Raw genomic sequence first — 143,178 nt, forward strand, 5'->3', positions numbered from 1 at the left:
ACAGGAGTGGCGTTATATCCAGTATTCGGGACATCGATCCTTGCAGGGTTTTTCCCCTTTGATCGAGATTATTTTTGTCCCACTGGGTTTTTGTTACTCGGCAAGGTTTTTAACGAGACAACGAGAGAAGCACCGTGTTTAGGCAACACAAGGGAGAGTGTTCAAGTAAACCCTAATTTGTGTTTGGCCCAAACTCTAGGTTACTTGCTCTAGTGGTAATAGGATTAAATTAGAATGATCTAGATTCCTATTCAATGTACGATTACTTTCCTTGTATGATTGAGATTCTATGCATTGTAACCCTCTATATAAAAAGGCCCCTATTGTCAATGAGAATAGACAGCAAATTCCTCTCAAATTCAGTTTCTCTACAACAAAAATAAAATTTTACAAAAATTATAAGAGGTCTAAATAGCAGATGAGAAGGTCTAACTAGAACCACCTTTTTTTTTCCAGCTTACCTCTCCTTCTCTTCCCTATCGGGCCAGCTCACACTCCTTTGATTTCTTTCATTCTCATAGATCAATTCATAAGAAACTATAATTGGTGTAGGCTCACCAGACTCGTTGTTAATCATATCAGACCTCTTAAGGGTAGCATAAATTAAGCTCTGCCATTATTCTAGCAAAGATGCATTTCTTAGCAAGGATAGTATTTTCATCAGCTTGGATAAATTTACTTATATGATTCAATTTCCTCGATCTAGCCAGGAATTTCTCGATCCGACTGACTCAATTTCCTCTAAGTCCTCTACTTATCATCCTTGTCTCTTCTCTCTCTATCATCCCTCTCTCTTTCTCTTTCCTTCTCTATTTCTCTCTTCTTCTCCTTCTCTTTACTGCTTCTCTCTCTGTCACTCCCCCCTCTCTCACTTTCTGCTACGATTCTTATTCGATCGAGAGAGTGTGGAAACTTCCTTGACCTTGTTGTTATCGGCGAAGAAGTCCCTCTCCTCCATGACCTTGCGCTGGTTGTTGTCCGATTCCATCGACGAGTTTTCATGCTGACTGAGAATTGCAGAGTCTAGGCGGCGATGGTGACCTCGCGTAGTGGTGGTGGTGATAATAATCCATTGAAAACCCAAAGAGGTGGTGTTTTCTTTAGGCCCATTTATGTCACATATAAATCGGTATGTGGCTCTGTTCAGTTTGACTCTTGGAGGGGCCTACCTCTATGTCCGTGACAGCCTTTACTATGTTCTATTATCCTTTTATCCACGCCTATATGCATCCGTGACATCCCATCTCCATTCAAACCTAATTTAGTAGTTTAACAATTTCTGTTCTATTAATATGATGATGACGATGATGATTTAACAAATCTCCATTGGATTTTAACCTGCTTTGCAGGGAATTGAATTTTCACCATGCCCAGAAAAGATGAAAATAAAATTAATAACTTCATTCATTGTACCATAGAGATTACAGTAATGTCACTATGAGTACTATAAATCAAACCCAATACAGTATTACATAACCCATTCCATCCCAATAGACTGTTATCACATACAAGTTTCTAACTATAAAGTTCTCAAGGCTAAGATACAGCTCCAGAAGAAGTTCCAAACTTAAAATTCAGTGTGCCCCGTGATTCTGGTACAAACTTTGCTAGGGCTATGCTGCAAGTTAAAGTTCAGATTATGCAATCCTTACACAATCATGTCACAGTTTATGCAATGACAAAATACATCACAATTGTCTTCTTTTTGTTAGACAGGAGTGAATTCCAATCAATGATCAAAGCCAATGGCTTTGCCTCACATATTTGATGGAGAACACTTTCCTTCAATGCCTAAATAATCATCAAAGAAACATTTTTAGCACTACAGCATGAATTACATATTATCTCTAAGAAAACACTACGGCAAAATTAATCTTGCATAGGAAATTTGGTACACCCTGGCAACTTCGGACTTATCCTCGACCTTCTGTAAGAGCATCTGCTATGGTAAGGTAAATCCTTATTGAATATGGCTTACGATGGGAGTGAATTATACCCCATATTTGGCTTTTTGGCTTACCGTGGCAGATGGTCTAATGCTTTAGCTTTAGAGGTTTCTGGTTCATTCGTTGTTGAAGCAAACTGCAGGAGCAAGATAAGAAAGAAGAAGCATATGACTACCTTTAAAGAGATATTCATATACAGTAAAGTACAACAAAAAGTTGCATCATGTAAAATGGGATTCGGATCAAATAAATCTAACAGAAAGCTCCTTTCAAGTGGTACTTCATGCAGCAATTCAATATTGTTTGATGCAGTAGTATTAGTGGATGTTAGCAGTGCTAAGAAAGATACAAGATTGGTCTCCTCAGGAAAACCCAATTCAAAGTCGGTTTCAAATCAATAAAAACTTAAACCCAGAAACTATACCTGAGAGATGAGGTTGGCAGAGGGTTTTAACGGCCAAACAATACGGCCTGCAAGTATAAAAAAATAAAAATAAAAACCCAAAAACTCAATTCATAATCAAAACTCACAAAAAGGAAAAAGAAATTTCTACCACACAAACAAAAGATACACAATTTTTTCAAATTTACAGCCAAATCGAAGAAATCGCAATATGACTGAAGAAAATATTACAGTTATAAAATTGATCAGATCCATGTGTGAAGGAAAGTGCAGATAACATGGAAAAGATAGGAGAGGCCGTCAGTGAAAAAGATAGGGAGGGGGAAGAGCGGGACTGAAACAATATTTTATAAAGAAGTCACCCAGAGAGAGAGAGATTTACCAAGACCAATGCAAAAAGAGCGGACTGAAGCAATATATTTTAAAGAAAAGTCACGCTTGTAAATAAATGTGGCATGCATCACCCGCAGATTCATTCATAAAGTGATTGAATTGCGTTGACTGAAACTCTTGCGCACAAAACACTGCAACCGTGGCTTGCCTTCCGTAGCCATTGCTCATAATTGTAGTGGTGTCTCTGTCCATGGGAATAGGTGGGATAAGGAGCCTCTCCCTGTGTGGGTGGGTGTCAATTGTAGCCTTTTTTGTTCTTGGCTTATCTACCGCTTCTTCCTCCGGCAAGATCCACACAACAAGTGTTCTGGGCGATAAGGGTACGTGTGTCCCTTCTTCCTGCGGCGACTTCCAGAACATAAGCTTCCCTTTTCGACTGAAACATGATCCAAAGCACTGTGGCGGCCAAGAGTTCTTCACTTTGGAATGTCACAACAACATCACAGTGCTGCGCCTATTTTCTCACGAGTACTACGTGAAGGCCATTGACTACGATAACAGGACAATCCGAGTGGTAGATCCTGGCCTTGAGAAGAACAACTGCACTTCCCTTCCTCGTTTTCCTTTGGCCCCTTCTAACTTCAGTTATGATTCAATAGGTGAAACAGTCTGGCCATATTCATATCTTGTAACTTTCTTGAAGTGTGCAAATCCAGTGAATTCTTCTCTGTATGTGAACACTGCTCCCTGTATTAAATCCAAAGGGTATGGTTATGCCATTCTAGACATGAGTCCGCAAGATGTGGAGATTGGGTGCAGAATAGATTGGATGGGTATGATCACTTCGATGCACGGAAAGGACCGAAACATTTCCTATCAAGATATACACAATGAACTGGTGTATGGCTTTGTGCTTCAATGGTATGATTTCAGTGTCTGCCCCGGTAATCACTGGCATTACATTGATCGTCTGCACACCTATGCACCATGTTATCGGCGCAGCATCTCAGGTATATACAGTAGAGTACGCCATGATTTCTCATCTCGAATAATCACAACTTAATTTTACGACTAACTGTGCTAATTTTGTATTTTCTTTGTCATGCATTCTAGGTTTCTTTAACCTTGTGTTGACGGTGTTAATCGGTAAGGGCCATTTCTTCAAATCTTATTTTGGTAAACTCACCAAACTTTTCTATCCACTAATTTGTGAGCCCAATTTTACGTCAAAGAGATGGTTGTGTCTCGTATTGCATGTGGCCTTGCACTTTCAAAACTTAATATATAGTCGAGCGCCTAATGAAGAAAATATTGTAAAAAGAGAGAATATATATGTAGCTTTTGTGGTGCAATTGAACCTAACCCTTGTTACAAATTTTGCAGACCGTGGTCATCTTTACTTGGATCTTATCGTTGCTGCCAGTGTTGTAGGGGTAAAACTTATATTTGGAGGTCCGTTTGTGATTGCACTTCTGATATACAAGTGGCGAAGAAGACATTGGTCAACCTACAACACTATCGAAGATTTTCTGCATAGTGACAATTTCATGCCTATAAGGTACTCTTACTCCAACATTAAGAAAATGTCTGACGGATTCAAAGATAAGTTGGGGGAAGGGGGTTATGGGTCTGTATTTAAAGGCAAATTACGGAGTGGCCACTTTGGAGCCATTAAGTTATTAGGCAAGTCTAATGCTAATGGTGAAGATTTCATGAATGAAGTAGCTACTATTGGAAGGATTCATCATGTCAATGTGGTTCAGCTTGTTGGTTACTGTGTCGAGGGTTCAAAGCGTGCCTTAGTATATGATTTCATGTCAAATGGGTCTCTTGATAAATACATTTACTCTAAAGAAGGATCCATCACTTTAAGTTACAGGAAAATGTATGAGATTGCAGTTGGAGTAGCTCAGGGTATTGAATATTTGCATCAAGGTTGTGAAATGCAAATTCTACATTTTGATATCAAGCCTCATAATATTCTACTTGATGAGAATTTTATCCCAAAGATTTCTGACTTTGGGCTAGCGAAACTATATCCAGTGAATAATAGCATCGTCTCTTCAATGGCAGCAAGAGGCACTTTGGGATACATTGCTCCCGAGTTGTTTTATAAAAACATTGGTGGTGTTTCATACAAAGCTGATGTCTATAGTTTTGGAATGTTGTTGATGGAAATGGCAAGCAGAAGGAAAAATCTAAATGCAGATGTAGATCACTCAAGCCAAATTCACTTCCCTTCCTGGGTGCATGATCAATATACTGATGGGAAGGACTTGGAGATTGGAGATGCAACAACAGAGGAAAAGAAATTAATTAAAAAAATGATCGTAACTGCCCTGTGGTGTATTCAAATGAAACCAAGTGATCGACCTTCAATGAAGAGAGTCACACAGATGCTCGTAGGAGATACTGAATACCTAGAAATGCCGCCAAAGCCTTCTCTATGTCCACAACCAATGCCTGCAAGCAATTTGATTCCAATATGTTCAAATGTGGAGCTAACATGTACTCTTTCAGCTAGGTGATGATCAGCTAGCTACCATTCACTTTACTTCGTCTAGCTAATGTAATTTCAGATTTTCTTAGAATTGCAGATTACTGTAATAATAAAAGATGAACTGCCAACGAAGTTCAAATAATGTACTTCTCCATTACTTTGCTGCCTCATGGTTTCTGTATGAGCCTTGTAACTTCAACCAGAAGCAATTGTTGAGTTAGAGTGCACACCTATGCAAGTTAAGCTATAGTAATAGCTATTACTGTGTTATTTAATCATGGAATGTGCAACAATTCTACCCTAACAAACATATGCTTAAATTCCACAGATTCTAGATTGAATATATGAATTGTCATACACCTGCAGGTGGCCAATGCTTTCTACGAATGTCTAGGCACTTAATACTCAGTGTCGACAAATATTGAGCAGTTGTCCTGAGAATTATGAAAGCAGTCCATCAGTATTGGGAATCAACATGATTTGACATCTTTAAGGGAGAGTTAGTTGCAATCCCTTTATGCGTGGGAAAACAGAGTTGGAACTTGGAACTACCAAAGATAATACTATCGTCCTAATAGTTGAGACAGAGTTGAAAATCTATGCAAGAAATGCCCCAACTTTATAGTTTGAAAAGAAGAAGCCAAAACACCAACCTCGAAATCTCTAGTTTTTCTCACTTGAAATGCTTCGGGTTTCTTAGTGGGTTCTAATGGTAACTAGGAGCAGCTGAGTTAAACTATAGTCCTGCTCAACTTTCACAATTCTGGGGTATATAAGACCCTTTGATTTTTGCTTCTACAGTATCACGCAGCCAAGCACAAAACTAATTAGCATTGGCGGTTATTATTTTTTTTCCCATTACCATACAAGAATGTGTTTCTTAGTATAAAAAACCGAACTGTAACTATTTTTCATTCTATATTCAAAATTGTCTGTGCGCACATTGATATATAAGTACACATCTTGATTTTACTCAGTAATTGCTTCGAACTGAAGACTTGAATCTCTTGCTAGTAAACGTGCAAGATGATTTCAAAAAAAAAAAAAAATAAGGCGTAGGAGCAAAATGATTGGGAAGCTTTGATATCATATAACCTACAAACTTTGGAAACTGAAATCAACTACCAAATACAGGGAGATCTCTATCAAGATCTCGACAAATACAACTCCAACGTTGCTATAATTTAGTATCATTATTATAAACCTTTCTGAACATAAGAACACCTAAGATAATGGAGACAAGAGCAGATGAAGCACCTTGGCGAGAAAGCCAAAGTTCAGTCCATGACAAGGGCTTTGTGACCTCAAATAGCACACTTTTGAACTTCTCTTTCAAATCCTCATGTGACCCAGTGTTATCAATCACTATGTCTGCCTTGGTCCTCTTTAAATCGAGTGACACCTGAGCATTTATCCATTTTCGAGCATCATCCTCAGTTCCTCACGTGTTCTGTCCCTCAACATGAATCTCTGAAGCTGTGTTTCAGGATCGACCCATACAAAAACAATAGGCTTGGTCCATCTGTCCATCTTGGCCTTGAACAATAGAGGGACATCAAGAATACTAATCTTAAACCCCTTCAACCATAGCTTCAAAATTTCCCAAAAGATGCCAGATGATATGTAAGGAGCCAGTAGTCTACAAAAGGATAAAACACAGACATAAAAGTCAATAGGGTATGTAATTTTTATTATAAGGCATCTCCAACGCATAATCTCTGATAAAGCATTTCAAGAAATTCTGACAAAACCTAGACAATTTTGACTAGAGGGAATTTGCTTATTTTTCCTAGCTACACAATTCAAAACTAGGGTGAGTATTACAAAAGTTGTGCTATAATTTCAGCCCATAAGGGAACATTTCTTTCCTTGGCCTCCTAAAGCTTATTACATCAATTTTGGCATTTTCAAAAGTGATTAAAACCACTGAATTTCAGCAAGTAATCAGTAAATCAAATGGTGACTGTAACCCTAAACATCTAATAGTGTTACAAAGAGATACTCTAAGCGAGATCACATAATAAAATTAGGCAATCCGCAAGAATGTACATACCAGTTCAAAAGTTGACGCTTTTCGGGATTGGAGAATTCAATTTGCCCTAGTTTAGGTCTATCAACTTCTCCATCAGGTTGCAAAATACCCTGCCCAAATGCTGAAACAACCTTTTTCCATCCACCAGTTCCCTTCTTCAATATATCCTGAAACCAAAGATACTCAGTTCATGAAAGAGCTAAAGAGAACTGATTCACATATTTTTCATAATTGTCAAAGTTAGTATGCTTCAGCTTTGCTCATCAATTACACGAGCCACAAGATTAGCGTCGACAACAGGAATGTCATGGGCCTTGAAGAGATTTGAGACAGTACTCTTCCCAGATGAAATCCCAACCGTCAGTCCCACTATCCTCATTCTTCTTATGGTCTATTCAGAAATATCAATGAATAGTGATTAACAAAATTCCTGTGTTTGATTAATTCAGTAAGAAAATTACTAATCTCTGAAGTGTTTAAATTTGCTACACTTAATAAGAGCACTTGCACCACAAAGAGCAAGAGCAAACCAAAACAAAGAGGCAAAACTTTTGGATCATGATCAAAATTCAGTCAAAAAGGATCATGGGAAACAATGATGAAGCAAATTTATCTCAATTCTCAAGTTTTTCATTATCTGACATTACACCAGTAGGGTTCTAGGCATCACACCTAGGTTATGTTGCATCACACAAACCTCGAGAGAAGCAAAAGCCTTTAATTTTAAACATCTTCAAATCTGAACTGCAAAGATCACAATATAGGAGGCTAAGATAATTCAGAACAACTAGAATAAAATAATCCTAATAAAATCCAAATAATAAGGAACCGTCCTATTCTGCATTAAGAAGAAGTCCTTAAAACGCCAGCCATTATTAAACTTCCCCAAACCAAGCTAGAACCAGAACCCAACGTCCATCACCATCTACAGACTCCTAAACTAGGTCTACGGGTTTGGAACCTTTTTTATGAGGCTTTGGATAAACCCTAGAGGTCTTCCACTTATATTCTTCATCAGAAGTACCTTAAAAGGAAGCATTCAACAGCTACCGGCCTTTAGGTTTTAAGAACGGCCATTTAAGGGATTGTAGCTTTGGAAATCAAAAAGTCAAGCCTAAACAACAAATATAAACTATGGGGCATAACTTTCTTAAGTAATCAGTTGTGAGTGTCAATGGCAAACCCTTAAAGCTATTGAGACCATCTTAACTAAGTTTAGAAGCCCAGGTAACTAATACAGTAAGCAATCATACCTTGAAAACCTAAGATAAATATAAGCCTAACATCAATATTATTAAAACAAAAATAAAATACTAGAAAAATAAAATTGAAAAACATAGAGAAAAGAATATTCAAAGATAAAAGCAGGCTTTAAATCGTGCAATACTCAAATTCTGAATCCTGTGACAAACACTATAACAAATTTTATAGCAGGGAATTCCAGGCAGGAAACTACGGGAGCTGGAACAGATAATCAAAAGATAAAAGAAATAAAGAGAAAGATAATTGATTAATCAAAGGGTTGTGTGATCCTCAGTACTGAATGATGAGAAACCGATGAAGATGCTAGTAGAAAAGGCTGAAAATACATTTAAATGAAAAAGTATATTATATAGCACAAATTATAGAATGAGAATTGAATGTACAAGTATAATGATAGTTGGGAATACTTCAACATCTGAATGATTTCTATCATGTGAAATACTTCTATATCCCTGACTGGAATCATTTCTTAATATCAAACCCCATCCAGAATAAGCATCGAAATTTATGGCAAAACAGCACTTTAGTGGCATAATAACATTGGATACCATAACATTTCAAATTAACCAACATGCACAGACTATAAGTAACAAAAAAAAAACCTTCTTTTTATTGGGCAGGAAAGAAATTACATTGTATGGTTAAATGAATGGATGAAACAGTATAAGAGATTGTCACTCATAAGGAGACTTGATTCCTTCTAGAACAAACGTCTATGAGCGCGCAATGCATTACCTAAGCATTGTTCAAGCCAAACTAACATCATACAGAAACACAATAAAGCAACAAAACAAAAATATCCAAATAGAAATAACTTCTTTAAAAGTTGTAGAAATATGATATTCTGAGTGAAACAAGAAACACTTATCCATCATTCCAGACTTGAGAGTAGTCACTGCATAGCTTTGAAAAGTTATCATTCTCAATCATCATAGTACAAACATATTGAATACAATAAAAAGGCAACTGCGTAAAATTCACTAGATCCAAATTAAAGTATATATACGATGAGCAAGGGGTTTAAATTACAGTCTAGAGGAACTCAGGAGGCGAACTGGAATCCGGCTTCCCATTGTCACCCAGTCCGCATAGATGCTGCAAATTCTGCAAAATTTGAGGTGGCAGAGTCCCTAAACCACCTCCAAGGCCATCATTCATTGACCCAAAAAATTGACAGACAAACCTAGCCATGACCCCAAGAATCTGCATTTGGTTCTGGCATGCCTCAGCATGCATTGGTATCATTTGCCTCTCATGCTGAATTTGCAAACCTACCATCCTCTCCCGCCACTCCAACTCCTCCTCCTCCCTCCTCTCCTCCATCCTCATCCTCCAGTGACGCTCCCCGTGTAACCTCAACCTTTTTTCAAATTCCCTTCTTATCTACATGACCTCTCTCTCTTGCAACTCCAATTCTCTATCTTCTAACAAGTCCTTGTGCTCATTCCTCCTCTTCTCTCTCCTAAACTCTAACTTCTTTCCTCCTTTCCTCTCTCTCAGCCTCACCTTTTTCTCTCCTACACTCCCTCTCTCTCCTCACCTCTTCCCTCTTCATAACCATATTCTGCAAGTCCAACACCTGAGCATTCATCAACCCCATCCTCCTATGCAATCCAACCTTACTCAATTTCCTTTTTTGGGCCATTCCCATGTCCCCAATTTCCCTTTCACCCCCAAACTCACCAACTTCACTTTTACCCAATTCCTCGCCACCATTATCGTCATCACCAGCAGTACCATCTTCTTCTTCTTCCAAATGTTCTTCTTCTTCTTCATCTTCTTCTTCCTCTAAATCCTGAAAATCAATCCCAAACCCTAAGTCCCCACAATCCCCAATAACATCAAAGTTGTTATTTTCACACGACCTCTTGCCCTTACCATCAAGCTCCACATCACCAAACACTTCCTTGTACTTCAAAAAATTCTCCCAGTGATTTTCACCATCCTTCCAGTTGAACTTGTCCTTGGAGACCCGGATTTTCTGCGTGACTCCCAGGTACTGGTGGCGCATATTTTGGACCTTGATTGACACGTCACGCCAGGACCATTTGAAAGGGAAGGTTACAGGGTCGTCAAGGTTGTGCACTAAGTTAACATGCTCAGCTATGGGCTTGAATTTTTTCTCACACTTTGAGCTTGGCTAGAGCTCCAGAGCTGAGAAGCTCAGACTACTTCGTGAGAAGGGTCAGTTCTTCGAGCTCTGACCATTTCTTGCGCTTCATTTTTCAGGAAGTGTGAACATTGAGGGCATGACTCAAAGACAAGGCCGTCTGAGACTTTAGGGCCCTGTCCAATAAATAATGATCCCAGTTTAACAAAGTCTCTCACAAGCAGATACTTATAGAAAACCTATCATGTATTGAAATCACCGTGAAAATTATACTAATTTCCCTTGAAGCTTTCTATTCGAAACCCTGTTTTTTTTTTTTGCCAAAAGTCTTGCCAATTCACCATGCAAGCAGTAAACTTGAATCAAACAGATGTGTTCCAACAAATAACATGTCACGGTTCTTACTTTGTTTAATTTGAATATGGAATTGGAGAGGCCACCAAACACAGCAAAGCAACCCAGTCTACTTATCAATTTAACTTCTCGGTACAATTTGATTCAACCAAAAACAACAGTTTCAGCCCTTACAAATTCCAGATTAGACCAAAAGAAAACATTAATCCAGAACTCAATCAATTTATCACAAGAGATAATTAAGATCAAAATCTTCATCTGAACAAACAACAGTTTCAGCATTTAGAAATTGCAGATAATTAAGAAAAACAAAACAAAACATGAACCCAGAGTTAGTAATCTGGAGGAGAGAAGTCAATCAATTTATGACATCAGATAGTTAAGATCAAAATCTTCATCTGAACAAACAGTAATCATATACACAACTAAGATCAAATTTCACACACGAAAGACACTAGTAACTTCAATATAATTTGGCATCTGCAACTAAACGAGTGGCCCGAATCGATTTAGGGGTTTTAAATACCAGATGATGAAATAGGGCTCTAACCTTTTAGTATCCGGTGGGTAATGAAGACGACCCTTTGAGAGTTCTTTGAAGAGTGAAACAGGAATTGGAGAGTGACAACGGGCTCTAATCTAGACGGCAAGTAAAGCTTTCATTTGTTCAATTTCTTTTTTATATATACTAGTCTTCATCCATGAAACTTTTTTTTTTTTTTTTAATGGATTAAAACAGTTATTGTAAAGAGAAGTTGGTGGGAGATAAAAGTGGGTTGTGGAAATTTTTTTGTTTATTTTTTTAATAAAAATATAATTTGTAATTTTCATAATTGCCCATCTGATTTAATTAATGCTCAAAATTTTTTAATATTTCAGGGTTATTTCTGTCAAATTTTTTAGTTTTGGCTAACAAAGCATTTTCTCTTAATAATAGTATAGAAGATATATATATATATATATATATATATATATTTTAATGAGGATGATGTCTGATTTTTGAATAAATTTACATCGTACCGCTATGTTAATTAAATGAGAAATTTTATCTGCACACCTCTAAATATTAAATACGCACTCCCTGACCTTTTTTTTGTCAAATTTTTCCTTCAAACTTCCTCTTATGTCCTCATCATGTGAAAAACAAAAATTAACATAATGAGTTACTATGGAGGTTGCTAGTTTGACGAAGAGATGGTGATGACAGACGATGACAAGACTAAGAACAAGTTCATCGGTGCTGTGGTGACCGGTCTCCAGCTAGGCAAAGTGAGGTGGTGACCGGCATGGGACAAAAAACTGCTTCCACTGGTAGATCTGTGACCGGCATGAAAGTGACCCAAGCTGCAAAATGTCAAGAAATATGTCATGCTGTTGACATTTTTCATGACCCATCAAGACCGGCTGCCACGTTGGCCAAGCCCAGTTGGGGCCCACATCATGCCTGCCGCAGGGAGAATTGACGAGAATGCATGGCGCGTTGGAAGGAATTTTTTGTCATTTTGTGAGCACATGGTGGGCGCGCGAGTTGGCGGACACGTTTATTGCGTAGCGGCTTGGTATGCTGCGGAAATAGGACACGTGGAAGCTAGCCGTTGGGTTATTTGGGAGTTTGAAAGCAACGGTCCTTTAATCTGGACCTTTGATTTCAATTAATGATGAAATCTGACGGTCACTAATCAACCTATGTGTATATATATAGCTGCAACGATAATAAAACGGCAACAAAAAATTTTGTAAAAATTTCTAAAAATTTTCCTATAAATACCACCATTTATTTTACCTCTCACACCCAAAAAAATTATCTTTCATACAAAGTGTTTCTTCCTCTTCCTATAGCTCTTATCTTCTAAATTTTTTTATATCCAATATGGCCTCAACAATGATAGATCAAAGTGATGATGAAAATCTCAAATCCGGTACGAGGTGGACAAATGAGGAAGACATTCAATTGTGCAAGTCTTGGAAATATGTAAGTCAAAATTCGGCAAAGGGTAAAGACCGAAAGAAAATCGATCTATGGATGGGCGTGAAGCAGCACTTTGCCGCAAATTGGAGTGGAAAGGGAAGATCATCCCAATCTTGCATCGGAAGGTGGAAATGTTTGAAGATAGAACTCTTTGAGTGGCATTGTGCATTAAGGCAAGCGACTAATTGGTATAAGAGCGGTTCGAATGCGGTTGATGAGGTATGAATTTGTTGATAAATAATTTAATTGCTCGATACATTATAGTTAAAATTATTACTTGATAGTGGATGTTGTAATTATAATATCGTTATAATTGAACTAATTGATTTTCATTGCAATACGACATACATTATAATTAAAATGTTTACTTGATGAATAATGAAGTAGATATATTTGTACTAATTGAATATTTTATTTTTTAGAATAATATAGCGTGATAAAGCACATAAATTATGGCATGTGGGGATGATCAGGAAAGGGAAGAAAAAGCGATTTGATTTCAACAGTTTTGAATGTTATGAGGTTGTTTTAGGCTTTGCACAATGTAAAGACATCCCTACCCATACAACCGGAGGAACATCAAATGAAGGAAATCAATAGACACGCACACAACCAAATGCTGAAAATTCTCCCATCAACTTGGACATGGATGTAGATGAGGTAATTGCCGGTGAAACTGCAGATCATAATGTGAGGCCTCAAGGAAGGAAGGTTGCGAAAGAAGCAATTTGGAAAGGAAAGAAGGCAGCAAAGGATCAAAGTCATTTGTCAACCGATGTCGAGAGTATAGCGAGTAACCAAAAAGAGGCAACTGCTGCCAAAAAGAGGCTCGATGTGGACTTTGCTAGAAGTCTCCAAGAGGAAAATCAACGAGCATGTATCCGATTGTAAATTGATATGCGAAAAGAGGCATTCCGAGTTCAAGAGATGGAAGAGTGAAAAAATGAGAGGAAAGAGCGAATTATGGAGATGGATACAAGTCAGATGACGCCAACTAAAAAGCGTTATTGGTCAAGAAAGCAAAAGAAAATAGCGGAGAAAGAAGATCTTAAAACAAATGGTGGGTCAAGTTTTCAAACACCTTTTATGGGTGGATATTATCCGCAATCCAATTTTGGTGGTGCATTCCCACAACCTCCTTTCCCCGATTTATTCCCACAGCCTCCTTATCCCGATAGATTCCCACAACCTCCATTCACCGGTGGATGTCCTACACAACCACATTTTTCACCTTTCTCAATAGGTGATTCCACCAACCCTCACTCTAATGATGACCCTTCAAACACAAATTGGATCCCTAGAGAGAATGAGGATCACGATGAGAATAATTAGGTGATTATGCATGTTGTGTAATTGTATTTGACTTATTTCTAGTTTTTCAATTATGTAAGCATAAATTTTATGAAATAAAAGTTGTATTTGAAAATAGCATTTATTAAAGCGCACAACTTACATTAAAAATCAAAACACACAAAAAACATAATACAAGCCAAATTAAGAAAAATAGTAAATTACATCAATTATTAGTAATTTGTCAATTATACCATCTATTTACATCAAATATATTTAAATTTTACAAAAAATAAAAATAAAAAAAATCAATGAACAGTGTTTCTGCCATGTCAAGAAACAGAATGGGTGGAAACACATGTCCAGTGACAGTGAACATTGTCTTGACCCAATGACCTTGACATTTTCTAACAACGGGTGAACTTGCTCTAAAGAAGAAGGGGACGATACTGATGAGCCAAACTAAATATAGGACAGTGTACTAGCCTTAGTTGTGTGTAATCATGGAACATCATTCTCCTTACTTCCTTCTATTTCTTTTTGGCTGGGAAATTATATTTAATTAAACTCGATGCCTTGATGGATGGAAGATCTCAGAAACTAGTACAGAGCAACTTGAAAACAAAAAATAAGAGAAAACTAGAGAAACAACAGATAAAAGCAAGCCAAGGGGGGAGACATGTAAGTTGAGTAATCATCCTATTATTACTAAATAGATCAATATCAATATCTAAATAGATCAGAAAGAGTGTGGCACAGATATGTAAGTTGAGTAATCATCCTATTATTTAGATATTGATTAAGAAAAAGAACCATGATTGATTAATGAATAATATGAATAAAATGACCTACAACGATGAGCAGAAGTGAGTGGGAGATCGGATTGGATAGAACTGCAATGAAGGAATTGTGGGAAGCTCTCTCTCTTAAAAGGGCAAAAAAGTATTTAATTTTTTTTTTTTTCCAAAAATTGGGGGTGTGTATCAAGTAGATAGAGATGTGTGGATATAATTTCTCTAATTAAATTAGTTCAATAGCTCGTCCGAGTTCATACATTAGTAAATTAGTTTAGAATTACTCTACATGTCAATTTGATATATCGATACCATTTGGTCTAGTGACATACGTCTCCTCTTTATAAGTGAGAGGTGGTGAATTGACTCACAATAGGCTAGTTGCTGCATATGAGTTGTTAATTTAATCCAAAAAAAAATCTGATGTATCGGTACCCTGATGAACGTCGAACTTCCCTCTTTTCTTCTATCTTCTCTCACTATTGGAGTCTTTTTCCTCTCTTCAATTTCTTTGATATGTATCTGGAATCCCTCTTCCATTTATTAACGACATTTGATTAGTTGTCTTTGAACTTTTGCTAGGTACTCTCAATGTTGAAGGCCCCACCCTTACCCCAATTTGGAGCAATCCGTCTTCCATATTTTTTTTTTTTAGTTCATTTCTCGTTTTGTTTTTCAAAATGCTTAATTTTTTAATACGGTTCACACTGTATTTATATTATGTATCAATACATCAAGTTAGGGGTCATCATTTGGCCCGCGGGCCTAAAAGCCCATGGGCGCCCGCCCGGCCCAGTGGCCGGCCCAGTGGGCAAAAGCCCGGCCCGGCCCACATAAAAGCCCATCTCGGCCCTGCCCATTGGGCACGAGGCAGGGCTAGGGCGGAGGGTTCAAAGCCCAGGCCCGGCCCGTTATATGCCCATTAAAGCCCGCCCGGCCCGGCCTTATAAGCCCCCCCGAAAGCCCATTCAATTTTTGTATTAACATATTTTTATGTAGTTATATTGAACTAATTATTGCATTATGCCATATGTTTTTTTAATTTTGTATTTTATTTTGTTCAATAATTAACATATCATCATTTTTTCATAGGTTTTTGTATTTTTTTAACAAAATAATATGACATATAAATATAATGGGCTCGGCCCTGCCCACCCAAAAAAGCCCGGCCCGGCCCGGCCCTAAAAAGCCCGTAAGGCCCTCGGCCCATGGGCAGCCTTGGGCCTTGATTTTTAAGAGAAGCCCGGCCCTGCCCGGCCCGAGCCCATTAATTTTGGGCAGGGCTGCCCATTGACGACCCCTACATCAAGCAGACATGGTTCGATACAATGGTAGACTAGTCGATACAGAAGTAGAATAATCCCAAACTAGCTTACTAATACATAGATCCAATCTACCTCTAGATTAAACTAATCTACTTCCTGTATTGATACAGTGATATACCGTAAACAAACCATCTATCTAAGGTATGGAATGGTGAGAAAATGCAAATCAGTTTATGAAAGGTCTTCGTTTTGGTAACTTTCTAGTTTCTATACAAATGTTGTGACTATTTTTGTTATATCTTTTGAAGGCGAGTCATTTTTGTAACTACGCTTCAATCTACAATTAATTTGTAAGTTTAAATTAGAACATTTTTCTTTGTAGTATCATTTGGTTTACTGGCATAAGTCTCCCATTTATAAGTGAGAGATCATGAGTTGAATTTACGGAAGACTAGTTATTGCATATGAGTTATTGATGTGATAAACAAACAAACAAACAAAAGAAAAAATCCTTCTCTCTCTAAGAGCTAGTTCTGCTAGAGTTTCTTTAGGAAGCATGTCGGCGACATTCGTTCTCAAGCTTGTGGCTGAGCATCAATAACTTGCACAGCTCTCTTGTATCTGGTAAGCTCTAGCATAGTAGCATGGTTCTTCTTACCATCAGATATTGATTAGATCCGTATCGATGACTCATCCTGGGTAGGACGATTTTTCACTGCGATTTCAAACACTTGCCCCGGTATGCATGAGGCCAATTTGTTTGGCATTCGGTTTCTTGTACCAGCGAAGCTCAAGTAACAAGTGGAGATTTTGGCAGAGTTTTGGTGTAGAGTAAAGAATGTACATGTTTTGCACAGTCTTGGTGTCAGAGTTTTGCAACTATGTATTGGAAAGGGCCCAATAAGCAGAACCTAGTTCCACAAGTTAAAGGAAAAAACAGATACTTAAGATGTATATAATTAAGCTCATCACATAAGGATGTGAAGCAAAAGATGATTGACAGGCTTAAAATGCAAAAAGGATTCAAAACATATGGATCAAAACAACCCTTAATGATTCACTAACTATGAATTGTACAATTAGAATTACTCCCAACTTTCGGCAAATGAACAGGAAAATTCTTTATTAAGTAAAATGGACCACGAGACATACTCTGAACAGAAACCAAGCTAAATTGCCAGACCTACCAGTCAACACGAATCCACCACCACGTCTGGAAAACAGAATCAAACTTCTCAAGAATTACAAAAGATAGCACAGCAACAATGTCTTTTGCTAACTTCCGCAGCCAGAACCTGCAACGGCACATGGCGAAGGTAAGAAAATACTTTACTATCATTAGTCAAAAGGTAAGCTCATTGAAAATCCTTAAAAACCTAAATGATGAATAAAATCATCAACTCCCAAGTAATAAAACCCCTAGTAACACTAAAGGGGAAAAAGGCATGGTTACTGAATGGTGAGCCAACAGAAATATCTTGTTTAAAGATTTCAGTTCTGATGAATAAGAACTACCGTGCTTGTCACACCTGACCAGAGAATTGACTATATTAACTCCAATAACCAATTTAACATATCCATGAAATATACTCAACAGAAACTTAGTCGAATTCCTCATCGCAACTAATTTAGTTTTTCATTTCATTTCATTCTAAAATTAGTTCTGTAGTGCCAAATCTATGAAGTTTACCTGGAATCACAATAATAAGATTTTCTTAGAAAACAAAATATCCTGGTTATCAAAACTCTACGTCAAAATTTAACAACAGTGAACCTTGGTGGCCCAATTACTTATTGTCTCACATATTGTGTTGCATACCACAACCTTGACAATTATATACAGTATCACTTCAAATCATATCTGTAGTCCTATTTATTGTAAAGTATCATTCTCTCATCACGAACGTATGCAAATGCTCTGATCTTGATTATGCATCAGTAAACAAATCTCTACTAATTAAGCATTACCAAAACAATTACCTATAACTAAGACTTGATTAATAAGCCTCTAAACTCAACGAATTACTGAGGCATCATATTCAAGTTTGTCCTTGTTCTAATCTAGAGCTTCTATGATGTCATTTCAACATATGAATCCACACACGCATGCGCGCGCACACACACACACACACGGAGACAACCACACACACGCGTGCAAACACAAAAAACAGATTATTTATTTATTTTAATTTTTTCAGAGAGCATACATAGCAGGCCAAACTATTACAATATCTGCACAAATGTATGAAAGCAGCACAATGAATAAATTGGTTAGCCAACTGCATAACATAAAATATTTTGACATCCTTTTCAAAATCCAATTAATCCACGACCCCAAAGTTCCAAGTTAAGGTTGTGCTTTTGTTGGTTTCTAAAGTCTCCATCATCCAAAACCGATTCATATGTAACCATCTTATTAAGCCAAGTAGAATGATATGGCAATTCATGTACAAAAACAGGAAGGCATGATATCAAATAACAATTGCAAAATCACACCATTTATTTCTCTTCAATCTCCAACTATTGAAAACATCACATGCAACATTGCAACAACAATTTGCAATTTTTTTTTCCATGTGAGATTTCTTGCAAAAACAAGAACAGTCACCGCTCAAAATATTTGCAAATCCTACTAAAACAATGATATAAGAGTAACTTGGGAATTAGCCATTAATTAGACTCTTAGTTCTCTAGGATATTCAGGGCTCGAATCTCATATAAGTCCATACACTTTCCTTAGATTCACACCTGAGTTTCATTGTTCGAGTACAACTGATATATCAATCAGTTTTTCAACACTTACACCTCTTTACGGAATCCCACATTGTGGCAGCAACCTCAACTTTTTTATTTTAACTTACAGTAAAATGTTACTGTTTCTATTAACTGTGCCAAACCAATCATATCAACCTGTCCATGACATATATCTCAACTAGCAAAACTTCACATAATAGAAATTATTACTAAAGACCTCCAAAAATACTAATATACAGTATCGCTCTGTTTCCTAAATCATGCTTCACCTTAACAATTCCAATCACTGATATTTATAGTTTTTTGGTTCTTATAAAACTGATGGCTATTTAAACACTATATTCTTCAGAAATAATACAAGATCAAGCGTGTTGAAAGCCGGTCACTAGCCAAGGCTAGTCATGTAGCTAGATCAATCAAAAATGATAACATAAGAAACCAAAAGATAATTGATACTCATATCAGTATACTATCGACATGTATCTCTATACAAGCAAGTCAAACCATTCCAAGTGAATGCCAACTTAAACCAAAGCCACAGAAAAAAAATTTGTCAACTCCTACCCCAATTTAGACTATTGTTGAACTTGGTCAAAACCCCTCTATGAAACAGAATAAAGAAGAAGGACAAGAAATGCCACAAGCCCAAGCCAGAAACAGAATCTAAGAACTTGTTGCACAAGCAGAGAAATAAAGCCTAAACACTGGAACGACCTGAAGACAGAGAAAAAATTAATAGAAAAGGCAGGTCCATGAACCTTTTTTTTTTTTTTTTTTTTTTTTTTCTGGAGAAGTTTACAAGGCCTGAATACTATAGGAACACTGAAGTGTACGAGGAGAACTGCAATCAAAGGCACTGATGCAAAAAGAATGCACTTCCACTACATCATCCCTCAGTGATTTAAATGCAAATAGACATCAGTCTACACAGAGAGAATTCCATATGCATTACACACAGTTGAGGAGCAGATCCTTGTCTGTGCGGTTCTCATAACCTAACTTTCAAGAAAACTTAAAGGAGACAAGATATGAATCCTGATCACACAGCGATCATCTTCACACAGTTTTGGGACAGGCCATGGTTCTCTATGATTGAACAAACATGTTTATCTAATTACTATAATACAATGCGACATATTCTTCAAAACAAAACAAAATAGCTAGCTTAAACTATAGCCGAATCGACCTAGCAATTAGAAGAAAACTAGGCAGAAGGCTGCGGGTATACTATTGATATGGTTGAATTTTACATCGAAACTACGTTCTAAATATATTACATATAGTAAAACTATATTACAGATTGTTCTATCTTATAGATATATTACATTGAAACACATTGTTCTACATTATAGATATATTACATCGAAACTACATTATAGGCAGATGTTAAAGGCTACAGATGCTAACCAAAAATCTTGTACCTTTTCCAGATTGCAAATGTGATGGCTCTGCCAGATTTCCAAAAATACAGATGTCAACAAAGTAGTTGTTTATGTACATTGTGCCAAAAATGGTTAGGCTTGGCCAAAACATGTGAAGACGGGTAGCTATTTACATCAGGTCTTTAGATGAGTCTTGAAGTGAGTCTTCAAGTGAATCTGTAAGGATGTCACCCCTACAGTAGATGAATGGATGCTGCCACTATCTTGGTTTTCAGACCAAAATTGGTTTTCAATGTTGTCCCTTGTTCCAACAGACATATCCTAGTATGAAATTGAAAGACCATTACAAATAGAAAATACAATAAACAAATAAATAACCAAAAAAAAAAAAAGAGAGGAGAAAATCAACTGCATAGGTCATTAGCAACTTAAGAAAAAAAACAGCAAATAACTGTTTAAAATTAGATTCATATTAACTGCCTCTACTTGTTTTCTATTATTCATCAGCTGTAAAGGTAAATGAATTTACGAATTGAACTTTAACAGAAATAATGCACATATTATAAGAGCCTAAACACAGTAATCAAATTTCATTGTTTGAGAAATAACAAATGAGATAGATAGAGAAGCAAAACTGATCAGAAATGCAAAGTTCAAAAGATTTGCATTCTGTTTCTTGTTTTGGACTACAACATACTAAATCAAATAAAATGATTTCTTTTCATTTATTTTAATTCTATTTCAAAAGTGTCAGTATAGACTATGTCAAGTGGAATATGGATGAATGTTTGAAGTTCTTGAAGTTTATGATATTAGTCTTAATAGTTGTGTGGAAGAATGCATACATGCATGTTGGCTCAAGGTTTAGTTCCTTTCACAAACCATCTTACATGAGACGTATTGATCAGTGATCGATATGAAAACTTAATCGATGCAGACCTAATTAAAGTGAAATAAAAAGAGAGAAATGTTGCAGCAGAATTCATGTCACTTACTTGCTAATCAAGCTGCTGCCTAAAGGTAAAAATGCTCTGTTGTGCTTGATCCCTCTTATCAGGTACAATTTTCAGCTCATCCCATTTGCTTATCTACGACCTTAATTGCATCATCAAGTTGCTGAATTTTGGACCTAACTGCTTGTTGCTCTTTCCTTACTCCATCCAAATCACCACGTTTAAGCTACAATCAAATGATGATGAAATGTGAAAATGATCAGCAATTCAGCATACAATACATAATAAAGAAAGTCAGCAAAGAAAAATCAAGAGATTGTTAAAAAATCACCCCTAGTTATGCTAGTGCTGTGTGAACAAAAGAACATACTCATTGAATTAAGTAACATAAATTAGGCCCTTTTCCACTTTATTTACATGATTTCCTGGATCTCTTAATCATAAAAGGAAAAAAAAAAAAAGGAAAAGATGCACACACATAATCCTTCTCACAACTTATCACAGAACCTTCATTAACAATATAGGGTTCATAGAGTGACTTTAAGCGAGCATTATAATCTATGTCCTGTTTTCCTCTATTATTCTCTCAACTAATAAACAATCAATTAATTCAAACAATATTTAATAAGAGAGATGTCAACTCAGATAGATTTCACCACATCACTAAGCTGCACATGCAAATAGATGAAAAAACAGAAGAGAACAAAATAAGTTGTGCTGTGGTATATATATAAAGCTATATTTGCTGCAGCACCATCTCAAACAGAAATTTGCATTCTTATATCACCTCAATGATTTTCTTCGTAATAACACTACACCAAAAACGTTAACACACAACACTTTTTGCACAACGAAAAAAAAAAAAAGTGTTGTGTGATGAAGAAAAGTGAATCACACAACATGTTTACTAAACTTGCGTTGTATAAGGTGGTTAAAATTCTGAAGTTTTTGTTTAGAAGGTCATTGCACAACGGTTATAAGAATAATCTGTTGTGTGAATAAATAAAAAAATAGCGGCAGATTTCCCTCCTAGATCGACCCAAATTTGGCTCCAAATTGGTACTTCATTGTACAATAGAATAGTTATATCTGTTGTATGAGTGCAATTTGCAAATTGTCATACAACAGTTTTTGTTTTTATGTTGTATGATCAAGGAAGATATATTAGATGTTTTGATGCGTCTCCATTCCCCTGCTCCCAAACTGAATTTTGCTTACACAGAGCGGGAATTTTCCCTACACAGAGCGGGAATTTTCCCTCCTTGCTGCCATAACTCAAATTTAATGTGTGCGGAATCAGACAACATAACTTCATTATGTGTTGTCTGATCCATGAAGACAAAATAAAAATAGCCCAGCAGCCGGTGCATTTGACAACTTAATTGACTAGGGCTAATGACTTTTGTCTCCCACTTCATTTTTTTCCAACACCCAGATGGCCAGACAGAACACCATCAAAGCACAATTTCTTTTTCATCTGTCTTCTTCTCTCCCTGAAAGAAAAGTACCTTCATCTTCATCTACAACCAACCTCCGTGTCCAACTCCACTGAAACCTGCATCCCTGATCCCTAATCATCAACCCCTCAACTCCCGACCCCAAAATTTCTTCAATAGTCGAAACCCTAAACTCGCTTTCTCCAACTTATTCGCGACCCCCTCATACTCAACTGCACTCCGACACAATTCCTACCTCTACAAAGAACCAAAGAAGTAGTTAGTGAGGACAGGAGGATGAATGAGAGAAAGTAGTTAGGATTCCCCACCTCTCTCTTCTATCTTCTTTCTTTCCAAGCTCCCACTCCCCCAATTCCTCCCCCAACTCCAAACCCTGTATATTTCCCCCTCTGTTGCCTCTATTTTCTACCGCATCGATCAACACTTGTCTCGGACAAGCCAATTTTCTGCCTACTTTCTCCCCCAACACTTACCTCTATTTTCTTCTCCTTACCACTACTCGAGAATGAGATTGTGGCCCAGAATTTGTTATTACTCCTCCCTTCACTTTTACTCCTGTGGAGAAAATCTTTCAGAAAGACCCATCTTTTCGAGTTTCTTCCAGCTGAGGATGATCTTGAAGACGAAGCTGAAACCGAAGGAGTAGTCTCCAAGCTCCCAACTTCTTCCTCCTCCTCCTCCTCACCATTCTCCGGTTTCTTCTTCTTTTTCCCCAAATCATCCTCCTTCAGATCTTTCGCAAAGCAACAGAATGAATTACCAAAGGGCATGTTTCTCATCGGAGACATGGATCTCGTTCTCCGCCTTAGGGACTTGTCCCTGATCCTCAGATCTCTGCCTCTCAGCGGCCCGAACTCGAATAGATCATCTCCATCTTCCTCGTTGACAGCTTGCAACGGCGCCTGGGGCTTTTCCAGGTGGGTGGAGAGCTTCATGGGCCGGATCTTTCTATTCAAGAACAGCTCATCTGCCGAGCTCATCGGCCAGGTAGCAGTAGATCCATTCGACCCGAATCGAGCTGAAAACTCGAACTCCGACGCCGCCGTATCAAACGAAGAAGAGTTGGGTGATGATCTTATACGAGATGATGTCCGACGAGCAACAAGGGGATTCCAAGTTCAATCTCCGGTCGGAATCTCCACCAGAAAGTCCACAAGCTCCTCGAATTGGCGCCGTTTCAGCTAGTTTCTGGTGATGTGAAGTTCACGGTGGTGGCCAAGGACAAGTTTTGTTAACTGGTACTTCTCTTGCCTCGAATTTTCATGTTTTTGAAATCGATTCTGTTTTAGGTTTGATTGATTTTCTGGTTAAAATGGATTTGGTGATTGGGGACGCTGTCGCGCCATAGTGGACGCCATGAATTTATTCTTTTTGTCCGGTAAGCCTGCTTTCATCACCCCTCCCCCACCCCCCTTGTTGATTGAGATCTCTGCTTTGATTTGGATTGGAAAACCCTAATTACTTGCTGTTTAGTTTGGAGCAGTTGAGGCTTGAGGAATCTAGATAATAGAAGTTGGAGAACGGAAAGTTGTTGGGTTAGTTTGAATCGGAAATTGGTAAGGACCTTGAACTCTGTTTTGATTATAAGCAGCAGGATATGTGTAATTTTAAACTCTAAGGTCATTCTTTGTTAGTTGGTTGTAGTAGGATCTAGTTGGTTTCTTAGTGCATATGTGTGAGTTCAGTTTGCTGAGTCTTTAGCAATGTGAATTAAGCATGTCATGATCTTTTGATTGTTGTTAAGTGCATGTCTAAATGTGTGTTTATAGACAAGTTTATATATGAGTTTAATTGTTAAGTTGAGATTGAAGTAGTGATGAGTAAGAGGATGAATGGGAATTAATGCTTTATGAATTGGTAATGAATCAAGTTGCTGACATTAAAAGGGTGCATGACTTTGCTGCAGATCTTTGAATGTTTGCTTCAGAATGACTATTTGTAATTGAATAGAAATAGAGTTTTCAGCCAACCAACCTAAATTAGGATCATGAAGCTTTCATCAATCAACTGCTTGTGGAACTTGATGGGTAACTTTCATATCTTGTTTCATTCATTGGACTAACAACCTTGAATAAATTCTTTAGCAAATAATGTGAAGTGATTTTAGCTAAAAGTTACATAACATACCCAGAGGTTTAAAAGTTCATGTTTTTATTTTTGTAAGTCTTTTAAGTTTGCAGCTTCTTTATGTTCCTTCATGTGCTCTACTATGTTTGTGTAGCTAATAATCTTTAAGTCAAACTATGTTACTCAACAGGGCATGATCTGCCTGTTTCTGTTTCTCGATTAATTTTACACTTTCTGCTGGTTTGAGAAACAAGATGGGGTTGTATTGATGGCTACTACAGGAAATCTCAAGTTGATGATGCCTTAAAGCGGCCTGGTCGCATGGATAGAGTATTTAATCGTCAAAGGCCAACTCAAGCAGAAAGGGAGAAGATACTACACATAGCTGTAAAAGAAACAATGGATAATGAGCTCATTGATTTTGTAGACTGGAGAAAGGTAAAATGCTTAATCAGTTCTTAGCCTATTAGTTTTCGCACTAAAGCTGTTATTGAGGTTCATGAGAATTCTGAATGGATTGGTAATTTAGTAGTGTGCACATGTGTGAGGATGGTTGCTGCAGCTGTCAGTTTTCTCATTGCATTGTGGTTGTTATATGTCCTCTGAGAGTTATGTCAATGTTCACATCATTGCCTAAATATAGTCTTAAATCATATAATCTCTTTTGGTGACTTGTGGCTTCTAGGAGTACTTGATTACTCGTACTAGTCCTTCTATCTATATTAATTTCTGATACTTCTATCTATGACCAATTTAGAACCTTTATTATATGTTATTTATTTATCCTTGATATCTTTTGTTATAATCTTTTCTTCACATGGCAACATTCTTTTTTTATAATACTGTGCATCATTAAATTCTCTCATCTCATTTGTACATTAATATCGGTGCAACTCTGTGTTCTTATTTAATTTAAAGTAAATTAGTTGTTTCAATATACTTGCTTTTCATTAGTTAGCTGCGAGAGTGTGAATAGCTTGGTGAAGTATAATTTTCTCTTCCAAAGTTTTCACTGTGTCAAATGATTTCTCCTATTTCTCCTGTTTAATCCCAACATAGTAAGCAGCTTAGACTGAAGTTATCAGTACAGTTTGTTGTCTATGCTTAATTTATTGAGATTTTTTTTAATTTCTCAAAAAATACTGATTTATTTTTTTCACTGATGACCTTTGTTATTATCCAAGAAAATAAATTTTCAGTTTATTTTACTCCTGGAATTCACTCCTTTTTTCATACTCATAGAGTTGGGATGGAAGCTTAGGTTCCATTTGTTTCTGCAAGACAGTGAATTAACATAAGTTCATTAACTTTCCAGTGGACAAGGGAGACCAAGTTTTGGGCTGGCAGGTCGCGGTCACATTGCCCTTCTGTTGCCAAACTTTGATGTTGTAAACAATATATTAATATGGCTGGAGCCATTCTCTTGGCAGGTTTGCCTCTTCCTCTATATCGTCATCCTATTATATCTCTATAAGTATTTTGTGCATATATTGTAACTCTTTTTATCTTTATCTTCCAGTTGTCTTCCTCAAAAATGCTGAAATTGGCAATTTGCTTTCCTCTGATTCTGATACGTAGTGGGTTGTTGTTTGTGTGGATTTTGAAAGGTTTAACATCGACGGAAGGTATTGTATAAGGTATTCTGTAATGGATTGCTGGATCTTTTGGTTTTTGTTGGATTTTTTGTTGTGGTTGTCTTTGAATTGATAAGGGCTTTGATGTTTTAGCCTTTAGGGTATTGTTTTTTCTTGAGCTTGGGATTTCAGTTATTGATTAGAAGAGTAAGAGGTTTAAGGTGACGTTTTGATTTTAGGTGATCTCAAAGTTTTGGCTTTCAGTTAATATATGGGTTTCGATTTTTGGAATCTTTTCTTTGTTACGGAATATTGATAGTTATTTTGTTTTGATTATGTAGGTTCTATGTGAAAAAGTACTTGGATTGTTTTTCTGCCAATGTGTTCCTGTTTTTGTTCTTTGATATTGGTTCATTGTTCTGTCTTCATTCAGGTATGGAATCTTTGTATTATTACTGATGTTTGTTATTAGCATTGGTTTAAATTAATTACAATTCTAAGGAGCGAGTATATTTAGGGGATGATTTGTTGCCAGTGTATACAGTACGTAACCAACCATGCGTCCTTTGGGATGTACTGATGATAATGATTAGATGCCATGAGAAAGTCTGCACCTGCATTTAGATTATGGTTTAGATGTGTTTATTATATGACAGCTGGGTGGTAGGCAAGAAACAGATATATGAGGAAAAAATAGCCACTATAATTTAGAAGTTAAGGCTTAATGTAATGTGTTTTTAATAAGATAGAAATTTAACTAAAGTTTTCTTTGGCCTTTGGTTATTTTGTCATTAACGATACCTCTAAATTGAGGAAAGTAGGAGCAATGGTTGTGTTCAGCACTTGCAGGGTTTAGTTTTTGTTTACTCATGTTCATATATTCGGTTTGGAATGAAGTATTTTTCTAACTTTCTTTGTTTTTCTGGCGGGTTTTGGGTCTTGCTGAGATGGTTATGTATGTAATAGAACTTGGTAGTTTCAAGTGTGTTTGGGTAGTATTAGAGATATACTGATTTGATAATGAGGTTTTTGTACTGGTGTTAATCTCACTGCCACCCTCCTTATCATATCCATCACAGAAAGTAGTTTCTACGAGGGAGAAGGAGAGCCCCTTTGCGAGAGAGATTTTCATATATTGTTGTTTTTCACCATGAATTGATAAAGCTGTAGCCTATCCCTCATGTCAGCACAGTACAAGTAATCAATAATGGAATGGAATGTACATTTATATTACTAGTGGTGACTTTGCCTAATTGTTTTTAAAGTACTCATGCATTTCACTTTTGTTTCGTACATAAATGATCACTATATCGATTCAAAGTTTGTAAGTAACATTGGTTGGTATATATTAGCATGTATCAATCAAATCATATTAAGAGTGTAGCAAATGACTACTATACAGCTCAAAGATGTATATGACTTCTATTTGGACAACTTGACTTGCAACTTTCAATATTTAAATCATAAGCATAACAATTGGATATATTATAACGTCCCGAACCTAAATTCACCGGTTTACTAGTTGTTGGACAGTGAACGACAATTTGTTTTACCTTTACTCTTTTTCGGTAACTTTAGTGGCCCTAAATTGTTGACTTTTGTTTGGGTCAAAATTTGAGAAAGTTTTCTTCATGAAAGTTGTAGAGGGCATTAAACCGAGCGTGTGCATATGTGGTACGTAAAAATCGGAGTTCGTATGCGAAAGTTATCAGAGAAAAGGTAAAGTTACTGTTCATGGTAGAAATTGGTATAAATAATGAAAATTTACTGTGGTAGGTTTCCAAATCCGGAAACCCACCTTTCGCTCTCCTCTCCCCCAATCTCTCCCCTTTCCTCTTCGGGTGATTTCTTCTCCCTTTCGATTCGTCGCCGTTCGGCCATTAACCGGTGGGCAACCGGCCACCACGTGATCGCCTCTTCCTCCTCTTGACGCTAGTGCCCTTGTGTTTCGGCGATTTGGCCGGAAAACACCGGATCGAAGCAAGGAACTCACGGGGGCAGTTTGAGCTTTTCCGGCGATTCAGCCGTCTCCGGCCACCAAACCGGCGTCGAGGGTGGAGTTTTTGCCAAGGATCAGAGCATTAGGTTGTCAGATTCTGTAGACTTGATCATATCTTGTTACCGTATATGCTTGTTGTTACTCAGTACCTCCCGAGTGATGGCCCGACTGCAGCGGTTCCCCATCATATACTCTTCGGTGCTGTTGTACTCATCAAGTGTGTCTGGTACATGTCTTGTTGGTTTTCCTTGGATTCTATGCCTCCTGTATGCCGACCTCATAGGAATTTCGCTACGTATCGGATTGATTCATGTCATGCACCTTTCCCTAGTATTGGTAGAGTAAGGCTACTCTACATATTCGAATTGTGCTATGTAGTAATTCGAGGAAATGTTGTGGTTATTTCTTCCTCGATGCTGGTAAGTTTGTTGGAGCTGGGTTTAAGGTGCGAGAACGGAGTTTGATTTCATGTTCGAGTATCTGAGATGAGCGATTATAGCTTTGGGCTGTCTCTAAATACTTGGAATCAGAATTGTGGTTTGATGTGAGACTAATAGTAATATTGGTTCTAACCTTGAACCGAGTTACGGGGGATGTATCATGTAGACGTGGTTGGTGTTGTGAGAGTCATTTTGGAATGATACTTTGCAATTCACAAAAAAAAAAACCGGATTGGAAATTTCCTCTAATTGGACACCTTGGTCTGTTGACCTGACCATGACTTGTGGACATATTTTTGTCCAAGTGAAGGATATTGTCCGAGATTGAGTGTTTTTGGTTATTGATTACAGTGAAATGGTTTAATACAACTTCGGGGATTGACGGTAGTGACACCGTTGGGTATCCATAGTGGTTCAAACGAATTACTATGTGATACTAAGTTTGATTTGAATTCTGAATCTTGGGGTCATAGGAATTGAAATGTAGTAAGTTCTTGATGGAACAATTGATAGATTGAATGATGGAGATTTTGTAAGAGTAGTAAGGACGTGGATTTTCCCAGCGGATTCATGAAGTAATTCAGGTCATAGATTGACCAGAGTTCTAGTTATATTTTTGAGTCAAACCTCTTACGGGTTGAACTTGGAATTTGATTGGAAGAGTGGTGGGACCACCTTCGGATCTTGGTATCGCTGAGAGCGATACATAATGTTGGACGGGTATCCATCTTATGATGGGTGATGTTGCCAGGGAAGGATGACCGGTACAGCAAAATTTAGGAATTTGCAATCGATTAAAAGCAAAAGTGAGAATTGAGGATTCGAAAGGTTTCAGAAATCAAGGACATTCGAATCGTTTTCGACGGTTTTGATCACTTTTATTGTGTATGAAGGTACTACTTGGTATCATTGGATATCCGTGTGGGTGAAATCATTGAACTTGGGATCAAGAATGGGTCGTAATAACCCCACGGAGTGTCCGTAGTAATGCAAGTGGAATTCCTACGTGATGTGGTAATGATCAAAGTTTTGAATCTTAGAGTAACGAAGAAGGTTTGGTGATAGTTTTCCTTGCGGGGCGATGCTAGTCAACAAGTTTTGGGATTCTGCCAGCATTCAATGATGGTTTTCTCGATGAGTCCTTTGGGGACTATTAAAGAATTTCTTTCCTGCTTGTGGATTTCATTATAGCTTCGATATCTTTTCCTTAATTCGCGAGTCGATTTTCTTCTTTGCAATATTTGAGGTGCTTTACGCTCACGTAATACGATGCACTTTTGCTTACCTATCGAACCATTTACCGGTTGCTTTGCACATGGGGTTTTTCAGTCACAAATGGAGGTAAACCTTTCTTTTGGTATGTTGAGTTTAGCGGGGTTGCTATGAAATCGATCAAATTATAATGTCTGGCAAGGTTTCAGTTTGAGAATCGTTCATTTCAAGAGTTGAATTTCTTTTATAGTTGGTTAATTCTTGGATCGGATTTGGAACATTTATAAGTGTTGTTGGATACAGTGTAGTCCAGTAAAGGAGTTGGTACATACAAGGTTAGGAAAAATTTCCACAATGTTGTATCTGTAATAAAATTGTCATGAGGTTTTGTCAGCTGGTTTTAGATGTTGCTATTTGGGCTGGTGAAGTAGTTATAAGAGAGAGTTTTCCTAACTAATTAAGAAAGCTATTCTATTTTGGATTGATTAAGATTTGAGTCTAACATCTAGTAATTCAGATTGTGGTGCTCTCGGTAGTGAGAATTACTGAGGTATATGAATTAAGAATATCATTTGGGGCAATAGAGACCAACGATAATGACATGGATTCAACCAGATTTCCGGCCTATGATTATTAAAGAAGTGCAGCCTTGGCTAAGAACAACTCGAGTGGGATGCATCTTCTTCCGAATTTAATACGTTAAGCTGGAGTAGAGTTGGTAGTTATAATTCTTGCTTGCACTGGTACATGACCTGGTAGTTAAGTAAGTGCTAACTTGTGAGAGATAGTAGTGGATGATTGGAGACATTAGTAATTAGTAAATTCCTTGTGACACATTTGATTTAGAAGAGTTTCCACATTATCATACTTATAAAGGTTTTGAGGAAGGTATTTATGTGTGGCTAGTAAGGTAGCTATCAATGAGTTTTCTTAGTCGACTCAGAACGTCATCTCATGGTTTGACCAATGATTTAGTCAGGTGTCAGAGTAGCGCAGTGGAAGTGTAGTGGTCCCATAACCTACTTGATTAAGAACTTTTGGGTTCGTTCGAGGTTAACCTTTGTGTGTTGACAACTATGGGACCTTTATGTGCATGACCTTGATTAGGAATTTGAGCACAAACAAACAAGGAAGGAAGGGATGCCTTGTGGTAGCCAAGGAAGTCCTTTGTTTTGGAATTGTTAACTAACAATGACCATCTTATGGTTATCACGATATTGATGGTGAATGGGTTGGTTTTTCACTAAGCGAATTTTTTGAGTAAGTTTTGGATGCTATAATTTTAATAGGGTGGTTTGTAAAGCCATTACCATGTGTTATCTCAGGTATGAGTATTTAAAGGAGGATTGGTCAAGGTTGAAATTGCGGATCTCATTATTTCTTGTTTAGTTTGATTTGTTTTTCAAGGAAAGATTTGAGGTGAATTGCACACAATCCAATATTCTTCGAATTTCATACCTGGGCATATACCTACGATTTGTTTGAAACAAAATTGACAACAGAAATGTGAATCCTCAGTTGCCTATGATTTAAATTGTGTGTCAGGCAGCGTTTGAGAAATTATGGTGCAATATTTGTTCACGTAGTATGGTCTTTGAAATTGTTGCTGTAGCTGGAACCTTATTAAATCAGTGCTGTTTAGAGAGCAGATTTTCAATAGTCTCATCCCCAGCTTGGTAAAGGACAAGTGTTGCTTGGGAATGTCAATTTTGAGTCAAGGGAGAAAAGTTGACTATATTTAAGTACTTTGTAGTTTGATATTGATTGTTGGAATATTACCATCATGGAACATGAAGAAAAGAGTGAAGTATTATGATAGTAGTACATGTGCAAGGATTTGAACATGAACAGGTGAGTAGTACCTGAAGGGTGTTGCTTTATGGCAGTCAAAGGTTATACGATTAAAAATTGATCTTTTTGAGCGAGCTACCCTTTGATACTCGTGGTCACAGTGAGACCTTTACGTGATGACACTTGATCAGAAATTTAAGTACAAACAGACAAAAGAAAGTGTTGTTTTTGTGGTAGTTAAGGAACTATTGTTTTGGGCTTGTAGTTAACAGTGATCACCTAGTGGTTTCGATCACGTTATTGGTGAACAGAGTGGATCTTCACCATACAAGTTATATGAAAAGATTATGGATACCTCTTTCCAACCGAGTGACTTGTGATGTCAATACTTTGTGCTGGCTGAGCTATATACATGTTGTGATTTGCTGGAGTGGGTGGGATGGTCGGAGACTCTATGGATTGTTAAGCCTTACCATCCCCACTGTAGTGAGATTGGTGTGTACTACTCAGCGGTATGAAATTTCGAGGACGAAATTTTTTTAAGGAGGGGAGATTATAACGTCCCGAACCTAAATTCACGGGTTTACTAGTTGTTGGACAGTGAACGACAATTTGTTTTACCTTTACTCTTTTTCGGTAACTTTAGTGGCCCTAAATTGTTGACTTTTGTTCGGGTCAAAATTTGAGAAAGTTTTCTTCATGAAAGTTGTAGAGGGCGTTAAACCGAGCGTGTGCATATGTGGTACGTAAAAATCGGAGTTCATATGCGAAAGTTATCAGAGAAAAGGTAAAGTTACTGTTCATGGTAGAAATTGGTATAAATAATGAAAATTTACTGTGGTAGGTTTCCAAATCCGGAAACCTACCTTTCTCTCTCCTCTCCCCTGATCTCTCCCCTTTCCTCTTCGGGTGATTTCTTCTCCCCTTCGATTCGCCGCCGTCCGGCCATTAACCGGTGGGCAACCGGCCACCACGTGATCGCCTCTTCCTCCTCTTGACGCTAGTGCCCTTGTGTTTCGGCGATTTGGCCGGAAAACACCGGATCGAAGCAAGGAACCTCACGGGGGCAGTTTGAGCTTTTACGGCGATTCAGCCATTTCCGGCCGTCTCCGGCCACCAAACCGGCGTTGAGGGTGGGGTTTTTGCCAAGGATCATTTCCCCCCTAGCCTTGAGCCGCGATTTACAGCGTGGAAGGAGAATCAAGGAAAGCCCGATCCTAGGGTTTGGGATTTTTCTGGAAATTTTTCACCTGCCGAATTGGAGCTCTTAAAGGTAAAATTGGATTGTGTTGTGGTTGAGAAAAATGTTGGGTCTGATGAGTAGGTGGCGCTGCTGAAATTTGGTGACCATTGGAGGTGGTGGCCACCGGCGCGTGAGCCCCACGCACCGCCACTGTAGGTGGCGCGTGAAGGCGCGTAAGGTAGTGTTTTAATTCCGGTTTTTAGCCCATTAAATCCTATAAATTGTGTAGAGCTTGTACTTGAAGTTTGGTAATTTTTGGAGAAACTTGGAATTATTTATGAATTTTGAAGTTTAGGGTTTCGATTATCAAATTACGAGAATCCGACCGTCGGATATCTCTCAGTTCTGCCTTGGAACCTTTAAATTAACGAATTGGTATTAGTGGTATAATTTGGGCTAAATCCGAGGAGAATTGGGAGGTGAAATTATGAGGAATTGATTTTAGGAATTGTATTAAATTATTGAAGAATTATTCACGGAATATAATTGTGTACAGGATGACATACCGAGTTATTGCTTGATGACGGAACACGAATGCGTGATCGTCGGAATAGTACTGTGAGTGGACTTTTATTTTTCAAAGATTGATGCATGCATTTATTTATTTGGTTCTGAGGTTATAATTTGTTTATCGTATTAATTTCCCGAACATATGGTTAATTTCAGGAATGGTTTTGGATATTTGTTTATTTGAAGGTTTTATGGCGTGCGGGGTCACGTCATTGGATTATGCTTATTTTCTTTTATTTATTTATTTCCGATGTGATTTCCGGATTTATACTATTTATATTATATTTATATTCGGTGATATGAGATTTTCGAAATGAGATTTCGAAGGAGTAAATCTTTATATTTATTTTTATTTTTGAGTTGGGATACTCTTGGCGTGTGGGACACGTCATTGGAAATTCATTTGCAAGAGATGGGGAAGCTTTATGTACTTATGGATTTACTTGGTTTTCGGGTTTCTTTTGCCATACTTTGGGTGACTTATCATTGCTAGCATTGATTTTCCGCCTTTGTGGCGCGGTGATGGGATCATCGTAGCCCTCCGCCTCTGTGGCGCAGGTTACTGTCTCTGTGACAGTAATTCTGTAGCCCGGTATCCTATCGCTACACTTAGTGGCGTAAGGGTATATTACGGGAGTAATGGGAGTATTTTAGCTTGGGAGGCTATCACCCGAGCCTGGGAGGCTCACTCGTATGGCTATCGTCTTCCCCTACTCACTTTACTACTTTTGACTAGCGGGGCTAGTTCGATTTCCGTTTTACCAGCGGGGCTAGTCTTATTTTCTTGAATACCAGAGTTTCAATCTCTTCATTTAGTTTGTGACTAGCGGGGCTAGTCGGTTTTTCTTGTATAGAACTTCTCTGGTTTTGCTTGCCTTAAACATTGCATGCATCAGAAGTTTTTAGAGAAATAAATGTGGGAAAGTATAAAATCCCTTTTGTTAAAAATTGTTTATTTTTGTCCACTCACATTAACGTGTTTTTATGTACTTTCCCCTGGGCCCTTCGGTTTTAAATGCCCAGTTTGCAGGCGAATTGGTTGAGGTCGGGCGTACACGGAGTTGAGGCATAGTCAACAGCATGGCTTCCGCATCTGCCTTAGAATTAGGTTTTCCTCTTATACCTTTCTGTTAGAATTGCTCTGATTACCTATGAGATTTATGCTATTCGAGTTGAGATGTGTGTTTTGTGAATTGGAGACTGATGTTGATTTGGGGAGCAGGGTGGCTGCAGGAGCATAAGGATGAATTGTTTGAGAAGTGTAAATGTTTTCTACAGGTTTGGGTAGCCCATTTTAGGGGAAGTTCCGCCAAATTTTTGGTAGAATTTCTTCTAAGGTGGGTCCCGCAGGGTCACTTCGGATTTCAGGGTGAAATCCGGAGTGGGTCCTGTCATATATGCACTTTTGGATGGCATGCAGAAGGTTGTGTTTTGATGGATAGAAAGGAATTTCAACTTTATGAAGCTTATTTGTTTGTATATAGGTTCTGGACTGGCTTTTTTGGCTGAGGTGTCTTTGGTTGGACATTTGGATAGAAATTGCAAATCACTTCAACTTTAAAGGTTTGATAATATGGCTGCACAGACTAAGTTCCTGGAATAGTGGGAAGACAAGAGTCTGTATCAATATGTTGGCTATTGAAACCAAGTTCTTGCACAAACTCTATATGTGGCATGTTTTACGTAGTTGTATCATCTTTTGGGAAATGCTTTCAACATTAAGAGATATATGGAATAGGTTTGATTACTCATTTGAGCATTTGCAATGTGTTTTCTTTCCAATTGATCAACGATCTAGACGTACCATTATTTAGGTAATAATAGAGCATTAATTTTGCCTAATTATGATCACACAATGATCAGGTAACAAAAATAGGACAAAAACACATTGTAATCAATCATATCACACATCGGTTTTTAACAAATCAGTGTCTTCTAATTTATACTCAGACAACAGAATTAATTGAACTCTGTTGTCCTAAAAGTTAATCACACAACAGAATTAATTGAACTCTGTTGTCTTAAAAGTTAATCACACAACAGAATCAATTAAACTCTGTTGTCCTAAAGTTAATCACACAACAGAATTAATTGAACTCTGTTGTCGTAAAAGTTAATCACACAACAGAATCAATTAAACTCTGTTGTCCTAAAGTTAATCACACAACAGATATAGTCCAAGAACTGAAGTTTGAAGATCAATCAGACAACAGACAAAATAAAAAAATGTTGTCTGACAAGCTTAACATACAACGGCTTAAAACTGGCACTGTTGTCTGATGACAGTGCCTCAACTGCTGTGCAGCTGCGCTTGGCATCTGCCGAGCCATCTGCCAAGCTATCACACAACAGTTATAACACATACCTGTTGTCTGAGTGTTTCTCACACAACTGTGTTCCACCGTTGTCTGATTTTTCATCAGACAACGGCTCACTCTACAACGGTGGGTCTCCAAATCCCACAACGGTTTTCTGCCGTTGTCTGATAAGATTTTTGGTGTAGTGTAAAGAATAAGTTTTTGCTTTATCTTGGAGGCATATATTAATACAATACTTACAAACAAAAGGAGGACAAACTATTTCTATGGACACTGCAAAAGGATTCTGCTGCAGTCTTTGGACAGCAGTAGCAGGTCATGCATTAACAAAAACCAAACATGCTTTTCTCCATTCACTCTATCCTACCCTAACTCTCAAAACAAAAAAGAATAAGCAGAAGGTCTCCTTATTCACATAGTTGAACTTTGATTCATACATCCACACCCCTACCTCAAACACCAAAAGAGATATAGTATCACACTATCACTATTCCAACTATTATTCATCACTTATAATACAATAAAAAATGTCGCCTACTAAACCCTCAATTAAAGACAGACAAACTTCATTACGTTTACTGTGCTAACAATTCTTGTGCTAAATTCAACAAACGTCTAGATAGCAAAAGGAGGTCTTCTTTGCCGAATCTATTCATGATTGAAATACTTGCTGTTATCAAAATATGGAACCTGCATGTATTTCTCTGACTTTTCTTTAGATGAATTCCATTTCAATCATGAATTCTAGGATCTGAGGAAGAGAGTAATCATGAATAACTGGAATTTGCATTTATAGAGGAAAAAAAAAGGATTGATTATTAAATACATAACTGAAGTGTTTTTAGCATAAATTGAAAGTAGACAACAGATGATAATAAGAACAGAAAAGCTAGTATATTTATAGGTTCAATTTTTATTAATGAAATAGAGATGTTGTAAAATATGAGTAATATGAATGCTGTGAAAATAAAGATGTTCAACTTGATCTAATCTTGGTATGTACCTTTACAAAGAAAACACACACTGATTTGCCCTCTTCTCTCTTTCACTGTAGTGCTTAAGCCTTTATAAAGATTGCAAATAATGGAAAATAGAGAAACTTCAAAACAACATAATATAGAGCAAAAACACAGCTCAGATTTGACATTTCTGAACAGGAGATTGTAACCTCTGTTCAATTTAAGCAGGGGTTACAATCTCCTTCTGTCCGGAAAACTTTGGGTTTAAATTTGAAATTTCTGAATTTTTCAGGAAAGAACCAAAAACCGACGCAAGAGAAATCGGAAAGAACCAAAAACCCACAGAGAGAATTTGCAGCCAAACAGAGCCCTTAATTTATCAAACCCATGAATAACTCAACCTTACAAACCAAATCCAAATTACCAACTGAACACCATAGATCGAACACTCACCATGACTTCAACTAGGCCTGGCATTTAAACCCGTAACCCGCAAACCCGCACTATATCCGCACGCTAAAAACCCGCACAAACCCGCCCGTTTATTAATCAGGGCTAAAAAAAGCCCGCACGCCAAAAACCTGCAAATTAACGGATTTTGCGGGCTAAACCCGTTAGAACCCATTGAAACCCGTTAATTCAAAATCCTTCCCAAAAACCCATTTCCCATTACCCATACGGGTTCCCCATATAAATATATATATATATATATATATATTTTTTTTTTTTTTTTCAACGAGGGCATTTTTATAATTTTTCTTATTCTCCATGAGGATCTGACAGTTGGATCTTCGTATAATTGTGAAAAGATGATTCAAAAGGATATCCGTGAGCATTCAACCGTTAGATCGTCGTATAATTTTGTGAGGATGATTCTAAAGGCGATCTGGGACGATCTAACCGTTGGATCTTCGTATAATTGTGCAAAGATGATTCAAAAGGCGATCCGTGAGGATCCGACAGTTGGATCGTTATATATTTTTGTGAGGATGATTCTAAGGGCGATCCGGGATGATCCAACCGTTGGATCTTCGTATAATTTTGAGAGGATGAACCTAAGGGCGATCCGTGAGGATCTGACCGTTGGATCATCGTATAAATTAGTAAATATGATCATCTAGGTGATCCGTGAGGATCTGACCGTTGGATAGTCGTATAATTTTGAGAGGATGAAACTAAGGGCAATCCGTGAGGATCTGACCGTTGGATCATCGTATAAATCAGTAAAGATGATCCTCGAGGTGATCCGACCGTTGGATCTTCGTATAATTTTGAGAGTATGAACTTAAGGGTGATCCGTGAGGATCTGACCGTTGGATCATCGTATAAATCGGTAAAGATGATCCTCTAGGTGATATGTGAGGGTCTGATCGTTGGATCGTCGTATAATTGTGATTTGTGAATTATTTTTTTGTCAAAAAAGAAAAGGAAAAAATCTAAAAAGATAGAAAATAAAAAATTTCAAAATAGAAAACCAAAAAAGTTCATATAGAGAAAATGGCAAATGAGGGGTTATATAGAGTCTTTAATTGGTTTTAGTTGCTTTGATAAAAAGTTAAAAAATAAAAATAAAAAAAAGTTTACGGGTCTTAACGGGTTCTAATGGAAAACCCGCAAACCCGCCGGGTTTGGCCCGCGAAACCCGTTAAGCTAACGGATTCTTACCGGGTCGACCCGTTAAGAACCCGCACCGTACCTGCACTATACCCACACATTGCCAGGCCTACTGCCACCTGTTAATCCGTTGAGCTACCACCGAATGCTTCACGTGTCTTCCTTTCTCTGCTCCACGGAAGCGGATAGAAGGTGACGGGTAGAGATTTAGGTAGATTGATAGGGAGAGAGAGAGAGAGAGAGAGAGAGAGAGAGAGAGAGAGAGAGAGAGAGAGAGAGAGAGAGAGAGAGAGGTTGTTCTGTCAATAGACATTGATTTTGCCCAGGTACTGTACATCTGTTTTTCAGATAATTTCCTCAAACTCATTCTGAAGCTTTGCATGTCACTGATTTTGGGTTTGGGTGGTGCAGGCTTTGCTGAGATTGATATTGATTTAGGGGCATTTGGATTTTCAATCAGGATGAGAGCAGTATCGAAATTGTATGAGGTATGTTGATCCGGATAGTTGTTTGTAATTTTCTGGGAATTTGTTTGGGTGTATCAGTTGTATTAAATTGCATCATACAGGATACAATCACTATTACTTTATGTTATTGTGATATAGTACTGAACCTCTAATGTAAAATATGTTGTATTATATATATATATATATATTTGTAGCTTCTTCTCATTAATGTTCATTCATTGGTTTGATTGCAGCATTTGTTATTTCTAGAATTGTAGTTCTCTGTATTTGCAGTTGTTTCCGGTTTGATTTGTGGTTTGGGTGAGTGGTTTCTCTGATTGGTGTGTTGCATGTTTTTCTGTTTTTGTTGGTGTTCGATCTATGGTTGAAGACTTAGGCCTGGCAACGTGCGGGTATAGTGCGGGTACGGTGCGGGTCTTTAACGGGCCGGGTTCTTAACGGGCCGACCCGGTAAGAACCTGTTAGCTTAACGGGTTTCGCGGGCCAAACCCAGCGGGTTTGCGGGTTTCCGCGGAAACCCGTTAAAACCCGTAAACTTTTTTTTTTTTTTTTTTTTAAACTTTTTATCAAAGCAACTAAAACCAATTAAGACTTATGTATATAACCCCTCATTTGTCATTTTCTCTATATGAACTTTTTTGGTTTTCTATTTTAAAATTTGTTATTTCTTATCTTTTTAGATTTTTTTTCCTTTCCTTTTTTAACAAAAAATAATTCACAAATCACAATTATACGTCAATCCAACGGTCGGACCCTCACAGATCACCTAGAGGATCATCTTTACCGATTTTTACGATGATCCAACGGTCGGATCCTCACGAATCGCCCTTAGGTTCATCCTCTCAAAATTATACGAAGATCCAACGGTCGGAACACCTAGAGGATCATCTTTACCGATTTATACGATGATCCAAAGGTCAGATCCTCACAGATCGCCCTTAGGTTCATCCTCTCAAAATTATACGAAGATCCAACGGTTGGATCATCTCGGATCGCCCTTAGAATCATCCTCACAAAATTATATGACGATCCAACGGTCGGATCCTCATGGATTGCCTTTTGAATCGTCTTTGCACAATTATACGAAGATCCAACTGTTGGATCGTTCCAGATCGCCTTTAGAATCATCCTCACAAAATTATACGACGATCCAATGGTCGTATCCACACGGATCTCCTTTTGAATTGTCTTTTCACAATTATACAAAGATCCAACTGTCGGATCCTCATGGGGAATAAGAAAAATTATAAAAATGCACTGGTCGAAAAAAAAAAAAAATGGGGAACCCGTGGGTAATAGGAAATGGGTTTTTGGGAAGAATTTTTAGTTAACGGGTTCCAACGGGTTCTAACGGGTTTAGCCCGCAAAACCCGTTAATTTGCGGGTTTTTTGCGTGCGGGCTTTTTTTAGCCCGGATTAATAAACGGGCGGGTTTGTGAGTCACAGTGATACTAAAAGCTACTATTGCAGGCATCAATTCCCAGGTATTGACGACTCAAACTATTCAGAATAAGCTTCAATTTTTCGGATAAGTTTGTCTTTACTGACAAGCTGATTTCGACTACAGCTTTATCCATCTTTTCTGGCAATTTACAATTTGGCCATGTACCCTTAATATATAATCCAAAGAACCAAGTCTCTACTTCTTTTGGGAAGCATCGGTCAAAGTCGACTTTGACTGCTGCACTGTAGCAGAAATCTGGCATCAACATCAATCGAGAAAGAGATTGGGTAAACTTTTGCTTTCTATTATCCAATTTGAAACTGAAATATATTTGAAAACGAAAACCTGTTTATTTGTTCCATAAAAAATGTTTCTGGGTTTTGTTAATTTCAGCAAATAAAACTAAATGGTAGGAGTATTATGATTGGGTTCGGTGTGTAATGATAGGAACTTTCATATTCTTTGAAGCATTATGGAGTGTTTATAGAATTGAGTAGTTTCATTTTCATTTTGCATCCCTATAAGCATAATTTTTTTTCTTTTTTTTTTACTAAAGTTGGTATATAGAGTTTGGTAGTCTCGGGTGTTTTGAGTTTTCTGCGTTTTGATTTCTTGAGTTGGGAGAATGTAATCATTTTCACTTTTCAATGAATAGTGACAATTGTATACATTCTGCAAGTGGTCTATGTTGGTGTGTCTTTGTCTGAGATGTAATCCTAAAAATATAATAGTTTTTGCTCTTTAGTTTCCAACAATGTAACCTTCATCATATATTGGTTTTGCGATTTATGCCTGAGAATTGGTTTTAAACAGGGTGGATGCCAGGGCATATCGATGGATTCCGAGAGCAAAGAAAATGCAAGACCAGATGTTTCAATCATTGAATATAATGGTTTTAAAATAGGTGAGCCTTCTTATTTAAATTCACTTAGTCAATAGAGTTAAAGACTTGTTTGAATTATCTGATTTTATAACGTTTATTCAATGTGGTTCATTAGAAGAAATGGGAAAAGTAGGTTTGATCAAAATGAGATCTGTAGCTTGAAATTGAGAGTTTTGCTGCAATTGCTTGAATGTATACTATGCTTTTGGTTGCATTGGTTGTGTCACTCCTCAGTCCTCAGTAGCTCATTGTTTTGTTTTTGAATGATAGTAATAAGCTTTTGGTGTTCCTGTTCTGTTTTTGTTGAATAGGTCTACCATAATAGTAGGTTCTACAATCTTCGAGGTCCTTAATCACATATTTGGTTTACTGATTTTATTGTACAAAATCACAGACTGGAATCAAGTATCAAGCATTGTGATTGAAAGTTTGAGACTTTAAGTTTGGACATTCTGTGTAACATAGTTGTAATCTGTAATATTGTGTTTCCTTCAGTAGAAAAGTTTGGACTTGAATTTTATTGAAACTATTTTTGCAGGCTTTCATTTTTGATTTTCAACCTTAAGATCCTAAAAAAATATTTCAGTTTGCAGGATGATAATGAGTATTCCCTTTCAAAAATTTGGAGTAGAGACATACAGTAGAGACACAGTGTTGAAAAGGGATTCACTCTCGGATTACACTTGCTCTGACTCCCTGTGTATAAAACCGACATCTCCAGCTGCTTTCCAATTCGAGAAGCCTCCTCTACTGTTACGCGATATCAGGCTTATCCATCACAATCAACATCACCGAAGACTGGGTAAAATTTCCCTTTCATACAATCAATTGATTTCTATTAAGAAATTATCTACCTTCGTCTTTCTACGTAGATTAATCAATTGATGTCGAAAACTTTGTTCCCTGTGATAATAGATTTTGCTGTTCATTCGTTTGTTATTTGTTATTTGGATGGGTTGATGATAGGAGCATTTTTATGCGACGTTTTAATAATTATTTCCTCATATTTTTCTTAGTTATTTCCTTTATTTAATCATTTTTAATTTAATTTTTATTTTCTAGGTACCTTGGAATAAATGGAGCTGAAATGAAGAAATGGAGTTTTCCTGGTCCGACTAGGAATCCCAGTCAACGCAGGAATCCTGATGAGGCTAGGAAACCTGAAGGCATTAGGAGACCACATGATGACGTGGGAGATATTATGGGGAATTAAAGCTGATTTTGCCATGGGAAATTATGGAGTTAACGTCAAAAATCAAGAGAGGATCAAGGATAATGATGCCATGGAGAGATTTAAGGGAGAAAAAGTCCAAAACAAGTCCAGATTCATTCCTATTTTCACTCAAGAGTATTTTGGCCGAAAATTAAGAGAAAAATCAGATTAAATCTTGGGAAAATCAGCAATAATATATTTGGAAAGATTATGGGATTTATTTTGGAGGCTTCTGATTGGCTGGATGACTCAACAAAGCTGACATGGCATTCTGTGATTGGTCGAAGCTGTGTGGCATGATTGGATAGTTATTTGAGGAGATAAATCAGAAAATAATCATGCAATTAATTCAAAAATAATCTCGCTAAATCAAGGTGTTAAATTGGAGGTTTCTTATTGGTTGGATGACATAGCAGAGCTGACGTGGCATTAATTCATTGGTTGGAGCTGTGTGGTGCAACCAGAAAATTCCTTGGAAATTAAATTCATGAAGCCTTGCCTGCTCCTATATATACCCACCTCTTTGACGTTGAGAAAGGTTCCTCTCCCCACACAATTTACACTTTAGAAAAAATCAGAAAATCTTCTTAGCATAGCCGTGAGTTTCTCCATCCTCTAGTCATCTCCACGAGTTCAAGCAAGGCCAAGGGAGAAGAAGCATAGCCGTGAGCATCCATCATCCATCTCCAACCTTGAAGCTTGCTTTCAAGATTCAAGAGACCACCACATCAATCGTTCATCACCATCCCCATCTCACGGTGTAATCCGATTCTCCTTTGTAACCTTTGCTTTGAATTTCGTTGGTTATGAACTAGTTGACATATGTGTTTGAACAAATATTAATTTCTGGAATTTTTATGATTAATTGAGAATTTTCAGATTCATATTATTGTTCTTCGAGAGTTGCTTATGTGGGTTTGTTTAATTAAATTTGCGTTATAGATAACTTTTGTATTTTAATCTTATGTGGTTGCAAACACTTAGGGTTTCGATATAATTGGTGCTAGGTTTAAGAACATGAAATTGACTTTTCGTTTTGTGTAAACTTGAATCAAAGTAGTAAAGGTTCTGGACAAGAATCGAATTTAATTGAAGAGGATTGCAATTAGGTGGACTTTTCCATAACTAAGTTGTACACTTGAGTTGATAGCCTTTCTCTATGTGTAATGCGTTAAACATGACATGATTGACTAGCTTTCTAGGGTTTGATTGCATGTTTGATAGGATTAATCTAGGTGCTTTCGCTTAGGTTAATTAGCATTGAAAAGTAAAAAATGGGAATTCATTTGCTTTCGAATGTTTCACATGATCAACTCCTTTCTCATGACTTAGATGAACAATATTAGGGTTTGAATCGATTTTAATCATATGTTTCGATTTTGATCTTTGTTCTCTCATTCCATTCATATTTTTATGTTTTTGCATTTTAATTGTTTTGTTAACTTAGTTTTATTTTCGAAAAACCAAAAACAAAATCCCCCCTTTTTCGTGTACAATGTTTATAGTTGTGAATATCTTTGTGAATATTATACTTTGTTTTAATTTTAATTGTTTGACAATGACAGGTGTACCCTCAATCCCCGGAATAGAACGATCCCTATTTATTACGTACTACTAATGACATTTCAGGGTTAAATTATGCGCTTGCTTTTGGCGCATCAATTTTTGGCGCCGTTGCCGGGGATTGAAAAATCACCTGTTAAATATGTGAATATTTGTTTTGTTTATTTATTCTGTTTAAAAAAAAAAAAAAATTACTTGTTAATTGTTTGTAATTCTGTAAATTAGTTAATTAATTACTTAGGTTGTTATTTATATTATTGAACACGAATTTTAATTGTGAGTTGTAAATTAAAGAGGAATAGGTGAAGTCGTGTTTATTAATATTGGCCTAAACCCCTTATTGGTGCCTAGTTCAGGTCCCTTAAGGTTGAGGGCGGCCTTTATTAACATTCATTGAACTGTCTTCACACTTAGGACCTTTTTCATCTTAGTAAGTATAGCCTATGTGGAATGGTGTCTAGGAAGGGGACAACGTTCATGACGGGTTTTTAAATCCAGAAGTGCTTGCAAATGGGCCTAAACCACTATGTGGGAGTAGCTCATGCCAAAATGGATTTTTCCTCTCGTGTTCGTCCTCCCCCACCTGGCCATTTCAGTAAGGTTGCCCAAAGGATGTAAAAGGAAATCTGTGTCTAGGCGACTATACTTGGGCCGCACGTCCACTTGATTTACCGCTTGGAATTAAATTCGATATCAATAATATTTATAACAAGATAAAATGTTGTGATACACTAAGGTACCAAAAAAAAAAAAAAAAAAAAAAAAAAAAAACACTTGTGTAAATATTTTTCGTGTTTTTTTTTTTTTACTCACTTGTGTACTTAACTTGTGTCCTGTGTGAGAAATTATGTACAATATACTTGCTAATTATATTTGTAGTTTGTAATTCTTAGTTACTTGTTTATACTTTGTATTTCTTTGTTAATTATAGTCACTAACTTTATTTAATGGAGGTACCGTCTGGCTGAAAGACGTTAAATACAAGCGCTGCTTGGGAGGCAACCCAATTCAGAAGCAGCTGTGAAGGAGTCAACAACACAGATTTGCTTTCTCTTTCCCAATTTCTTTTTATTTTTATTTTTATTTTTCTTTTTTGTTTTTATTTTAGAATTTTTCTTCGTAAATATCTTCTATCTATGCTTATTTGTTTCATTGCATGTTTATAATTGATTACATTGAGGACAATGCAATATTTAAGTGTGGGGGAAGAGATTTATACTTTTGTTCTTTTATTTTGAGTCATATATATTGAAAAATACAAAAAAATCGAAAAATGTCAAAAATTAAAAAAAATTTCGTTGCTTTTATTTTTGTTTTTGAGTCATAGGATGCCCTTTCAACTGTCTAGGATGATTCTATATCTCTGAAATTATGGCTAAAAGAGGATCACAATATTGAGATGATTTTAAATGGTATTCTTTGGTTAATTGAGATATATGAAAAGCATATGCATGAGTAGTGGATATGGATTCCTGACCTTGGTACAGAATATGAGCATGTTAAGATGAGTTTTGATTCATAAAAACCCATGTGAGATATTTGAGCCCATGTCCCTTTTTCTTGGAGTGATAGTTGAAAAATATATTCTTATTTTCTTGGCGATATTTTGATGATCTCATTATTCTTTCATTTGATTGATTACTTGCCATAGATTAAGTTTGATGGACTAGAGAATGCTAGAATTCACTCTTGTGCTTGTTGAGACATTTTATCAATACATGGCCCTGATTCTGGAAAGGATAGAGGCACCCTAGGAATTATCACCATTGCCAAATAAGCCTGTGTCCCCATTTGTGCCCGTCGTGGGACTCCCCTAGATAAAACCCTTTGAGCCTACATTAAGCCTTTTCTTTCATCACCCTTAAAATCTTTAACCTAAACCTTAGTATAGTTACAACCTTACCCTTTGTTCTAAAAACTTAGTGGGGCTAATTTTGAGACTTTACTTGAGGATTTGGCGTCAATGACGAAGGATGAGAAGAGGTGAAAGTTCAAGTGTGGGGGTAGACTTGTCCATGAAAAAGAAAAATTGTGTGAAAGTTGTAAAAAAAAAAAAAAAAGAATGAAAAAAAAATGAAGAAGAAAAAAAAATGTTTATGGATTTTAGTCCCCCATACTTGGAGGAATTGGAGTTTACTTTGAATTGAAGGCCCACTATTGGAAAATTTGGTCTTTGTCCAATTCACTAGAGTTCAAAGGAAGTTTAGAGTGAAGTTAGGGCCCAACATGAAGACATTAGGCCCTTTTATAAAACCTCTATGGGAAGTGACGTTTTTGCATAATTGGTGGATTTCTAGAAGTCTCTTTACATCTGCATGAGCTCTACTAGGTTTTGAGGACACCTTGTTAAAATTCCTTACCCTTCGTTTCTTTAAACCTTGAGCCATGGCCCCATTACAACCCTTGAGAAGACCTTCTTGATCCTTAAGATGGGACAGCCCTTGATGTGGAGATGAGTTACAAGAGTTGAACATATGGCTTGGGTCCATCTGTGCAAGTAGTTTGTACCTTTCATGAGATCTTTAAAAGAAAAATATACATGTGCTTTTGTTTCATATAATATGTGATATACTTGCTATCTTTCACATATAATTGAGTGATTATAAGCTTTTAAGCATTGCCTTGAATTCTGAGAGAAGAAAGAGTGGATACACCTTGTGAGGATTTGAATCATACTTGTTTGAAGCATGCTTAACAGAAACCATCACCATTGTTCCAACCAAGTCCTACTTGTGTATGTGTGAATTATGTGTTTTAATTAACTCTCGAATGCTTAAACATTGATTCTTGGTTAAGTGCTACTCTTGATGTTGTGAAAGTAAGAGATTTCTGAGACAAAATGTTGAAAGGCAATAGAGTCCTTGTATGTCGTAACGTTTTTGTATTTTGTTTCTTTAAGTTTTCGTTGAGTCTAAGTTTGTGTCTTTGTTTTGATTTTGCTAAGGGACTAGCAAAAGCTAAGTGTGGGGGAATTTGATAGGAGCATTTTTATGCGACGTTTTAATAATTATTTCCTCATATTTTTCTTAGTTATTTCCTTTATTTAATCATTTTTAATTTAATTTTTATTTTCTAGGTACCTTGGAATAAATGGAGCTGAAATGAAGAAATGGAGTTTTCCTGGTCCGACTAGGAATCCCAGTCAACGCAGGAATCCTGATGAGGCTAGGAAACCTGAAGGCATTAGGAGACCACATGATGACGTGGGAGATATTATGGGGAATTAAAGCTGATTTTGCCATGGGAAATTATGGAGTTAATGTCAAAAATCAAGAGAGGATCAAGGATAATGATGCCATGGAGAGATTTAAGGGAGAAAAAGTCCAAAACAAGTCCAGATTCATTCCTATTTTCACTCAAGAGTATTTTGGCCGAAAATTAAGAGAAAAATCAGATTAAATCTTGGGAAAATCAGCAATAATATATTTGGAAAGATTATGGGATTTATTTTGGAGGCTTCTGATTGGCTGGATGACTCAACAGAGCTGACATGGCATTCTGTGATTGGTCGAAGCTGTGTGGCATGATTGGATAGTTATTTGAGGAGATAAATCAGAAAATAATCATGCAATTAATTCAAAAATAATCTCGCTAAATCAAGGTGTTAAATTGGAGGTTTCTTATTGGTTGGATGACATAGCAGAGCTGACGTGGCATTAATTCATTGGTTGGAGCTGTGTGGTGCAACCAGAAAATTCCTTGGAAATTAAATTCATGAAGCCTTGCCTGCTCCTATATATACCCACCTCTTTGACGTTGAGAAAGGTTCCTCTCCCCCACACAATTTACACTTTAGAAAAAAATCAGAAAATCTTCTTAGCATAGCCGTGAGTTTCTCCATCCTCTAGTCATCTCCACGAGTTCAAGCAAGGCCAAGGGAGAAGAAGCATAGCCGTGAGCATCCATCATCCATCTCCAACCTTGAAGCTTGCTTTCAAGATTCAAGAGACCACCACATCAATCGTTCATCACCATCCCCATCTCACGGTGTAATCCGATTCTCCTTTGTAACCTTTGCTTTGAATTTCGTTGGTTATGAACTAGTTGACATATGTGTTTGAACAAATATTAATTTCTGGAATTTTTATGATTAATTGAGAATTTTCAGATTCATATTATTGTTCTTCGAGAGTTGCTTATGTGGGTTTGTTTAATTAAATTTGCGTTATAGATAACTTTTGTATTTTAATCTTATGTGGTTGCAAACACTTAGGGTTTCGATATAATTGGTGCTAGGTTTAAGAACATGAAATCGACTTTTCGTTTTGTGTAAACTTGAATCAAAGTAGTAAAGGTTCTGGACAAGAATCGAATTTAATTGAAGAGGATTGCAATTAGGTGGACTTTTCCATAACTAAGTTGTACACTTGAGTTGATAGCCTTTCTCTATGTGTAATGCGTTAAACATGACATGATTGACTAGCTTTCTAGGGTTTGATTGCATGTTTGATAGGATTAATCTAGGTGCTTTCGCTTAGGTTAATTAGCATTGAAAAGTAAAAAATGGGAATTCATTTGCTTTCGAATGTTTCACATGATCAACTCCTTTCTCATGACTTAGATGAACAATATTAGGGTTTGAATCGATTTTAATCATATGTTTCGATTTTGATCTTTGTTCTCTCATTCCATTCATATTTTTATGTTTTTGCATTTTAATTGTTTTGTTAACTTAGTTTTATTTTCGAAAAACCAAAAACAAAATCCCCCCTTTTTCGTGTACAATGTTTATAGTTGTGAATATCTTTGTGAATATTATACTTTGTTTTAATTTTAATTGTTTGACAATGACAGGTGTACCCTCAATCCCCGGAATAGAACGATCCCTATTTATTACGTACTACTAATGACATTTCAGGGTTAAATTATGCGCTTGCCTTTCAGGTGCATCAGTTGACTTCTGATACAATTGCTAAAAAGGTCTTGCTATTTGTTTTTACTGAGATTAGTCTGGAAAGATATTGTATATGATGATACTAATATATTTTTTCGCTTTTAATTGGTAAACTTTCAGTTCCTAATTGAAGAATAGTAGTGATATGAAATGTGATTTGATTTGTATCAGTGATAATACTTAATTTGAATCCTTTTTTTAGAAGAGTTTAGACCATATCTATCTATGTCACCTAATAGCTTTAAGCTAGAATGCCATGCCTTATTGTAATAAAATGCAATCACTGTTTTTTGGTGTACTGGAAAGAAGCATATGAGGGATCTCTGGCTATTGCAACTGGCCTAATACTTGGGTTCATACCGGCTGATAGTGTAGCAGAAAAATAAACATAAATTTGGAATATACTAGATAGTAATGTTTGTTTATTTATTCAGGTTGGCTACCTATGATCTATCTGAGCTGCAAATTGAGGGTGATGGAAATTGCCAAGTTCAATACCAGACATATATGTCACCTCAATTTATTTATCTGCTTGGATTAAGTCAAACATACTGCACCTATGATTTGTAATATACTTAGTTAACATGCTGCAGTTTCGAGCAATAGCTGATCTCTTGTTTCGCAATCCAGATTACCATAAGCATGTTGGAAAGCAGGTATGACTGATCAAAGGCATCTACTTCATTCCTCATGTTAGCTCTTTCCCTTGATAGGCACTTCTTTACCTTGCTTTAGTTACTGCTAGGCAAAACTAATACCAGAATTTTTCAAAACAAAATAAATAGTCTTTGTGAGCTTAAGAGTTTTACACTATGATGGAAGACAAACATTTATCAGATTTTCGAGTGTTTTTTCACTTATCTCAATATTTACTTCACCGTTAACAGATCACTTTTAACTTGCTTTCAGACACTGCAATTTCTAAGTTGCTTTAATTTCACATTTACCACACATGTGATTTAACATATATCCATTATTTCAGAAATTAGTGGTCAAGACAAGGAGCATCGAGTTCATGCCATTCTATCTTTCTCTTGCAACCTTCTTGATGAGTCTCTTTTTCTCTGCATACGGACTTTTCAGAGAAGATCCATTCATATATGTACGTATTGTGTTTCCTGCTGACAAAAAGCAATTTTCAATTCTAACGTGCAAATTTCAGCAGTTAAATTATCGCCTTACGCAGCAAACATATCTCACTTTATTTTATTTCATGGCAACAGTTACATTTCAATTGGCAAAATAAATATACATTTACAGTTCATCATACCTCCTCTGATAACATATCTGATTCACATTTTCTACGAGTCTGATTCTCTGGTTGATTATCATGGTTTGACGAATCTGTGAATGTCAAGCAGCTTGAGAGCATATTGTGATCCATTTCAACTTCCACTATCAGATACCCTATCTGCAGCAAAGTGCCGGCACACTTTCTAGTTATCTTCATATACCATCCATTATGAGATACCATTTTATTTAGAGACCAATTGGGGCATTAGTATTATTACCTCGGAAATGCAGCAAACTCTTATCTCTTTCTTTCGCTTCGTCTTCCTGGCTTTCTCATCCAAAGTCCTTGGTGAAAACCAAAACACCTGCAGAGAATTGAAGTATGGGAACATGGCCCAGCTATCAGATTCCCTTTTAGCCTCAAAGGGAGCCACCCAGAAAATTGTGGGTATCCTGGGTTTCTTGTATCCTGCAATGAAAAGCGGGAAACTATTCTTGAGCTGCCAATCCCAGTTAGATTCCCAATCAAAACCATGGACTATAAGAATCAGCAAATCCAGATATATGACCCAGAAAATTGCCTCTTGGTGAAGCTATTGAAAGGTCAATCTCTCCCTTCCAGTACTCAAAAAACCAATTGACTGATATTACCTTATTCAATTGTTCTTCAGCTACTGAAACGGAATCGCCGTACAATATAGATCCAGTCCTGTGCTTGAGTGGCCCTGGCTACGTAATTTATTAGTCTTATTCCATTAGGAACTTTCCCCTTGTGTCTTGAACAAAGATGTATAATTATTCATCAGTTCCATACAGATGGCATGATCCTCAAAATCTATATTTGGAATGGGGGGAACCATATTGTGGACTACTATGGGTAGCATAGGGCAACAAATGTGGATTGAAGAACAATGGCACCAAAAGTACCGAAATTGAATGCCTTCATAGGAAAGGAGGTAAAATAGTAACATATATTTTGCTATATTTGTTATACATTCCAGTCACACTGTACGTTCACATCATGTTCATTCATGTATTGATGAAATGAGAGATGCAAATGTTAGCATATTTGCACAAGAAATGGGATACAAACTTAAACAATTGGTATACGAAGGGATATCAAGATCAGTTAGTTGCATTTTACTTTTGTGAAAGCTATCACTTACAGTTGTTGGCTCCTTAGGATATGATAGCATTTATGTGTCATGTCTTAGTAATAGCTCATAACTCTCATACATAATTGATTTGACAAACATGGTATTCTGATTGTGCTATTATCTTCTACAGGTTCACAGAAAAAGTTAGTCGCAGCAGGTGCGTTGTCTGACAGTGTGACTAGCTTCTTCCTCTGTTTCATGTCGATATTTAGTGGCACTATTGACTGACAGCATAAATTTGCAGGTGCATCCCTGGGTTCATTTGTACTCGTACTACTTGTCGCTGCAGTTTATCGTGTCTACAGTTCTGACACGAAAGAAAAACAGAATCAATTAAAGCTTGAAGTATTTTTTAGAGGATTACAGAGCACTCAAACCAAGCAGATATTCTTATGCAGATATTAAGAGGATTACAAATCAATTCAAGGAAAAATTAGGCCAAGGAGCTTATGGGACTGTTTATAAGGGAAAACTTTCTACTGAATGTTTTGTTGCGGTGAAAGTCCTCAATAGTACTAAGGGCAATGGGGAAGAGTTTGTAAATGAAGTAGGAACAATGGGACATATCCACCATGTCAATGTGGTTCAATTGGTTGGATTCTGCGCGGATGGATTTAGACGAGCTCTTGTTTATGACTTCTTACCTATTGGTTCACTACAAGAATTCTTTCATCAGCAGACAATAACAATTCTTTCCTGGGTTGGGGTAAGTTGCAAGTTATTTCTCTTGGAATAGCAAAAGGAATATCTGCACCAAGGAAGCAATCAACGGATCCTACATTTTGATATCAAACCCCATAATGTTTTGCTAGACCATAACTTCAATGCAAAGATTTCTGATTTTGGTTTGGCCAAGTTACGTTCCAAGGATCAAAGTGTAGTGTCAATGACTACCGCCAGGGGAATGATGGGGTACATTGCACCTGAAGTGTTCTCCAGGAACTTTGGAAATGTGTCCTATAAGTCAGATGTCTATAGCTATGGAATGATACTGCTTGAGATTGTAAGGAGAGAGAACATTGGTTCAACCACAGAGAACACCAATGAAGTTTACTACCCGGCCAGAATGGATCTATAATCTTCTGGAAGAAAAAGATGACCTACCTATCAATGTTGGGAAAGAAAAAGATGCTAAAATTGCAAAGAGACTTGTGATTGTAGGTCTCTGGTGCATTCAACGGCATCCTGCAGATCATCCTTCTATGCAAGGGGTGATTCAGATGTTCGAAGAAGGAGAAAACTTAACCATGCCTCCAAATCCATTTGCCTCTCAGGGTGGAGCAGGATCAAATACAAGTACACCTTCAAGAAATTTAAATCTCCAACTAGAAGTAATTCCTGAGTTAGAATAGTAATATCTATGTTTGGAGACTATATACATACTTATGTATGTTAAGTAGTCAATTATACATACTTATGTATGTTAAGTAGTCAATTGAGTTACCTGTGCATGAGTCCCATAGAAATGTATTCAGCTAGTTCTAAAATTGTCAGTTTAGTTTTCACATTTCAATTTTGGATTCTGAATACACTATATAGCGATCCAATGTACTACTACTTATATGTGTTGCATAAGCAAGCACACGTGCTTTCCTTCAAGATCGAGTATTGATCTTGTCATACACCTGCAGGTGGTCAAGGCTTTCTATATATGCCGAGTTTGTTATTGGCCAGGAGTGCACCCTATGCCACCAGCCTGGTTCTAATTAAAGATTTCACACCCATGGATCAAGTGAGAGTTCGATCAATCCTGTTATGCTCGGGAAAACACCTATCCAAGTTCAATTGCTAAACAATTTGATTTTCCTATTTAAAAGTCAATTCCCATCATCTAGTTTCCCTATGATATTTCAGGGTAACACGTCTTCATAAGAATCAGACGCCTATTCTAATCATGTCTTGTTCGACAGAAAACCAGTAACCGTCCACATCAGTTACACTGTCTCTATTTACCCCCTCCCATAAGTCTGGCAAATAGGTCATTAAAACTCCTTCTGAAGGATCTTGTTGTAGCACTATGCTGTACTCTCCAGCAACCAGACATCATTCACTCTTTTTTTTCTTGTTTTAAACTTGCATCAGCCTCCAATTGCATCAGCCTTTTGTTAAACTTGCATCAGTATTACTTGGGAATTGGAGGTTTGTACTGAATGCAGACCATGCATCATGAAGGCAAAAGAAAAAAGCTTTCACACATAAGTTCAGCCCAGCCCAAGTTCAGATCCAGACATCCAGTTGCAAGTTGTATGAATCATTGCACTCGGAGAAGATAAGATCGAAAAAGATAGTTGGAAGTCATAACACGCTAATAAGACTTGAAGAAGTCTTTGAACGAAATTTCCATGGCATAAATTAGTGAAGTTCAACATAAGTGTTCTGGTGACTGGCAGATGGAATGGAGTAAATTATAAAGGAAATTTGCATTGTGAATTTGACGTTTTGTTTTATCCATCCACACTCCTAATTTTCATAAACGTGTCTCTTATGCCTTTCATGATTCTTCCAAATCGATCGTGGAAAAACTGCAACCACGGGTCCCTAGCTCGATCTGTCACTGACCAAGACTTGTGAATGTTTGACTAATTAAATGTGACCACGGGCATCAAGTATGGACCAATTAAATGTGAATGTTTGACTAAAACCAGAAAGAGAATGGAAGTTTCTGGGTCCGGCAACGACTAGGAAAGAGTCACCCACCGGAACAAATTATGGAAGCTTCAAACTGCAGCTAGCCCCAACACCGCTCCCCAGCTAGCCTCTAGTCCCAACACCGCCCCCCAGCTAGCCTCTAATCGATGTTTCTGCACGTGACTTTTTTGTACCCCAGAATTTGCGAAAAATGCTGACTTCTTTAAACCCACACGTGATGCGACTTTTCATCAAAGATATACCAAACAAAGGATTATTATTTCTTGACTTGGAACAGCAAACAAGCATGTTTGCATCATATATAGATCAACATTGAAGCCCAGAGTCAGTCAGTCAGATCAACATTGCATTATGGTTATTAGTTAATACATGTCCTGTCATGCTAAGCTCGGGGTCAAAGAACACTCATTTAAACCCATTGTCAAACCAAACGTATGTTTCCGTGCTTTGTGCTTGTAAACCAAACTACTGTCTAAATTCAAAAAACTTCTTCTGAGTTTCTTTCTGGACCCTAAACGTCACTTTGAGTCTGTTAGCAAGAAGAAATCAGTGACATTTCATCTTTATGTGACTCAATTCCTACTCATCAAATTGATATTGAAACTCCTAGTTTTAAAATACAACAATCTTTTACAAATTTGCGTCCCTTAGAACTTGTCTTCTGCTTAAATGGGTCTCTCAAGTCTCCAGCTCCATCAGAAGGATTTATTTGTGTAATTTTGGTAAACACAGCTTTATTGGTTTCAATTATCAAAGGCCTCATGAGATCAATGTTAGAATCAAATGGACTTGTCACATTATTATAATGTATATGATGATTAGCTTAATATCAATCTTAGTTTAACATGGATACAAACTGTAAATCAACACTAGTAACTTAATGAAGTAGTGTATCAATTCATTAAAGATAGTAATCCATTGCTTAGTCTACAAGGCTACAAGATTGTGATACATTTCAAGTCAAGATCCTCATCCTAGGACGTAGGGTTCACACCTTTCAAATCCTGGTAAGATAGAAACACTGATTAAACACTATACTCTGGAGATGAAAGGTATAAACTATAATTTTACTGCATTTCACATTTTTCCTGTTTACCCAGAAATCACAAGTTTTTTGCCTACTTGCACCAACAAGTTTGTATTGTGCCCAATTACACAACTCTTTTGGGAAAAAGACCTATAAGGGTAGTCTTTTCTAAACTAGTGCCTAGTATGTCATATGCTGACTTTTGGGTCTAACTCTTGCTTTTTCTTAGGAAAACCTGTTCAGACTCTTAACAAAAACAAATCTAGTCTTCAATGTGCCCAAGTTTTTCACCTAACGGCTCCCTGCCTAGCGGTTACTTTAACATGCGGAATCACTGCTGCTTGTTTCTATCTTAAGCTCAGACAATTTTTCTTCAGAAACAGAAAGTTTTAAGCCTAAAAACATTACAGGAATTAAGACAAAAACATATATTTTAAACATCAAAATAAAACATGAAGACAAGGTGGTGAGCAATCTGAAATTATTTATTCAAATATAATTACAAGCTGATATTTAGAGCCTCATTCTCAGGTAAACGACTAGAAAGCTGTTTAGCTATCCATAAGAATGATTACAGATACTTACTTGAAGAGAAGCACACTGCTCACACCTAGACAGGAAAGAGCACACTGCTACTATAGCTTTCTTATTTCTTGAGAGAAGACTCTTCGACTCAAGTTTTCTAATCTAGAACTTATATGAAATTTTCGAATCTAGAGAGGGTTGAAGGTTTTTCGAATGCCTTACAACTGAAGCTAAAGCTCCTTATATAGGGAGCGGAACTCAAACTGAAATTCAAAACAACAAAATGTTTAGAACAACTTCGTGATTTTTCTGCTTTTGTGAGTGCTCCTGATGATGGAGGTTGATTGGCAAAAGCAGATTCCCTTAGGTGAAATGTTTTTCACCTTGTTCTTTTCTGAAAAGCAAAAGCAGCTTTTGGAAAAATCCAAAGTTGCTTTTCGGTGCTTTCTACACCTGTTGCTTCATATGTTCTCGTCTGTTTCCGAGTTGTGGCCAAGGACAAAGGAGTCGCTGTCCATCCTAGCCATTTTAGTTGTGGTTGCATTTTCCTCTACATCTTTATCTACATACATCTTGTATTGGTTGTCCTTTTCCAGTTTTTCTACCCACCGTAAGCATGCTAGCGTACAGTCTATTTCTTTATTTGCGAGGGATAGGAAAAGGTCACTGCTGATTACGTCAGGATGATCATAAGCTGTGATTATTACTTTTTCTCCTGTTGCCAGGAAAGTATTGCGTGAGTCTTCTTCGATGATCTTTTTGATGTACTCAAGTGACACAGTTTTCATCCATGTGATGCTTGAATTAGGCTGACCATTGTAAGCAACACAGGCGGGCTGAAGATACCTCCTTTGGATGATTCTGACATAATGGTATGGAGATATATATATTAAGTTTCTCCATTTTCCTTCTGAATCCATTCTGGGGGAGTGGGTCTGAACTTCAGTCTCAGCGTGCAGTCATTTTTTCTGATGTTTTTGACTGTGTTGACAATGATGGGGGGCAGGCCTTTAAGATCATCATTTGTTTTGGTCCACAGATTATGGACAAAACCATTTTCAACAAGCCAAAGCTTGTGTTCTTGAGGATGTTCACTCCGAACATTGACTAAGTATCTTCCAACATAAGGTCCAGCAACGATGAAGAGAGTTGGAGGAATACATGCCTCAGAGTTAACTTTTCCAATCAGATTATGAAACTCAAACCAATCTGATTCATTTAGCGCTAAAACAGGAACTTCAGCACTCTCAGAATCTTCTAGATACTGGATTTTTTCTTTCTTAACAGCACTCTGCTGTGTATGACCTTCTTCAAACTGAGGTCTAGTATTTTCATAGAGTTCTTCAGCAAGAGCAAAAAGGGCTGGGAACATGATGCCACTGTTTCTTTCCTGAAAGGCGAATAAGAGGTTATCTAAACTTGCCTTCTGGTGGTATGCTAGCCTCCTGCCGGTTCTGAACACAGGATCAGCAAAGGTTTTTAGTTCATAATTAAAAACATTTATAACTCCGTTCGGAGTTGATTTGCTTTTTGGCAAAGCAACAGCCTTCAACGGTCTTGATGAGCCTTTACCGTCTGCCGTTTGAGACGGGCTAGACAATCCTTTACCCTGGGATTGATCAGTTATGGCTAGTCCTTTTAGTCCTAGCAAGAATCTTTTGAGAATTTTTTCTTTGGGATCCTCAGCAGGTTCATGTTCTTTCCCAATTCTTCTGCTTCTGGGATTACGACCTTCGTCGTCATCTCTTCGGCTGAACATTGCCATTTCTCTGGTTAGAGCGTCTGGAAGATAATTCTTGTTTCCTGCAATTAATTCAACATTATAATCATACTGGTTAAGAAATAATTGCCAATTTGCTAATCTTCCTCTGTCAGCAGCTTTATCAAGTTTAAAGTTTTTGAAATTCTTTACTCTAGCACAATCGGTGTTGACAGTAAATGGTTTTCCAAGAAAAACTGGAGAATTTAAAATTGTTTTCTTGACAGCCAAAATTTCTTTTTCTCCTGTAGGATAATTAATTTCTGCAAGGTTAAATTTGCCATTACAAAATTTACAGATCTTTTCAATGTTAGTTCCTGGAGTTTTTGCCAGAACAACACCGGACCAGTGATTATCACTAGCATCTGTTTGGAGAATGATCTCATCATTTTCCTCTGGTTGTTGAAGAGGAGGGAGGTTTTTGCAGAGATTTTTTATCTGCTTCACAATTTTTTCATCATCTTCTATAAAAGTTCCATTTTCTTTTGGAACTGGTTTTAGAAGATAATATTACTGTTAGTCCTGAGATTTTGGGAATGAAATCCCTTCCATAGTTGATGACTCCTAAGAATCTCTCTAGACTCTTGGCATCAGGAATTCTATCTGGGAATTTCCAGATTTTCTCAAGGATGTGGGGTTGGAGCTTTATTACTCCATTCTTTATGTTTATTCCTAAGAAATCAACTTCATCTAAGATAAAGAAGATTTTCTTTTCTCCTAGGATAATTCCATGCTGAACTATCAGTTTTACAACCTCATAGAGGTGTTTCATATGTTCTTCTCTGTTTTTGGAGAAGACAAGGATGTCATCTATATAGACGACACATAATTCAGCAACATGTTTGAAGATGTCATCCATCTTTTTTTGGAAGATTGAAGGAGCTTGTTTTAGGCCAAAGGGCATTACTAACCATTCATAATGACCTTGTGGTGTTCCGAATGTAGTAAGAGGAACACTATCTGGATGTATCTTGACTTGCCAAAAACCCGACTTTGCATCGAATTTTGAAAAGACTTTAGCTCCTCTGAGCTGGTTGATCAGTACTCTCACCTGGGCAATTTGATAACCGTCTTTAACGGTCTTCTTATTGACATCTCTGTAGTCAATAACCATTCTAGCTTTTCCTCTAAGGTTTTCTGCATGGTTTCTCACGTAGAATGCTGGAGCATGATGAGGGCTAGTAGAAGGTTGAATCAATCTCTTGTTTATGAGATCTTCAATATCCTTTCTGAATTCTTTTTGATCTTCCTCTTTGTACTGAGGAATAGCTTTGATATGACAGATGGCATTCATGTCATTTAATCTTAATTCACAGGCCACTGAGTCTTTTTCCCAAAACTTCTGGGGGTCTACATCGATATTCTGTTCGAGAAGTTTCTTGATTTTGTCAAGAGTGGGAATTTTCTGAGACTCAAGCTTATTATGAAAGTGCTTGAGGTTATGCTCATGGATGAAACTAGCTTCCTCATCTTCACTAGTTTCTTCTTCTTCTTCTTCTTCAGAAGATTCTTCAACAAGTAATTCTTCTTGTTGTTTGATTTGGAGTATCGGTTCAAATTTGGGCTTGCAGGGGTAAGATCACCACTATTCTGTTGTGATCTCTGATACTGAATAGTAAAACCAGGACCTACTACACTTTTTGCTTGTGTAAGTCGGTCTGCCCAGAATACCCGTTCTCCTTTTCTGAAGCCGATTGCTTCTTCATCCTGGATGAATCTTTTTTAGAGAATAAAATCATTTCCCAACAAGAAATTGGATCCTTGGCCTTCAGATTACCAAACATTTAGGATGATAAATGTTTCGCCACCGATGGTGATATGAACATTTTTTGCTACTTTGTTCATTATTAGATGACTTTCGTCAAAAGTGACACCAGTAGCAGTTCTTTTCTTATCTTCTTTCCAGAGTTCCTCTGGAATTGCAAATCTCTTTGCAACTGTAAATCCCGATCCATTATCTACAAAGGCATGTAGATGATATTTTCTATGATCAGGGAAATTTAGCCCAATCTCTATGTAGTTGCTATATCTACTGGTAGAGACGACTTTTGATTGTTGAAGCTCATTTTCTTGAGCTTGTTCCTGAGGTATGAATGGTTTACATTCTTCTGGAACATTTTCTGGTATTTCAACCAGTTCTATGGTTTCATCAATTTTTTCTTCCTTTATTATAGAGGAAGTTGGTTTCAGAGTTTCTTGGAACAAGGGCTTTGCTTCTTTCTCTTTTTGTTTAGAGAAATATTCTTCATATTCTTGTTCAACCAATTGGCTGATAAGGCCATTCTTGGTTTTTCTTCTTGCTTCAGCTATGATGCATTATTTGTGGAAAGTCTTTTTTGACTCTTCACAAAACATAGGGAAACCATTCTTTTCATGACATAGGCAGTAGTCACCAATGAATGTACCGGGGTTCACCTGATAAGAAGACATTATTGCTTCTGTCTTGCTTTCTTCCCAATTTTTGACTTTGAGAATATTCATTTGTCTAGATTCTAAGTGTTCAACTTCAGAATCTATTTCAGAATCAGATGATTCTTCTTCAGACCAGGCAGAGTAAACTGACCTGTCGTCATCTTCTTCATCAGAATAGGCTATTTCGTAGCTTTTCATATTTGCTGTTTCTACTGTGGGCTCATATTCTTCAAATAGATCTTTAGTAGTTCTTTTACCCTTTTCTGGGCATTCATTGGCATAGTGCCCTTCAGCTTTACATAACTAGCATCTGCAAGCTTTCTTGCTTGATTGTTTATTCTGATGGTTAGTATTCTTCTTTTTCTTGAAGAATTTCTTTTTAGGATCTTCATCCTGCTGTTTCTTGAAATCGGAACTTTTCTTGAATTTCCAATCCTTTTGCTTATTACTCTTTCTGAATTTTTTACAGTAATATTTTTCTTTCCTTTTTCTGTGGAACTTGGAGTCATGACATCCCCAGTTGGTCGGCATATCCAGTATTCCATAACAAAAATTTTCAACTCATTTGAGTTGTTTCTTGGCCATCTTAGCTCTAAGATTGGCTTTGCATTGTTCTTTCAGTAATTGCCTGATTCTGTCGGCAATTCCTCCAACTGAAAATCTTTCAATTGGTTTTTCAGCTATGCTTCCTCTCACAGCTGTTCTCCATGGTTCAGGGAGTTTTCTGTGCAATAGATTGACTAGATCAGTATTGTCTGGTTCACCAATTGTACAGTTATATTCTTGAAATTCATTCAAGTATTCTTCAAAATATCTCATGTCACAGATTTTAAGAGCATAGATATTTGATTTGGCCGTTTCTTTAGCCTTCTCACTTAGATTTGAGAGATCTCCACAGAACTGATCATACAGGGGTACTGCAAAATCATAAGGAGATTTTGAGTTTTTGATTTCTTCTAGCCAATCTTTCCCTCTGGCAGTCTCTTTGAAAGACAGATAATACTTTTTTGCTACTCCTGTGAGAGTAGTTTCATAGTACACCTGCAAATCTGGTGCTTCAAATTTTCCAAGAGTAAGAGCAGAGGCCATCATCAGGCTATCTACCCATTGGTCAATGGCTTTTCTTTTATCTAGAGCTTTATTTAGATTTAGCCAGATGCCATAGTTTGTAATCGGAACTCTAGGCATATTGTCCTCTGGGACAAATCTTTAGGAATTTCTTTCCTCTTTTCTACCCGTGGGGGCTTTCTGCAGGGAGTTTCAGTTTCCCTTTTTCTCTAATAATGAAAGTTTTGGAGCTTTCTCCTTCTTCCATTTCAATATCTTGATATGGAAAGACTTTTCTTGTCTTTCTGATTTTGAAAATTTTCATTTCTTCGATTAGTTTTTCTAATCGTTCAGGATTTTCGCAAGATTCTGCTTCATCATAAAGTTCATAGAGCTTTTCTGCTCTAAGCATATTAACTGGTCTGTTTAGAACAACTTCTAGTTCTTCTTCAGTGATAGACTCTGATGGTTCTTCAGAGTTTTTAGTACCACTAACACTAGCTTCTCTAGTGCTGTAGCTTCTTCTAAGAGAACTTTTGTTTATCCTGATATTTTCAGGACAGATGTCACTTTTTCTGTGATCGTCAAATTTCAGACTAATTTCTCTAGTCTTTCTACTTTCATATATTGCCGCTTTGGCATTTTCCGGTGGCTTTTTTGGACCGGATAATTTCCATTCAATAGGGAACGTTGCTTCATTCCAAATAACCTTGTGAATCTATTGTGAATGGTTCTTCTGGCTGGTGAGGAATCCAGTAGTAAGACCTGGAATGTTTTATATCCGTGTCTTGGGTTCTACTATACTACTCATCAGTTTATAGTATATTCTGTATACTATTGCGAGTTCTTGCATATCTTTTTTCATTGATATGCCATCTGTCTTGACTCTCAATCTTAGACAGTGAGCTGCATCTTTCAAGCTGGTTGAGAAGTTTGGGAAGCAGTTGAAATACGCCACTTGATGACATAAAGATGCTTCAAGGGTTCCCAACAAACTGGCTTGAAAGTCTGTTATTCTATTGTCACATAGAACAGAACAGTTTATTCCTTCTCGGGCAAGTAGTTTTATGCCTACTTGGACTGCTCCAATATGCATAAACTAATAATTTTTTGCTCTTGCTCGGGAAACTTCTTCAGGAGTGATCATCAAGAGATATGTTTCTCCTGTTGTAGAAGGGGTTGTAAATTCTGATAATTTGAAATGGTGGCTATCCAGCAGATCAATTTTCCCCTTTTGTAGATTTGTTTAAAATCTAACTTTGGAATTGCGGAGTTTTTTACCTCCTGTTCAATTTCGTTAAATTCAAATTCTTCAGCATTTAGGAATTGTACTCCTTTCTTTTTTCCGAATATGCTCATCATTTTGATATCTCTTTTTTTTTTTTTCGGGTTTTCATACCGGATACTAGTTTGACTAGTTGATGGTTCCAGAAAAATCATGTTAGGAACAAGATTCTTATCTGGTTTTTCTAATGGTTTGAACCCATTATCCTTCTTTGTTTTTACTGTAGGCACTTTTTTGTCCTTCAGTATATTTTTCATAGAATCCAGCGTTTTTTGTTGTTCATTGATTTTTCTACTAACATCTGTTAGCTTTTCTTCTTCCGGTTTTGGAAGTTCCTTGATATAATCTATTTTGTTTTCCAATTTTTTCAATTGAGAGATTATATCTGGTATTTTTTCTAGATGATTTTGACATCTAGATACTTCTTGTATCAGACTATGATATTTCTCATCAGAGGAGTTTAGTAGAGAATTCAACTTCTCTAATAGCAATTCTGACATTGTCCCCATAGTGGGATTCCCCTTTTGAGCTCTTTGCAAGCTCTGATACCAGTGATTTGCGGATCTAACCAATGCTCAAATAATCAAGAGGTTTTTGTTCCTCTTTTAGAACATAAAGAAGATTGTTGATGTTGTCTTCAATCTTTTAAATATATTTTTGTACTAGGAAAATTCGATCCCAGTATTCTGGAGTTGTTCTACTGAGTTTTTCTCTGTAGACTTTAGCTTTTCTTAACTTTTCCTGTTCTTCTGTCAGCTATTTGCTAGTTGTGCGGCAAATAGCAATCAATTCTAATCTATCTTTGACTGTAATTATGAATAGTAAATACTAGCTTATTTACCTTCGAATATAGAGAATGAATTTTACCTACAATTATAATCTAAACAAATAACTTCAAAATGGGCCCACTACGCTTTATCAATTGTAAAATAATAAAATATGAATGAGAGAGGTACTTAGTGGGATGAATAGTAAATGATTTTTTGGAAAGTAGTGGAAAAGGTGAAAAGATTTGTGTGAGTAAAAAGAAAAATAAATTGGTGGGGTGTATGAGAAGTATATTGATGGATTTGGGGTTTATGAGAATTTCCCCTTAAAGATAAGCCTAAACGACCACTCTGCACCTTTTTTTTTTTAGGGTTATTATCACAAATGGTACCTGAACTTATCCTTTATTTTATCGATGGTACCTGAACTTCAATTTTGACCACAATAAGTACCTGAACTTTTCGATTTCATTTTAAATGGTACCTAAGGCCACATTCGGTCACTATTTCGGCCAAATCTAAGAAAACAAAAAACACAAAAACAATTTCAAGGCAAGTCTATTACCAAATCATCACTATATATGATTGCAACCCTCGAAATCATCAAAAATCATCACTATGATGGCCTCCCATGCCGTTTTTAGTCGGAATAGTGACCGGAGGTGGCTCTAGGTACCATTTAAAATGAAATCGAAAAGTTCGGGTACTGGTTGTGATCAAAATTAAAGTTCAGGTATCATCGATAAAATTAATGTATAGTTCAGGTACCATTTGTGATAATAACCCTTTTTTTTACTTTTGAGTTGTGACTTGTGAATGGAAGACTTTTCTCTTAATTATGTTCATATACCATCCAAATTATCCAAATTATTATTTGAAACCATTTCAAATATATCAGCTCTCAGATACCATTTTACTCTGTCCAGAAGAAACACTGGGCATTAGTATTATTACCTCAGAAATGCAGCAAACTCTCATCCTTTTCTTTTGGTTCATCTTCCTGGCTTTCTCATCCAAAGTCCTTTGTGAAAACCTGAACACCTGCAGAGTTTTGATGTGTGGGGAATATGGCCCAGCTATCAGATTCCCTTTTAGCCTCAAAGGTAGCCACCCAGAAAATTGTGGGTATCCTGGGTTTCTTGTATCCTGCAATGAAAAGAATGAAACCATTCTTGAGCTGCCAATCCCAGTCAAATTCACAATCAAAAACATAGACTATAAGAACCAGTATATTCAGCTATATGACCCAGAAAATTGCTTGCTGGTGAAGCTATTGAAAGTCCACAACATGCCAATTTCTCCTTTCAACTACTCAGAATACCAAATGACTAACATTACTTTATTCAATTGTTCTTCAGCTGAATGGCAATCGGTACATAATATGGCCCGAGTCCCCTGCTTGAGTGGCCCTGTCTACCAAATTTCTTCGCTTGAGTATCCTTACATTGACGACTTATCCTTTCCGTCTTGTACGAAGATCTCTTATCATTCCTCAGTTCCATACGAGTGGTATGATCCTCAAGATCTTTCTTTGGACTGGACGGAACCAAATTGTACACGATGTGAAGCATACGGCAACAAATGTGGATGGAAGAGCAATGACACCAAAAGTACCGAAATTGAATGCCTTCATAGGAAAGGAGGTAAAAGAGCAACATATATTTTGCTATATTTGTTATACATTCCATACACACTGTACTTTCACATCATGATTATTTATGTATTCATGAAAATGGGAGATGCACATATTAGCGTATGCATATAACAGTTCATTCCATTGGCATATTTGCACAAGAAATGGGATGCAAACTTAAACAATTGGTATACGAAGGGATATCAAGATCAGTTAGTTGCATTTTACTTTTGTGAAAGCTATCACCTACAGTTCTTGGCTCCTTAGGATGTGATAGCATTTATGTATTACGTCTTAGTAATAGCTCATAACTCCCATACATAATTGATTTGACAAACATGGTATTCTGATTGTGCTATTATCTTCTACAGGTTCACAGAAAAAGTTAGTCGCAACAGGTGAGTTGTTTGACGTTTGAATAGCTTATTCCTCTGTTTCATGTCGATATTTAGTGGCAATATTTACTGACTGCATAAATTTGCAGGTGCATCCCTGGGTTCATTTGTACTCGTACTACTTGTCGCTGCACTTTATCGTGTCTACAATTCTGACAGGAAAGAAAAAGAGAATCAATTAAAACTTGAAGTATTTTTAGAGGATTACAGAGCACTCAAACCAAGCAGATATTCTTATGCAGATATTAAGAGGATTACAAATCAATTCAAGGAAAAATTAGGCCAAGGAGCCTATGGGACTGTTTTTAAGGGAAAACTTTCTGCTGAATGTTTTGTTGCGGTGAAAGTCCTCAATAGTACTAAGGGGAATGGGGAAGAGTTTGTAAATGAAGTAGGAACAATGGGACATATCCACCATGTCAATGTGGTTCGATTGGTTGGATTCTGTGCGGATGGATTTAGACGAGCTCTTATTTATGACTTCTTACCTAATGGTTCACTACAAGATTTCATTTCATCAGTAGACAATAACAATTCTTTCCCTGGTTGGGGTAAGTTGCAAGATATTTCTCTTGGAATAGCAAAAGGAATTGAATATCTGCACGAAGGATGCAATCGACGGATCCTTCATTTTGATATCAAACCCCATAATGTTTTGCTAGACCACAACTTCAACGCAAAGATTTCTGATTTTGGTTTGGCCAAGTTATGTTCTAAGGATCAAAGTATAGTGTCAATGACTACCGCCAGGGGAACGATGGGGTACATTGCACCTGAATTGTTCTCCAGGAACTTCGGAAATGTGTCCTATAAGTCAGATGTCTATAGCTATGGAATGGTACTGCTTGAGATTGTAGGAGGGACAAAGAACATTGGTTCAACCACAGAGAACACCAATGAAGTTTACTGCCCAGAATGGATCTATAATCTTCTAGAAGAAAAAGACGACCTACCTATCAATGTATGGGAAGAAGGAGATACTAAAATTGCAAAGAGACTTGCGATTGTAGGTCTCTGGTGCATTCAATGGCACCCTGCAGATCGTCCTTCTATGCAAAGGGTGGTTCAAATGTTAGAAGAAGGAGGAAACTTAACCATGCCTCAAAATCCTTTTGCCTCTCAGGGTCCAGCAGGAACAAATACAAGTACACCTTGAAGAAATTTAAATCTCCAACTAGAAGTAATTCCTGAGTTAGAAGAGTAATATCTAGCTTTATAGACTACATACATACTTATGTATGTAGTCATTTGAGTTACCTGTGCATGAGCCCTATTGAAATGTATTCAGGTTATCAGGTAGTTCTAAAATTGTCCGTTTAGTTCTCACATTTCAAGTTTCGGTTCTGAATAGACTATATAGGGTATCCAATGTATTACTTAATTGGGAAAATTTCACAAACAGTACACCAAGTAAAGGCCACTAATAAAACTTATACATAATTTTCCAAATCAATCATTTTGGTACACGGACTCCTGAGCCCGACCCACTTTGTAGACACACCGTCACTAACGCAGTGAAAACCTTTGCCACCTGGCATAATTTAAGGGGTAAATTTGTCTCTCCTTATCTCTTGCTCTGGCCACCCATCTATTTCTCTCTTACTCTGGCCACCCCTCTCTCTCTCTCTCTCACCCTTATATCCAAGACCCACATCCCTCTTCATTGTCTTCCTCATCTTCCGGACCCCGGAATGCCCCGACCCGCAAACCCACCATTCTCCAGCGATGCAAGACCGCCCCGGCCATGGCTGTCATGCGTGACCTGAAGCCAAAGACGGCCCAAGTTCCCAAGCCGCAGTCCCAGACCAGCTCCATCATCAAACAAGTTGTGTTGTTACTTGTCATGTATCTTGCTCTCAATGTTGTAATATACTCTTTCAACAAGGACAAGTTCTCCCGTATGGAAACCCACCCCGTGGTTGACGCCCTCTACTTTTGTATAGTCACTATGTGCACGATTGGTTACGGCGACATTGCTCCGGAAACGCCGCTGGCTAAGGTGTTTTCGTGTGTGTTTGTGTTGGTGGGGTTTGGGTTTATTGACATCTTGCTCAGTGGGGTGGTCAATTATGTGCTGGACTTGTAAGAGAACATAATCTTGACCGGAATCCAAATGAGTCATCACCACCACCACGACTACGTCTCCACCATCTGCTCTGCCGCCGGCGTCATTGAGGTCTCTGTCGAGTACAGCCTCTTCCCGACCCTTTGAGTTTGGTGGGTGTGGATTTGGAAGGTGGAGGAGATGCAGTGGTCGCTGGAGTCATAGAGTTTTCTGGGTTTCGGTGTGTGGAGAGAGAGAGAGAGAGAGAGAGAGAGAGAGAGAGAGAGAGAGAGAGAGAGAGAGAGAGAGAGAGAGAGTCAGAGTGAGAGAGTACTAAACTACCCCTTGACAAATGAAAAATGACATAAAGTTAACTGCGTCATTAACTTCATGTATGGATAGTGGGTCGGGATTCAGATTTCGTGTACCAAAATGATCAGTTTAAAAAATTATGTATAAGTTTTATTAGTGGCCTTTACTTGGTGTACTGTTTGTGAAATTCTCCCTACTTAATTATATGTGTTGTATAATGAAGTTAGCACACATGCTTCCCTTCAAGATCGAGTATTAATCTTGCCATACACTTGCAGGTGGTCAAGGCTTTCTATGCCGAGTTTGTTATTGGCCAGGAGTGCTCCTATGCCACCAGCCTGATTCTAATTAAAGATTTCACACCCATGGATCAAGGGAGAGTTAGATCAATCCTATTATGCTTGGGACAACACCTATCCAAGTTAAATTGCTAAACAATTTGATTTTCCAATTTAACAGTTAATTCCTTCATCTAGTTTCCTATGATATTCAGGGGAACAGGTCTTCATAATAATCAGACACCTATCCGAATCACAAGGTTTTCGATCTAGAATTCTAATCATGTCTTGTTGGACAGAAAATCAATCACCTTCCACATCAGTTATATTGACTCTATTTACCCCTCCCACAAGTAAATAGGTCGGAGAAGCCATATTCTGATTGCTTTGCTTTGCTCGATCTATTGAATGTTGCCTTCCTAGAGTGCTTTTGTATTGTAGATCTGAGATCTCAACTCTCAAGTTGACAGGACCCGCCCCGGATTTCACCCCCGAAATCCGAAGTGGCCCTGCGGGACCCACCTTAGAAGAAATTCTACCAAAAATTTGGCGGAACTTCCCCCAAAATGGGCTACCCAAAACCTGTAGAAAGCATATACACTTCTAAATCAATTCATCCTTATGCTCCTGGAGCCACCCTGCTTCCCAAATCAACATCATCCTCCAATTCACAAAATACAAATCTCAACTTGAATAACATAAATCTCATCGATAATCAGAGCGATTCTAACGGAAAGGTATATAAGGAAAACCTAATTCAAGGACAGACGCGGAAGCCATGCTATTGACTATGCCTCAACTCCAATGTACGCCCGACCTCAACTAATTTCACCTGCAAACTGGGCATTTGAAACCGAAGGGCCCAGGGGAAAGTATTGAAAACACATTAGTGTGAGTGGACAAAAATAAACAATTTAAACAAAAGGGATTTTATACTTTCCCACATTTATTTCTTTAAAAATTCCCGATGCATGCAATAATTAAGAAAACGAACCACAAAAAACTCCGCTCAAGAAAAACCGACTAGCCCCGCTAGTCACAAACAACGGAAATCGAACTAGGCCCCGCTAGTCAAGTAATGATAGGATATGGGGAAGAGATATCACCATACGGGTAATGGAGCCTCCCAGGCTCTACCTACCCTCGACTGCCACTCACACATATATTGTGCGAGGAGGAGAACTAATAATCTCGACTTCCACTCACACATAGATTGTGTGAGGAGGAGAACATTACCTCGACTGCCACCCACGTGAGGAGGAGAATACGTCACCTCTACTGCCACTCACCAACACAAAGTAAGTGAGGAGGAGAATAAGCTACCTCAACTGCCACTCACCAACACAAAGTCGGTGAGGAGGAGACCTAATCACATGACCCGCGTATGGTGAGGAGAAACCATCGAAAACCAGTAAATCTGTAAATCCATAAGGCTTCTTCAAAATCTCTCAAGATAAAATCCATGTATTCAACGACGTGACCCCGCACGCCAAAATAGTCTCGAAATCATAAACAAATGGGCGAGAATTAATAAATCATTATAATTTCTTTAGAATATCCCATTTCCGATAATATTCCAGAAAATCTCGAAATCATCATTAAGGCATTCCCAATGCCAAAACCGAAAGTCGATAAATAAATAAATATGAAGACTAACTCCATCGAAATCTCATTTCGAAAATCTCTTAAAAATCCCAAATCGACAAATATATATAGCATAATTCCGGAAATCACCTCGGAAATCATTCGTCGAAAATCAACATCAATTATAAATTCGAATCCGAGCATAACAAATTAATATCCGTAATTCACAACCAGTATAAATCATAAATACTTCATGAAATCATTATTGAAAGAAATCCACGAGATAAATCGAAATCAAATTCCGAAATCAATTCATATGCTCGGAAAGTAATATGTTAATTAAATAAAGCATTAATTCAAGAAAATAAACGCATGCATCATTATTTAAAACAAAAGTCCACTCACAGTACTATTCCGGTGATCACGCATATGAGTTCCTTCGTCGAGCAGTCGCTCGGTACGTCACCCTGTACATAATATATTCCGTGAATAGTTATTCCACAAATTAATACAATTCCTCAAATCCATTCCTTATAATAACATCTCCACTTCTCCTCGGATGCAACCCAAATTATACTACTAATACCAATTCGTTAATTTAAAGGTTCCAAGGCAGAACCGAGAGATATCCGACGGCCGGATTCTCGTAATTCGATAATCGAAACCCTAAACTTCAAAAATTCATAATTAATTCCAAGCTTCTCCAAAATTCACCAAATTTCATATACAAGCTCTACAATATTTATAGGATTTAATGGGGTAAAAAATGGAATTAAAACACAGCCCAACACGCCTCCACGCGCCACCCACAGTGGCGGCGCGTGGGACCGACGCGCCGGCGGCAACCACCTTCGATGACCACCAAATTCAGGCAGCACCACCTACTCATCTAGCCCAATGTTTCTCTCAACTACAACAAAGCCAGAATATGCCTAGAACTACCTCAACAATTAAGGTGAAGATTATACCCGAAATGTGAACAGTGTCAAGAAATTCAAACCTTCGATTCTTCCTCCACGCTGCAAATCGTGGCCTGAGGCTAGGGGCAAAATGATCCTTGCCAAAAACCGAACCTTCGACGCTGGTTTGGTGGCCGGAAATGGCCGGAAACGGAAGATATCCGCGTTGACCACTTCTGCTACAGTGAAACTTCAAGGACCCGATGCGTCATTTTCCGGCCAAGTCGCTGTGAGTTACCGTCGTGGGGAGGTTGGGTAGGGGTAGAGGAGTCGACCGGTGCTGGTTGTTTGCTCCCAGGTGGCCGGAAGAGGGAGATGGCCGGAGTTGCAGAGAGAGCCGAGGAGAGGAAGAAAAACGCAGGAGAAAGAGAGAAAAGAGAAAAAAAAAAAAAAAAAACTTACCGGCCACAGTAACTTTTTCAAATTTATACTACTTACCATGAACAGTAATTTTCACATTTTCGCTTATAACTTCCACATACGAGCTCCGATTTTTACGTACCACATATCCACGCGCTCGGTTTAACGTCCCCTACAACTTTCATGAAGAACATTTTCTCAAATTTTGACCCGAACAAAAAGTCAACTTTTAGGGCCACTAAAAGTACTAAATCGAAAGTAAAAGTGAAATCACCACCGAAGCTTGATGTTAGCGAAGAAATCACCATCGAACCAGGACCAAATTTCGACCAAAGCTCAACTGAAATCACCACCAAGCATCGCCGTTAGCGTTCACATGCAACCACCATAGCTGTCGCCACATTGCCAAGCCAAAACATCCATCTCCGGCCACTACACAATATCACCGTCACCACTAATTGATTCAGCACTCAAAGGCGACCCAAACTCAACCAGAAACATAGCCATGCACAGCCTCTAGCCTCCACTCTCGGCCACCCAATTTGCGACATGGCTGCCTCACCTAATCTTCTGATTTCCACCCATAGACTCCAATCCTCACCACCATGAATCTAAGCACTAGGCGCTGGAAAGCAAGACCCGAATGGTAGCCTCAATCTCCGATGCCGGGAAAAGCCGTACGAGCTCACAAGAACTTGTAGCTAGCTTTGCATGCCTTCATTCTCCAACCTCCAGTCCAAATCGAGCTAAACTTCCTCCATAGATGTAATCAGCGCCTCACAACCCACCTGTTCCCGAGACGCCGACTTCCTATTCCGACTAGGGCCACGGCACGTGCTACACGCGCCGCCGCTGGCACGTTGACCACTGACAGGACCCCCCCCCCCCCCCCCCCCCCGGATTTCACCCTAAAATCCGAGGTGGCCCTGCGAGGTCCATCTTAGAGATAACTCTACCGAGAATTGGCCGAGTCACCCCTAAAGTGGACTACCTAAAACAATAACCCACAATAGATCAGAGCCAAACGAAGAAGTGCAGAAGCTATTCATCAACTAATAACACCTGCAAACTGGGCATTCGAAACCGAAAGGCCCAGGGGAAAGTAGACGAAAAATGTTAGCGTGAGTGGACAAAAATAAACAATTGAAAAGAAAAAGGATTTCATACTTTCCCACATTTATTCTCTTAAAAATCTGATGCATGCAACAATAAGAAAAACACATTTAGCTTTAAATCTAAGAATATCAAAATGATAAACCGACTAGCCTGGCTAGTCACAACATTCAAAAATATATATTGTAAAACTGAAATCTCGTTTCTCAAGAAGATAAGACCAGCCCCACTGGCTACAGTGAAAATCAAACTAGCCCTGCCAGTCAAGCAACGATAAGATATGACGAAGCAGTATCACCATAGAAGGGAGCCTCCCAAGCACGGGTCGGAGTGTCCCACACTCTGGAGCATCCCATGCTCTGCTCGACTCACCCGCAAAGACATAGTAAGCAGGGAGGAGTACTAATAAGGCTCGACTACACCCACTTGAGGAGGAGAACTAAATGACGACCCAGGTAGGGTGGGTAAAAACCATTCAAATCCAGTAAATCTATAAGGCTTCCCCATAAGTCCCGCAAATAAAAAAGAAAAACACAGGTACAATTCTCAACCGTACCCGGAAATTCTCGTAAAAAGTCACATAAATCAACAGCGTGTCCCACACGCTAAAAGAATAATTAGATCAATCGTTTCCTCGACAAAAATTCCTTTTTCGAAAACCCTTCAAAATTCTCAAATCAACGAATAAAAAATACAATATTTAAATCAGGAAATCACCTCGGAAAAAAAAATGATTCGTCGAAAAATTGTCAAAATTCATAAATCCCATTTAAAATCTGAAAACAATTCATTCCCGAAATCACTTTATAATATTTCATAAATCTCAAAACCCAATCAAATCCGAAATCACTTCATAATCTGAAAACCAAAATCACTACTGACAGCAAATCATCATATGCTCAAAATATAAAAGATGATAATTAAATAAAGCATTACTTTAGAGAAATAAATGCATGCATCAATATTCAAAATTAAACGTCCACTCACAATACTGGTTGGCGACCACGCAAAACGAGTTCCTTCGTCAAGCGGTAGCTCGATATATCGTCCTGTACACAAGTACACGTCCATAAACGACAATTCGAATAAATAATTACGAACCTAAACGAAACCCGAAAATCCCTATCTCCATTACTTCTCGGATTCAACCCAAATCACAACCATAACATCAATTCCTCGATTTACATATTCCACAACGAAAATGCCAGATTTCCCTCAATTCAATCACAAAACTCCGAACTTCGGAAAATCACAAACAATTCCAAACTCCTCCAAAAATCGCCAAACTTCACATACAAAGCTCTACAACATTTATAGGATTTAATGGGCTAAAAACTAGAATCAAAACACTGCCCTACACACTGCAGCCGCCGCCACCGCCACCAGCTCTGATGGACACCAAACTTTGGTAGCAGCACCTACTCAACCGACCTAACAACTTTCTCAACTGAGACAAAGTCAGAAAATGAGTAGGAGTACCTCAACAATTAAGGAGAAGGTTGAACCCGATTCATGAATAGTGACCCAGAATTTCAAACCTTCGATTCTTCCTTCTAGCGTCAAATCGCTGCAAAATACTTGGGGTGCATCATCTACGTCTTCATGCGCTTCAAGAGAATCAAGAAACTTGGCCGGGGGTGGCCAGAATCAGGAGAAACAGGCATTGACCCAAACTGCCGTCAAATTTTTCTCGGCGTATAAACTGTATTTTCCGGTCGATTCACGGCGAGCCTCCACCACTAGCGAGTCTAGGAGGAGGAGACGAAGCTAGGGGTGGTCGCGGTTCATCCCGAGGTGACGGGAAACGGAGGCTAGGCGGAGCTGCAGAGGAGATAGAGAAAACCAGGGAAGAAGAGAGAGAAAATCGCGCGCAGAGAGAGAGGGTGAGAACAACTAACCCCCACAGTAACTTTTTCAAATTTATACCAATCTACTATGAACAGTAACTTCACATTTTCACTTATAACTTTAGCATACGAGCTCCGTTTTTTACGTACCACATATGCATGTGCTCGATTTAACGTCCTCTACAACTTTCATGAAGGAAATTTTCTCAAATTTTGACCCAAACAAAAAGTCAACTTTTAGGGCCACTAAAAGTATCGAAACGACAGTAAAAGTGAAAGTAGTTGTCGTTTACAGTCCAAATGACTAGTAAACGGATAAATTAAGATACGGGACGTTACAACCACAGTAGCTCCGCCGCTCACGGTCGCTGGATCATCTCTGTTAGGTAATTTACGTCACCTTATTCTCAATTGAAGCCCCTAATTTGATTTAGACCCAAGAGCTCTAATTTATGAGGTTTCAGTGATTCTATGCTTTGAGAGATTTTGGAAATCCTAAGCTTTGGAATCTGGGAGTTTGAAGATTTGGAGAAGAAGAACTGTTAGGTCAGTTTCCATTGAAAATGGATTGAGGTAAGGGCCGATTACTCTGAATTGTGAAATTGGTTGAGTGTTTGATATTGATAGTATTGTTTTGCTACTAAAGGTCTGAATGGGGTGATAGTAGTGGACTGCAGTAACTAGAACTAGCCTCGGGCTGGGGAAAAGAAGAATGGTAAGGGATTGTGTATTTTGGAATCTGTTTGGCCGTGTACTATTTGTACTGATCAAAGTTTTGGTTTTATTGAGTATGCATGATATAAATTTGGTTGTGGTACTTGATTGATTAAAGGATTTTGTGAATTAACAGTTATGTTGGAAACTTGGTATGATTAAGTATGAATCGGCTTATTGAATAGAGGAGAATTGTCTTGAGAATTAAAAGGATGAATTTGTTATCAACGTTGAAGTGTAAAATAAGAATGGAATCGGTGGTTTGCTCAAATGCATGAGAAAAGTGGTAAATAAGAATGGACCTGTTTTGGATAAGTGAATTATTATGTGGGATGTTCAATTTAAGGTCCGTGAATAGAAATATTCCAAACCTATCATTTCCCGAATTTATCGTAGAATGAAATTATTCGGGAATGGTGGTTGCTATTTAATTGCTTTAGGTTTAAAGGCTAAATAAAATGAGGTCAAACCGGTTGACCAAAACTTTAATATGGGAAGAAGTGTGATCACCATATCCCGAATGAGCTTACTATGTTAAGTGAATTGTTCAGGAATGGAAATTGTGATTTGTTTTTCTAAAGTAAAAAGGTTAAAGAAATGAAGTCAAAGTGCTAAGTATAATCACCATATCCCAAATGGTTCAAGGGCAATACCATTCAGATTATTTGGGAATGGATAGTAGATTTTTATGTTAAAGGTTAATTCAATGGACTTTAAGGAAATTAAGTGAATGCCTTAGGTGCTCGATTGATTAAGTTAATGATGTCAAGTTACTTATTGGTTTTATTTTATTATAAAGGACTCGAGCGTGTGCACATGAAATTGGAAGAAGTATCGAAGTCGAAAACGAAGCTAATTGTGGACGAGCACTCCATATCCAGGTAGGGTGAGCTGTCCCTTCCTTGTTAGAGGCTTTTCTATATGTGGAATGCTCTAGTATAATAATATGCTGCCTGCAAGTACGTTTTCGGTTGTTCATTAGTCAATGCCTCGTGATATCCGTGTTTTCATAACCGATAATTACTTATTGCGAAAACCGAGGCTAGACTTGCATGCTGAGATACTGTACCCATCATATGTTTGTACTTGTGACCTGAAAGCGAATGGGACCTAGATGCGTAGATTCCTAGGGATCCCACGGTGTCGATAACCATGAACCTCCGGATGGGGCTGTGCTCCTATGTTTGTCATGAAAGAATGAGGACCGACAGTGAACCAGTCATAGGAGACTCAGAGCCAGGAAATGGACACTTTCGCTATTGTAGTCACAAGGACTACAGAGTAGTTGGCCGGTTCTCGAAGGATGACGAACCGGGTCAGTCATCGATTTGTTTTATTTTAGCCGGCAGGTAAGTATCTCGGAGCTCCAAGTTGTGTGAAGCATACTGCATATGTTTATAAAAGAAAAAAAATGTTTGTGGTTGCCCCTTTTCTTAAAGTATTTTTCGATAAACGTGCACAATATTATGTAGTAAATATTTTCAAGTATATTATTTTTCAAACCTAGCATGGTTGGGTCAGACCCTACTGGGCATGCGAGGACGAAAGCTCACCCCTACAATAGTGTGCAGGTTTTGAGCATGTGGTCAGGGAGTGTACAGAGGAGGCACATGGGGAAGGTTTTTGTCCCTTATCAGATTTTGAAATAACTTATTTATATACCTTCTCACTAATTTATTTGTTAATTTGTTTTCTACTCGCTTATTTATAAAATTTCAGGAGACTCGTAACCCTGGGGCGCGTCTCTCATACTTGTTTTTACTTGGTTATTTGTTATTTTCCAAATTGGGCTCCTATTGTAAGCCCAAATCTTTTAGCCCATTTTAACTTCTGCTTTCGAAAATCTATTGTTTGGTTGTTGGAATGTTTTTTGACTTTTATCCAAGAAAGTGTTTTGTGAACCAACAGTCTAAACCCAAAAGGCCTTGCGATTTCGGGTTGATGAGTTATCAGGATGTCATTCGTGACATGTCGGTTTCTCATGGGCTCGGGGTCGCGGCACTATAGGACCCCTCTCTCGGGTCACCACAATCCTGATCTTGAGCTAGTTTATTCTTGTAGAGCGCTGGTTTTCTATTATAGGGAGTTAGTCTACCTTTGATGTATCGATACATTAATGCACCTTAAAATTTTCTCTCTACTGTACTATACTTTAAGTAAAACCTAGTTTGGCCAAAAGAAGGAAAAAAAAAATGAAGAAAGCTAAAGGAGCTTATGTAATTTAAAATAATTAAGACATAAGGTGAATTGACATCGACATGATTTTATTTGTGAAGAAGGTAGATCTGTCAATAGATTTTATTTTGATCTAGATCGGTTCTTGATCTATGCAAATTGGACAGTTTGAATTTGCTAATTCGATCTATTATTCCTCTCATGGTTTTGATACAATTACTTTTTTAAAATCTAGCAAAATAGCCAAATTCATCCCCTGACTTTTCTTATGTTTGTCCATGACTTTCAAATTCACCCCCTCACTTTTCTTTTCCCGCTAACATCAATTTGAGGTCAATTATTCTGTAATTTCATCATAATTTCTCATCAAGCTCTATTCACATGCTAGATACATCAATGCATTGTGGAACCTTTTTTTACTCCTAATAAGTTATTTGGAAATGTTTCTAATTATTTATCGATGATCTAAAAGCACAAAAGTGATCATGTTGTTTTTGAAAATATATACCTTTACGTGATAGGTATATGAGTTGTGTTTATCATATATTTTGATGAAATTACTGAAAAATTAGTGACAAATTGACGATAGGGGATAAATCAGCAGAAATTGAAAATATTATGGTGTAATTTACCGAAATAAAAAGTTAAGGTGTAAATACATATAAATTGCAAACCTAACTAGCCTCTGGTCCCTTACTAGTTACTCTGCTCTCTAAAACAGTCTAGTGACTTTAGTCCCTTACATTATAAATTAAACAGAATACTTCTCTAAGGGGGGTGTATTCAATTAAGAGTCTACAAGATTTTTTTGTATTTTAGAAGTCTAAGGGTATTCAACTAAGATTTTAAATAGTCCTTTAAAATCTTGATGTATTCAATTAAGATTTAAAATTATCCATTCAAATCTGCTGATATTCAAAAGTATATGGATTTTTAAGTATTTCATTAAATGCTAGATTTTGGAGGATTTTATAGTGCTTTTTATACATATCATAACTCAAAAACAATCCAACCACTTCCCAAAAGATTTTGATGGATTCTTTCTCACTCAAAAAATGAAGAACCTCTTCACCAAAATAAATAAATAAATAAAAAGCAGGTCTCAATAGGTGACACTCATCCATTTTGTTTTTTAAACCTATTTTCCCACTATCTTCCTCTGCCTCTGCTCTCATCTAATAATTTTTTATTTTATTTTTATCACTATAGCTCTTGCTAATGAAGCTCATGACTTTCAATGGTATTATTAAGATGATACATACACACATGATTCTTTTGTAAATTAGATATGAAAAAAATTATGTCATTAGTTTACTACTTTATTTTTTGTGTAACATTTTGACTCGTTAGTTTTCTCTTATTGTTCATATATCATTATACACAACATAAAGAATGGGAGATTGTCATATTTTCTTGTCATTGATATAGCATTATAGTTGGATCCATACATCCATTGCTTAATTAAAGAAGAAGAAGAAAAAATAACCTATCAAAAACATCATAAGGATTTGTAAAATCTAAACAAATACTAGTAAATCAATTCATTAAAATCAATCAGAGTCCATATAGAATTTAAACAATCCGTGGATTAAGTAAATCCATGGATTCTAAAAACTCAAACAAAGTCTTTTAAAATCTGAATTGAATACACCCCCCCTAAATTTCTCTCCTAATAGGTCTAAAATGTCTATTATAACCCTCACTTCCTATTTTTTTTTTTTTTTTGCTTACCTCACTTCCCTCTCTATCATTCCTCTTTCTCTTTCTCTTTCCTTCTCTTTCTCTCTCCTTCTCCTTATCCATGTCCCTCATCTCCCTCTCCTTCTCCTTCTCTCTACTGCTCCTCTCTCGCTCGTTGCTGCTATTCTTCTTCTTCGATTGAGAGAGTGTGGAAGCTTCCTTGACCTTGGTGTTATCGGCGAAGAAGTCCCTCTCGTCTACGAGCTTGCGCTGGTTGTTGTTCGATTGCAACGGGGAGTTTTCATGGTCGTCAGTGTAGTTGAGGTTGACTGAGAATTGTAGAGTCTGGGTGGCAGAGGAGGAGGCGGCGATGGTGACCGCATAGTGGTGGTGGTGCTAATCCAGAATTAGGATATTAATCTTGAAACGAGTAGTCAATTGGATCTGAATGGATGAGCTGAGATTGCGATGAGAGAGAGAGGTAGGGGTAAGCACAATTATTTAAAAAGAGAGAGAGAGAGAGAGAGAGAGAGAGAGAAAAAGAGAAAATGAGGAGTATAATAAACATTTTGAACCGTGAGAAGTTGTGGGAATGAACTGTTGCAGCGAGCTAGCATTTAGAACTGGGTTTCAAACTCCTTTAATAATAAAATATATATATAATATTTTAAAAAAACTCAATTAATTAATTATATTTACTGTTAAAATAAAAGTATATAAACTTTGGTAATGTAGTTTCAAATGCGTAAATCTTCTCTGATCTCTGTCCATGGGAATAAGTGGGATAAGGAGCCTCTCCCTGTGTGGGTGGGTGTCAATTGTAGCCCTTTTTGTTCTTGGCTTATCTACCGCTTCTTCTTCCGGCAAGATCCACACAACAAGTGTTCTGGGCGATAACCGTACGTGTGTCCCTTCTTCCTGCGGTGACGTCCACAACATAAGGTACCCTTTTCGACAACAAAATGATCCACAGCACTGTGGCGACCAAAGGTTCACTTTGGAATGTCACAACAACATCACAGTGCTGCGCCAAATTTCTCACGAGTACTACGTGAAGGTCATTGACTACGATAACAGCTTAATCCGAGTGGTAGATCCAGGCCTTGAGAAGAACAACTGCTCTTCCCTTCCTCGTTTTCCTTTGGCCCCATCTGATTTCAGTGACGGGTATACATACTCCCTAAATGATAGTATTCCTCTAACCTTCTTGAAGTGTGCAAATCCAGTGAACTCTTCTCTGTATGTGAACACTGCTCCCTGTATTAAATCCAAAGGGCATGGTTATGCCATTCTAGGCCATACGTCCCTGGAAGATTTAGAGAATGGGTGCAGTATAGATTGGATTTGGAAGGGTATGAACCGTATGATCACTTCGACTGACGGAAAGGACCGAAATATTTCCTATCAAGATATACACAATGAACTGATGAAAGGCTTTGAGCTTCACTATTCTCTGCCCAATTATTATCTGCCCATTCACTATCCGCAGCGCAATTATTGCCACGGTCAATGGAGGTACAGGAACAAAACATGTTATCCGCGCAGCATCCCAGGTATATAGAGTACGCCACGATTTCTCAACTCGAACAATCACAACTTGATGTTACGACTAACTGTGCTAATTTTGTATTTTCTTTGACATGCGTTCTAGGATTGTTTCAACTTGTGCGGACAGCGCTTACAGGTAAGGGCCATTTCTCCCAATGTCTTCTTTTGGTAAATTCACCGTAACTTATCTATCCGCTAATTTTTTAGTCCAATTTATCGTCAAAGAAATGTCTCTCATTTTGCATATGGCCTTGCGCTTTCAATACTTGATATATAAGTCAAGCACCTAACGGAGACAATATTGTAAAAAGAGAATATAGGTAGCTTTTGTGTTGCAATTGAACCCAGCCCTTGTTATATCTTTTGCAGATCATGGTGCTTTCGTGCGTATTATCGCTGTTGGTGTTCTAGATTGTGTCGTAGGGGTAAAACTCATATATGGAGGTCCATTTGTGATTGGACTTCTGATATACAAGTGGCGAAGAAGACATTGGTCAGCCTACAACACTATAGAAGATTTTCTGCATGGTGACAATTTCATGCCTATAAGATACTCTTACTCTGACATTAAGAAAATGTTTGGCAATTTCAAAGATAAGTTGGGCGAAGGGGGTTATGGGTCTGTATTTAAAGGTAAATTACGGAGTGGCCACTTTGCAGCCATTAAGTTGTTAGGCAAGTCTAATGCAAATGGCGAAGATTTCATGAGTGAAGTAGCTACTATTGGAAGGATTCATCATGTTAATGTGGTGCAGCTTGTTGGTTACTGTGTCGAAGGTTCAAAGCGCGCTTTAGTATATGATTTCATGTCAAATGGGTCTCTGGATAAATACATTTACTCTAAAGAAGGATCCATCACTTTAACTTACAAGAAAATGTATGAGATTGCAGTTGGAGTAGCTCAGGGTATTGAATATTTGCATCAAGGTTGTGAAATGCAAATTCTACATTTTGATATCAAGCCTCATAATATTCTACTTGATGAGAATTTCATCCCAAAGATTTCTGACTTTGGGCTAGCGAAACTATATCCAGCGAATAACAGCATCATCTCTTCAGTGGCAGCAAGAGGCACCATGGGATACATTGCTCCCGAGTTGTTTTATAAAAACATTGGTGGTGTTTCATACAAAGCTGACGTCTATAGTTTTGGAATGCTGTTGATGGAAATGGCAAGCAGAAGGAAAAATCTAAATGCACTTGTAGATCACTCAAGCCAACTTTACTTCCCCTCATGGGTACATGATCAATATAGTGATGGTAAAGACTTGGAGATTGGCGATGCTACAGCAGAGGAAAAGAAATTAATTAAAAAAATGATTGTAACTGCCTTGTGGTGTATTCAAATGAAACCAAGTGATCGACCTTCAATGAAGAGAGTCACACAGATCCTCGTAGGAGATGTTGAATACCTAGAGATGCCGCCAAAGCCTTCTCTATGCCCACAACCAATGCCCGTAAGCAATTTGATTCCAGCATGTTCAAATGTGGAGCTAACATGTACTCTTTCAGCTAGGTGATGATCAGCTAGCTACCATTCACTTCACTTCATCTAGCTTATGAAATTTCATATTTTTTTAGAATTGCAGATTACTGTAGTAAAAAAAGATGAACTGTCAATGATGTTCAAATAATGCATTTCTCCATTACTTTGTTGCCTCATGGTTCGTGTATGTGCCTTGTAACTTTCATATTTACTTTTCGTACCCTATCAATCAATTATTTGCAACTAACCACCTGCTTCTTATATCTCGTGCATAGTTTATTTCGATCCAATACTAGTTACAGACTTGCAGCTTTTTATAAGCAGGTACAATATAGAAATCTTTAAGATGTGAACCACAAAATTGAACGCTAATTTCAAACATAATCAAACACATAGAACATTTTTCTCCTCGTTGGTAAACTTTAGTCAATCCAAGTAAAATCTTGAATTTAAGGCAGTCAAATTTTGAGCTGAGTTGTTTACAAACATTTGAACTAAATTGGAAAATGACCAAGAGAATCTATACCTGCAAAAAATTCAAACTTCAACCAGAAGCAATTGTTAAGAGTGCACACCTATGCAAGTTAAGCTAGTAAGAGTTATTATGTAATCATGGAATGTGCAACAATTCTACCCTAACGTTTATATGCTTAAATTCCACTGATTCCTGATTGAATATATGAATTGTCATATATTACTTGCAGGTGGCCAATGCTTTCTAGGAATGTCTAGACACTTGGTGCTCAGTGTCGACAAACATCAAGCAGCCAAGCACAAAGCTCATTGGGATTGTTAGTCTACTTTTTCCCATTACCATACAAGAATGTGTTTCATAGCCAGAATTGTTGCACCATATTAATATAAAACCGAACAATAACTATTTTTCATTCTAGATTCAAAATTTTGTCTCTGCACATTTATATATAGGTACACATCTTACTCGATCCCAAGTAATTGCTTCCAACTAAAGACTTGGATCTCTCATAAAAAATAAAAAACTGAAGACTTGGATCTCTTTGCTACTAACCGTGCAGGATGTGCAGAAGCAAAATGATTGGGAGGCTTTGATATCATATAACCTAGAAATTTAGGAAACTGAAGATCTTCTGCATTGATATTAGATTGTAAATGCATATAATCATTCTTCATTATTGCCAAAAAAACACCCTTTCAGTTCTTGTATTATCAACTACCAAATACAAGGAGATCTATATCAATATCTCCACAAGTACAACTCCAAGGTTGCTATAATTTACTATCATTATTATAAACTTTTCTGAACATAAGAACACCTACGATAACGGAGACAAGAGCAGATGAAGCGCGTTGGCGAGAAAGCCAAAGTTCGGTCCATGACAAGGGCTTTGTGACCTCAATTAGCACACTTTTAAACTTGTCTTTTAAATCCTCTTGTGATCCAGTGTTATCAATCACTATGTCTGCCATGGTCCTCCTTAAATCGAGTGACACCTGAGCATTTATCCGGTTTCGAGCATCATCCTCACTTGTTCTGTTCTTCAACATGAGTCTCTGGAGCTGTGTTTCAGGATCGACCCATACAACAATAACACGCTTGGTCCATCTGTCCATCTTGGCCTCGAACAATAGAGGGACATCAAGAACAATAACCTTAAACCCCTTCAACCATAGCTTCAAAATTTCCCAAAAGATTCCAGATGATATGTAAGGAGCCAGTAGTCTACAAAAAGATAAGACATAGACATTAAAGTCAATAGGGCATGTAATTTTCATTACAAGGCACTCCAATGCATAATCTCTGATAAAGCATTTGGGAAATTCTAACAAAACCATGGCTATTTTGACTAGAGGGAATTTGCTTATTTTCCCTTGCTACACAATTCAAAACTGGGGTGAGTATTACAAAACTTGACTCTTTATAATTTCACCACCATAAGGAACATTTCTTCCCTTGGCCTCCTAAAGCTTATTACATCAATTCTGGCATTTTCGAAAGTGATCTCAAGATAATAATATCCTGTTATAATTATTAACCAAAATTAAAACCACTGACTTTCAGCAATCAATCAGTAGATCATGGTGACTATGTAAATCTGTAAAACAGTGTGATTTGCCTGACCAAACCAGGTATAATTAAGAATAGCTATGGACGATGCCGTTGTTTACATCTAATAGTGTTACAAAGAGATACTTTAAATGAGATCACCTAATAAAATTAGGCAATTCGCGAGAAAGTACATACCGATCCAAAAGTTGACGCTTTTCGGGATTAGAGAATACGATTTGCCCTAGTTTAGGCCTATCAACTTCTCCATCAGGTTGCAAAACAACACCTGTCCAAATGCTGAAACAACCTTTTTCCATCCACCAGTTCCCTTCTTCAATATGTCCTGAAACCAAAGATACTCAGTCCATGAAAGAGCTAAAGAGAACTGATTCACATATTTTCCATAATTGTCAAAATTAGTATGTTTCAGCTTTTGCTCATCACTTACACGAGCCACAAGATCAGCGTCAACAACAGGAATGTCATGGGCCTTGAAGAGATTTGAGGCAGTACTCTTCCCAGATGAAATCCCACCCGTCAGTCCCACTATCCTCATTCTTCTTATGGTCTATTCAGAAAGATCAATTAATAGAGATGAACAAATTTCCTGCCTTTGATTCATTCCAATGAGAAAATTACTAATCTCTGAAGTATTTTTATTTGATATACTCAATAAGAGCACTTGCACTGCAAAGGGCAAGAGTAGAAGGCAAAAAATTTCATGACCAAAACAAAGAGGCAAAACTTTTGGACAAAGGCCTAATCCCCCTTCTTTTATTCTTTACATTTCTTCAGTGTGCAGATTTAGTTTCATCATCAAGCATCCACCACATTATCATCATCCTCCATCGACATGACCACAAGCATAAAACTATCCCAGGAATATTACCAATCAGCTTATGGTCTCAAAATGAGTACATGACTTAGAATTAGTAAATATGGTACATAACCTTGCATATGATTAAGTTTCTGGCCAGAAACAGAAAAAATCATATAATTTATTCAACATTCAGTCAAAAAAGATCATGGGAAACAATGATGAGCAAAATTTATCTCAATTCTAAAGCTTTTCATTATCTAACATAACACCAGTCGGGTTCTCGCATCACACCTAGGTTATGTTGCATCACACAAACCTGGAGAGAAGCAAAAACTTTTAATTATAACAATCTTCAAATCTGAACTGCAAAGATCACACGGCCTCTATAAAGGAGGCTAAGATAATTCAGAAAAACTAGAATAAAATAATCCTAATAAAATCCAAATAATAGAGAACCTTCCTATTCTGCATTAAGAAGAAATCCTAAAAGTGTTGGCCATTATTAAACTTTCCCAAACCAAGCTAGAACCAGAACCCAACGTCCATCACCATCTACAAACTCCCAAACCAGGTCTTCAGGCTTAAAACCTTTCTTATGAGGCTTTGGATAAACCCTAGAGGTCTTCCACTTGTATTCTTCATCAGAAGTACCTTAAAAGGAAGCATTCAACAGCTACAGGCCTTTAGGTCTTAAGAACAGCTATTTAAGGGACTATAGTTTTTTTTCAAATCAAGCCTAAACAATGAGGCACAACTTTCTTAAGTAATCAGTTGTGAAAATCAATTATAAACCTTAAAGCTATTGAGACCATCTTAACTAAGTCTACAACCCGGGTAACTATAACAGTAAGCAACCATACTTTGAAAACTATGATAAATATAACCCTAACATCACTATTATTACAACAAAAATAAATTACTAGAAAAATAAAATTGAAAAACAAAGAGAAAAGAATATTCAAAGATAAAAGCAAGCTTTAAATCGTGCAATACTCAAATTCTATATCCTGTAACAAACACGAAAACAAATTTTATAGGAGGAAATTCCAAGCAGGTAACTACAGGAGCTGGAACAGATAATCAAAAGATAAAAGAAATAAAGAGAAAGACAATTGACTTACCAAAGGGTTGTGTGATCCTCAGTACTGAATGATGAGAAACCGATGAAGACGCTGGTAGAAAAGACAGAAAATACATTTTAAAAAAAAGTACATTACATAGCACAAATTATAGAATGAGAATTGAATGTACAAGGATAATGATAGTCAGAAACATTACTGCCATTGGTAATACTTCAACATCTGAATGATTTCTATCATGTGAAATACTTTTATATCCCTGACTGAAATCATTTCATAATATCAAACCCCATCCAGAATAAGCATCCAAAATTATGGCAAAACAGCCCTTTAGTGCCATAATAACATTGGATGCCATAACATTTCAAATAACCAACATGCACAGAGTACAAGTAACAAATAAAAACACCTTCTCTTTATTGGGTAGTAAAGAATTAACATTGTATGGTTAACTAAATGGATGAAACAGTATAAGAGATTGTCACTCATAAGGAGACTTGATTCCTTCTAGAACAAAAGCGTATGAACGTGCAATGCATTAGCTAAGCATAGTTCAAGCCAAACTAACATCATACAGAAACACAATAAAATAACAAAACAAAAATATCCAGATAGAAATAACTCTTTAAAAGTTGTAGAAATATGATATTCTGATTGACACAAGAAACACTTATCCATCATTCCAGACTTGAGAGTAGTCACTGCTAGTATAGCTTTGAAAAGTTATTGTTCTCAATCATCATAGTACAAACATATTGAATACAATAAAAATCAACTGCCTAAAATTCACTAGATCCATAATTAAAGTATATATACTATGTAGCAAAGGGTTCGAATTACAGTCTAGAGGACTAAGAAGGCGAATTGGAATCCGGCTTCCCATTGTCACCCAGTCCGCCTGGATGCTGCAAATTCTGCAAAATTTGGGGTGGCAGAGTCCCTAAACCACTTCCAAGGCCATCACTCATTGACCCAAAAAATTGACAAACAAACCTAGCCATGACCCCAAGAATCTGCATTTGGTTCTGGCATGCCTCAGCATGCATTTGCATCATTTGCTTCTCATGCTGAATTTGCAAACCTACCATCCTCTCCCGTCACTCCAACTCCTCCTCCTCCCTCCTCTCCTCCATCCTCATCCTCCTCCGACGCTCCTCATCAAACTCCCCCTGTAACCTCAACCGTTTCTCAAACTCCCTTCTTGTCCACATGACCTCCCTCTCTTGCAACTCCAATTCTCTATCTTCTAACAAGTCCTCCTGCTCATTCCTCCTCTTCTCTCTCCTAAACTCAACTTCTTTCCTCCTTTCCTCTCTCTCAGCCTCACCTTTCTCTCTCCTACACTCCCTCTCTCCCCTCCCCTCTTCCCTCTTCACAACCATATTCTGCAAGTCCAACACCTGAGCACTCATCAATTTCCTATGCAATCCAACCTCCTATGCAATCCAACCTTACTCAATTTCCTTTTTTGAGCCATTCCCATGTCCCCAATTTCCCTTTCACCCCCAATCTCACCAACTTCAGTAATCAATACCAAACCCTAATCAAAAACATCAAAGTAATCATTTTCACACAACCTCTTGCCCTTACCATCAAGCTCCACATCACCAAACACTTCCTTGTACTTCAAGAAATTCTCCTAGTGATTTTCACCATCCTTCCAGTTGAACTCGTCCTTGGAGACCCGGATCTTCTGCTTGACTCCCTGGTACTGGTGGCGCATGTTTTGGACCATGATTGACACGTCGCGCCAGGACCATTTGAAAGGGAAGGTTACAGGGTCGTCAAGGTTGTGCACTAAGTTAACATGGTCCGCTATGGGCTTGAATTTTTTCTCACGGGTTTTAAGCTTGGCTAGAGCTCCAGAGCTGAGAAGCTCAGAATACTTTGTGAGAAGGGTCTGTTCTTCAAGCTCTGACCATTTCTTGCGCTTCATTTTCAGCAAGTGTGAACATTGAGAACACGACTCAGCAGAGACAAGGCCGTCTGAAGTCTCTCACAAGCAGATACTAATAGAAAACCTATCATGTATTGAAATCACCGTGAAAATTATACTAATTTCCCTTGAAGCTTTCTATTCGGATTTTCTTACTTTGTTTAATTTGAATATGGAATTGGAAATGGTGGCCAACACAGAAAAGCAACCCAGTCTCCTTCTGAATTGAACTTTTCGGTACAATTTGATTCAATCAAAAGCCTTTAGAAACTGCAGATTAGACCAAAACGAAACATGAAAACACAAACAGTAATTGATGATATTAGATAATTAAGATCAAAAACTTCATCTGAACAAACAGTAATCACATACACAACTAAGATCGAAATTCACACACGAAAGACCTTCAATGTAATTTAGCATCTGCAACTAAACGATTAGGGGGTTTTTAATAGCAGATAATGAAATAGGGTTCACCTTTTAGTATCCGGCGGGTGATATTTGTTTGAAGAGTGAAACAGGAAATGGAGAAGGAATCCCTCTTTTCTTCTATCTTCTCTCCCTGTTGAAGTCTTTCAATTTCTTTCCCTCTTCCATATAACAACAACATTTGATTAGTTTTTTGACAGTATGTTGAAGGCCCCACACTTTTACCCCAATTTGGAGCAATTCCTCTTCCATATCCTCAAAATTTTTGGTTCGTTTCTTGTTATTGGTTTTCAAAATGCTTAATTTTTGAAATTAGTTCTCACCGTATTTATATCATCTATTGATACATTAAGTATACTTAATTCGATAAAATGGTAGACTAAGTGATATAAAATTCAGCAAACTAGCCTATTAATGCATAGATTCAATCTACCTCTAAATGAAAGTAATTTACTTAATGTATCGATACAGTGATGTACTGTAAACAAACCATCTACTTAAGGTATGGGGTGGCAAGAAAATGCAAATCAGTTTATGAAAGGTCTTTGTTTTGGTAACTTTCTAGTTTCAATGCACATCTTGTAACTATTTTTGTCATTCCTTTTGAAGGTGAGTCATTTTTGTAACTACGCTTCAATCTATAAGTTCTCACCTTTATTGTTTAAAAATTAATAAAATTTAAAAAAATATATCAATTATTAATTAATTTGTAACTTTAGATTAGACTTTAGAATTTTTTGTCTCTGCATATCATTTCGTCTCTCATTTGTAAGTGCAAGATCGTGAGTCGAACTTCCATAACTCATATGCAATGCGGAAGACTAGTTATTGTATATGAGTTATTGATGTGATAAAATAATAAATAATAAATAATAAATAATAAAAATAAATAAATAAAATAAAATAAAAGTCTCTCTAGGAGCTAGTTCTGCTAGAGTTTCTTCAGGAAGCATGTCGGCAAAATTCGTTCTCTCAAGCTTGTGGTGAGCATCAATAACCTGCACAGCTCTCTTGTATCTGGTAAGCTTTGGCATGGTTCTTGTTACCATCAAGATCCGTATCGATGACTCATCCCGAGCAGTACGATTTTTCACTGAGATTATCTTTCAAACACTTGCCTCGGTATGCATGAAGCCAAACAAATTGATTCGGTTTCTTGTATCAGCGAAGCTCAAGTAAGTACGAGTGGAGATATTGGCAGAGTTTTGGTGTTAAAGAATGTGTACAGTCTTGGTGTTAAGAGTTTCGTAACTATGTATTGGAAAGGGCCCAATGAGCAGAACCTAGTTCCTCAAGTTAAAGGAAAAAAACAGATACTTAAGATGTATATAATTAAGTTCATCACATATGGATGTGAAGCAAAAGATGATTGACAGGCCTGCAATGCAAAAAGGATTCAAAACATATGGATCAAAACAACCCTTAATGATTCACTAACTATGAATTGTACAATTGGAATTACTCCCATCTTTCAGCAAATGAACAGAAAAATTCTTTATCAAGTAAAATGGACCACGAGACATACCCCAAACAGAAACTAAGCTAAATTGCCAGACCTAGCAGTCAACACAAATCCACCACCACGTCTGGAAACCAGAACCAAACTTCTCAAGAACTAGAAAAGATAGCACAGCAACAAATGTCTTGCTAACTTCCGCAGCCAGAACCTGCAACGGCACATGGGCAAAGGTAAGAAAATACTTTACTATCATTAGTCAAAAGATAAGCTCATTGAAAATCCTTAAAAACCTAAATGACATCAACTCCCAAGTACATAAAACCCCTAGTAACAGGGGGAAAAGGCATGGTTACTGAATGGTGAGCCAACAGAAAAATCTTGTATAAAGAATTTAGTTCTGATGAATAAGAACTACCGTGCTTGTCACATCTGACCCGAGAATTGACTAAATAAACTCCAATAACCAATTTAACGTATCCATGAAATATACTCAACAGAAACTTCGTCGAATTTCTCATCACAACTAATTTAGTTTTTCATTTCATTTCATTCTAAAATTAGTTTTGTAGTGACAAATCTATGAATTTTACCTGGAATCACAATAATAAGATTTCCTTAGAAAACAAAAGATGCTGGTTATCAAAACTCTACGTCCATAAAAACTCGAAATTTCACAACAGTGAACCTTGGTGGCCCACTAATTGTCTCATATTGGGTTGCATACCACAACCTTGACAATTATATACAGTATCACTACAAGTCATCTTTGCAGTCCTATTTATTGTAAAATATCATTCTCTCATCATGAACATATGCAAATGCTCTGATCTTGATTATGCATCAGTAATTAAGCACTGCCAAAACAATTACCTATAACTAGGACTTGATTAATAAACCCCACAACTCAACAAATTACTGAGGCATCATATTCAAGTTTGTCCTTGTTCTAACACAATCTAGAGCTACTACGATGTCATTTTAACATATCAATCCACACACACACACAGACACCCACCGCGCGCGCACAAAAAACAGATATATATATATATATATATATATATATATCTTTTCAGAGAGCATACATTGCAGGCCAAACCCATTACACTGTCTGCACAAATGTATAAGAGCAGTATAGTGAGTAAATTGGCCAGCCAACTGCTTAACATAAAATATTTTGACATCCTTTTCAACATCCAATTAATCCACTACCCCAAAGTTCCAAGCTAAGCTTGTGCTTTTGTTGGTTTCTAAAGTCTCCGTCATCGAAAACCAATTCATATGTAACCATCTTATTAAGCCAAGTAGAATGATATGGCAATTCATGTACAAAAACAAGAAGGGCATGATATCAAATAACAATTACAAACTCAGACCATTTCTTCCTCTTCGATCTCCAACTATTGTAAACATCACATGCAACAGTACCAACATTGCAACAACAATTTGCAAAAAAAAATTTCCATGTGAGAATTCTTTCAAAAACAAGAATAGTCACCGCTCAAAAGTATTTGCAAATCCCACTAAAACAATGATATAAGAGTAACTTGGGAATTAGCCATTAATAAGACTTTTAGTTCTCTAGGATATTCAGGGCCCGAACCTCATATAAGTCCTTACACTTTCCTTAGATTCACATCTGAGTTTCATTGTTCGAGTACAACTGATATATCAATCAGTTTTTCAATACTTACACCTCTTTACGGAACCCCACAATGTGGCAGCAACCTCAACTTGTTTATTTTAACTTACAGTAAAACGTTATTATTTCTATTAACTGTCCCAAAACAATCATATCAACCCTGTCCATGACATATATCTCTACTAGCAAAACTTCACATAACAGAAATTATTACTAAAGAGCTCCAAAAATAGTAATATAGTAATATACAGTATCACTCTGATATTTATAACTGATATTTACAGTTGTTTGGTTCTTATAAAATTGATGGCTATTTAAACACTATTCTTCTGAAATAATACGAGTTCAAGCGTGTTGAAAGCCGTTCACTAGCCAAGGCTAGTCAAATAGCTAGATCAATCAAAAATCATTACATATGAAACCAAAATATAATTGATACTCATATCAGTATACTATCGACATGTATCTCTATACAAGCAAGTCAAACCATTCCAAGTGAATGCCAACTTAAACCAAGGCCACAGAAAATGTTTTGTCTACTCCTACCCCAATTTAGACTATTGTTGAACTTGGCCAAAACTCATCTATGAAACAGAATAAAGAAGAGGGACAACAAATGCCACAAGCCCAAGTCAGAAAGAGAATCTAAGAACCTGTTGCACAAGCAGAGAAATGAAGCCTAAACAATGGAACCATATCAGAACTAAAGACAGAGAGAAAAGATAAATAGAAAAGGCAGGTCCATAATTTTTTTTTTGGAGAAGTTTACAAGACATGAACACTATAGGGACAGTGAAGTGTATGAATAGGTAACACCATAAACCTCCAAGACAGTGATGCAAAAAGAAAGTCACTTCCACTACAGCATCCCCAGTGACTGAAATACAAGCTGACATCATAGTCTACAAAAAGAATTCCATTATGCAGACACTTACCTATACCGTTCTCAGAACATACCTTTCGAGAAAACTTGAAGGAGACAAGATCATAAAGCAATCATCTTCACAGAGTCTACGGACAGGACAGGGTTCTCTATGATTGACTCGCTCATCTAATACTATAATACAATGTAACAAATTTTCAAAACAAAACAAAATAGCCAGCTTAAACTATAGCTGAATCGACCTAGCAATTCAAAGAAAAATTAAATTTCACCATTAGCAATAGCTCCTTAACTTCCCTCACTAAAAAAGTACCACTGTAATTACTCTTTAAATTTCTACACTCGAACTCTCTAAGAACTATCCAACACAGTTGAAATTGCCAGTTCATCAAAGTTGTACAACTCTCTACAACACTAATCCTTATCATTTCAACATAGATGAAGGTTGTCATTTCCTGAGAATCAAACAAACAAAGAATCGCAAAACCAGCAGACAATACGCACCGTTTTGGGGAGGACGGACTACCAGGACGCTTTCTTGACGCCGTTGAGCATGCCCTTGGAGGCGAGAGCGCGGAAGACGATACGAGACATACGGAAGGTCTCGTAGACGGAGCGGCCTCGGCCGGAGAAGATGCAGCGGTTCCTGATTCGAGTGAAGGAGCTGTTTCGAGGAAGCTTGGAGAGCTTGTACCGGTTTTCCTCACGCAACTCGTCGGGGAGGCTCGTGTCTTTGCACAGCGCCTTGTACAGGTTCCGCCGGAGCTCGAATTTCTCGGCCAGCAACCGCCGGTGGTTGTCTCGGATGTTGGCGTTTTCTCGGCAAACTGACATTTTGGGTTTTACTGGATTCCCTCACTCTCACACTTTTGCGGTGTACAATTTTGAGTTTTACGAGCACCAAACCCAGCATTACAATACCCAAAAGTTAAAAGGAGGTAGAAACTAAGCCCGTAAAAGGTAAAACAGATACTAAGCCCATAGAGGTTAAAACGGAGATAAACACTCGGGCCCAAAACTTATGAAACCACCAAGGCCCACATTTCCAATTACCCCAGCCACTGATCCCATCGCCACCAGTAGATTTGAAGTGATCTCCTCAGCCGATCGCCTCTGGATGGTACACGACAAATGCGCCATTTGTAAATTTAGTTTCTAAAATTTCAAAATGGAAAATGATTTTAAAATTCGACACCCTTTTAATACATAACGTCAATAATGTTATAAAGTAGAGAGAATATTGAGAGAGAATAGTAGGGAGGAAGTAGAAGTGTCCTCATTCAGTCTCATTAACCTCCTTTAAATAGAGGTAGGGTTTACATCAAAGTACACAACTAATGAGTATTTTCGTGGACAGCCATATAGATAATAATATTTACAACACTCCCCCTTGGATGTCCACTAATGAATGATGGTATTGGACGCGCTTATTGTTGCCTCGTTAAAAACCTTGCCAGGTAACAAAAACTCAGTGGGACAAAAATAACCCTGGTCTAAGAACAAAAAGAGCACAACGCCCATATGTCTTACGTAGTATACTTCCGGATTCTCCTCCTGATGAAAATCTCCCAATGATTGTTGCAAGACTTAATTATGTATGCAATAAGCTACATGTGCCATGTATAGTGGTTTGATGTGTCTATCACTGAAGTGAGACCATGTGTGCTTTGCATATAGGGGCTCATCATAAATTTTCATACCTGCAAAGTTAAAGCAATACTAACAAAGCTAGACAATATAAAAAAATTGATACATTTATCTTTGTATAGTTTAAAACATTGAAAAATCATCATGGCATACTTAGCCATACACATCAATATCTTTGTGTATTGATATGTCTCATAAGCTCTTCAAGAGCACTAAATAATTCATAACTTTGCGAAAGTTAGAATATGTTGCAACATTATAATCATAATTCGAATTCGATAGTAGTCTCGTCATAGTACTCATTAAGGCAATGTAGATCTCGTTGACTAAAACGAAATGAGTACATATGAGCTAGCTTTAGACTCTTTGATTCCATGAGTGAGCTTCACGCTCTTTCAACTTTTCATGGACTTGCATTTAAATCATTGATGTATTTGAATCCCTTAAGGATTTGACAAGAAATACACTTATTATGACACTTTGCTTTTGAGACTTTGCTTTTAGCAATATGTCTTCATAATATACGATGACAAAGTGCCATAAATCTCTCATCAACATAACAGTTATATGTAACACTGTACTTATAGAAAATTGTCATTCATATAAGGGAAGATATTCATAATCTCATGTCTCTATAAATAGACATTGTGTCATAGTGATTTATATTTACTTTTGATAAATACCTTTTTGTACCATGTAGGGTTAAAGGTCCAAGTATTTCATCACGTTTCAAATATTCAATTTCATTGGAATTGCCTCTTTCCAATTTGACCAATAATATACTTTGTCGACATTCATGGTGAAAAGTGGTATAGCATTCATATAGCTCTTAAAGATTTTTGGTAGCTACGGGAGTAATTGATAGGGATCAATTACGGGGAATCTTTCATTTTCGATTCGTGTAACATTTTGAGTCCACTGTGACTTCTTTAATGTTTTGGTATTTATACCGCGGGTCCAAAGACTTACGAGTTGAGGATCGTGGGTGGGAAAATCGGGACTTCACGCCTTTGGCCGGGTTAGTGAATACGATCAGTTAGAGCTCTAGTCTGTCCGCCGTGCTTGTTTATTGATTTAAACGTGTGAGTTTATCTCGTGCTTTGTTTATTGATTTAAACGTGATTCGTGTGAGTTTATCTCGTGCTTGTTTATTGATTTAAACGTGTGAGTTTATCTCGTGCTTTGTTTATTGATTTAAACGTGATTCGTGTGAGTTTATCTCGTGCTTGTTTATTGATTTAAACGTGTGAGTTTATCTCGTGCTTTGTTTATTGATTTAAACGTGTGAATTTATCTCGTGCTTTGTTTATTGATTTGTTTGAGTTATTCTCGTGATTGGCGTGAGTTGTGTGTGGTTTGAGTTACTCATACGGGCTTGCAAAAGCTTACCGGGTTTGTTGTGTGACAACCCGGTATACTATTCAAACAGTGTAGGGGTTAATCCTGTAGGTTAGGAAATCGGGGCTGAAAACTGAGGCAGCGAACTAGCAGCTTTACGGTAGGAAGCCAATTTTGTGACCTTACCGTTATTAAGACTTCCGCTTGTAGTGCGCTCTGAGGAGCATTTACGTTTTATGTTGTTGTTGTCAATTTAATACGTAAGCTTGTGTAATATATAACTCTATGGAGCGAGTGTATATTAACTTTGAGGGTTCAGGGCATCAATATGTGTGATGTATGTAAGTTAAGGGGAAAAAGATTTCAGGTATTTTGTATTGATGACTGAACGTTCACGCATGTATAATTATGAGATTATATATATCGATTTTCATGTGTGTAAAATCAGGGGCATGACAAATTCAATGGATAATGATCAAATACCACTACGTCAATAGTGGCATCAGACAACATGATTCAGACAACTGCGAAATTTTTAACTGTCGTCTGATTATATGGGACGACAGCAAGATTAATTCTATTGTGTTTGATAGCATCAGACAATACTTCTTGTTGGGTAAGTGTGATGTTGTCCCCGTTTCGTCAAGGCACAACATAATTAAACATTGCTATTGTCCAACTGACTACTTTCAGACAAGAGTTATTGCTCTGATGTTGTGCCACTTGAGTTCAGACAATGGTTGAAGATTGATGTTGTCTGATTAAAATTACTCAGACAATAGTTAATACATTGATATTGTGTGATTTGCATTCACACAATTCTCTAAATTTGATGTTGTCTGATTTTTTTAGTTTAGACAACTGTTTTGGTGTGTCTGTTGTGTGACTTCATTTAAAACAATAAGATGTAATTATATGTTGTCTGATTGTTTTAAGTTCAGACAACAGTTTTATTGTGTATGTTGTATGAATATGTTTCAGACAATAAACTTTAATTTTATGTTGTCTAAGTGCAAGGGCTTCATCATTTATTCTGCCCTAGCTAGTTGACTTCAACAATACTTAATTAGCCAAATTTCATTCGAGAAAACCCACGCCCCCTCATCAGCTCTTGCGCTCTCTCTCTCTCTCTCTCTCTCTCAAAATCACTCTCAGCTTTCTCTTTCTCTCAAAATCACACTCACCGACGCTCTCACCCCTCACACCTCTCACTCAGCCATCTCTCTCATTCAATCCTCAACTCTCACTGTCTCACGCTCTCTCACTGTCGAAGCTTTCAAGCAAACTCCCTCAATCCATCTCACTGGAGCTTTCAACTTGCATACTATTGCTATGGAGGTTCTTGAAGATAGACCGCTCCCTCTTTTAAGCTAGGTACGATTGGGTTTATAAGGTGTGTTAGGGTTTCGGGGTTCAATTGGAATTGGGGATTAGGTTTCGTATTGAAATCGATTTTTGGGTATTTGATTTTCTGGATTACTTGGATTTGGGGATTAGGGTAGTTTCGTATTGAAATCAGTTTTTGGGTATTTCATTTTCTGGATTACTTGGATTTGGGGATTGGGGATTTCATATACAAGGGAAATTGGGTACCCAGTTTGCTGTTAATTTCGAATTGGGTGTTTGCTGATATTTTTGTGAACTCTAGTTCCTTATATTCGCCAATCAAATGAACTTGTGTTTCTCAATTTGCATAGATTTCCTTTGCACGTTATTTTTCAAAGATGCATTCTTTCTTTCTTTTACTTGTTTATTCAAAATCTTCTGCAAATATCATATTCCTTATTGGTATTATATCTGGCCATCTGGCAATTGTTAAGCTTGTTTACTTTTTCCAAAACTTACAGTTGTTAAGCTTCCTTTCCATCTTTAACTGGAGTGAGTCTGCTACATATTAAGAGCTTCTCAGTCAGGTATATTGTTCTATCTCTTAACTTATCATTTTATCTGAGATACTTCTTCACTTGCTTATTGCCATTTTACAAAACTATAATGTCTAGTTGATCATCTAACTTCGTGATTATTAATCATTAAACAAGACAAACATTGATCATTGTGTCAATATTGGTTTGACCTTATGAGATATAATTCAAGAATCTGAAGACATTTTTTGAGATGTTGAACATGGTTACATTGGTGAAACTGTGATGCTAGCCTTGTGGATTTTTTCTCTGCCGTTTGTCATCCCAATACTATTATTTCCCCTTCTTTCTAGTAGACTTGTGGATGCTCCCCATTTACTTAATATACTTGTTCATGCTCCCATGTTAAATTTATACAAGTCTATATGCTCTTGTTTGTTGATAATTTCGATGACAATGGTTGTGAAAATTTAACACTTGTAAGTAATATGATAGGGAAATTACGTGATTGAAAAGAAATCTCGGCAAATGCACTGAGCAAGGCCGGGGGAGGAGTACAAGAGTATTGCTGTGACAAAACTAGCTGAGATAAACAGTTCAAGTGAGTATTTCTAAGCTTTGTCTTATTCTGTACTAGTGAATGCATATAGGTTTATAATTTTAGTTGATGTTTGTTGAACTGTATACTTGAGATGATTGCTTTGCTGCCTAAGTGTACTGTAATGTGATTCTATTACCTGCATATTGTATACAATTACATGTGATGTGATGAAAATGTAGGAAAAGTATGATGATTACTTTCTAGGAATTCTTTCTAAGTTGTTTTGTTTTTGATTGTAAGATGGATAAATCATGGATGCATGCTGATAGAAGATCGCGAACCTTTGAGCTAGGTGTTGAAGAAATGCTTATGTTTGCATTAGAGAATGGTTGTGATGTTAATAGATTATGTTGTCCTTGTATGAACTGTGCGCACAGCAAACATTGGAAGGCTAGTGTAGTCAAAGATCATTTAGTGGAGTTTGGGATTGATAAAACTTATACAAAATGGATATGGCATGGGGAAAAATCAGAAAGTGAATGGCATTCTGAAACTGTAGAGAAGGAACAGAATGACATAGGTATAGGGGGGTCTGATGATGAAGAGTTTTCAGAAGACTCTAATGAGTTTTTAAGGTTTGTCGAAGATGGTGATAAACCTCTTTACCCTGGTTGTACCCGTTTTACCAAGTTGAATGGACTTGTTAAAACTTATAATCTGAAAGCAAAGCATGGGTTGAGTGATGCTTGCTATTCAGACATGTTAATACTGATTGGAATCTTGCTTCCAGAAGGTAATGAAGTACCAGGTTCTTTTTATGAGGCCAAAAAGACGTTGTGTGCGTTAGGGATGGATTACCAAAAGATACATGCATGCCCTAATGACTGCATATTATATAGGGATAATCATATGGATGCGGCAAGCTGCCCTATTTGTGGTATATCTAGGTGGAAGAAGGGAAAGAATAATGTAGAGAAAGTAGGGGTTCCAGGTAAGGTGTTGTGGTATTTTCCACCTATATCTAGGTTTCGGAAGATGTTTCAGTCGACACAAACAGCTAAAGCTTTGACTTGGCATGCTGATGAGCGAGTGAAGGATGATAAAATGAGGCATCCGGCTGATTCCCCTAGTTGGAAGTTAGTGGATGATAAGTGGCTTGCTTTTAGGTCAGAGCCTAGGAATCTAAGGCTAGCGCTATCCTCTGACGGTTTCAATCCCCACAGTTCTCTTTCTAGTAGATACTCTTGCTGGCCTGTCATATTAGTGAGCTACAATCTTCCTCCATGGCTTTGCATGAAGAGGAAGTATATGATGCTCACTTTGTTAATCTCGGGACCTAAACAACCTGGAAATGATATTGATGTCTACCTCCAGCCATTGATAGATGATTTGAAGATTTTGTGGGATGGGGTTGAAGAGGTATATGACTGTTATAGGAAAGAGTACTTTAAACTGAGAGCAGTACTCTTCTGGACGATCAATGACTTCCCTGCTTATGGGAACCTGTCAGGCAACATTGTGAAAGGATACAATGCGTGTCCTATTTGTCTTGAGCATACCAAACCTCATAGGCTGGGTCATGGTAAGAAGATGTCGTATCAGTGGCATCGAAGATTCTTACCACATCACCATCCTTATCGAAGACAGGCAACAGCTTTTGATAACACTGAAGAAGTTGACCCCGCTCCTGTTCCATTAAGTGGAGAGGAGGTGTTGAAAAGAGTAGAAGGTTTAACCAGACCTTTTGGTAAAAACCACACTCATCCTCCATATAAGGGTGTTGAAGATCAGAACAGACCTTGCTGGAAGAAGAAATCAGTTTTTTTCCAACTTGAGTACTAGAAGTTTCTTCCAGTTCGACATAATCTTGATGTCATGCACATCGAGAAGAATGTGTGCGAAGCAATAATTGGTACATTGCTGAACATTCCTGGAAAAACAAAAGATGGGGTGGCTGCTCGATTAGATATAGTGGCAATGGGTATAAGGACTGGTTTGAAGCCTGAAACAGGCAAAAAAAAGCAGAAGTTACCCTTGGCAAGCTGGAATCTGATGTTAGAAGAAAAAAAAATAGTTTGCACTTCTTTTTTCGGAATGAAGCTAGCTGACCGATTGTGTTCACAAGTGAAGAGTTTAGTGTCTATGGATGATCTTCGGCTTATTGGCATGAAATCGCATGATTGCCATATAGTGCTCCATGACTTACTCCCCATTGCAATTCGCTCTGTATTAAATAAACCTGTTAGGTATGCCATCATCAGATTCTGTCTTTTCTTCAAGGGGATTTGCAGTAAAGTCATCGATGTTGAGAAGCTAAAAAAAATGCAAGCTGACCTTATTGAAACAGTTTGTGAGCTTGAAAAATTCTTCCCACCTTCCTTCTTCGATATTATGATTCATCTTTCGGTCCATCTTGTTAGAGAAGTTGAGCTCTGCGGGCCCGTTTTCTTTAGATGGATGTATCCATTTGAAAGGTACATGAAGACTTTGAAGGGTTATGTTAGAAACCGTACATTTCCAGAAGGTTGCATTGCTGAGGCATACATCGCTGAAGAAGCAGTGGAGTTTTTGGCAGAACGTGATCTAGAAGGAGCTACTGTTGGACTACCAACAAGCGGCACCTTTGAGGATTCATGCAGACCTTTATCAGGCGCCACAATGATTAATCCTGGTCAGAAGGAGTTCCAGCTAGCACATCTGTGTGTGTTGCAGAATACGGATGAAGCAAGGCCGTATTTTGAGTAAGTGAACTTCCATGTTTTTGTAAATCTATTTTGCTTATGTATAAATATTGTAATTTTTTTTACTGAACTTAAGACATTTTCCCTCTTTTTTTGTAGCGAACATTTGGAAATGTTGAAACGTGTTTTTCCAAACTTCCAAAAAAATGAGAAATGGCTAAAGGAGAAGCAGAATAAAACATTTGTGAAATGGATACAAGACAAGGTATATGATTGTTTATTTCAGCTCCTTGATTTGGTATATATATTTGTACCTATTTTCATAATTACAAATTTGGAAATGCAGGTTGCATCTGAACTTGTTCATGACGATAACAATGTATCAGAAAAGTTAAGGTGGATTGCTGATGGTCCTAATCCAGAAGTACCTTCATTCTGTGCATACACGATAAATGGGGTTAACTTCACCACCAAGGATCGCGATGATGTCCGCGCAGTGCAATGCAGTGGGGTTTCATTGTTTGCCAATGCCATGCTAGTCTCTAGTGCAAAGGATAAGAACCCTAAATATGATGACACAAATTTTTATGGAGTCATTAGAGATATATGGGAATTAGACTATCATAGCTTTAGGGTACCTGTCTTTCATTGTGATTGGGTTGATATCGATAAGGGCATTAAGATAGATGACTTGGGATTTACGTTAGTAAACTTGAATAAGTTAGGTCATTTCAACGATCCTTTTGTGTTAGGGACAGATGTGAAGCAAGTCTGCTACATATCTGACCCTCTTAACGCCAATTGGTCAGTGGTTTTAAGATGTCCGGATAGGGATTACCATGGTCGTGATGATGAAGAGGTGGGAGTCATTGAACTTCAGCAGGAGCACTTTGATGTAACCATGCCACCTATTGATACTACTGAAGGCACTGGTGAACAAAACAGCAATTATATGCGTGATGGGGATGAAGGAATATGGATGGAATGATGAGTGTGAAGTCATAGTTTAGGGTTGTTTACCATTATTTTGATCGTTGTACTTATTTCAATTCAGATTTAAACCTTTGTGATTCTTCATTTCATTTGCAATGTGAATCTATGTTATTACTTGATGTTTACCTTTGCTTAAAGTATATTAGTGCATTATATGTTTAATCACTTGCAATTTTGCCTTAGATAACAATTCTGAATCTTTGTTTTATTTTACTTTACCATGCTTCAATCTGCCTTATTTATGTTTAGCTAACCTATGTCTTTTTGGTTGTAGGTTATGGCTCCTTCAAAGACATTGGCTACCTCAAGAGCAAAAGAAAATATTCTTAAGGCATTGAGAGCTACAAGAGCGAGGTCTGCACCAGTAGCAGCAAAATCTGGTCTATCAAATGCTTCTGAAAATAATACATCCCCAAAGAAAGCAATAACGTCACTGAAGGTGAACAAGACATTGACCAAGAAGAAGGGCAAATCCTCGAAGGCCACCAGCCCCTTTCCAACCGGCTTAAAGTTGCTGAAGCGCGGCTGTGTAACAATGCATAGGATTGTGCGACGAAAAATTCTTGGAATTAAGCAGAAAGTCTTGTTTAACCAGAAGGGGGCGGCTTATGGTGCTGCAGCCAAGGAGATGCAGTCATATATCGGGGTACTAGCACGTACCAAGGCACCTATTTGGAGACCTAGTTGGAAGCAAGTGCCAAAAGATCGTAAAAATAAAATTTGGCAGTGTGTTGAGGTATTCAAATTCTCCTTTCTTTTGTTTATTAATGTAAATACAACTTCATGTTCATATATGGTTTTAATTTGAATAATATCATTTCTTTAGATGGCATTTGAGATACCCCCGGAGGCAAGGAGAATGGTCCTAGCTTCAGCTTCACAGAAGTGGAGAGAATTCAAGAGCAAGCTGAGTACACAGTACATCATCCCACATAAGGATGAACCTGAACTGTTAGAGTATCCCCCAGCTGACTACAACTTCATTGAGAAGGCTCATTGGGACATATTTGTTGCTGATCGCTTGTCTGAAGAGTTTCAGGTCGTGTATTTTAATATTTTCTGGCACTTGGTTAAATTATTACTACTCATGTTGGAACCAAAGACATTGATGAATGTTCTTATTTCTGCGGTTTATAGATATTGCACGAGGTGCAGAAGAAAAAGAGGGCTAAGAACAAGTACCCTCATCGCATTCGCGCAAGGGATATGCAAATCTGGAGGTTGAACTGGTGAGCAGAGATTGATGCTCTATTTGTCTTACATGCTAAATTGTTTTATGGTTATTTTGGTTACTTATATTGATGCGATATTCTAGTCTGAGTCTCTAGAAGATTCAGAGCTGGACCGTGCAACAATGTGGATAAAGGCACGACAGGATAAACATGGAAACTTCAAAGATGGTGAGCTAGAGCAGAAGGTTGCAGCAATAGTAAGTAAACTGGTATACTTGTTTTAGTTTATTGAAGCCATCTTTTACAACTATATTACTAAATATACAAAGGTCAAAACGTCACTGATTTATATTGAAAATTATTTTTTGATTTAGGACAAGTTGAGGAAGCAAGTGAGTGACGGTGAGGTGACAACATGCGGCACCGATGATGTATTGACAAAGGCTCTAGGAAATGCTGAGCACCATGGCAGAGTACGTGGTGTGGGAGGTTATGTCAAGCCTGCTACGTATTTCAAACTGCCTAGGAACAAAAGGAAGACTGTTGAAGAGAGGATTAAGGAAGGCTGCAAGAAACTTATAGAAGAGGAGGCAGAGAAAATTGTGGCACGAGAAAGAGCACATTGGGCTGACACGATAATGAGATTGGAAGCAAAATTAGATGGGAGAGCCCTTCCCATTGAGTCGCCTCCGGCGGGTCATGTTACCAAGGACCTTGGTTCTGGACAAGGTAGCTGCTCCAATTTGCGGGAGAAGTGTCCTCTCCAAAAGGCTGAAGACCTTGTTGTCAGCGCGAAGAAGCGTTTGGAGTTAGAGGTTGAAGTTCAGGAGAAAGTACAAGAAGAAAATATTGTGAAGCTGCCGGTGGAAGAACCAGTGGCTATAGAGGTTGAAGAAAAGGCTATTCAGTTGGTGGAAGTCACACAACAGGTATATAAGCACTATTAGAGTATGAAGATGTAAATTACTTATTTTTCATGCATATGATTTTTGCCGTAAATCTGATCTGTTGATTTCTTGATTTGTATTGGAAAATGTGTTTTTTCATAAAACAGGAACTCAAGGACTTAGAGTGCAAATTGGCTGTAGGTGACATCAACAATATTGTTGCCATTGCAACCATTGTTGAAGTCGACGCTGCGTGCGCCAACCAGACAATTCATGGTGCTCCTTTGGGAGAAGGGAATGTGCGAGTGTCGATTTTGCGTCCACTTGATCCCGAAGCTAAGCTTCCATTCCCAGTCGCTGATGAGATAGTTACTGTTAAGGATGCTGTTGGAACTTACATTGCTTGGCCAAGAGACCTCATAGTTCAACCCCCTCCCCATACAGAGAAGGTAAAGTAACTAGATTTGAAATTGAAGCATGCATGTTAAAGTATATGGTATTTAGTAATAATTGAAACTACTTTCATGTAGAAACAACGGCCTAAGTCTGTTAAGGGTCTGAAGAAAAGGAAAAGGCCAGTAGAGGAGGATGAAGATGAGGATCTCGACTTGAAGAAACTGCCAAAAGATTACCCTGCACCGTTGAAATGCTTGTGGTTGTGGGCTAGAGACAATTTGGCAAATGGGAGGACAATGTCCTTTCAGATGGAAGATAAAGTTTTTGGCATCAACAGGAAGCATTATTTGTTTAAGGGAGACATTTATGCATTGTGTACCATGTCTGAACTATCTGGTGGAGTGATCTCCATGTATATTCTGTAAGTTGATAAAAAAAAAATAATTAGCCATTCATAACATATTATTAGTTTATAATTGTATTGTACTCTACTCAATTGCAAATATATATTAACGATGTGTGCTTCTACAGCTACTTGCATGAAGTCTTGAAGAAATCAAAGATGGCAGACATGGTTGGCTTTGTAGACCCTGCACAAATTGGAGCACTTGCGTGTGGAAGTGCAACAGAAAGATCGCGTCAACTGGCAAATAGGTTCAAAAATGCAAAGAAAGGCCAGATTTTTATGTTGCCGTATAATGCAGGGTGAGTGAGTTATCTTTAACTTATCTACTTACTTGAATGGTCTTTTAAATGTAGTATGTCTATATATAATACAAAAACTGGATTTGACATAATTTTTTGGTTTAAATTTTTAAGTAAGCATTGGATGTTGAATGTTGTCAACCCAGAGGAAGAAACAATCTACTTCATGGATCCACTAAGGCGTCGACTAGTTGGTGGAGAATGGCAGACAGTTGTGGAGAAGTAAGTTTAGAGTGTCTCTGATTTTGATAAAATGATGGAATGATGATATATGTGGTTGTTAATTTGTTTGCCATCGATTGATTAAAGCTGGTTGTTGTCTTTTGTTTTATTGTTGAAGTGGAATCAAAATTTACAATGCTCAGATGGATAGATGTGGCCGGAAATCTATAGTGTGGCATAACATGGGGGTATGTCTAGCTAGTATTCAATTGTAGATTCAGAATTTGTACTTGGTATATATACATATGATGGTTAGCACAAACTAAGTTGTTGTAACGTTATGTTTTTAGGGAATTCCGGTGCAGCAAGGTGACAAGGATTGTGGCATATTCATCATGCGGTACATGAAGGAAATAGTTGCGGATAAGAATCTAGAATTTGCATCAAAGGTGAAGCCTGAAATTTTAGCCTGGACTGCATTGTAACTCCATTTTCTTCTTGCTGCATGAATGGTTGTGATGTTGAGATTCTGCTATTCTATTTGTTTCAGTGGCAGCGGCGATCGGAATTGGTTTACACCCAAAAGGATCTTGATGATGTGAGGTCAGAGTGGGCAAAGTTTGTCTTGAAGTATCATGCATAGCTATATGGTTGGTAAATGGAGGGATAATGTTTTGGTATTTTGACTGCAGTACCCTAGGTAGATCATGTTTTTTGGCCTTTAGGCAAATATGGTTAATGTGCGCACATTGGACACATATATGGACAAGTTCATGATCATGGCCTTTATGTTTTTAGCCTTAAGGTATATATAGGCAAGGTGCTGTGTTACTGTTGGGATATGAATACAGCTGAAGGAATTTGTATGTTTTAGAATCAATGGAAAGCTAGCTTTTGGAATCCAATGTTGGATGTGTTTGTGGATGTTTTGATCAATTGGTTTTTCTTGTTAGATGGAATGTCCAAAATGCATGTCTTATGAGGCTATCTCAGACAATTCAATTCTAAGAAAAAAAAAAAAAAACTATTGTCTAATGACTGGACGTAATGAAATTGAAATGAAAAAACTGTTGTGTGTAAAACCTAACTACAATATCACTGAACTAAGTTTAGTTGTCCAACTTTAAGAAACACAACTACAAAGTTACATATTCTGTTGTCTGAAGTAAAGGAAGACAACAAAGAATAGAACAAAGTTGTAACCAAGTTATTGTCTGACTTCATTAACCACTACATCTTTTCATAAATAGCATTGTTGGAAACACACTTTAAGGAGTAAAAGGGCTAACAAGCTATTGTTCCACTACTAACCAGACAATAGTTATATTCGAAAATGATGAATTGTAATACATTAACAGACAACAACTTTACCAAAAATAGGTTGTGTCAATCTAATCCACTCAACAGATAAAACCTACCCCTAGATGTTGAAGAGTCATAGAGACAACACATTTTCTAAAAGAAATGTTGTCTGACTAGTTCTCACAAGTTACCGATCTTCATCTTCTGCTGACTTAATTTACATCCCACAACAGCATTAGTAATCTACAATTGTCTTTTCTGGTATTCAGACAACAGGTATGTAGACATCTGCTCTTGTACTATATTTCTTCACATGACAGTTCTGTGCTGTTGTCTGACCACCCCATCAGACGGCACAGGCTTTAACAACAGCGCCCAGACTGATCAGACGACAGTCCAAAACTGTCGTCTATTGACGTAGTGTACAACCAAAGATAAAATATCTATATAACTATATTGTACCCAAAAAAATCTATATTTATATATAGATACTAATTTATTGATAAATAAATTTTTAAAGACACTAATTTTTTATAAATCTATATTTATACATCATACACTCCAAAGAGCTACATATAGGCAATTCAAAGAAAATGAGAAACTGACCGTTGGATGAGTTTATTACAATAAATTATGAGTGTGGTAAAAAATTTAGCCAATTTCACCATATTTTCGAATCCGATCGGATTGGTCAACCGATATGTAGAATATATATATGCACATTAGCACATATTTTATATAAAAGTATAAGAATTTCCACACACACACACACATATATATATATATATATATATATCTATATATATATATATATATATATATATATGTGCGTGTGTTATATATATATATATAACACACACATATATATAAACACACACACACACACACACACATATATATATATCTATATCTATATCTATATATTTATATATATGTGTTATATATATATATATATATTTATAAACACACACACATATCTACATATATATATATATAAACACAAACACACACACACACACATATATATATATATATAATATTTTACGGGCTTTTACGGGTCGGGCCTAGCGGGCTTTTACGAGTCGGGCCTAGCGGGCCTTTGGCGGGCCGGGCCTACGGGTCGGGCCAGGTTTTTGCGGGCTTTTTGCGGGCAGGCCCACTACCCACTGAGGCGGGCTTTTTAACGGGCCGGGCCGGGCCGGGCTTTTAGCCCTCAGGGCCGGTGAGCCTCCATCGGCCCACTTGATCTGCGGGCTTTTTGATGAGGCCTAGCTGCAACCATTCTTCTTCTTCTCTCCTCCTCCTCCTCCTCCTCCTCTTTCTTCACTTATTCTTCGTATCAATTATTCCAGTCTTATAGAGGTTGTACAAGACTACCAGACTACCAGAGGCATATTTTATCAATTTGAACTGATCTTCTCTTCTGGTATCAAGATTTCTCCAGATTTTCAGATAGATTTAGATCGGGATTCAAGCATAAATGGAACCGAAGAATCCTAAAACAGAACCGATTATTGTCGGTTCGGATTTTGCTCGATTTCAGAGATTAGAAATCATCAAGCCGACCCGAATTTTGTCCCGTCGGTTCGGTCTCGGTTCTTGCTTTTTTTCTGGCAAACCCGAATTGTCCCAGCCCTAGTAATTTGGGCTCTCTCTCTCTCATCTATACTATTATTAAGAGAAGAGGCTTTGTTAGCCAAAATCTAAAATTTTGACATAATTGACCCAAGAATATTAATAAACTTTGAGAATTAATTAAATCACATGGATAATTAAGACATTTACAAAATATATTTTTATTTTAAAATTTTGAAAAAAAAATATCCACAGCCCACTTTTTTCTCTCTCACTTTCTTTTCTCTGCAATAACCAACTTTTTATTTTTTATTTTCTGAAAAAAAAATAATAATAAGTTGCACATGCAATGCATGTGTGGAAAAATGCTAGTATCCATGAGGACCCACATGAAGAACCTCACTCTTCTTTGTCACATCTTCCAAGTTCTCTCAAGGAAAAAGTACGAGTTCCAAAACTGTAACCAAAGTATCCCATTCTGCAAACGAGCCCACAAGCCCACTCATGCTCCCTCACTGCCCAAGATGTCGCCATCTTTGACGGTGAGCTCACCGCCAACCTCGTCCCCAAGAGAATCGAAAAGGAAACAACCCCTTGGTTCTCACTCTCTGCTTACCAAGACGGGATCTTACACCTCAAGATTGACGAGGACCCCAAGCTTGATCCACCCCCGAAGCGTTTTGAGGTCGCCAACATCGTTTTGTCAGAATTTGAGAGCAAGAAGCTTGGGTATAGAGTCTTCCACGAAGACGATCAAACCTGACGTGGCTACGTCATCAATCGTGTTCTTATCCGATGGCTACGAGGCAGTGTTGAGGTTTGGAGTTTTGGGTTTTCTGGTCACGCTTCTCTTTTTTGGGTTTGTCTGAGTTTGCAAAGTTGCTGTAGTTTTTGCTGATTTCAGAGAAGAAAGAAGGAAGAAGGAAGAAGGAAGAAAAAGCAGAAGGAGAGAGGGAAAATTTTTTTGTTTTTTTGTTTTTAAATTAAATTTTTTTTTTTATCAATCCTTGAAGAGACAAATTTGACGGAAAACACAAACTAATAGAGCATGAAACATGTACAAAATTTGGGTAGTGTTTTGAAAGCCATTTACCATTTCGAAATTTCGGAAACTAAATGTACAAAAATTTGAAGAGGCACATTTGTCGTGTACTGTTCTTAAAATTTTCTCTATAAATAATAATAAAATAAAGAAAAAATTTTAAGAACAGTAAATAAGGTATAGACTATATATAGACCACTGAGAGTTAAGGTTTTTATACTTTACAAAACTGTAGAACGGTGTCTGGGATTAAAAACCCGACACACTTTTGGTACATGCCGTCAATAACACTGTTAATTTTATGTCATTTTTCATTTTTCAAAATGTAATTTAGTATTTTCACTCTCTCTCTCCCTCTCTTTCTCTCCCTCCGTTTTCCAGAAACTCCATAGCCATCATTCAATCAAGGGTTCTTATACAAAACAAAAACCCAATTCTCAACATCTTCATGGTGGTGGGTTTCTAGCTCCCATTGCCTTATTTGCAGTGCGCTAAGACAGTTATCATAACTAAGGTCTCTTTTTTATGATATTTCCATATTAAGATCGCGTCTTTGTTCATATATGCAAGGTGTTGTTACATTTTAATATTTTATTTATTATTGAAATTAAATTTGGGAGAATTTATTTTGTGTTTAATTTCTGAATTTATTTTGAATTTTATTTTGTAACTCATGGTGTTTTATTTTGATTTATTTTGGGTTTTAATTCTTGTAACTTATGGCTTTTGGTTACTATCCTATTAATGGTAGGGAGTATCCTAAGAGCCTATAAATAGCACCATTTGTTGCATGCTCAAAAAGATCATTGCTTTTACATAATACTATTACGAGACACTACTATTCACCCATCAACTTTCTTTCCAAAATCCCCCAAAGTGTCCTGTGTGTTTTTTGGCCAAAGAAAGGTGTTTTTTTTTTTTTTTTGTGGAGTTTTGGGTTCCTCCAATTTGTGCAAATTGGTGTGAGTCATACAACTTGTTGTTGGGCTGTTGTATCCTGGAGAAGACAAGTCAAGAGATTTATGGTGCACCGGCATTGTTCCGCAGAGGGCTTGAATCTCCTTCAAGAGAACGAGATACCGGCGCCTCAGCCTATTGTCAACGAGTTTCGCATATAGAAATTATAATTTTTATTGTAATTTCACTAACAATTTTAAGGAGATTTAACAACATGGAGCATGCAAAAGAGAAACCGTTGGACAATATGGGAAATCTCAACAAGCCTTTCCACTTTAAAGGTGCACATTTCAAAAGATGGAAGGGAAAAGTTCTCTTGTACCTTAATCTTCTCAAAGTTTCCTATGTGCTAACGGAGAAGAATCCATCAAAGAAGAGTACCGAAGACATGAAGGATGATGAACTCCTTGCTCATGAAGAAAAAGTTGAAAATTTTCAAAAAGATGAGTATAATTGTCGGTACTATCTCTTGAACTGTCTTGCCGATCATTTTTATGATTATTATGATACAACATATTTTTCTGTCAAGAAAATTTGGAAACCATTACTGAGCAAATATGACACCGAGGAAGCTTGTGCGAAAAAATATGCTGCAAGCCTTTTTTTCCGCTATCAAATGGTGGATGGCAAGTTGGTTGCGGAGCAAGTCTAAGACTTCCAAATGATTGCAGCCGAAGTTACATCTAAAGGTGTCAAAATTGGTGAAAATCTAGTGGTGGCTGGTATCATTGTTCTTCCACCTTCATGGAAAGAGTTTCAAAAATCCATGCGTCATAAACAAAAGGAGATTTCCTTGGAGACCTTAACGACTCGCATCCGCGTTGAGGAAGAAGCAAAAGGTCAAGATGTTCTTATGCAAGATACAAACAATGACACCTCCAAGGTAAATTTAGTATCTTCCAATAATAATATGCCCAATGGTCATTTTTATAAAAATTCTCTTATGCAGCCAAAGAAGAAAAATATGAAAATAGTTGGTAAACCTCACCAACAAAATAAAGGCAAACCAAGCTATGTGAATAAGAACCAATATCCTCCTTCAGAAAATAAGCAACAATATACTTGTTATGTTTGTGGCAAAAGTGGGCATATTGCTCGAAATTGCAATTATCGAAAACGTGAGGTTGTTCCTCAAGCTCACGTCATTGAAGAACCATATGTGGCAATGATAACTGATGTAAATATGGTTCAAAGTGTTGAAGGATGGTGGGCAGATTGTGGTGCTAATTAATTGGCATATCTACTATGATAAAGATTGGTTCAAGAATTGCACTCCTTTTAAAGAGCCCAAAACAGTTATGTTTGGAGATTCACATATTACTCATGTGCTTGGAACTGGTGAGGTGGAACTCAAATTTACTTCTGATAGGGTGCTAAGTTTGAAAGATGTGTTGCATACACCCTCCATGAGAAAAATTTGATGTCTAGTTATCTTCTTAATAAGGCTGGTTTTAAACAAACTATGGAAGCTGACCAATAAGTGATCACCAAAAAAGGTGTATTTGTGGAAAAATGTTATGCTTGTGATAGTATGTTCAAATTGAATGTTGAGAATAATAATAAAGCATCTACTTCAGTTTATATGCTTTTTTCTTTGAATTTTTGGCATGCACGTTTATGTCATATAAATAGTAGATATGTGGGAATCATGAGTAGCGTAGGTTTAATTCCTTCAGTGCAAAAATATTTGGAAAAATGTGAGACTTGCAGTAAAGCAAAAATTACTAGAAGGCCTCACAAAAATGTTGAAAGGAATACCGAGCTATTGGAATTAATTCATACAGACTTGTGTGAATTTGAGGGAATTTTAACTCGTGGAGGTAACAAGTATTTTATCACTTTTATTGATGATTGTTCTAAATATGCTTATGTCTATTTGTTGAAAAATAAAAGTGATGCTTTTGCCAAATTTAAAGAGTTCCTCATTGAGGTTGAAAATCAATTTGGTAGAAAAATTAAAAGACTCTGGAGTGATAGAGGGAGAGAATATGATTCTTCTTAGTTCAATTCTTTTGTTCAATCTGTAGGAGTGATTCATGAAGTTAGTCCACCTTATTCACCTGCATCTAATGGTGTGGCAGAAAGAAAAAATAGAACTTTGATGGAGTTAACAAATGCCATGTTGATTGATTCAGGTGCTCCCTCTAATTTTTGGGGTGAAGCAGTTTTAACTGCTTGTTATGTGTTGAATAGAGTGCCACATAAAAATACAAAAATTACACCTTTTGAGGTGTGGAAGGGGCATAAACCAAATTTGGGTTATCTTAGAGTTTGGGGTTGTCTAGCCTTTGTGAGGTTAACTGACCCTAAAAGACCAAAATTGGGTGCTAGAGCTAGTACTTGTGTTTTCTTTGGATATGCTTTAAATAGTACAGCCTATAGATTTCTCGATGTTGAAAATCATGTTGTGATTGAATCTGGTGATGCAATTTTTCATGAAGAAAAATTTCCTTTTAAATCGAAAAATAGTGGGGGTCAAGAATCTAGAGAAAATATTTTTACACAACCTAGTTCTTCTTCTTCTTCTAATTTGCATATACAAGAAACTAATGAAAATGAACCTAGAAAAAGTAAGAGAACTAGAGTTGAAAAAGATTTTGGCCCTGACTATTATGTTTATAATGTTGAGGAAAATCATATTTCTTTACATGAAGCTTTATCATCACCAGATGCAATTTTCTGGAAAGAGGCTGTGAATGATGAAATGGAGTTTCTAATTTCTAATAATACTTGGAAATTAGTAGATTTACCAACAGGTTTTAAAACCATTGGGTGTAAATGGGTCCTTAGAAAAAAGCTCAAACTGGATGGAAGTATAGACTGATAGACAAATATAAAGCTAGACTTGTTGCTAAAGGCTTTAAGCAAAAAGATGGTCTAGACTTTTTTGATATTTTTTTCTCCGATTACAAGGATTACATCCATTAGATTATTGATTGCTATTGCCGCAATTCATGATTTGATTATTCATCAAATGGATGTGAAAACAACTTTTCTAAATGGTGATTTAGATAAAGAGATCTATATGGACCAACCAGAAGGTTTTATAGAACCTGGTCAAGAGCACAAGGTATGTAAATTATCTAAATCCTTTTATGGTTTAAAGCAGGTTCCTAAACAGTGGCATGAAAAAGTTGATTCTTGCTTGATTGAAAATGGTTATAAATCAAATGAATGTGACAAGTGCATATATTATAAATCTTGGAAAAATTCACATGTTATTATTAGCCTCTATGTGGATGATCTGTTAATTTTTTGCTCAAATTTGCATGTAATTGGTGAGACAAAAACTATGCTTGAGAGTAATTTTGATATGAAAGATCTTGGTAAGACTAATGTTATTTTGGGCATGAAAATAACAAAAACATGTGATGATATTTTTCTTGATCAGTCACATTATGTTGAGAAAATTTTGAAAAAAATATAATTATGTTGGCCATAAGCATGTGTCTACTCCTTTTGATTCTAGTGTTCACTTATTTCCGGTTGAGAGTGAAAATGATGTAATTAATCAAAAGGAATATGCTAGTATAATTGGCAGTTTGCGCTATGCAACTGACTGCACTAGACCTGACATTGCATGTGCAGTTGGAGTACTTAGCAGGTTCACAAGTAAACTAGGTAAAGAACATTGGCATGCTATTGAGCGTGTTATGAAATATTTGCTTGATACTAAAAATTATGGATTATTTTATAAAAAATATCCTGCTGTACTTGAAGAATTTTGTGATGCCGATTGGAATACTCTATCAGGTGATTCTCTCACTACCACTGGTTATATCTTTACATTAGGTGGTTGTGCTATTTGTTGGAAATCAAAGAAGAAAACAATAATATATAATTCAACCATGGAAGCTGAACTTATTGCTCTAGCTTCAGCAAGTGAAGAAGCAAATTAGTTGAGAGATTTATTGCATGAAATTCCCTCGTGGGAAAAATCTATACCACCTATATTGATTCATTGTGATAGCATTGCAGCTATTGGTGGAGTAAATAACCGTTATTATAACGGTAAATCCAGACCTATAAGAAGAAAGCACAGTACTGTGAGATCATATTTGAGTGATGGAAATTAATGTGAATTATGTTAAATCATGTGATAATCTTGCAGATCCTTTAACTAAGGACTTGGCAAGAGAAAATGTCTGGAGTACATCGAGGGGGATGGGATTGAAGCTCATATCGTCATGAGCCATATATGAGAACACCCAACCTGGTAATTAAAGATCCTAAAAACTAGGTTCAATGGGAAAAACGAATCATAAGGTGGCCGTAAGAAAAATGCACTATATTTTCTTACTCATCCCTATGATGTAAGTGCATTAATCTTGTAACGTATATGAAGGCTGAGTTTACTTAAAACTCTTATGAGTGGGATGTCATAGTTACAAGAGCATCTTTGACTGATTTTACCTATATGAGTGTAAGAGTGGGGCCGCTCTCTATGAGAATTGGGATTATTCTTGAAATGCACTCATGAAAACTGGGATAAGCACAATGCCGTAACGTGCTGGCTAATAAAGCTCATATTAACACCTGACTTATTATGTGTGAGCAATAGTTCTTATTTTTCCTTAAGCAGTTGTAGTTCAAGTCTGAAACCACTATCAACTCTGGAGTAGGGATTGCTGTTTCACTAAGTGAAGGTTCACTGCAGAGCACATCTTCATGACGCATAATGGTTCATCTTTGGCTGGTAATGTTGGTTTATATTTATTTTTAAAATATTAAAATGAGTGGGGGAATATTGTTACATTTTAATATTTTATTTATTATTGAAATTAAATTTGGGTGAATTTATTTTGTGTTTAATTTCTGAATTTATTTGTGTGTTTAAATTCAGAATTTATTTTGAATTTTATTTTGTAACTCATGGTGTTTTATTTTGATTTATTTTGGGTTTTAATTCTTGTAACTTATGGCTTTTGGTTACTATCCTATTAATGACAGGGAGTGTCCTAAGAGCCTATAAATAGCACCATTTGTTGCATGCTCAAACAGATCTTTGCTTTTACGTAATACTATTACGAGACACTACTATTCACCCATCAACTTTCTTTCCAAAATCCCTTAAAGTGTCTTGTGTGTTTTTTGGCCAAAGAAATGTGTTTTTTTTTTTTTGTGGAGCTTTGGGTTCCTCCAATTTGTGCAGATTGGTGTGAGTCATACAACTTATTGTTGAGCTGTTATATCCTGGAGGGGACAAGTCAAGAGATTTCTGGTGCACCGGCATTGTTCCGTAGAGGGTTTGAATCTCCTTAAAGAGAGCGAGATATCCGCGCCTCAGCCTATGTCAACGAGTTTTGCATATAGAAATTATAATTTTGGGTTAAATACTTGTTACTCCTCAAACTTTTCTCCGAAAAGCAGTTTAGTCCCTCGCCTTTGAAATTAAACTGGATAGTCCTTATTCTCTCTAATTCTCGCACAACAAGTCCACGACAGGCCCAAAATGACTATTATACCCTCACTTCCTCTTTTTATTATTTTTCTCTATTTTTTTTAATCTTTCTCTCCTTTTTTTTCCTTTTTTATTTTCATTCTCTCTCTCTCCTCTCTCTCTCTCTCTCTCTCTCTCTCTCTCTCTCTCTCTCTCTCTCTCTCTCTCTCTCTCTCTCTCTCTCTCTCTCTCTCTCTCTCTCTCTCTCTCTCCCCCGCCCCGTGCCTTACGACGATGGTAATTTGATGGTAATTTTTCATTACCATCTAGGTACCAGAACCAGACCAGACATTGCTATAATGTCTGCTTCACCGCCGCCACTTGTTTTGTCGTGGCTTAAAAGGAGGTCGTCTTTTCTCGGACGTTCTTGGCTTCCGGCGGCGAGCATGGGTTCGGTTTTTTTTCTGGAACCAGGTCCAGCTATAGAGGGACCTCCGGAATGACGACGTATTGTCGTGAGAGGAGGAGCCGGGTCGTTGCTCCAAGGCGGAGGAGTGGCGCCCCGAGACGCGGCGGATTCCCAGGTCAGTTTCGATGTTGATGACGACGTCGTTTTGGTGGGGAGTCTGGGGCTGGCTGTTCTGGTAGTGCAAGATTCTAGCGTCTTCTATTAGGAGGATGTCTTCTGAGTCGACCCGGTAGCGGTAGAGAGCGCAGGTGGAGTGGGCGTCGAGCCACTTGTCGACGCACTCCTCGACGACTGCCCAGTCGATTCCGGAGTTTTTACGGAGACCCGCTCCGCTGGGAGGTCCGAAGTCGGTGGTTCCTTCGATGACGATGAAGCTGCCACGCTTGCAGTGCTTGGCGTAGAGGAGGAGAAGAAACATGAAGGAGAACAGATGGTAATGAAAAATTAAGGCACGGGGAGGGAGGGAGGGAAAATGAAAATAAAAATGGAAAAAAAGGAGAGAAAAATAATAAAAAGAGGAAGTGAGGGTATAATAGTCATTTTAGGCCTGTTGTGGACTTGTTATGCGAGAGTTAGAGAGAATAAAGACTATCCAGTTTAATTTCAAAGGCGATGGACTAAACTGTTTTTCGGGTAAAAGTTTGAGGAGTAACAAGTATTTAACCCTATAATTTTTATTGTAATTTCGCTAACACAAGGTATTCAATGCTGGGGATTGTGTGTTATTTTTTTGGGTGATCTGATTTGATGGGTCTTAATGTACATAGAAATCAAATTTGCGGTTGGCAATATTTCTTGGCCCTGCAAGATTTGAAGTTCAACTGTCATCAGATCTCTCTCTCAGAGACGATGAGTGTGCTTCTGGGCTTGAGAGGAACTTCTGGGTTTTTCATTTTTTCAGTTATATGAGTAATTTTACTCAATTACTAAATAGTTGTTATCTATAAGTGATGGTATAAAAATCCTCATCATCTTCTGGAAAAAGCAATGGTGCTGCAAATCCCACTCCCACTTCATCGATGAGTGATGGCCCCTCACTCCCAGTGTTCGGCCTTCCCCTTCATCCTCTCTGACAAATTCGTCTTCTCCGACCTGCAACACCAACTCAAACTCCAGCGACGGACCGCTCAATACCACCGTCTCCGCTCGTTTTCATTTCCAGTTTTGTTTCTGGATTCTCGTATGTTGGATTTCCACACGATCATGTTCCTTCCATAATTGCTCTTGGAGAACATGAGGTTCTTCAGTTTCTTTTCTAATCAGTTTTGTTTTAATTGTTCATCATGGCTTCGGAAATTTCATTTCTTTTTTGCCTGAATTTTGAGTGCATCTAAAAGGTACAGACTGACTCCAATTACGCTAATTCATGTGTATATCTCTCTGTTTGCTTATGTGGGTTTTCAATTTTTTTCATTGCATGTGCAGTTTTGTCTTCAAAGACTTGATCTTTCTGGGATTTGATGGTGGTTGGTGGTTTAACTGGGTTTTGTGCTACTGGTAGCAATGGTGGTGGTCGTGGTGGCAGTGGCAATAGTGGTGGTAATGGAGGCAACTGTGGAGAAGATGATGAGATGTTGCATATTGGGTGTAGAGAGAAATTTTTGGGTGTTCATAACAATAGCATCCCAGTTTTTTTTTTTCTCCACATTCTTGAAGACATGAATTTGCCCTTAGAAATATGACAGAAACCAAGCTGACTAACAGTCAAACTGACGGCATGTATTTATGTTGGATCGGGATTTGAAGCTCAGACACTGTTCTTCAGTTTTGTAAGTATAAAAATCTTAATTCTCAGTAGTCCATATCTCATGTACTGTTTTTAAAAAATTTCCTAAAATAAAAAGAAGAGATTTAGTTGCAAATAATTGATTTACAGGGTATGATAGTAATATCAAAGTTACATGGCACATACAGAAACTATGAGGGAGCATAGTAAAAGAGAAATACATTATTTGAACTGCATTGGCAGTTCATCTTTCATTACTACAGTAATCTGCAAAGCTAGACAAAGTATAGTGAATGGTAGCTAGCTGATCATCACCTAGCTGAAAGAGTGCATGTTAGCTCCACATTTGAACATATTGGAATCAAATTGCTTACAGGCATTGGTTGTGGGCATAGAGAAGGCTTCGGCGGCATTTCTGGGTGTTCAACATCTGCTACGAGCATCTGTGTGACTCTCTTCATTGAAGGTCGGTCACTTGGTTTTACTTGAATACACCACAAGGCAGTTACAATCATTTTTTTAATTAATTTCTTTTCCTCTTCTGTAGCATCGCCAACCTCCAAGTCCTTACCATCATTATATTGATCAAGCACCCATGTGGGGAAGTAAAGTTGGCTTGAGTTATCTCCATGTGCATTTAGATTTTTCCTTCTGCTTGCCATTTCCATCAATAACATTCCAAAACTATAGACATCAGCTTTGTATGAAACACCACCAATGTTTTTATAAAACAACTCGGGAGCAATGTATCCCATGGTGCCTCTTGCTGCAATTGAAGGGATGATGCTATGATTAGCTGGATATAGTTTCGCTAGCCCAAAGTCAGAAATCTTTGGGATAAAATTCTCATCAAGTAGAATATTATGAGGCTTGATATCAAAATGCAGAATTTGCATTTCACAACCTTGATGCAAATATTCAATACCCTCAGCAACTCCAACTGCAATCTCGTACATTTTCTTGTAACTTAAAGTGATGGATCCTTGTTTAGAGTAAATGTATTTATCAAGGGACCCATTTGGCATGAAATCATATACTAAAGCGCGCTTTGAACCCTCGACACAATAACCAACAAGCTGCACCACATTAACATGATGAATTCTTCCGATAGTAGTTATTTCACTCATGAAATCTTCCCCATTAGCATTAGACTTACCTAACAACTTAATGGCTCCGAAGTGGCCGCTCTGTAACTTTCCTTTAAATACCGACCCATAACCCCCTTCCCCTAACTTATCCTTGAATCCGTTAGACATTTTCTTAATGTTCGAGTAAGAGTACCTTATAGGCATAAAATTATCTCTATGCAAAAAATCTTCTATGGTGTTGTAGGTCGACCGATGTCTTCTTCGCCACTTATGGATCAAAAGTGCAATCACGAATGGACCTCCAAATATTAATTTTACCATTACAACATTTGCAATGATAGCAATGCAGAATTGATCATCTTCTGCAAAGATGTAAATAACAAAAGTGAACAAAATGGTAGTTGACTATATTTTGTAAAAGTCAATAAACTGACAGAAAATAGAAAAAAAAAAAAACAAGAAAGAGGTAGACTGTATTACCATACTTGAATATTGGAAGCTAATTTGATAATAAATTTGGCTCACAAATTAGTGGATGAGAAATGATAGAAGTCGGATCAGAGTCAGGGTAATTACCAAAAGAAGAAACTGGGAGAAAGAAAAGATACAAAATCAGCTCCCCTAGAATTTGAAATAAACCTGCAGTGACAAAGAACAAATAAAATCATGAGCACATATAGCTGTAAAGTATGAGTTTATGATTCCTTAATTGAGTCTAGAAATCATGGCGCATATACGTACCTTCGATGCTGCGTGTGAAACATGTATGCTCATCGAGACACCACTGCGCTCTTGAAGAAACAATATCATGATATTGAAGCTCAAAGCCATAGACAAGTTGGTTGTGTATGTCTTGAACGTTTTGGTCCTTTCCCTTTCCCCAGAACGGATTGGAAACACTGATCATAGTCATCCAAACTATGCTACACCCGGGCTCCAAATCCGCCACCTTGGTACCGCCTAGCATCACATAACTGTACGCTTCTGATTTAACACATTGTGCAGCGTCCACATACAGAGAAGAATTCATGGGCTTTGCACAGTTCAAGAAAGTTACAGCTGGTGGAGCTGAAATATTTAATGGCTGGTATGTATCCATAAGACTGAAATTATATTTGCCCAAAGGAAAACGAGGAAGGGAAGTGCAATTGTTCTTCTCAAGGCCAGGATCTACCAGTCGGATTGTTGTGTTATCGTAGTCAATGGCCTTCACGTAGTACTTTCCAGAATATAGGTGCAACATCGTGACGTTGTTGTCGCAGTTCAAGGTGAAACTCGATTCGCCACAATAGCTTGGATCATGTTCTAGTCGAAAAGGGTAGCTTATGTTTTGGAGATCGCCGCAAGAAGAAGGGACACACTTATCGTTATCTCCCGGAATAGTACTTTTATGGATGTTGCTGGAGGAAGAAGCAGCATTACAAGTAGTAGTATTACCAGATAATCCAAGAACAATAAAGGATACAATTGAAACCCGAGCACACAATAAGGAGAAGCTCCTTTTCCCCATGGAGAGGGATCAGGAATTTTGGATTCGCACACAAAGAGCAGTACGTATACTTAGGTTGTCTTTCAATGATCATTTGGGCTCTTAATTTGATATAGGTCTAATTTCACCAAGGAAATTTCGTTGCGGATACTTTTTCTATTGCAGTTCAAATGAACTCGTCTCGACTAGTGTTGCCATGTTTGAATTGAAAAGTCTCGGTCTCGTACTATTTACGCAACAGGGAAATCCCTTTCAAATCCCTTTCCATGTGTATTTTTTAGATGCAATTACTTCCCTTTCAACCAGTCACCAGTAGTCCAGTACGTTAATATTCAACAATTGACTTACAAATTGGAATTAGGGTGACTTTACAAATTGGAATTAGGCTCCTAGAACCCAAAACACCAAGCTAAAATTATCCCACTACTCCAATAACAAATTTTTATTCCTATTAACTAAATGTAAAATAAAATAACTATCCTGCCCTCAACCTAATTAAAAAACTTACTACCATGCCACACACTCTCTCTCTCATCCTCTGATTCCCCGATCCTCTCTCTCTCTGCCATGGCAACTCCGGAATCGGAGGACGAATCCGATCGCCCTGCCCGACCCAGCCCTTTGCCTCCCCGTATGCCAGCTCGTACCTGATCTAGCTACTCTCTCTCTCTCTCTCTCTCTCTGCCATGGCAGCTCCGGAACCGGAGGACGAATCCAATCTCCCTACCCGACCCGGCCTTTCACCTCCCCATATGCCAGCTCGTTCCAGATCGAGATACTCTCTCTCTCTGTCATAGCAGCTCCAGATCCAGCTTCTTGCAAAATCTTCTCTTCAGTGACAAACTGACAATCTCCTTCCAAAACCTCTAGTTTTAACAGTGTCCGGCCCCATTATCTTCCCTTTATCCTACCTTTAAGGCGCGTCCCAGAATACATCATCTAGCTTGGCTTGTAATCAAAACACCACCCTTCTGCAAATGCTCTCTGTGCTGTGTCAAACCATGGTGCTGAAAAGTATAACAGCATTTTCAGACGAGCTTATGGGAAGGGAAAGGATTACAGCTGCCTTTGGTCTAAAGAGAAAGCGGCTCCCGAATTGTAGGCTTAACAGAAGATTGATGTTGTGGTAGGTGATTTCCAGCCATAGAATAGAGTATTACTATAGTAGGTTCTTTCCGTCATCCTATTTCGATGGCGGAAGTTTATCTTTCTATGGAGTTGTTGGTTTAAAAGTTTTTTTTTTTTTTTTTTTTAATTTGAGATGGAAATTCTTCGTTGCTAATCAAAATGGTGCTAATTCTGTTTTGCAACAAAAGGCCTCGAAGGAAAGAAAAAAGAAAAAAATGTTTTATTGTCTCCTAATAAAACATTTATTGTGGGGTAATAAAACATTTTGCAACATCTATTACCTCTCAATAAAATTTTTGAATTGATATAATATCTTCATCTTTTTCTTTAATAAAAGTTTTATTTGTCTAAAATTAGTTCTCATTCCAACGACCTCTGGCTGGTGGCAATCGGTGACCGGACTCGCGAAGTCACCTATGCCTTCTCTCTTCCATTTTCTCTCTCTATGTGGCAATGGGTGAGAATAAAATAGCCTCAAAAATAAACAAAAAAGAAAAAGAAGAAACTTAATTGGATATCAAGGAAGAACTTATTAGAGTCCTGATGGGTAAATGGGAAAAAAAAGTGAGTGAGTGGTGTAAGGGGAGAAAAAGTCCCTAAAATTAGGATAAATGGTCAAAACCCCTTATAATTATTCTCGTCTTACTCTGTCTCTTCACCATGGAAATTTTGTACAATTTTTCAAAAAAAGAAAAAATAGACGAAGAAATTTCTTTCAAAGCTTTCAAATCTTTTTCCAATTTACTTTTTCTTCTACGATATCTTCTCATCCTATCTTCTTATCTAGTATCTTTTTTTTTTTGTCTCTTTTTTCTTAATAGAAATTGATATCATTATAAATCAATAGTCTACACGCTAAAGTTTACATCAGGGTGGGCATTTTAATCCGTAAACCTGAAAAATTGAACCGGCCAATTCAGGACGGGGTTTTTACTTTTTAACAAAAAAAACACACGAAAATATGTATGTGTGTGTGACTGTGTGTATATACCTATCTCAAAATCTTGGCTCGTATCAGACTTGGTAATAGGTTCGAGATGAGAATTACAATACCATCTCCTATCAAAATCTTGGTTCCATCACACCCCAATTTCCATTAATAATCTAATCCACCGAACAACACAAAATTCTTTTTTTTTTCTTTTTCCTAAACTGTAATATCGTCAACAAGTACCATAGCTAATGATGAATGGTTTCCAAATGCTCTGACGCGTGTTCTAGATGGCCAAGCAGCCTATTGCCAAGTCTGATACTTGGACCATAGAAAGCCTTGACCGCCTGCAGCCGTTGGACAAGTCCTATTCTTCCTCTGGAATGCAAGCACGTGTTACATCAGGTGGAATTGTTGCGCGATCATGACAGGACTCGAGGAAGAAGCCCCGGCTAACTCCGTGCCAGCAGCCTCGGTAAGACAGGGGGGGGGGGGGGGGGGGGGGGGGGGGGGGGGGGCAAGTGTTCTTCGGAATGACTGAGCATAAAGGGCACATAGGAGGTGAATCGGGTTGAAAGTGAAAGTCCCCAAAAACACCTTCGGGGTTCTTTCTTCTTCTTTTTTTTTGGGAAAAAAAAAAAAAGAAGAAAAAAAATTGACCAAGCGACTGAAGCGAGTGAAATTTATTTAATGAAAAGAATGTTACAAACGCCCCTCACAGAGAAGGAGGGTTTAGGGGAGAGAGAACGCGCCTCACGCGCCAAAGAAAAAAAAACCAGATCTCGTAGTTAGCTCTCCCGGCAGGCCGTAGCCAGCGAATCTGCCGCTGCGTCTCTGTCCGGGAGGGGTCTTTTCTTTCTTAGTCTTTACTTTCTTAGTCTTTGCTTTCTTAGTTTTCTTAGTTTCTTTTGAGTGTTTCGCTGGATTGGGAGGGTCCAGATCGATGGGACGTGGTCGGCGCACGCTGGCTCGTCTGTGTCCGTGGTGGCGTGGCTCGTTGATCGTGCTTTTCCATAGCAAGGCAAGGATGGAAGGATGATGTTGGGGATGTGCTTTTCCATAGCGGTGCAGATCTGTTTCTATCCAGATCGATCCGATCTGGTTTTATCCAGATCGATCCGATCTGGTTTGGATCTCTTCGATCTGACCTGGGTATGGATTTATTTGGCTGGTCTGGTGTGGATCCATGGTGCGGACAGGAGGATGGCATCCTGTCGACGGCGGCGGTCAGCAGGGGATGTTGGGGATTGGCCAGCGATGTCGGTTGATGGCGGTTGGGGTCTGAAGGAGGGGGCGGCGAGGGGGGTTTGTTGGTGAGATGGTGTCCCTTACTAGGACGAAGGGGGTGGGCTGGATTTAATGTTTGTTGGGCCTTTGTTGGTGGGCTGTTTTTACTTGTTTTTAGGGTTGGGTTTTGTTTTGTTTTTCAACAATAAGTCACTTCCAAGGTTTTTTTTTAAGTATTAGCTGCTGGGTCGGGTGCACTGCAATTTTGGCATAGACAATCTTCTCTTCGGCGGTCTAAGGGGCGTTCCTGTTCTGGAGTTGGGTCAACAGTGGTGGCGAATATGTCTGGCGGTGGCATACTAGCATAGACAATCATCCTTGGCCTTCTAGTGGGTTGCTCCTGTCTGTTTTCGGGTCAGAGGTGATGGCGATTTGGAGTATTTGTGGATTGACGTTGTTGACATTAGGGTCCAGCATTTCAATTTGGTCGGGTTCGAAGTCACAACAAGTGTAGACTTGGTCGCTCAAAGGCAGGTCAGGAGGACTCTGAGTGGCGAGTTTGTGTTGACAAAGTTGTGTGGCAAGGATTCACTACTCCTACGCATATTGTTTTTGCCTTTTAATTGTAGTGCAAGTTAAGTCTGTAGTTGAGTCGGGGTTTGCTGGCTCCATGAGTCTGTCATTTTGGAGTTCCAGTGTGAAATGCAGTGGCCATTTCTGTATATGAGATGCCGCCAAAACTCATTGTATCCAGTTCATTATTAATGAAGTTTCTTCTTGATAAAAAAAAAATTGTTACAAAAAGAAAGGAGGTAGGACAAGCATAAGAAATGCAGCTAATCTCCAATCAAAAGAACACAAATTAACGAAACTAAAAATTAGGAACCACCTAAACAATCCTTATTAGGAAGACCTTCGGGGATCATAATTGCATATGTATTGTAGTATCACTCTAACTCAACAATTACTTCTAGTTGAAGGTTTCTATTTCTTGCAGGCATACTTGCACTTGTTCCTGTAGGACCTGTAGACGCAAAAGGATTTGGGGCCATGGTTATGTTCTCTTCTCCTTCCAACATATGAACCACCCCTTTCATGGAAGGACGATCTATTGGATGCCATTGGATGCACCAGAGCCCTACAATCGCAAGTCTCCTTGCAATTACAGTATCTTCTTCTTCCTCAACATGGATTCGTAGGTCTTCTCCTTCTTCTAAAAGATTATAGATCCATTCTGGGTAGTAAACTTCAGTTATGTTCTCTGTACGTTGTTGAACTGATGTTCTTTCTTCCTCCTACCAACTCCAGCAAAACCATTCCATAACTATACACATCTGACTTATAAGATACATTTCCAAAGTTTCTTGAGAACACTTCAGGTGCAATGTACCCCATGGTTCCTCTAGCTGTAGTCATTGACAATATACTTTGGTCCTTGGAACATAACTTGGCCAAACCAAAATCAGAAATCTTTGGGGTGAAGTTATGGTCTAGCAAAACATTTTGAGGTTTAATATCAAAATGCAGGATTCTTTAATCGCAGCCTTGGTGCAGATATTCAATTCCTTTAGCTATACCTAAAGCAATATCTTGCAACTTATCCCAACCAAGGAAAGAATTGTTATTGTCTGCGGATGAAATGAAATCTTGTAGTGAACCATTAGGTAAGAAATCATAAACAAGAGCTCGTCTACATCCATCCGCGCAGAATCCAACCAAGCGAACCACATTGACATGGTGGATATGACCCATTGTTCCTACCTCATTAACAAACTCATCCCCATTCCCCTTGGTACTATTGAGGACTTTCACAGCAACAAAACATTCAGAAGAAAGCTTTCCCTTATAAATAGTTCCATAGGCTCCTTGGCCTAAATTATCATTGAACTTATTTGTAATTCGCTTAATATCTGCATAAGAATATCTGCTTGGTTTGAGAGCTCTGTAATCGTCTAAAAATCTTTCAATTTTTAATTGATTCTCCTTTTCTTTTTTGTCAGAATGATAGACACAAAAAGTTGCAGCAGCAAGTAGGACGAGTACAAATGAGCCCAGAGATGCACCTGCAAATTAGTATTTAAGTAGATATCACCAATGCGTTTGAGATATGAAACCAAACATGTAACCTTTTAGGAAACTCACCAATAGCTACTGCCTTCGTTTGTCCACCTGTAAAAGAAAATAGCAAAATCAGACCACTGTCATCTTTCTCAAATGTGTTCGAGTTGTGAGCTATTGCAAGGACATAATTAATATTGGAGTTACATTTCAAGGACTGTAAGGGTGATATCTTTCACAAAAGTAATATGCTACTACTTAAGCTCTTCCTGCAATACTCTGTACCACTTGTTCAATTTTGTACCGAAGTCTCATCTTGTGCAAATAGGTGGTGGCTTAGCTTATTCCTACGGGAAGAACTTAGTTGCTTGAATTTCTTACCTTTAAATTAAAGCATGATGTTGTGAGTTCAAATTCCGGAAGAATTTAGGCTCATGACACCATAGGCCATTTATAATCCGGAAGATTTGAATGGTATAAAGGTTGTGTAATTTAGCTTTGCTTCGGAAGAGATTGTTAAAATTGCATGACTAGTTGGTTTCTTGGTAACTTCATCAAAGCACTAAGGGGAAATTTATCAAAACATGTTGTTACATTAATTTGGGGTTATATTATGTGCGTGAGTAAGGTTAGGTGTGATGCCTAAGTCTCTATTTCTCTCTTACATCAAAGTCTCTATTTTTATTTGCTTACTTTATTTTTGTGTAACTTAATTTACTTCTTAATAATTAAAATCAAAGAAACCGATTCACCACTTTATCATTGTAAATATCATTATTGATAGTTTTGGCTTCCAAAGGGCCGACACTAATAATTTGTAAAAAGATAGACTCACATGTGTTTTCTAGGTTTATTTTCACGGTAATCTAGGTAGAGTTACTCAATCCCTTGGGTACGATACTCTTACTTTTCCCCTTTACTAAAACTTGACCTCCTAATCTTGGAAGTAGGTAACATCACATAAAATTGCACATATTTTCACACTCGTGATGCCACCAACAAGTTGCTTGCCGGCAGCAATAATCATGAGTGCTATGACATGTTCTGGCCTGAATCGACTTGTTTTGGAGGCTGGAGAGGCGGCTCTAGTTCCGGAAGCAAGTTAGGTGTTGATCATGGCGTTCGAGGTGGCGGTAGCGGTGATCAAGATGGTGGCAGCAGCGAAGGCGCCCAAGTTGGCCGTAATTCTTCTAGGGTTTATGTTGAATGGTTGTCTTGGGCCTGGATCGATCTGGGCTTGGTTGGGAGTCCTTTTTTGGATTTCCTATTCCTGCGCTTGGTGGGCCGATTGGGATTGTTTAATTTTGGAAGGGATGGAAGGTGACTTGTCATATTCCATTCCTAGCATTTAGTTTCTTTAATAGGTCGCAAAGTTTACATTCTCTGAGGGTTCATTTTACTGCTTGCTTTGGAGATTGTTGATCTTTGTTTGAAATAAAGGTGTGTTATCTTCCTTAAAAGGTGGGTGTACACGGGGTGGCCTGGGGCTTGTTCTTGTCATAGAATAGGTGTTTAGGGTTCCCTAAGGAACGATTCTTTCTGTCGACTCCATAGGGGTGTTTCGTTTTTGTACTGCTTGCTGAATCTATATAATGGGCTGACCTCTTGTTATAAAAAAAAAAAAATATATATATATATATAAGTGGAATAGTGGATAAGTATTTGAGACCAAAACAAGTTATAAAAATACGAAACAATTATTGCTTGGAAGCCGGTCGTGGAATGCAACCCTATTCAACTGCCAATACTCAAATATTCAACTGCCAGAGTCTTTTTCTTTTTTTAATTGTAATATTTTTTAATTTAGTTGATAAGTATTTCAATCAAGTACCGCTGTTGGCTACCTCCATTTAGTCATAAAAAGTTAGGTCTTAACTTCGGGTTAGTAATAAACTCGAGACCACCTCCCATAGAGTAATAATTGTCAATAAGACTGACATATGAGTTGGTAGAAAAAGTCGAAACTTTAGTCTAGGGACAATGCATAAATTGACTAACCACACTCACAGTATAAGCAATATCAGGTCTAGTATGAGAAAAATAACTAAATCTCCCTATTAGGCGTTGGTACCTTCCTTTATCCATTTGAACCTGATTCGGATAGATGGCGAGGTTGTGGTTCATCTCGATCAGTGTCTCAATAGGGTTGCAGTCAAGCATCCCGGTCTCAGCTAACAAGTCAAGTACATACTTACGTTGGGACAAAGAAATCCCCTTCTTAGACCTTGCAACTTCAATTCCAAGAAAGTACTTCAACTGCCCAAGGTCCTTCATCTCAAACTCCTTAGAAAGATACTTCTGTAGGGCCTCCATCTCTTTTAGATTATCCCCTGTGACAATCATATCATCAACATATACTATCAGTGCAGTAATCTTACCCTGATTACGCTTGATGAACAAGGTATGATCCGAGTTGATTTGTCTATATCCAAACATCCTCATAAACTTGGAGAACCTTCCAAACCAAGCTCTCGGAGATCGCTTCAAACCATATAGAGACTTCTTCAACTTACAAACCTTGCCAGTATCGCAAGGCATATTTTTGACATCTGGCGGCATGTCCACATACACTTCTTCCTCTAAGTTTCCATTGAGGAAAGCATTCTTCACTTCAAACTGATGTAGAGGCCAATGTTTAGTTGCTGCAAGTGAAATCAAATTCGAATAGTATTGATCTTTGCTACAGGGACAAACGTCTCTTCATAATAAATTCTGCAGCGCTGAGTATATCCTTTGGCAACTAATCTTACTTTTTACTTGTCAATGCTCCCATCAGCTTTAAGTTTCATGGTAAACACCCATCGACATCCAACAGTCTTCTTTCCAGCAGGCATAGTCACAATATCCCAAGTCAAGTTTTTCTGCAAAGCCTCTAGTTCTTCATTCATTGCTTGAGTCCACTTAGGATCCGCCAAAGCATCCTTTACACTACTAGGAATAGATACAATGGATAATTGATCAACAATAAGTGCATGTGACCCAGACAACCTACGGTTAGACAAACAATTAGCTATAGGATACTCAGCTTTGGTTTTGATGTTCGGTTCATATTGTTTCTTAGGAATACCCTTGGTAACTCTCTGTGATTTCCTAGGCTCAATATTATCTACCCCAGATGATTCATTCGAAATTAAAGGTAACTGAGGAGGGACATTCGCAACGGATTCTTCAGTTGACGATGTAGAGAGGGGGAAAAATGTTGGGAAAATTAATAGAATAGACTGCCATGACACAGCTCCCCCAGAAAATGTAAATAAGTATCCAGAAGTGGACTTTCTATTATCAAGGTCTCCTGCCAAATCTGCATATGTGAAACCTTCCAAGATCAGTCCTGATCCACCAAAACACAATCACAACTTTGAGGTGCCCCTCAAATATTTAAGTATCCACTTAACAGCTTCCCAATGCTCTCTGCCAGGGTTAGAAAGATATCTACTAACAACACCAACTGCATGTGCAATATCTGGGCGAGTGCATACCATGGCATACATAAGACTACCAACAGCTGATGAATAAGGGATACCTGTCATCTTGTCCTTCTCCACTTGTGTAGTTGGGCATAATAATCTGCTCAACTTGAAATGATTGCCTAGAGGTGAGCTTACTAGCTTAGCTTCTTTCATGTTGAACCTTTCAAGCCCCCGTTCAACATACCTCTCCTGTGACAGGCATAATTTCTTCGTTTGCCTGTCATGAGTAATCTCCATGCCCAAAATCTGCTTAGCTAGCCCTAAGTCTTTTATATCAAATGACGTTGATAAATCTGCTTTCAACTTGCGAATCATAGAAACGTCTTGGCCCACTATCAACATATCATCAACATAAAGCAACAAAATTATGAAGTTACCTCCAGTAAACTGTTGAATATACACACATGGATCTGCATCAGTTCTCTTGTACCCATGACCCATCATGAATGAGTCAAATTTCTTGTACCATCGCCTTGGCGCTTGCTGAAGCCCGTATAAACTTTTCTTCAACTTGCAAACCATGTTCTCCTTTCCCTCAACTTCGAAACCTTTCGGTTGCTCCATGTATATTTCTTCTTCCAAATCACCATGAAGAAATGCTGTTTTCACATCTAATTGCTCCATCTCAAGATCCATGCTAGCTGCCATGCCCAAAATAACTCTAATAGAAGTCATCTTCACAACTGGTGAGAAGATCTCGTCAAAATCTACTCCTTCCTTCTGCCCAAAACCTTTCACAACCAAGCGAGCCTTGAACTTTGTCAACTGTTCATTCTCATCTCTCTTCAGCTTAAACACCCATTTATTTTTTAGTACTTTTCTGCCTTTAGGAAGCTCCACCAACTTATAGGTGCCATTCTTCAATAAGGATTCCATCTCAGACTTCATTGCCAACATCCACTTATCACTGTCTGCATGAGTCTTTGCCTCCTCAAAGCATTCAGGCTCTCCATCATTGGTCAACAGAATGTATCCGGAATACGGATCATCTCCATCACTAGTTACCAAAATATACTGTAAAGAAGGATACTTGGTACTTGGCTTTGGCACTCTATTGGATCTTCGAACCGGTACTTGGGCATTTTCTAGCTATTCCCTCTGATTAGGCTCCCCCTGAATAGGCTCCCCCTGATCATGATCCACCTTATCATTATCTTCAGGTTCTGCTACTTCTGCTTCTGCTTCTACTTCTGTCATATCAGGAACATCTTCATTTACCATATCTTGAGGTTTGTCACTAGGTTCTTGTAGAAGCGGTGATGAATCGTAAATAGGCGGTCTGCATTTTCTACTTCCTTTTTGTTAAAATCCGCAATGGTTTGACCTTCATGGAATACCATATCTCTGCTTCTGAATAATTTCTTGATCTTTGGTTTCCACAACCGGTAGCCCATCTCTTCATTGCCATACCCAAGAAAGATGCATGGCATGGCCTTGTCATCTAGCTTTGACCTTTGCTCCTTTGGAACATGTGCAAATGCTTTGCACCCAAACACCTTCAAGTGGGAATATGAAGCGTTTTTACCGGTCCACACGTCTTCGGGAGTCTCCAAGCCCAACGGTACACATAGTGTTCGGTTGATAAGGTAACATGCGGTTGTCACTGCTTCACCGCAAAAATCCTTTGCTAGGCTACCCGTCTTCAGCATGCTTCTCACTTTTTCTAGAATGGTGTGGTTCATCCTCTCTGCTACACCATTATGTTGTGGGGTGCCAAGAATTGTCTTCTTGTGTTTGAGGCCATGCTTCGAACAATAGTCTCTGAACTCGTTCAAAGTGTACTATCCGCCATTGTCACTACAGATACTTTTGAGGGTTCTTCCTGTCTCCCTCTCCACCATGGCATGGAACTCCTTAAAAGTTTGGAACACCTGGTCTTTTGATTTCAACAAATAAATCCAAACCTTTTGTGAAGCATCATCAATATAATTGACAAAATATTTATTATGAACTAGTGATTCAACTTCCATGGGGCCACATACATCTGAGTGTACTAGTCTAATATATTTTCTTTCCTTGTAAATGTTCTTGTGAAACTAACTTTATGTTGCTTACCAAATAAACAATAATCACAAGGGTCAAGTGAGGTACCTTTGGAAAAGGGAATTAGAGACTTCTTTGCCAAAACTTGCAATCCCTTCTCACTTACGTGGCCTAGCCGCTTGTGCCATAAACTTGGAGAAGAATCGTCTACAACATTCAACTCTCCTTTGCATATCTTGCCATATGTCTTGTAGAGAGTACAACACATCTTCCCTCTAGCAACTACTAGTGATCCCTTGGTAAGCCTCCATTTTTTATCACCTCCATGATGATGAAACCCTTCTCGATCAAGCACACCGGTTGACATCAAATTGAGACGTAGACCCGGAACATGTCTAACATCTTTTAACATAAGCTTGTTGCCCAAATCGGTCTCAAAATAAATATCTCCAATTCCTGAAATCTTGGAGTAGCCATCGTTGCCCATCTTCACAATCCCAAAGTCACCACATTTGTATGTAGTGAAGTACTCCAAGTATGGAGTAGCATGGAAAGAGGCTCCGGAATCAACAACCCATGCAACACTGGGACAATCATCAACATGTAGACATTCACCTTCAAGACAAAGGAACTCACATTCATCATGAGACACGGAAGCTGTAGTGTTTTTTGTGTCATCCTTCGGTTGATAAGTATTGCCATCTTGACCTTCCCTTGGATCTTTCTTCAACCTGTTGCAATTCTTCTTCATGTGGCCAAAAATACCACAATGATGACACTTTCCATTGAATCTTGTCCTCGATCTGCTTACACTCCTTCCATGGCCTTTGGGACCTCTATTTTTGCTCCTTCATCTATTCTCCGCCACAAAGACTTGGGTATTTTCGGAGGTTGAAGATTTTCTTCTAGTTTCTTCATTCAACATGTTACTCTTAACATTATCCATAGACAATACACCATTTGAAGCTGAATTACTTACAGTTACAATGAAGGTTTCCCAATTGTCCGACAACGATCCTAATAGCAATAAGGCTTGCAACTCATCATCAATCTTCATGTCCATCGTGGCCAGTTGATTTATTGTACTTTGGAAGTTGTTGAGATGCTCGGTTACTCTAACACCATCTTTGTACTTCATGTTTAGCAGCTCCTTGATTAGAAATGCTTTCTTGGCAGCGGTCTTCTTCTCAAACAAGGATTCCAACTTCAACCACAATTCATGTGCGTTGGTTTCATTGGACACATGGTGGAATACACTATCATCCACCCATTCGCGGATATGACCAATGGCTTTACCGTTCATCTTCGTCCAATTCGCATCCGAGGTCTCTTCCGGCTTGGCCTCCTCTCTTTCGATTGGCTCATGTAAATCTTTGCAATAGAGAATATCCTCCATTCTCGGTTTCCATGTAATCCAATTAGAGTGATTGAGTTGGATCATGGTACTCCTTAAACCTTCCATTCGAACGCCCCCCACGAACCAAGGGCTCTGATACCACTGTTGGGAAAATTAATAGAATAGAAATAATAACTCCAACCACAATAGGATAATATGCAAAGAAATAAAAGAGTAATGGAAAGAGAACACCGGATATAAAGTGGTTTGGCAAGGTGCCTACGTCCACGGGGCAGCAACAACAAGAACTTCCACTATGATAAGGTGGGTACAAAAGATACACAACTTTAAGAACACTACTTGAAGGAAACTCTCTCTCACGCTTGTTTTGCTACTTAACAACTACAACACTCTCAACTTGAAGTGGACACTCTTCACTCTCTACTTGGATGAAGATGAGATTGGATTGATGATTAGAATGAGCAAATGACCTCTCCTTATATAGGCTAAGGAGGAACTATCTAGATGTCTTCATTAATGCTCCATTCAACTCTTCCAATGAATACTCCTTCATGAATCTTCTATATTCATGAATCCTTCAAGAAACTTGCATAGGAATGTGTAGAGACAATAACTATCTCTATGGGAGAACCCAAAAGTCACATGGTCTAGAATATTTAACAAAAAATTTTGACAAATTAGAACTCTGAATTATGTTCTCTTCATTGAGTGTATCACAGTTGGGCTAGTCAATGAATAATTCGTCAGCTTATGACATTTCATGCACTCCAGGACTCATTGAACGTCATTGTCACTTTCCTAGCGCTTGCATGCGTCATGACGTCGACTGCATGTGTTTTAGTAAGTTTGGTAAGTTGGAGACCCCACTAGTCCACCATCAATTGATTCAATGTCCCCAGACTCTTTCTTTTCTCTTTCTTTCTTGTTTCCAACGTCCTCTTTTTCTCTTTCTTCTCCTTTTTCTCTTTCTTAAACAAGAAAAAGGAAGAAGAAAGCGAAAAAGGAGGGTGTGACGTTGGAAATACCGAATTGTCTTGAGTGGTGGTATGATAATGGTTGATGATTGGAGGCATGTTGTGGAGAGCAAGAGTGGTAGCGTCGTCTTCCATTAAGAAAAAAATAACATGTACGTGACCCAAAGAGAAGTATGCAGCAAGGCAAAAAGAAGTAGGCTGCAAGGACTTGTCAACTTGTCTTGTCGACAGTCAACTAGTATTTTAATCAAAAGAAAAAAAGGTTTGCTGCAAGAACTTGTACTTGGCGGCTAGCACTTAATCAAAAAGAACTTGTCAGCTAGTACGTAATCAAAAAAGAGTCCAGCAATCTCAGTGAAGTAGTGTAGGCGTATGGTAATGATTCAAGAATTGTTGTTCTTCGGGATTCGAGTTTTGGGTTTTAAAAGAGTACGGTGCAAGTTCAAGGATTAAACCTACTCTGATATCAAATTGAAAATAAGAATTCGATGTGTTTGGAATACTTCAATATTATTCATCTCTAAAATAGGAGGTTTATTTTCTTCTCAAAAAAAAAAAAAAATAGGAGGTTTATAAAGAGATACAAGAATAATCCTAATAAGAAAAAGTCTCCTACAACTATACAGAATACATAATCTATACGTACAAGAAAAGTAAATATTTACATAATATTCTACACAATCAACAATCACTCAATCGAAGATCAACAAATCGAGAACAACTGCCAGACCAACCTTGCGTAGCCTAAACCAGCGATTGAAACAAGACCGGTGTCGGCCACAACGCAGTCGTTTCTACACGAAACCCTAGACTAAGGTTTCTGAATTTTTCTACCAACTCGTTAGGTGACGTCTTGTTTTTATATTAAGTTATAGGGGAAATGATCATTTACCCAATTTTAACAACAAAATTGCACACTTGCTCCACTAACAGTTTTTTAACCTCATTTATCCAAAACACTGTAAGGGATTATTTCCTTACTACCCAATTAATTCTTTTTTTTTATTCTTTTTATTTATTTTTAGGACTTTTTTGCCCTCTCCTTCTTTCACACTTAGAGAGAAAAGTCATCCTCCACCATGCTGTGCTTCGGTGACTAGTGGCCGGCAGCGGACTCCGGCAATCGGTGACCGGAATCCGGCAGCCGGTGACCGGAATCTTGAGGTCGGTGATCGAAATCCGGCGATCGATTACCTGAATCCAGCAATCGGTGACCGGAATCCCGAATCCTGCTACCGAACCGGTGACCGGATTCCTGTGTCTGATTTTATTACCCCCAATAATCATATTATTGCCCCCCAGTAATCATATTATTGCCTCCCAAAAATCATATTATTGCCTCCAATAATCATATTATTGCCGTCCAGTGAATTGTATGAACTCCCAAAACCAAAATGAACACACTACAGGCACAATTGATCAATTTATTATCATATTATTGTCCCCCAATAATCATATTATTGTCACCCAATAATCATATTATTACCTCCTAACAATCATATTATTGCGCCAATAATCATATTAGTACCCTCCAATAATCTTATTATTGCCCTCCAATAATTATATTATTGCCCTCAAGTGAACCAAAATGAATACATTACAGACACAATTGATCAATTTATATGTTCAATTGTAAACGTTCACTTTTTTTTCCCCTTCCCCATTCTTGGAGCTCTTCCCATCGAAATCAAAAAAAAAAAAAAAAGCCCTCTAAATCAGAAGAAAAAAAAACCATCAAAATTTTTCTCCAGCCACCCACGCTTCCCCTGTGGACACCCATGCTCCTCCAGCCCGATTCCGATCGGACACCTTCGTCTTCTCCAGTCGCTCACCTGCATACCATCTCCAATCGGACCCATCTCCGCCTTCGTCTTCTCCAGGTCCTCTTCTCCAGTCGCTCACCTGCAGCCCATCTCCGACCGGTCTCGGTTTGGTGAGGTTCCGGCACCGCAGCTGGATGGGAGCTTCAGATCGGTGATTGAGGGTAGTCAGCACCAGATCGGTGATTGGCACCAGAACGGTGTTCTACGATTGACGGTGGGCTTGAGGTCGACAAAGATGGGGCTTGGGATGTGCTAGCTGGCACCGGGCTCGAGGTCAAAGAAGAAGGTGTTAAAGACATGGTCGCCACTGCCGGCTGGAGAGAGAGAGAGAGAGAGAGAGAGAGAGAGAGAGAGAGAGAGAGAGAGATCTGTGACTCTGTGAGTTTCAATTTGATTAATAGGGGCAAAACTGTCAGTAGATGTTGAATTAGGTAAATGGGATTAGAAAACTCTTATGGCACGTTTACTTACTTGGAATGGAAAATAATCATTAATCGAAGACAAGTGGAATGGGAGAAGAAATGAATCGGTATTGATTCCAGAGGAATGATTCCTAAACCCATCTCCCCCCTTCGTAATCGAATTCCTGAGTATTCAGGAATCGATTCCTGATAAATAGGTGGGACCTACACCAATTCCGATTCCTTCATGTGTTAGTAAACACATGAATTCTTTTACGTGGAATCATTCCGATTCCTTTATGTGTTAGTAAACACAGAGGTGTTTTTACTCCGTAATCATTCCATTACATTTCATTCCATTCCAAGTACTAAACATGCCCTTAGTGGAGCAAGTGGGCAATTTTTTAGCTAAAATTGGGTAAGTGGTCACGGCCCCTAAGTTATATTGCATATTGTTCTTTCAAAAAATAAAAATAAAAATTATAATGCATGATGTTGGTCTTATTGACAATTATTACTTTATGGGAGGCAGTCTGGAGTTTATTGCTATCCCAAAGTTAAGACGTAACTTTTTATTACTAAATGGAGGTAACCAACAGCAGTACTTGTTTGAAATACTTATGAACTAAATTATAAAAAATAAAAATAAAATAAAAAATTACAATTAAAAAAAAGAAAAAGACTCTGGCAGTTGAATATTTGAGTATTGAATGCTGAAGACTATGATATCAGACTGGGTATATTTTTTTTTTTTTTGACAAAGCAGACTGGGTATATGTTAGTTTACTGAGTAGGTTGCATTCCACGACCGGCATCCTAGCAATAATTGTTTCATATTTTTATAACTTGTTTTGTTCTCAAATTCTTATCCACTTATCAAATGTTATTATTATTACTGGCTTTCCACTTCAGGTGATTCCCAACTCCCAACTCATGAGCCATTTTAACAACATTCTCTGGTGTCGAGAAAGATTGCGGTTCCTCCGAATCCACCAAACTGTAAAGCTAAAACTCAATCTGTAGTTCTGAAACTGATACAGTAAGGCCAGCATGACGGAGAAATCGGCTTCTTTCTACAATTTGTAAACGCTATTAAGAATTGAAAAGATCATTTTCTTACCTTCTGAACTGAAGGAACACTTTCCGTTGCATAAATTACAATATTTTGGACTTGACTTTTGATTCTTGAATATATCATGCATCTGTTTGGGATTGAATCTGTAGAATTTTTTTTATTTATTATTATTATTATTTTTTTTTTTTATGTAACACTTATGCTGAAAATGGTATTGTTTGTTAGACGCATATAGTTTTCTTCTAAAGATTTCAAGTGTAAACATAGATTACTTTTATCATATAATCAAACCCAGAGATGATTAGCCCATATGTGAATGCTCAATGACTACAAGTACTCCACGTCACTCACAGGACAATACTCAGCAGCTCAGGTAATTGCCCTTTCCATACAGAAAATGGAACTTGACAACTTGTTACTTCTTAACTTCAGTCACTTTGCACAATATCTGATATGGCAGTACAACAGATTCCTATACATCAGAATAGTTCTACACATTAACCTAAAGAGTAGCTTGAATGGGATCTCTGGCTCAAAAACTCTTCCGCATAGCAGTCTTTGAAAATCTGCCACATGGAATAAGAAGTTAAAAACCAACTATCACAAATACTTTTGAGATCTTCTGAAATTTTAACATATATGTCAAGGATCACTTTCTTCATGACATGGATAAGCAGTAACATGTTTCATTTTCCAGAAAGAAAATTTCTCTACATTCATGTGCATTAATAAGCAAAAAAGAAAGGAGAATGAAATTCACACTGTTTAATTTGCAATCCACGCTAGTTTCCTTTTTTGGTTGAAATTCTTACAAAAAGATAAAAATTAAGTTATTAAAATATGAAACATGGAGTGTGATTTGAAAATTAAGAAGTGCAAATTTAACTTCCCAAAAGAAAACGTGCACTTAAAGATGCTTCAATAACTCTCACCACAAATTATTGAAGCGGGCACTCCCATGGAAAGACAACATGAGAATAAAGGTACCATACCTCTTCTTGACTCAAAAACTCTCATTTCCCATTGACGAAAGTGTCCATTGAATAGAGTTTAGAATAATTCCAATGTGATTTGGTTCCCCGCTACTGTAGTTGATATTTTCAAAGCAACAGAACTGCGAATGAGCATATTTAGTCTTTAGTCAAGCATTACATGCTAATCAAGTAGCAAGAATGCAAAAGATCATTAGATCATATAGCTTTAAAACATTAAAGTACCTTCAGCTACACAGGGAAAGCTTTTGGGAGGGAAGAACACCTCTGGGTCAGTTCTACTCTGGCGAGAAGCAACCAGAGCCAGGCAATTTTTGCTGCAGAAAACAAAAGGCAACTAATAAATAACACGAAGTCGCAGATTCAAAGGGTGCACAATCTATGCATTTCACCAAGATACAGCAACAAGTTGAAAATCATACCTTGCCCACGAAGGAATAAATTTATTATTTGGTATACTATCGTCATCTTCGTCGTTTTCATCATCTGATTCTTTGTATGGAGAGATATCATAAGACTGTTCTCGACTCGTCTGCACAACCAATTTCTCATTTTCTGTGGCTTTGTCTAAATTGCTCTGTACCTTGAGAATCAAATTATCAGCATGAGGCTGTGCAGACAAAGAACATGCACACAAAATATGTAGCTGTCTGTGTAAGAAAGTTTTCTAAGGGTAGCTCAGTTTTGAGTTTACATGAGCATCCTTCTTTTTTATGGATTTTACTTGCAGAAAAAACAAACCCTGCAATAAGACAAGTATCCTTGTCTTCTATTATCACATAAAGGTCGTAGGTGAGATGGCCTCTGAGTAGTAAAAGACCAACAATTTTAAAGGCCCAATGCACATATAATAACACAGAATTAGAAATCATACTAGCCTGCAGCAAAGCTTATAATTTTTCTTAAACATATACCTCCCTAGTTCTAACAAGTGATGGTGAAAATTGGTCATTAAAAACCATTAGCATTTACCTCTTCCTTACGATCAAAATTACTGAAGCTCTTCTCTTCATGGACAGCTGTTCCACTTCTGGCATTATTTGCTGAAACACAGGAACTCCTAGGATCAGTCTCTGAAATGCTCCTAAGAGTGTCATGTTCCCCTTCTTTGTCCATTTTCTTATGCACGGTATTGCATTTTGAGTCCTTACTCTCGCATCTTCTTCCATCCTAGATAAGACAGCCCAAGATTCAATGTTTCTGATAAATAACTAGGTGTTAGATGATAAAAATCCTATAACAAGTCGGAACATAAAAGCATCATACACTGGCTTGGCATTGTATTTCTTTCTTTACTTTTTCCGCACGTAACTTGTCCTCATGTTCTCTCTGCTCCCTCCGCCCTTCTTCAACACGCATCCTTTTTCGTTGCTTCTCCTTTTTGTCTTCCCCTTCCCTTTCTCTCTTCTTTGCTGCCATATCAGCCTCAATTTTTTTCCTCTCCTCTTGTTTCCTTTTCCTCTGCAGCTCCAACTTCCTCAGATTCTCTTGCTCCACTCTTGCTCGCTCAACCTTCATAGCTTCTTTCTTCATCTTACGTTCATTGTCTTTCCTTTCTGCAAGACGCTTTGCAGCTTCAGCAGCCTCCAGGGCCTTCACTTTAATGTCCCTCTTCCCTATAGAAAAGCACAAGAAGCTCAAACTACTGTATCAAATTTTTGAAGGAAGAACAGAAAAAGGCACCAGAATGTTTAGCAGATACCCGCCATTTCCTCATTATCAACATGTTGGATTAACCTATATAAACCTCTACATGATATAATGGGACAAGTCATCTATCATGGGACTGTCATATGCAAGTCCAGCTCCAAACCTATAATTCCAGGATTCAGTAAAAACAAACCATTGCTTATACTGTAGTGCAGTTCTATATAACATTATGACCCACACTAAATATACTTGATATCTACTAGTGGAGCAATAGGCATATAAATTCTATAAATCAACGCGTGGGAGAATATTTGATTTTTCTGCTTTACCACAAGATATAACTGCCATTTTCATCATCAGATAAATCTTTATGGTCAATAAATTGCTAACAAGACATTACCTGGTAAGGCTGCAGCTGCTTGTTTCTGTTGCACAAGTGGAATAAAGGAAGTAATATTGGAAACAATATTGTTACGCTTGGGCTCCACCTCTGACAAACTAGGGCCTCCTTTTCTCAAACTGGTTTTTCCAGAAAACTTTGGCTTGCTGAACCTATTCTGAAGTGATCCGGTGGCTCTCTTTCGTGATACACTCTGGTTCTCCTTATTGTTATATCTTCTCTTACTGCTGTTTTGGATTCCAGGCTTCTTTTTGACGCTCTTATGAGTCCCCGTTAAACTGAATTCGGTGGTTACTGAATCTAGACTAAATCTATCAGTGTAGGCTGCAGCTTCAGAAACTGAAGCAGGAAGGTTAGGGATTTCTGTAATGTCTGCAAGCGGTGGCCTTTTTGGAGAACAATCTAACACTTCTGAAACAATGCCATCTTGAAAAGTATCAGCTACCTCATCTGTATTCTCATTTTCTTCACTAATACAGGCAAGCTCTGGAATTGAGCTCACTCGCTTCCCCGAACTACTAGAGCTTGAAGCAATTCTATCCCAAAGATTACCAACAGGAGAGGAATAAGGTTTCTTAATATCCCAACTAGATTGACCACTAAAATTTGGTAGGCAATCAGAATAGGAACTTCCATAAAAGGCCGGGCCAACTTCCTCACTCCAAGAACTATTACCATCCTTTAATTGCTTAACATTATCATTTATAGGAAAGGTGGTCCTCAGATCTACATGCTCCAAAACCCCAGTCGGAACAGATTGCTGTAGGTTTTGAACTTTATGCAACTTATAGGAAGCTAAAGAATAGGCTACGGGAGTTTGCATGCAAGCTGATTTGCAAAGCTGCTCCAGAATACCGGCACGCTCTAATGCAGTGTTTGGAAGGTTCCACTCATCAAAGCTAATTCCCTCTTCAGCAATGCTACATGGTTCATCATCTGTCTTTATAACAAACCTCTCAAGTACAGGCATTGCTTCATCCGCACTAGTCAAATCCAAGGATTCAACATGTGGAGCACCACCTGACAATTCTTTGAAGTTGCTGGTCCCTCCAGAATCAGATCTCTTTGCAAGCATGGTTCTTCCAGCACAAGGCCAATCTTCAACATTTTCTACTCTTAAATCATCCTGAAGATGAAGACAAATTGGGTCCTCTTTTAAGCATTGGCTTCCTCTATCAATGTTAATGTCAGTTGGAACTGCTACTCCTGTATCCTCAAGCAAAGAATCTAGAGGATGCCCAGCAGCCTGCTTGATCAATCTTGAGAAAACTGATGCTTCTTTTTCTTCATGCAAAAAAGTGAATGGAGCATTTGGACTACTATCCTCCCCTTCCAAACCCATTCCACCCTATAAACATCATAATGCATAAGAAAAAATCATACAACAAATTAGCAACTGTTAAATGCATGAGTAAGGAAACAGAAAACACTAAAATAAAACAAGAATATATAGAATAACAACAGCTCATAGGCAAAAGCAAAGCTAAAATGAACAAAAAAAAGAGTACCTCTTTCTTCTGTGCCTCGGGTAAAGATTCAGACCTTTCTACCATGTGATTCTCATTTAGATGTGTTTCTTCAACAGGACTCTTACTGACAATTAATTTCCCATCATCCTCCTGAGAAATTGAACGCCCTTGGAATTTTTGTAAAGCCTTTGGACTGTGTTCTTCTCTTTCCAAGTTTGCACACATAGAATCTTTTTTGACAGCGTGAAGAACCTCTTCTCTCAAGGCTACTGAAGCAGACAGGTCATGAACTCTTTTATCGTCAATCTTTCTTCGTTTAAGAGTAGGTGATGTACCCTCCATTGAATACCAAAAACTTCTTCCTTTGGAGTTCTCTGCAATCTGGCATTCAGTTGATTCTGAACAACCTACCTCTCTGTCATCACTGGCACTCCTTTGTACATATTCTGGAGAAATGTGTGCATTTACAGTCGACTGAGCCAAGTTACTCCTCAGCTCATCCCTAAAAGCAGCATAAGGGTTCTCAACTTCAAGAATCTCTGCATCTAGGATTCTATGAGAACCAGGCCCAGACACCATAGCAAAATCAACATCTGTTGATTTATGAGGATTACAAAGGGCATTAGAATCCACTGCACAGTCTTCTGACACCAACTCCGTTGGTATTGCAGCATTAGCAGTAGACAAATTAGACCCCTTTACTTCTTTTATCGGGCTACAAACCAATCGATCCCAGTCTACTCGCAAGGGAGTTTGATCATCTATCATAGAACATTTCTGTTTCGGAGTTCTCCCACTTTCTAGCAAAGTTTTGGGAACTGCATCCGTATAAGCATCAAATGATTCTTTTACTGATGAGATCACATTGTCATGTGACGCTCTTCTAGATTTACTGAACTCCTCTTCAAGGGCTTCAACTAAACCGCTCTGGACATCCATTTCTTTGGCTGAAACTTCACAATTGCCCAGAAAATCCATTTCCAAGGATGAGTTACAGTTTTCACGGGTAGTGATGCTCATTCCTTCTTCTAGTTTCTTTTCCCCGTGCATGAAGGGAAGAGGCATTTCTACTGATGAACTGCCCTGCATCCCCTTCTTACTAGCAGGAGTAGAAAGTCCTTTTAAACAGGACTCTTCCACAGTATCAATATCAACTGCTATACCACTACTTGTCCTGCCAATGCAGGGCGAGCCACTGGCATTTAAAGAGTTCTCCTGATGGCCAGAGCTTCTAGATCTAGTAATTCTACCAGAGTAGATGTCAGTGCCTTCTTCCTTGATTTGAAATTCTCCTATCTTTTGTTTTTCCACTTCAGAATGATTATCATTCAATTCACCAACATTTTCAGACTGTGAGCATTCAACATGTGGAGCACCACATGACAATTCTAAAAATTTGCTGGGCCCTCCAAAATCAAATCTCTGTGCCTGCATGGTTTTTCCAGCACAAGATAAATCTTCAGCATTTTCTAGTCTTAAATTGTCCGGAAGAAGAGAAACTGGGTTCTCTTTTAAGCATTGGCTTCCTTCATCAATGTTAGTGCTAGTTGGATGTGCTACTCCTGTTTCCTCAAGCAAAGAATCTTGAGGATGACCAGCAGCCTGCTTGATCAGAAATGGGAATACTGATGCTTCTTTTTCTTCATGCAAAAAAGTAAACAGAGCATTTGGACTACTGCCCACCCCTTCTAAACCCATTTCGCCCTATAAAACATTATTATGCATAAGAAAATATCATTTAAGAACAAACTAGTGGCTGTTTAATGTAAGAGAGAAAGGAAACAGAAAATACTAAAATGAAACAAGTAAACTAAATAGATAACAAAGGCATATGGGCAAAGCTTAGCTAAAATGAACAAAAAAGTGAGTACCTCTTTCTTCTGTGCCTCAGGTGAAGATTTGGACGTGTTTACCATGTGATGATCCTCATTTAGATGTGTTTCTTCAACAGGACTCCTACAGACAATTGAGTTCCCAGCAACATCCTTAGAAATTGAAGGACCTTTGAACTCTTGTAAAGCCTTTGGAGTGTGTTCATCTCTTTCCAAGTTTGCACACATAGAATCTTTCTCAACGGTTCGCTTCTTGCTTGAGTAGTCTCCCAGCTTTAATTCCCCCTCTCGACAACCGTCATTTGTTATATGACAGTAGCTAACCAATTCCAGTGGGTGAATTACTTGGTTAGACAGATGTGTCAATGTACCAATAGAATCAACAGCTATACCATCACTTGACTTGTAAATACATGGAGAGCCACTGACATCTAAAGAGTTCTCCTGATGGCCAGAGCTTCTAGATCTAGTAATTCTACCAGAGTAGATGTCAGAACCTTTTTCCTTGCTTTGAAATTCTCCTATTTTTGGTTTTTCCACTTCAGAATGATTCTCATTCAATTCATCGACATTTTCAGACTGTGGGGTAGATATCAGACACTTGATAGTTTCACCAGCATAACCATCAACATTGCCCTTATCCTGTGAACAGCTTTTTTGAGTACTGTTTCGAATTGCCAGAGCCCTTTGTCTTGACTTAGATCTTTGAACTCTAGCCAGTGAAAGAGCTGGGTTGAGGTAAATGTCTAACATTCTTGTATCCCCCTGATCTTCAGGAGACGTACCACCAGGATTTTCTTCTTTGTGATATTGTAAAACACCATCAAAGGCACACCCAGCATCACTAATGTGGCCCTGTGGCAAAATTGATACCTCCTCTCCTGTACCTCTAGCCGGTGTTAAAGCTGAGTCATGGTAAACGTCTGAGACTCTTTCATCCCTCTCATCTTCAGGAGACGTAACACTAGGATCCTCTTCTCTATGATGTTGAGTGACACCATTGGAGGCACATCCACCATTACTGATTGGGCACGGTGGCAAATCCAATACATTGCCTCCTACATCAAAAACTTTCTTTACCCCACAATGTTCCGTGCACAAATCATTTGTTAGCTGCCCGTAGTGAGCTGTAGCAACTGGCTTGTCGAACCCACAGCAATGACTACCAGTGAAAGGGATCACACGGCGTGTGCGAGGGAGTGGAACTTCTGAAATCAGCTCATGATGGTTCAACACTGTGATGTACAAATAAAAAGACTCCTAGTTAAGCCGTGGAAATAAGTCCCACCACCAATGAAAGTGACAAGGACATTGTACATATATTCATATACACAGACACATGCAGCATGGTCAGCTTATATGTGGTTTCTGGGTTCCTTCTTTTAATTGCATAGACCTATTTCTAAGGTGATAAAGAGCAACGAAGGTCAATGACCTGTTTATTTTCGCTATCAGTAGCACAAATCACCTGTTGAGCAATAGCATCTTCAAGTTTAAAAGCCGAAATTTGCGACTTGATTAGCTCTTAATACTATGTTTCATGTTTGCAGAAACTCATGGCAAAGCCACCTAACGCAGTAAGTCCCCAGCACACAGTTGCTAATTGTTCTAATTAGTTGCTTATCGGTTAAATTGCAGGCTCATATAACCTAACTGTGACAGATTATTGAGAATCCTCCAAATTACATAAACACCCATTGCAAAATTGAAAACCTAGGGTTCAGTTCATCATCTGAAAAA

At 37.8% G+C, this 143,178-nt stretch overlaps 11 protein-coding genes, 2 long non-coding RNA genes and 4 pseudogenes across 18 annotated transcripts in view; 8 read left to right on the plus strand and 9 right to left on the minus strand.

Moving 5' to 3' along the window:
- Window positions 1-1,436: 1,436 nt before the first annotated feature.
- On the minus strand, window positions 1,437-2,696 carry LOC121051997. The gene is made up of 3 exons (XR_005807733.1): window positions 2,581-2,696; window positions 2,371-2,417; window positions 1,437-2,082 (listed from the first exon to the last, which is right to left on the minus strand). It is a non-coding gene; the product is annotated as an uncharacterized LOC121051997 (long non-coding RNA).
- A 177-nt stretch (window positions 2,697-2,873) lies between these two features.
- On the plus strand, window positions 2,874-5,349 carry LOC112191439 (LEAF RUST 10 DISEASE-RESISTANCE LOCUS RECEPTOR-LIKE PROTEIN KINASE-like 2.4). Of its 2 annotated transcripts, XM_024330791.2 has the most exons (3): window positions 2,874-3,692; window positions 3,796-3,828; window positions 4,066-5,349. In XM_024330791.2, exons 1-3 carry the CDS (start codon window positions 2,933-2,935, stop codon window positions 5,208-5,210), a joined length of 1,938 nt encoding a protein of 645 aa, XP_024186559.2. In that variant the 5' UTR covers window positions 2,874-2,932; the 3' UTR covers window positions 5,211-5,349. The 2 variants fall into 2 exon arrangements, with proteins under 2 accessions (XP_024186559.2, XP_040371700.1); XM_040515766.1 differs by lacking the exon at window positions 3,796-3,828.
- An 889-nt stretch (window positions 5,350-6,238) lies between these two features.
- LOC112191422 lies at window positions 6,239-85,219 on the minus strand (annotated as a pseudogene).
- On the minus strand, window positions 9,357-11,638 carry LOC112191444. Its single transcript, XM_024330802.2, has 2 exons — window positions 11,492-11,638; window positions 9,357-10,763 (listed from the first exon to the last, which is right to left on the minus strand). Exon 2 carries the CDS (start codon window positions 10,486-10,488, stop codon window positions 9,940-9,942), a length of 549 nt encoding a protein of 182 aa, XP_024186570.1. The 5' UTR covers window positions 10,489-10,763; window positions 11,492-11,638; the 3' UTR covers window positions 9,357-9,939.
- Window positions 41,244-49,975, plus strand: LOC112191468. Of its 3 annotated transcripts, none has more exons than XR_005807727.1 (4): window positions 41,244-41,347; window positions 41,920-42,128; window positions 49,431-49,485; window positions 49,590-49,974. XR_005807727.1 is itself a non-coding variant. In XM_040515806.1 (4 exons), exons 1-4 carry the CDS (start codon window positions 41,278-41,280, stop codon window positions 49,600-49,602), a joined length of 354 nt encoding a protein of 117 aa, XP_040371740.1. In that variant the 5' UTR covers window positions 41,262-41,277; the 3' UTR covers window positions 49,603-49,975. The 3 variants fall into 3 exon arrangements, 2 of the variants coding, with proteins under 2 accessions (XP_040371740.1, XP_040371739.1); XM_040515806.1 differs by having other exon boundaries at window positions 41,262-41,347; window positions 41,913-42,128; window positions 49,590-49,975; XM_040515805.1 differs by lacking the exon at window positions 49,590-49,974 and having other exon boundaries at window positions 41,262-41,347; window positions 41,913-42,128; window positions 49,431-49,581.
- LOC112191412 lies at window positions 50,620-53,235 on the plus strand (annotated as a pseudogene).
- LOC112163778 (rust resistance kinase Lr10) lies at window positions 64,959-66,100 on the plus strand (the record flags this gene model as incomplete). Its single annotated transcript, XM_024300041.2, has 1 exon — window positions 64,959-66,100. A coding segment is annotated over one exon (1,083 nt), but the record flags the coding sequence as incomplete, so codon positions are not given.
- Window positions 78,679-81,158, plus strand: LOC112163787 (rust resistance kinase Lr10). Its single transcript, XM_024300047.2, has 3 exons — window positions 78,679-79,504; window positions 79,603-79,635; window positions 79,869-81,158. Exons 1-3 carry the CDS (start codon window positions 78,721-78,723, stop codon window positions 81,017-81,019), a joined length of 1,968 nt encoding a protein of 655 aa, XP_024155815.2. The 5' UTR covers window positions 78,679-78,720; the 3' UTR covers window positions 81,020-81,158.
- On the minus strand, window positions 82,097-85,111 carry LOC112191430 (annotated as a pseudogene).
- A 2,994-nt stretch (window positions 85,220-88,213) lies between the features above and the next one.
- On the minus strand, window positions 88,214-92,153 carry LOC121050880 (ribosomal protein S14, mitochondrial-like). 2 transcript variants are annotated; one of them, XR_005804273.1, is made up of 3 exons: window positions 91,761-92,153; window positions 88,801-88,942; window positions 88,214-88,653 (listed from the first exon to the last, which is right to left on the minus strand). XR_005804273.1 is itself a non-coding variant. In XM_040512287.1 (2 exons), the coding sequence occupies exon 1, from the start codon at window positions 92,088-92,090 to the stop codon at window positions 91,779-91,781; it is 312 nt and encodes a 103-aa protein (XP_040368221.1). In that variant the 5' UTR covers window positions 92,091-92,153; the 3' UTR covers window positions 88,605-88,942; window positions 91,761-91,778. The 2 variants fall into 2 exon arrangements, 1 of the variants encoding a protein (XP_040368221.1); XM_040512287.1 differs by having other exon boundaries at window positions 88,605-88,942.
- Window positions 92,154-96,604: 4,451 nt separating this feature from the next.
- LOC121049142 lies at window positions 96,605-102,265 on the plus strand. Its single transcript, XM_040505714.1, has 7 exons — window positions 96,605-96,704; window positions 100,593-101,054; window positions 101,145-101,357; window positions 101,456-101,515; window positions 101,634-101,747; window positions 101,865-102,219; window positions 102,261-102,265. Exons 2-7 carry the CDS (start codon window positions 100,596-100,598, stop codon window positions 102,263-102,265), a joined length of 1,206 nt encoding a protein of 401 aa, XP_040361648.1. The 5' UTR covers window positions 96,605-96,704; window positions 100,593-100,595.
- Window positions 96,960-98,486, plus strand: LOC112163795. Its single transcript, XM_024300055.1, has one exon. The coding sequence runs from the start codon at window positions 96,960-96,962 to the stop codon at window positions 98,484-98,486; it is 1,527 nt and encodes a 508-aa protein (XP_024155823.1).
- An 11,999-nt stretch (window positions 102,266-114,264) lies between the features above and the next one.
- LOC112163814 (RING-H2 finger protein ATL43-like) lies at window positions 114,265-114,783 on the minus strand. The gene has a single exon (XM_024300073.1). It carries the CDS (start codon window positions 114,781-114,783, stop codon window positions 114,265-114,267), a length of 519 nt encoding a protein of 172 aa, XP_024155841.1.
- A 371-nt stretch (window positions 114,784-115,154) lies between these two features.
- Window positions 115,155-116,757, plus strand: LOC121051418. The gene is made up of 4 exons (XR_005805656.1): window positions 115,155-115,702; window positions 115,791-116,134; window positions 116,468-116,557; window positions 116,639-116,757. It is a non-coding gene; the product is annotated as an uncharacterized LOC121051418 (long non-coding RNA).
- On the minus strand, window positions 116,184-119,662 carry LOC121048903 (rust resistance kinase Lr10-like). Its single transcript, XM_040513758.1, has 3 exons — window positions 117,921-119,662; window positions 117,756-117,818; window positions 116,184-117,541 (listed from the first exon to the last, which is right to left on the minus strand). The coding sequence occupies exons 1-3, from the start codon at window positions 118,687-118,689 to the stop codon at window positions 116,403-116,405; spliced, it is 1,971 nt and encodes a 656-aa protein (XP_040369692.1). The 5' UTR covers window positions 118,690-119,662; the 3' UTR covers window positions 116,184-116,402.
- A 3,239-nt stretch (window positions 119,663-122,901) lies between these two features.
- On the minus strand, window positions 122,902-126,900 carry LOC112163818 (annotated as a pseudogene).
- Window positions 126,901-135,392: 8,492 nt separating this feature from the next.
- LOC112163837 overlaps window positions 135,393-143,178 on the minus strand; it is an 8,177-nt gene continuing 391 nt past the window's right edge. Inside the window, exons 2-10 of one of the 2 annotated variants that reach the window (XM_040505799.1) lie at window positions 141,478-142,673; window positions 139,646-141,310; window positions 138,138-139,485; window positions 137,354-137,703; window positions 137,060-137,257; window positions 136,510-136,664; window positions 136,313-136,404; window positions 136,088-136,209; window positions 135,393-135,661 (exon numbers count right to left, since the gene is read on the minus strand). In XM_040505799.1, coding sequence (XP_040361733.1) covers window positions 136,196-136,209; window positions 136,313-136,404; window positions 136,510-136,664; window positions 137,060-137,257; window positions 137,354-137,703; window positions 138,138-139,485; window positions 139,646-141,310; window positions 141,478-142,673 — 5,018 coding nt within the window. In that variant the 3' untranslated portion in view covers window positions 135,393-135,661; window positions 136,088-136,195. Of the gene's footprint in view, window positions 135,662-136,087; window positions 136,210-136,312; window positions 136,405-136,509; window positions 136,671-137,059; window positions 137,258-137,353; window positions 137,704-138,137; window positions 139,486-139,645; window positions 141,311-141,477; window positions 142,674-143,178 lie in introns of both variants that reach the window. The other variant, XM_040505785.1, reaches the window with a different exon arrangement.

Source organism: Rosa chinensis, chromosome 1, assembly GCF_002994745.2.
Source record: "Rosa chinensis cultivar Old Blush chromosome 1, RchiOBHm-V2, whole genome shotgun sequence".
NCBI classification, from domain to species: Eukaryota; Viridiplantae; Streptophyta; class Magnoliopsida; order Rosales; family Rosaceae; genus Rosa; species Rosa chinensis.

What these genes read in the sequence shown, in the direction of transcription:
- LOC112191439 (XM_024330791.2), top strand. Translation starts at nt 2,933, where the DNA reads ATGGGAATAGGTGGGATAAGGAGCCTCTCCCTGTGTGGGTGGGTGTCA. An exon ending in TTATCGGCGCAGCATCTCAG is followed by an intron (nt 3,693 to 3,795) that starts GTATATACAGTA and finishes CATGCATTCTAG; the next exon opens with GTTTCTTTAACCTTGTGTTG. An exon ending in TGTGTTGACGGTGTTAATCG is followed by an intron (nt 3,829 to 4,065) that starts GTAAGGGCCATT and finishes CAAATTTTGCAG; the next exon opens with ACCGTGGTCATCTTTACTTG.
- LOC112191444 (XM_024330802.2), bottom strand. Translation starts at nt 10,488, where the DNA reads ATGCGCCACCAGTACCTGGGAGTCACGCAGAAAATCCGGGTCTCCAAG.
- LOC112191468 (XM_040515805.1), top strand. Translation starts at nt 41,278, where the DNA reads ATGGATTCCGAGAGCAAAGAAAATGCAAGACCAGATGTTTCAATCATT. An exon ending in ATATAATGGTTTTAAAATAG is followed by an intron (nt 41,348 to 41,912) that starts GTGAGCCTTCTT and finishes AAAATATTTCAG; the next exon opens with TTTGCAGGATGATAATGAGT. An exon ending in TCAACATCACCGAAGACTGG is followed by an intron (nt 42,129 to 49,430) that starts GTAAAATTTCCC and finishes TTATTTATTCAG; the next exon opens with GTTGGCTACCTATGATCTAT.
- LOC112163787 (XM_024300047.2), top strand. Translation starts at nt 78,721, where the DNA reads ATGGGAATAAGTGGGATAAGGAGCCTCTCCCTGTGTGGGTGGGTGTCA. An exon ending in TTATCCGCGCAGCATCCCAG is followed by an intron (nt 79,505 to 79,602) that starts GTATATAGAGTA and finishes CATGCGTTCTAG; the next exon opens with GATTGTTTCAACTTGTGCGG. An exon ending in TGTGCGGACAGCGCTTACAG is followed by an intron (nt 79,636 to 79,868) that starts GTAAGGGCCATT and finishes TATCTTTTGCAG; the next exon opens with ATCATGGTGCTTTCGTGCGT.
- LOC121050880 (XM_040512287.1), bottom strand. Translation starts at nt 92,090, where the DNA reads ATGTCAGTTTGCCGAGAAAACGCCAACATCCGAGACAACCACCGGCGG.
- LOC112163795 (XM_024300055.1), top strand. Translation starts at nt 96,960, where the DNA reads ATGCATGCTGATAGAAGATCGCGAACCTTTGAGCTAGGTGTTGAAGAA.
- LOC121049142 (XM_040505714.1), top strand. Translation starts at nt 100,596, where the DNA reads ATGGCTCCTTCAAAGACATTGGCTACCTCAAGAGCAAAAGAAAATATT. An exon ending in AAATTTGGCAGTGTGTTGAG is followed by an intron (nt 101,055 to 101,144) that starts GTATTCAAATTC and finishes TCATTTCTTTAG; the next exon opens with ATGGCATTTGAGATACCCCC. An exon ending in AGCAGAAGGTTGCAGCAATA is followed by an intron (nt 101,748 to 101,864) that starts GTAAGTAAACTG and finishes TTTTTGATTTAG; the next exon opens with GACAAGTTGAGGAAGCAAGT.
- LOC112163814 (XM_024300073.1), bottom strand. Translation starts at nt 114,783, where the DNA reads ATGTTTCTTCTCCTCCTCTACGCCAAGCACTGCAAGCGTGGCAGCTTC.
- LOC121048903 (XM_040513758.1), bottom strand. Translation starts at nt 118,689, where the DNA reads ATGGGGAAAAGGAGCTTCTCCTTATTGTGTGCTCGGGTTTCAATTGTA. An exon ending in TTTCACACGCAGCATCGAAG is followed by an intron (nt 117,819 to 117,920) that starts GTACGTATATGC and finishes TTGTCACTGCAG; the next exon opens with GTTTATTTCAAATTCTAGGG. An exon ending in TCTCCCAGTTTCTTCTTTTG is followed by an intron (nt 117,542 to 117,755) that starts GTAATTACCCTG and finishes ACATCTTTGCAG; the next exon opens with AAGATGATCAATTCTGCATT.